Source organism: Azolla caroliniana, unplaced genomic scaffold, assembly GCF_043228905.1.
Source record: "Azolla caroliniana isolate FFs.n. ecotype wild unplaced genomic scaffold, voAzoCaro1.0.p SCAF_10, whole genome shotgun sequence".
Classification (NCBI taxonomy): Eukaryota; Viridiplantae; Streptophyta; class Polypodiopsida; order Salviniales; family Salviniaceae; genus Azolla; species Azolla caroliniana.
This window is the reverse complement of record NW_028230445.1, coordinates 20,499,871-20,644,049: the sequence shown is the minus strand read 5'-3', so window position 1 is coordinate 20,644,049 and position 144,179 is coordinate 20,499,871. Positions and strand designations below refer to the sequence as shown.

The window sequence follows — 144,179 nt, the reverse complement described above, 5'->3', positions numbered from 1 at the left end:
TGGTACTAAATTCTAATCACGCATCGGCAATTCAAGAAGTGGATGTTAGGGCAACAAAGGAGAGTTCTGACATTGTCATTATGGATGACAAATTTGCATTAGTGGTGAAAGTGGTACGGTGAGGCCGATTGGTTTTTGTCAACATGTCAAAATTCATCTAGTTCCAATTGACTCCTATTATAGAGAAAGGCACACACAAGGTTTTCAATTGTTTGAGCAAATGCCTAAGAGAGCAATCTAAGCCATGGAAATGGCAACCAATAGACCGAAAAACCCTAGGGACATCATGAGAGGAATAAGGAAGAACGAAACTAAGTTTTCATATTTACAACAATACTCCTCCCTTGGCTTGTTCTAAGTCGAGACAATTTCATGAGTCCCTTGCCCTACTTTTAACCCAACTCTTATGGTTAGGGTTTCTTCATTTTTTATTTTTTATGGGGTTACTTATGTGACTCATGGTGAGTAAACAAAACCCAAGGGCATCGGTGGAGGATTTGGGATTAACTTCCACTTGAATTAGGCAGCAATCTTCGTAAATTTTGTGGTGCAACAAGATCCCCAGGGAATGTGCCCTTAACTAACGTGTAGCTATTATGGGTGAATTCGATTATGGATATGTTGGGAGCACTAGACAGAAAGCCAACCGATAATTTGTTGAACATGCCCCCAATTGGGTAGAAGGAACCCACGTATATAATCTAATATAGAGCAGGTCATTGATAATCTACTAAACATGCCCCAAAGAGCCCATTGATAATCCACAACATATTAGGTCATTGATCATTTTCCTAAACATACCCCCAATCTAGTGGAAAGAGCCCAACGATAATCCGATGCAAAGCAGCCCGTTAACAAATTGTTAAAGATGCCCCTAATCATGTGGAAAGAGCCCCTAATTTTTTTATTATCTCTAATGTGTCATGGAGGAACATCTCCTTCCAAGCCATCTATTGCTTTGTCACACTTAACCCTTCTGGTTAAGGAAGAGAGGATCATGAGGCTAATTGGTGTACCAAATGCCTAACCCTTAAGTGCACAACTCAATTAAGTGCGCACTTATTCCCCAATATCAAAGTGCATACTTAACTGAATGTTTATTGTACCACATATCCCCTTTTTTCTAAATTCTAACTGTCGGTTTAAATAAATACTTTGGTGTAGAGTAAAACCACTCCACCTTATAAAAAATGGGTCTATAAAATACACCTATGTCCCAAGTGGCATGAAACTCACAACATAACTTTCATGAATTGCCCGAAATTGTCACAGACAGGTAAACGACTAAATACTAAGACAGAGCGAGAGCATAAGCAAGAGAACAAGAAAGGGAGAGAGAAAATAGACAAGATAGCAAGAACTGATATTATGCTTCCATAACTGGTGTTGTTCACCTTGATTGTAATCAAGGTGCACCCGAGTATTTATACTAGAATGTGGAGGTATGCATGTAAGCTAGGAAACTTCTAGAGAGTGCATGAAGGTACATTCTCTAGAAGTTTCTTGAAAGTTCTAGTGATTAATCTAAAATGTAATAAGTTGAATATTATACAATACAATAATGCATAGATGGATGTAGCTCAAATGGTAAGGTTGCCCAATAAGACCAGGAGGTGATGGCTTAACCCCCCCCCCCCACACATTCCATGTGGCATCCTATCTATGACATTAATACCCACCAATCTATATTTAAAAGCACAATCGTATCCCACAGCTTCAAAATGCAATCATGATATCAATCGCATAGTTATACTACATAAAGGTAAGTATTCTTGTAAATCTCGAGAGAACTCATGGGTTACCTTTGTTGGACATCTGGCTCAGAACATGTGCAATCTAATACTTGGGACATACTTATTCATACAAAGTACTCGATATATAAGCCCTATGTAAGGACTCAATTATGGGTCATGTCACTAATTATCATCGACAAGCATTTGCTTTTCGTGGGGCAAGCAATGATTGCCTGCAACCTAAGGAAATGTGAACCACAATATAAATAATGGGCGAAGGCAACGATAATTTAAGTGCATATCACTATATTGTTGTAGTATATCATTAGTTGATCTACCTAATGTTAGTGTTTAATTAAGTATCAATCGTATAAAAATATTAACCTAGGCTGATATACCTAATGTAAATGTTCAATTAAGTATTGTGGATTTCATAATTACTAATTTGGCCTACCATGCAAGGGAGCATATTATAAGTCTTGGAGAAAACCAATGTGACATGCTTCCCCCTTTTGTCCAACGATAAATTTGTTTCCCATTTGTCAACCACCAAACTCGATTACCATTGTCAAAGACATTCTCTACACCTCACGAGATAATAAGCTCGTAGATACTTAACAATTCAAGAGTATTGTGTGTCTTGCCCTACATAGTATAAAGGGCTCGAAATTGTGGGTAATGTTTTACTATTGTGTTGTGTTGTAACAATATGTGCACGATAAGTTAAGTGTGGATGCTTACTGAAGAGGAATGTCCAATTCCTAATTTATTATTCTTCCTCCTTAGTGTTGTGTAGTGCATGCCTACTTTCATTAATGTTTCCTTGATGTTATGTTTGCCAACCGTTGTCATGAAGAATTCCGGCTATATGGAGAGAAAGGGGTTGAACTCATGTGAACGGGGGTTTTGGCGTGAGGAGGAAGACTGGTTGGATTGGCGCAGGAACAAGGATGTGTCAAGGCACAAAACACAAGCACCGGAGTACTAGAAATGTAAATTGTTACCCGGTCGGCAAGAAGGCTTAAGGATGTCCAGACCAGAGTGTGAAAGGAATAGTTTATTCGGGAACTGTTGTAATTATTTTATTAATATGGACGGACAGACCGAAATTGGTATATGCCGATCCGGATCCGGACCAATTCCGAATAGGTGCCGGTTGGCACCGTTTTATACTTCGCACAGGAGACCTATATAAAGGCCCAATTACAATGTAATTGACAGCGGATAATTAATATAACTTATTGCCTTAACCTTTTAGTATTGATTACCGTTATGTACTCATTGTTATATCTTACGTGTGTAATGACGTATTGCTAAGTAACCAATTAAGGTCTAATTAAGCGTTGTGTCGTAAGTCATCTTGCCGTAACACCCTTTGGTGAAGTGTCTTAAGTGGACAACATGTGTTAGGCTATTGTCTGGCCCTAAGGATTAACACAGTTTTTGGCGACCACGATGGCCTTAACCGCAACACAGATCCAAGCATCGGTGACTCCGGTGGATGTACATACGAATAAGACCCCGGAGACAGAAATTGTTCCGGAGAAAGATGCGGCGCAAGCCCAAGAGCTTGCCAAATAAAGCGACGAACTTGCCGCACAAGAAGCACTACGGAGCTGCGAACGAGATTTGAAGAAAGCAGCAGAAGAGGAGTTAAGGAAAACTGTTGAAAACCTCCGCCGGGCAGAAGAAAATCTGCGGAAAGGGCATCAAGCTTACGACTGGCTAAAGGAGGAAAAAGAAAAATTGTTGCAGCAGAAGGACAAGCTGCAACGGATGGCGGAGATGGAAATCAAAAGGTTGAAGGAAGAACTCCGTCAACAGAAGGATCGGGAGGACCGCTCGCGCCGGCAGATCAACCAGAGGTTGAAGTAGAAGACTGATGATTTTGATCATCTGCACCGGGATTACAAGCAGCTGGAGACGGAGTATAAGCAACAACAGGAAAGGATGACCAAGCTCCGACAGGAAGTTGATAGGGCCACAACGGCACTCGCCGACAAACGAGCTGAGAATACAAAGCTATTGGAGGAAGCGGCGAGGGACCGGATGGAGCTCCACAAGCAAAACCCCGAAGAAAAGGAAAGAGTGACAATGGTGTTACAGAGGTTGCAAACAACCTATTAAAGTCAATTGTCGCATTATAGGGAGCAGGAGGCGGACACGGTCAGAATCATCAAGCAATTGAAAGAGGAGCGACAAGCCGCGAAGAACAAATCACGGATGGGAACCAAACGGATCTAGTACATCCTCCGGGCATGGCTCACCAAGACCAAACGCTGGATTGACGAGAGCTCTGTGTGATGGTGGACGAAATGGGCGCAGAATACGACGAAACTCCAATTGCTCAGGGCGGACGTGGAAAATCGGCGGAAGGAAGGTGACGACTGTTATATGCTGACATCGGAGGACTTCACTGCCATAAGGGATGAGCTGGCCGAAGATTTCACAGCCCTGGCGGATGAACAATTGGTGCAGGTCTGGCAGCTCATAGCTCAACTGGACGACGATCGGTTGGAGGCTCAAATCCTGTTTGAGAGTTATGAGCGGTCCCGGCTTCGGGAAGAAAAAGCAAGGAAAGCGGCAACGGTCAACCTTAGTGATGAGGAACTGTTGCCGGTACAAGGACCAAACGGGGACTAGGTCGGGGTCAGTCAGCTAGAGACAACTCCGACGGAGGAAACAACGAAGGAAACGCCGGTGCCAGAGCCACAAACGGAACAGCAGCCACAACAGCAACAGCCACAACAGCAACAACAGATTCCCAACGAGCCATTGGAAATTCTAGAGCAAAGCATTCTAGACATTTTGGACGAAGAGTAGCAGGGCCGGATAATGGGTTCGACATACAAGGTACTGTCCCACGGGCGTGCCATGTGTTACCCGGACGACAAGAAGGCTTAAGGATGTCCAGACCAGAGTGTTAAAGGAATAGTTTATTTGGGAACTGTTGTAATTATTTTATTAAGATGGACGGACGGACTGGAATCGGTATGCCGATCCGGATCTGGACCGATTCCGAATAGGTGCCGGTTGGCACCGTTTTGAACTTCGCACAGGAGACCTATATAAAGGCCCGATTACAATGTAATTGACAGCGGATAATTAATAGAACTTGTCGCCTTAACCTTTCAGTATATGATTACCGTTCTATACTCATTGTTATATCTTACATGTGTAATGACGTATTGCTAAGTAACCAATTAAGGTCTAATTAAGCGTTGTGTCGTAAGTCATCTTGCCGTAACACCCTTTGGTGAAGTGTCTTAAGTGGACACCCTGTGTTAGGCTGTTGTCCGGCCCTAAGGATTAACATAAATATGTGTAATATATTTAAGGTACTAGGTAGAGTAGTTAATGGGTACTTTATGTCCCACACATATAGAGATTCATAGGAAGAACTCTACATGGAGAGAATCGAGGGCAATCTCTGACAGAAAGGGTTGCCATTTACTTGCGATGTAATGGCCTCCCCTTGTGCTGTAAAAGGGGAGGTTTGAGACTGTTTTTGAGGATCCTCGTTTTCGGGAGAATGAAGTGTTGCAAGATCGAGCACTGTAGGTTTCGCTTCTCTGTGTTCTGCGTTCTATTGTCGTGGTGCGAGGCCTCCGTTTTGCACTGGTAGTTTGCGTGCTCCCGATCAGAGGCTCACCATCGTCTATGCGTGTGTGTGCGTCAGAGCTCGAAGCTCCATCATCAGCCTCATCCGGTTGTAATTTCTATTTCCTTTAATAATCATTAGTTTCCGAGTGTTCCTGTGCGTTTGGCATTCTCGAGTTTTACTCTGTCCCATTCCGGTTTGTGTGCGTTTATGAGAGCGTGAACCCGCAAGCTCGCGAGCCCACCGTTGCTAGCCGACAACAATTTCGGAATGGTATACATCTCGGAGCCCATGCACTCACTGCCCGACATCCGGGGATTGTTCCAAATTCAGTACTTATCCAGAAGCCTATCCGGCGAAATTATCCGAGCACCAATTCAGACAACCATTATTCTCTCGTCGGCTCATTGGTTCGAGACCCCGATGGTCCCACTCCGCTTCAACATATCCATGCGGAAATCCACGACATCTTTAGTGAACCCGAGGTGAAAGGGGGCGGTAGAGAAGTTCAAGATGAGAGAAAATGATCTTGCCAAAGCAATGGCAATGGTTGTTGGCCGCCTGGTTGATGCTCGTGAGAGGGCAAGTGGCCTCGACAGGGCCATAGAAACGGTAGTCGGCACGACAAGACGATTCATAGGGAAGGACGTCACGAACTACCTAGAGGCCTTCAAGGCTGAGATGTTGATGAGAGACATCCCAAATGATAAACGGTTGTCCGTGTTCTCCTAGGTTGTTACGCTGAGCATTCATGCAGAGGTGTTCGAGATGCAAGCTGACTGCCGAAGTTGGCCGGAGTTTGAGAAGCGGCTCCTTGAAAGATACGGTTTCGATGACCAGCTCCGGTTATCGAAGAGGGAGTTGATGGAGTGGGTAGAGAGCCCTAAAAAGGGGAGGAACACATCGACATTCCTCCAGGAGTTCGAGAAATGATTCGCGCGATTCTTAGCATTGGACCGAACTGTGCTCGATACGAGCAAGGTCCTGTTGTTTATTAAGTTGGTCAATCCCCTTGACCAAGAAAAGGTAGGTCTCCTATTGGAGACAGATGAAGGGTTCACGGCTGATTGGGCCATGGTGAAAAGAGTTTGCAACCGTTTCGACAAGCGGCGAGAATGGAACGATGCGGGGTCGTCGTTCGGCCCGGCCCGACTACCAAGAGGAAGCTAGAAGAACCGATTCCGACTCAGTTAGAAGATACAAGAAGGTGGCTCAAGTCAGGCACGGTTCCGACCGACATGGTAAAGGGACCATTCGGGGGCGCAACTTTGGAGGAGCTAACGAAGATGGTAAGAGACCTCCAAATTGCCCAGGCCCGGTGTTGCGTTGTTACGCGCGTGCATGTAGAAGGGGCGGGACCACAGGGGTCTTGGACTAGGGAGTAGAGGAGAAAGAATAAGATATGAGAAATGGAAGCTTAACACCGGATGAGAAGATGAAGAGTAGCACATAAGCATAGACCAAAATAGATGGAAGCAAGATCCACAACAAGATATATTAAAACGAACGATTGATTACAACGATGGTGGCCGCATGGACCGCACCAAAACTATGAGAAAACCCTAACCGGGGATGAACAAGGAGACCCTAAACGAAACCCTAACCCTGAAACGGTAAGAACTCTACACTAAGTGGTATACCTTTCATACGCAAAATAGGCAACCCTTCATAAGTGACCCCTCCCTTCCTTTTATAGCCCACGGAGGGAGGGACCTTACAATGTGGGACAAAATTTCCCCTCTTATTTCTATACACCATTTCCTAGTACACGTGTGTGCACATGTTGCACACCACCAACTTGCCCTTTCCACCCCGGTTTTCGCCTATGGACGAAAATCTTCACGACACTGGAGGGAAGGAGGTGACCAATCACGCAACTAATGCCCGCCGGTAGATCAAAGGTGTGTGTGGTGCGATGCAATCGGCAACATCCAGAAAGATTGTGTGGACTTCGCCAACGCGATCAAAAGCAACATGGTGTACTTGTGGAATGGTCGAGTACACGCAAGCGAGACACAAAGGCCCCTCGAGTTGAACATCAGCAGGGGTGCTATGAAGAGGTTGATGGAGGAGGAGCTGGCTCGGCATGCGGAAACCATTTACCACTCGACGTCGACGAGAATCCGAGTAGGTGGTGAAAAGAGTGTTGGCTTTAACAACAATTCCGGATTTTGGCCGCTTTTGCTATTGTAGCCTATCCAAGGTAAGGTTGAGGAAAGAAGAAGCGGGCCTCATGGAGAGGCGGTCCAGGAGGTCACAAGATGGAACAATCCGGTTGAGGAGGAGACCGGCTTTGTAGAAACCACGTGCCAGAACTACGAGGTTTTGGTTGAAGACAAGCGAGGCGGAAAGGCCGGCCCCTCGAACCAGTACGAGACCCATAGTGGGCTGAAGAAGAATGACGGAGGCCCAATCGGCTCATAAGAGAAGACGAAGTTGTCGAGCTTCCGGTTGAGCCTAGAGATAAAGAGGGCAGCGAACCTGTGAAAGGTTTTAGAAGAGCGGATCCTTGACAGCAAGGTGGAGTTGTTGTTAAGCGAGGTGTTGGCAATCCGGTTGAGGAGAAGACTGACTTTGTAGAAGCCGTGTGCTAGAACTAAAAGGTTTTGGTTGAAGACAAGTGAGTCGGAAAAGCCAGAGGGGCCGGCCCCTCAAATCGGTACGAGACCCGGAGTGGGCCAAAGAAGAATGATGGAGGCGAAGCTGGCTCACAAGAGAAGACGAAGTTGTCGAGCTTCTGGTTGAGCTTGGAGATAGAGAGGGTGACAGACCTGCGAAAGGTCTTAGAAGAGTAGATCCTCGACAACAACATCTCTGATTGCGAGAAGATATTGCAGAGGTTCGAGGGTGCTCGACTTACCTTCTCGGGGGAGAAGTCGGCATTCAGACGATCAGAGATCCTGGTGGTCGGTTGTTGTCCGCCAAAAGCGGACTAATGAGAAACAAGGCAAAAAGTAAAGAAACGGGCTAGGGGTATGCGTGTTAAAGTGACGCATGTAACGGTTCACGCATGAAGCGTAACCGACTATGCCCTGCATATATAAAGGGCATAGGAACATTGTAAGAGGGAGGTTTTTGGAGCATAACCCGTCTAATATAATCGTACTGTCTTTTCTGATCTCTTTGTTGATTATTCTCTGTCTCTATGTCGTTCGTAAGTGTATCTGTTTTTAAGGTACATAGTGCATTCGTGTTTAGTAGTGTACAATAGGTAGGAACTGGGTTGTAGCTGTATCCGGTTAACGCCTTACCTTTGCGAACACTTAGGGGCGCTCTACCCTTGTTGTACGATGAGCCTAGACATACTACAGTAGTCCATTCTCTGTACCACAAACCACCTTGAGCCATACCCCGAAGTACTGAGGGTAGGTTGTGTTCCTAATCGGTAAAATCGGCCACTTGTGTGGGTTGTATGGCCGGAAACCGTCTCAAACAAAGGTAGAGGCCATCTCGGCGAGAAAGGAAGAGTGCAGGTCGATCACAAAGGTCCGGCGGTTCCTGGGAGCATGCGTCTTCTACCACATTTGGATTTCGCACTACGCGCATATTGTCGAGCTGCTCTATGGCTTGTTGAAGAAAGGTCAGAAATTCGAATGGAGCGACAAACACACGGAGGTAATTCGAAGGTTAAAGGAAATGTTGACGGCGGCCTCGACTCTCCGGAAAGCGGTGTACAAGGCGAACACTCCGATTTACGTGACAATGGACACGAGTTTGATTGGAATCAAATGGGTGATCAATCAGGAGGATGAGGTCGGCACGTGGTTCCCCATCTAGTTCGGTGCGAAGGTGCTTAGCGAGCGGCAACGAGGATACACCCAGGTAAAACACGAACTTTGGGGTATCGTTTCGGCAATTAAGGCCAATAAAGACTACTTAATAGGGACGGAGGTAATAATCAGTACAGACTACCTACCGATTCTCAGTGTGGTTTCCAGATGCACAACCCTGGACCTGGCAATGCTCAGGTGGATCAAGTACATCAAGTCCCTGAACCCGGAGATACGACACATCTCCGGAAAAGACAACGTCATGGCCGATATGCTTTTGAGAGCATGGTTCGATGACGAACACAACATGGTATCGAAGGACGAAGAAGTTGGCTCGAATGTCAGCGAACAAATGTAGCACTCCGGCCTTGAACGAGTTCGACGAGAATGACTATGACAGGGAGTGGGTTCAAATCGGGCGGTTCCTAAGCACGATGGCACTAGACGCGTCGTGGACAAAGGAGGAAGCGGGTTGGATCAGGAAAAAGGTGTACCAGTTCTTCCTATCGAATAGTAAGATATGGAGGCACCTGAAGAAGTGGACCGACACACCGCTCTGGGTGGTGATGAAGGAGGACCGATGGGAGTTGGTATCGGAATTTCACGAAAGCCCCTGGTCCAGACACCAGGGCACGTGGGCCACGTTCGAAAAGCTAAAGAAAAAGTACTGGTGGCCCGGAATGTACAAGGACGTGCACGAAATCGTGAGGACATGCGAGAGTTGTCAGATACATTCCGAAATCCGGCACTGAGAAGAGTTCCACTCGACCTACCCGCTTGATAGGAACTAGCACGGAAGTATTGTTTGGCCACAACCGAGTCTCAAATCACTCTATGAAGGACCAAACACAGAAATTGGAAATAGGTATGATGAATGCACGTACACAAAACAACGATAGAGAACACAAGATATTTACGTGGAAAACCCTAATCGAGAAAAACCATGGGAGCCCATAGACTCCGACCAAGCAATCGGTGCACTTCTCAAGATGCACGTCTTTCACCTCCATAATGAGGTTGTCTTCGACAAGTCTTCTCATCCCCTTCTCGCTCATATGACACAGTCTCTTGTGCCACAGCTCACCGGCAGTGTCAGATGCTATGTTCAGTTCTTCCCGGCATATCCGGGCATGCATCATATATAGCGTGTTGATCTTCCGGGCTCGAGCCACAATTAGGCTTCTGTTGCTGAATTTCATGACTTTGTTCCAGATGCTACCCATGTAGCCTTCATCAAACGAACCTTCGGAACATGTCAGACATCTTTCAACAACAATTTGTATCTGGTTGATGTGATCAACAACACATCTCCTATGCCGACAATTCGGCCTGTACCTTCATTCCCCATCCGGACACAACCGTGATCTCCGGCTAGGTAGGGTGAGAAGCATTTCTGGTCCGGTGTCAAATGGAACGATGCTTTGGAATCGCAATCCACATTGTCTCGTCGCCAACAAGGTTTAACTCATTCTCCTTGGTAATGAGCATCAATTCTTCTTCACTTGTCACAATCGCCGATGTTCCCTTCCGATCCGAGCCTTTCTGGTCCAAACCCTTCTTCGAATCGGCACTGTCGGTTCCTTTCTCTTTCCGGAAATGCCGACAGTTCTTTTGGAAGTGCCCCCACTTCCCATAGTAGAAGCAAGTAGGCCTCCCCCTTGACTTCGACCTCGTCCCCGATTTGTCTCGGTTTTGGGGACTCAGATACCGGCCTCTTCCCCGATAATGGTCATCTTCCATGACCAAGGCCTTCGGATCGGTTCTAGACTCCCGGTCCTTTCGGCGAGATTCTTCATCTATGAAGGACCAAACACATAAATGGGAAATAGGTATGATGAATGCATGTACACAAAATAACGATAGAGAACACAAGATGTTTATGTGGAAAACCCTAATCGGGAAAAACCACGTGAGCCCACAGACTCCAAACTATCACTATATGAGAGGAAATACAAAGTGGAAACAGAGAGGCAACGACCTTGTGCTCACGATCTTCGCCAAATGGCAGTTACAACAAAAAGTGCTTGTGGCTACGCTCTAGCTCTCTCTCTCTCTCTCTCTCTACAACAATAATAACAACACCATCATCACAATGTGATTGCCCTAAGTCATGTTTATACTTATATGACTTTTGGGCTATTTATAAATATAACCTCAGTGGGTTTATCCTAACATAATTACAAATATGTCCTTGGATCCAGTTCGCACCGAATCCATACGGAATCATTGGTTCCGGTTTCCGGAACCCTTCCGAATCTAGCTCGTCTGGTTCTCATCCGGAGGGACCGAATTCCCAACACCGCTAGCCATACACTTCAAATGGATGGTCGATTTAGTGATGATGCCGATGGGGGTACCTGGTGCTCGCGAGAGAGGACCTGACGAACCAAGTGGAGGGCTGAGCGTTGCCGAACAAGACGACCGTCATAGTTTGCAAGTTCCTGATAGAGGATGTCATCTGTCGATACATGTGCATGGGAAAGATTGTGGCCGATCGAGGGTCGATGGACGCACAGGAAGCCGAGGAGCTATTTGACCGACTAGGGGTCAAGTTCTCCCTCACCATGACATACAATTCAAAAGCCAATGAGAAGGTTGAGCACGGCCACGGGCCGATTATGAAAGCATTAGTATGAGCATGCCACAGACGGGTTGGGAGCTGGCCGAGGCTTCTTCCTTATGCTTTGTGGGCCAACCGAACTACACACATTTCGGTAACAGAGTACATGCCGACTGAACTCATTTAGACAGAAGTCGATCATGCCTATGGAGCGGACAATCTCTTCCTGAATGGCGGTCGACTGTATGGAGGAAATGAGCCATGTTGGCAACGAAGATCCGACAGCTCCAGCGAAGACCGGAAGCGTCAAGCAAACGACTTTGACAATAGAGGAGTCGTGGAGGAAGAACAAGGATCGGTTTGAACGGACACACCAGCTCTAGCCAAAGAAGATCGAGGAAGGTGACTATGTGTTGGTTTATGACAACAACCTCGACAACCAGCACCGGTCAACCTGAAAATTCGCGAGGCGATGGTTTGAACCTTATGTGGTAATGAGCACAAACGACAATGCGACGTACAACCTTGCGGAGCTCGACGGGACAAGGATCGTGGTATCGAGCACTGGTGTATGAAAACAACCTTGACAACTAGCACCAGTCCACCCGAAAATTCGCGAGGTGGTGGGTTGGACCATATATGGTAACGAGCACGAACGACAATGTGACATACCACCTGACGGAGCTCTACGGGACAAGGATCGCGATACCAGTCGCGGGGAAACGGATCAAGGCCTTCAAGAAACGGCACGAAATGGAGAAGGATTCGTAGTTCGAGGATGGAAGTGCCGACGAGGGTGACAGGTTGAGAGAGTACGAGTAACAATCAAGCTAGAATCTCCACAGGTGCACTACTTGGCACATGTCGGAGGATGGTTGGATTTGTGCGAGGAGGAAGACTGGTTGGATTGGTGCGGGAACAAGGGTGTGCCAATAGGCACAAAACACAAGGATCGGAGTACAAGAAATGTAAATATGTGTAATATATTTAAGGTACTAGGTAGAGTAGTTAATGGGTGTTTCATGTACCACACGTATAGAGAATAGGAAGAAGTCTAGATGGAGATAATCGAGGGCAATGTTGAGAAATCGATGCGGAATAGATCACAATAAACGAACTACGCGCTGAAATACGATTTACAGAAATACCAAAAAGACAAGATTAGCAAAAGTATACACAGAGATTTACGTGGAAACCCTAAAACGGGGAAAAACCACGGTTGAACAAATTCTTCACTATAGTATAGTGGATATACAATACAAAGATGATTACAACACTCTGTCGAGTGTATCAGCCGCACAGGGCTCTTCGCGTCTGTTGTTACACACACAACTATGGCGCGGCTCTCCCTTCTCTCACTCACGCTCTCTTACATTTTACAACTTCTGTTTCTGCTCTGTGTCACAAAGTTTGCCCTAGTTGTATATATACTTACACAACTTTCTGGCTATTTACATACGTAGCCCTCATGGGGCGCACACTTAGGCTATTTACAATTATAGTCTCCCGAGTTGGCTATATACACGATCATTAACTCAGCTCCTCTCTCTCCCCATCCGAGAGACCTATTTCCTAACATCCTCATTATTATTATTACTATAATAATAATAGTCCAATCTTCAAACAGTCGACTCACTGTTTTCGACTCTTCGACTGTCAGTTTTCCAAGCAGTCGGATCTTCCCTGTCATCGACTGTCGGCTTTCTGATCATTCGGTTCTCCCTATGAACAACGCTCGGCCACAACTGAACCTAGAATCAAAACACAGAAAACGGGTAATGAAACGCACGACACAATGGAGAGAAGAGTACACAGGACGTTAACGTGGAAAACCCAAACTTGGGGAAAAACCACGGCAACCCACAGACTGCAAACTATCACTATATTAGAATGTACAATAGTGGAGCACCGAGGCAACGACCTCGAGCTTGCTATCTTCGCCACAAGCGGCGGTTACAACAGAGATACGAACTCTTCGTCTCTTCTCTCTCTCTCTCTCTCTCTCTCTCTCTCTCTCTCTCTCTCTCTCTCTCTCTCTCTCTCTCTCTGTACACAGTTGCGCTCTAATCTTGCGCCAACAAGAATGACGACGACAAACAAAGTTTGCCCTAAGTCATATTTATACTAATATAACTTTTCGGCTATTTACAAATATAGCCCCGATGGACTCTCAGAAACATATTTACGAATATGTCCCTTCATCCGGTGAGCACTCCTCACCGGGCTTGCATCATCCGGCGCTTGCTTGGCACACGTCATCTGGTTCTCACCGAGTCTTCACCATCCGGCTCTTGTCGGGTACTCGTCATCCGGCTCTTGTTGGGTACTCGTCATCCGGTTCTCATCGGGTCTTCACCATCCGGCTCTTGCCGGGTACTCGTCATCCGGTTCTCACTGGGTCTTCCGTAGCCAGGTACTCGTCATCCAGTTCTCACCAGGTCTTTCGTAGTTGGGTACTCGTCATCCGGTTCTCACCGGGTCTTCCGTAGTCGGGTACTTGTCATCCGGTTTCAGCCTCGGCCGAGTTTGCTCATCGACAATGTTCTTCTCACTTCCCATCCGGAGGGACTTGTTTCCTAACACTTCCTCCCACTGGAGGGACATATTCCCAACAAGGGTTGCCATTTACTTGCGATGTAATGGCCTCCCCTTGTGCTATAAGAGGGGAGGTTTGAGACTATTTTTGAAGATCATCATTTTTGGGAGAACGAAGTGTTGCAGGACCGAGCTCTATATGTTTCTCTTCTCTATGTTCTGCAATCTGTTGTCGTGTTGTGAGGCCTTCGTTTCGCACTAGTAACCCGCGTGCTCCCGATCGGAGGCTTGCCATCGTATGTGCGTGCGTGCGGGTCGAAGCTCGAAGCTCGAAGCTCCATCGACGGCCTCATCCGGTTGTAATTTCTATTTCTTTTAATAATCGTTAGTTTCTGAGCCTTCCTCATTCTCGAGTTTTACTCTATCCCATTATGGTTTGTGTGTGCATTTTTGAGAGTGTGAGCCCATGAGCTCACCGTTGCTAGCCGACAACAGTTTCGGAACGGTATACGTGTCGGTGCCCGTGCGCTCACCGCTCGGCATCCGGCGGAGTTAACTGACCCATCCAGGGATCATTCCGGATTCGGTACGTATCCGAAAGTTGATCCAACAAAGTTATCCAAGCACCGATCCAGACAACCATAATTCTCTCACCGGCTCCTTGGTCCGAGACCTTGGTGATCCCGCTCCGCTTCAACACATCCACAGAGAAATCCGCGACACTGTCACTCACACACACATGTTAATAACCAATGTTAAGGATTACGAATCCCTTGCTCCACCATTCTTTGTGAACTAGGGTGAGGAAAGAATAGCAGATCATGACACTTTCTTGCATTAAAGAGGCATCAAATATAATAATAAGACAATCTAGTATTTGATGTATTAACCATAACAAACGACTACAAAGGAGGAGACTACAACATGACCCTCAATGACTACCTCCCAATAACTAAGTCGATACACTTAGGGTTGTCTACCCTCAGCAACAATAACACAACTTCCAAAACTCACAGTTATATAGAAGTGGAGGGGACAAATACATCAATGGCCAACCCTCATGAAGAAATTTTTGTTCCCCATTGCTTACCAAATGGCCCTTAGTTATACTATTTGTATTACTTCTTAAAATGTAGTGTTTAGAATACGAGACCAACTTTACAATTTCCATTATACCCGTCCTTTTATTTATGCTTCATATCCTTATAGTCATATCCTCTAATTATGTGGGATCATGATATTGATTTTATATGCCCCTAATTAAACAACTAATAGTTCTACCTAGTCTAGTTTTTAAATATAAATGAAGTAATATAGCTCACTAGGGTGGCAACGAGCAAAATTCACATTAACATTATGGTAGCCCATTGCCATGGAAAAGGCATAGACAAAGAGAGAATGTGTGTGTGTGTGTGTGTGTGTGTGTGTGTGTGTGTGTGTGACATTGATCGAGGAAGATGTCAAACACAAGTTCATTACATGCTAGTTACTATATCTAATTGGGTTGTTATGGCGCAACATTGGCCATCATGAATTGCTCAATTTTCGTCACCTTTTATGTGGGTTTTCATTGAAGATACTAGGGCTTTATCCACTAGATCATATAAGGTTGTGTTTGACACTCTTAGGTATTGGGGGATGTGGTATAATTGGAGCCTAAAAAATGGGTTCTTGACTGATGGATTTAGTTAGGTACCACGACAAATACATGGGTGGAAAGGAAAGTTGAATCGGTAGTGTATGGCACTTCACTAGAAGAGTTAAATCTATGTCATTTAATATTACAACTCCTTGGAGGGCTTACCTTTCCATATCTCTACTAGTGAATAGTTGAGATATCAAAGGTCTCATGGCCATCATATTTACAAAAACAAGAAGAAGAAATAGGGAATTAGAGCACATTGTCGCGGTAATCCATGGGTACGTGTAGGATCCAGGGTGGGACCACTAGGGTCTTGGAACGGAGAGAGACGGATCCGGAACAACCAAGCTTCGTAGGTGCTAGTTACCCCCACTGTGACGCCGACTAGAGCATTTTCTAGATACGTTTTGGAGGCAACCGAACGGGAGAGAGAGAGAGAGAGAGAGAGAGAGAGAGAGAGAGAACACGCACACAACACTTACTCAACACGCACCTCTCGCATACAGAAACTGGAAAGAAAGAAACGCACCCGACACTGACAAAGACACAATTATGCACAAATCAATGTATATATATAGGATAACATGTTACATCTCCGGCTTTGAGCCGAACCAAAACGGATTATATACAATGAGTGCCTACAGTCAAGCCTCCAGTTGGGGAACTCACGGGCTCATCGTTGCGAGTGGAGACCTTGAGCAGAAGACACAACAAAAAACGGAAACTCCCTTGGAGCTTACAAGCTCCAATCGAACTAAACCCTAAACACACCAAAAACGGAACCCCAACCCTAATAGACAATCGATAAGGTAAACGGCAAAGAAACGGAAACACAGAGACAAAAAAATGAGGAACCCCTTTTACCAGAGACCCCTCCCTCCTTTTATAGCTCAAGGCGGGACGTACGTTACAATGTGGGAGCCAAATATTCCTCTTTTTCATATGAGATTACTTGCCCCGATTCCCGAAGTGATTGAAGTAAACCCCCTCTCTCTCACACTCCCCCACTACCCTCTACATGTACATGTGTGTGAATGTATACATCACATTTATTCTTCACTAACTCTATTGGCGCCCTTTGCACCGTTCACTTTTCCCCTTCTTAATGTACATCACCTTTCCTATATACATTTCGTAATGTACATGTGCTCATGTCGCACATCACCAACTTTACCCAAAGGTCATCTATGCCATAGTTGGGTCCAAGATTGAGGTCATGCTCACATGAGCAATGACGAAGTTAACTTCAAGTCAACATAAAAAAATATATTGATTTGATAAATCATAGATGTACATTTTTATGTATTTCATGTATGTACACGTGTACAATGACTCTTATGGACATTTTCACTATGTGGTTTTGGCATCTTTCTGGACATGGACCTAATAAAATGAACTTCTTTAAGCTTATGAACATGCACATATACATGAATGCATGTGTATATATGTCCACTTGCATGTATGCGTACACAATATCGAGCATTGTAAAGAAACGTGAGGGAAATCAAGCTCTTTATAATGTAAATAATTGTCCAGATTTTATTCTTATGGTTATAGTTCGAAGCCTGCTACTTTTATAAATGAGTCGTTCTTGAGTCTTGACCATGTATGGAATCCAATCGATCTATTGTAAAAGTTGAGTTGCAAAATAAGTGTTGCTCTCAATACCTTGCAATGTTAATGCAGTTTGCAGTATGATGCTCTCGAAAGTCAAGTTCCAACTTGGCATACATTGGAACGTGGTAATTCGCCTCGCGTGTTGTTTCTAGATTTTTTGCCAAAACTTGGTGATAATTATGTGAGGAACTTGATTTGTGTGTTAGACCTTTGCAGCAGCCGGCTCTCGGGCGGTTTGAGCAGCTAGAATGTGGTGACCCAATCTACTTGTGAACTGGAAGTAAGGGATGGGTTTGCTTCCTTGCCCCGCATAAGGATCACACCATGTCCATTGCAAAGGGTCCCAACTGACCTTACGTAGCCATGTGTTTTCATGAGTACATATGTGCCAATCGGGTTGTACTTTGATCAGATTAGGATCTACAATCCATTTATGACCAGTATACGCGCGTACTCGAATTGCGTTATTTTGTGTTGGTGTCTCAGTGTCTCGCAATTCAGAGCCTTTGATCTTGTCTAGTGTTCCCATACCTCCCGGGATCAAAGATCCCTCCTCCTCATAGCCTATCCATTTATCCATTGTCGTCCTTTGAGTAGCGACTTCTCTAATTAGTAGAGCGTTAATGATTTCCGATCTCATAGTCCATCCGCTCCTGATTCCATGGAGTATGTTGGCTTGATCTTGTAATGGCAGTGACATAAACCGTCTCCAACATTCTATACTTTTTCTTGGACCTTCTGCAATGTAGGAGTTTTTTATTGGAAAAAAAAGAAAAAGAAACATTGAAGCAAGTAGTCTCAGTTTGGGATCAAATCAATTCAAAGTTTATGTTTAACATACATGTGGCCCTATACCTGATTCAATATCAAATAGCTCAATTGCATAGGTATGATGAGTGTGGTTGTATCAAACATTAGCTTTATGAACTTGGAGATTATAATAGGAGAGATATTGTGGCCTCAAACGACAAGATCCATGACATCCTCTTGAATGCAAAGAGGTAAATCAATGTCTAATCAATCAACATCCGAGCTAAAAAGATGCATCACTGTCTAAATGTCATTGTAAATGTCAAATTGCTTGGCCTACTAGATTTAACCAGTCGAGCGCAAGGTCAATGAATGATTTACTCAATGTAGAAGGAGTGCCTTGCCAATAAGGTTGAATATGGCCAAAGTGAACCTGAAGGGATTGCATTTATTATTAACTACTCAAATTGCATGCGGTGTTACCCAAATCATGTAACTATATTGGCACGATGACCAATGCATAACATGCTTTAAATAACTTCTATCAACTCAACAATCAAGACTCTAGTGGTTGCTCTTTTCGTGTTCCCAATTGTCGTACTCATTTATTTCCTTATGAGAGACTTTAGATGTTCAAATAGAATTATGTACATTGATCCCTCATTTTAGACTTCTTGTGCTCCTATCTCTCATTTTTCCATTTAACATTGCCATCATCTTTTGTTTGTTCTTGAATCTTTAAATGATGTCGCACATATATTGAGGAAACGAGGGAAAAAGAGCCTTAAATAATTTAGTATCCTTGAGCTTTTACTTGTATATGTTAGAGCATTTAACTTATTCTTAAAACAAATGATATGATCTATAAAGCATTCTAATGAAGATTGCAATACCCTTAAAGAGCGAGTATTATAGAATTCCCTCGTTCCCATGAAAATTGCATTGAATGTTGTGTTATATTTTTAAGGACATGACTCAATAATATTTTTGCATTGTGTGTACGTATTTCTATTGTAGTTAAGTGTAGATCGATTGCAACCAATATATGTGTGTGTGTGTGTGTGTGCTTAGAGAGATAACTAATATGTGAGGAACGCCCATCATGACATCCCTATAATAAGGGAAAGATAAATTTGTTAGTTGTACAAAAGTCTAGACGAAAAGGGGAGCAATCATCAAATCTCGTGCTTTGTGTGTAAACAATGAAGTTGATACTTTAGCAATACAATGTTTTGGCTAAACGTGTGTGTATCTCTTACTTAAGAAAAACGACCACCTTTTTTATTGTGTCAAGATCCATAGCCTCGAGTCTTTAGTCTTGAATCTCGAGCAAGAGGCTTGTACATGGATTGAGGAGACGTTAAGAAAAGAAAATATGCTACAACACGATAAAATAAATATTGGAATAATATCATGAACATGATAGCATGGAGATTGAGCTATTGGATTCGACATAAAGATAACATTCTCAAAAGTATTACTATTGTCATTAGGGATGTGGGGAATTGGAATAAATTCATTTGTTACGAAATACAAACAATCCTAATGGGTTATACATTATATTAATCCTTTAATCCTAAGTTAAGCGTACGGATAAATTAAATAATATAGAAATGGATGTTAACCTTTACGTTAATCTCTTATAAGTGCCTTCGAATTTGCAACATCCCTAATTCGTCGCAACATTTTTCGAACAATGTATGCTATTGGGCTAATTGTGTGAGATTATAGTGTTTTATTTCTAGGTGCACATGTGATTTATTATTGTCATGAAACAAAATTAATTTTACTAAACTTGATTTTGGAAACACTTACTCGTGTGATTAGTCCCTAATATAATCCATTGTAGGAAATTCAAATTAAATGTCATTTTCCTCTATTATTCCCGTTCAATTTCTCCACTCGAACATTACTTATATGTGCAATGACTAAATTTCCACTTTATCATTTCTCACATACCAGCAAAAATGTGAAACTTAAATTTAATGATGACAAATTGTAACGGCAACATATGTTATTTATACCATATGATAGTGTCATTAAGAAGTAACAATGATGAGATTTGAGCCCACAACCTCTACACGAACTTTGAATGCTTTGACACTCAACAATGGTTTTCAAGACAAATCTTAGTTTAATTCTACACATGTGATGGAACCATATAAAAGTGCCTTTCAAGTAAAAAACATGTTATAGTCATGACTCCTAATATTGAAAATAATTAATGCAAGTTGCTAGGAAGCTTAGAAGGCATGCTCGTATGACATACATTAGTTTTTGCTTTAAAAACTAGATGGCTTACTTATATAGGTAAGACGTCATTTTGGATGAACCAATTGATATCCATGTTAGTAGTGAACACACACATTGAAGAAAATCTCCCATAATATGTCGGTGAGGGGTGAGAATGTGTGTTTAATATCTCTCATTGAACTCCTTCTTGATAAATATTAACCCTTGATTTTCTGTCAAATGATATTAATCTTTATCATTGAGTCTTGGTTTTAATCAATTTATAGTCACATGTTTGGAAGCTCCCTCTTTATTAGAATGGACGATGCTCACTCATGGATATGACCTATCTTAAGGGGTTTAACATGTCAAATGAATTATTTTTTATGGTCCACACCTTAGGTCACAATTTCCAGATAACTACGCGATGTTATGATATATTTGTCAGAAAGTTGTACACATGATCTAATATTCAAAGTGAAACACGTGCACCGAATATCTATACCATCGTGCGTGTGCCTAGGTTGTATCAAAGTAGATTATGGATTTCAAGTACGTTAAAGAATATAATGAATAATGAATAATACTCTAGAAATATTTGGGTGTGGAGTGAGTTTTATAAATGTCATGAGCGAAAAACAATATGAAATATTTACGAGGCTACCCGATGTCAATGATGTCTAAATGTTGCCACTATTAACGTGATTCCTGCTATGATTTAGAGCACACAGATGAATAAACCCACATTCATTGTATTATGTTTATTATAGGATAAAGTGTGCTTGCTTGATATGATCGATTGAATGACAAGTCCATGGAAGAATCTATGTGGAGTGTATTTTCACAGTGTTCACAATTATTACTGTTCTAATAAAATAATTTCATAATAGGTTTTTGATGGAAAAAATATTGCACAGATTTAAGCAATATAAAATTATCGTGCTTTGTTGGAGTATTGTTTTCTTATTGTTTGTTTCAACAAATATGTATTATAAATGAACCTATCTTAGGGAAGAGGCACACCTCGCACAAAGGTTTGGTGGAGTGAACCCAATGCTATATATGGTCAAGTGATTGGTTTATCATTTCACCGTGGCAAAACTTCATAGAAAAAAATAAAATAGAGACCGAAGGGGTGAATCGGTGATAGTTGAAAAACAAGAACATTATTCCAATACACAAATTTGATATATATTGTGTCAATATGTTTTGGACGAGACATATAAGAAGATCATGACGTAAAAAGGAATGCAATGTTAAATTCATAAGAAATAGGAATAACATTAAGCAAAACAAGAAGATTTGTTTTAGAGTATGTCATAACTCCCAATCCCTTGAAACACATGTCATATATTTGTTATGAGTTATGATGATTCAATTTAATATGCCCGTAATACTGTGTTTCTTACGTGACATCGGTACAAATGTGCTTCCCACATTCACCATTTGGATCTTCGAATTATGAAATAACAACATTTCGCACATATCATTAATCCAATGGTCTAATTTGTGTGCCTTTATTATATTAGACTTCAACTCTCCATTTCGTCCATGTTACAACTAATCAAAATAAACATGTGACAATCGTAGGCGAAATTATGAACTTGTGATATACAAAACATGATCGGGTAGCAACAAAAAATGGTTGAAATGGAAGTGCTCCTTCTATATACAACGAGCAATGAATTTGATAATGTTGTTTAAAATGGACAAATATTATTTATGTTCTATCCATGACATGGTAGGAGGTAGCAACCATACGTGCATTCGCATTCACGAATGTTTTTAATCATTCGAGTATGGTAAACACCATTAGAAGAATGGTAAATACCATACTTTTGGATTAACTATTTATTATGAGGTAAATAAACCTAAAAAAAAGGAAATAGACAAAAAAACTTTAAAAAAGGGGAAAATAACAAAAAAAAAAACACAAGAATGTTTCATTAACATTCGCATTCGTTTTCCAACATGCGAAAACGAATGTTATGCTAGACGAACACGAATTTTACGTACTATGGAACTTGCAACCATAGTTCTCAAAATCCAAATAATACACATTGTATCCAGGTCTCACATGATTTGATGCACTTTCTTTATTGGATGGCCTTGAGAGCTCCCACAATGGGTCAATGAATATTGAAATTAATGATTCAGTTACAAATCAAATGTTCTAAAATGTCAAATATATGCTATGATATGGTACAAATATGAACCGAATCAACTTCTTACTATAACAATTCCCTTGCTCCCTAAAGGTAACAAGGCCATTACTATCGCAATATCGCATGCATTATCAAACTCCACACAATGGACAATCCCTCATTCAAAATATATCAATCTTTAAAATGCGCAGTACACAATAGATGATGAGGCATTTCTTGACATTTCAATGCACACGAAAGTGAAATAAAAGCAGAACGAACAATAGATGCGAAAAGCTTTCGGAAATTCAATGTCATGAAAACTTACGCAAATAGGCGCTATAAATACAAACACTGTTCAAAAGATAAAAATGAACAATAGTGGAATATATATAAGTACATATTCGATGTAATGGCATTGTACATGTATGGGGTTAAAATCGTCAATGAAAGCAACGTTACATCAAAGGGGGAGGCTTTTAATTCCCGTTGCCTTGTGATAGTCCCACACACTTCCATGTACCCTTGTTTCATGGTTGAATAATTGAACATGCTACAATTCTCACCTTCCTAAAATTGATATCAATACCCTAATCACAAGCAAAGGGATCTACTAGACCATGAAGGACTTTAATACGCTTAAATGTAAGGTGAAAATGTGCGTGCAATCAAAACATCATGAAGGTAGAATATGCTACATGTTGTACGAGGGAAGCCTTACATTCATTATGTTTTCTATGCAATGTCATTAGCATTCGACAATGACTTTTTTGTTATTGCATAATGATGCCAAATCCGTCAATGGCATGGATTTCATCAGTTATTGAGAACCTTTACTATAACATGTTTTTATTGTCAAAACCTTAATGTTTTCCCAATTATGAAAACAATTGGATTTGGAACACATGGTCGCGGTGAAGATTCATTGATTCCTCTGATCTATTGCTTTATATATTATTGTCTTTATCTCTTCATCTCTAGGTGTTTTATCTACATAACATGGCACACTTGATACCTCAATTTCAAATAACGCAAAAACAATGTATGGACAAAGCTTGTGAAGGAATTGTTCATTTTTGGGGGTATTGGAGTCTTGCTGATATTTGCATTACTTGAGATAGCATTCCCACACCCATTCAGTCTTGACTCCTATGCTTGTTTTTATACTCGCAACTTTCTAATATATTTCACACTTTCACATTGGCTTGGGTTGAGAAAACAACATCATTGCATATTGTTAGGCCTCCATTTATGGTTTACTTTTAAATTTTAATTTAATTTGGTATTGTGATCGCAAAGGAGGTGCGGGTCCAATATATTCAAACTCAAACTTCCAGTGGATAAAATTTGTCAAGTAGCAAGGCAATGTGGTTAGCCTATATTTGGAAGTAGTTACCATACGAGATAAATGTGTGTTTACTATTCTTGACATTAGAGCCATTTGAAATCATGCAACACATTTATACATTGTTGGCAACACATGTTAAGAATACAATATCGAGATAATAAGACGATGTTTAATTGTCCTTGGGAGTCTCGTAACATGACCAATGGAACCCAATAAAGCATCACATGAGAATCTCCAATGAGTACTAAAAGACACGCAACTCATGCATTTAGGCAAAAAAGTGTGGATGTGTTATTTTTTAAGCTAGGTCCACCATGCACCTTTCTCCATTGCGAGACATCAGTGTAGAGGACAATTATTGCGTATCTGGCTTTGAATGGCACGACGATGCTAATATGCGATTAGGTGAACTCATAACATTCTTGCAACTGTTCCAACTCTGTTGCCTTGTATGTAATGGAGTGTTACATATACATGAGATGACATTGGAACACGAAATTGACTCTTCAATTTGTTACTCCATTCATGTCAATGTAGTCTGGGTGGACAATCAAGGAAAGTGCAAATGCATTTGCAACTCCCCCATGCGACAACTCGTGATAATGTACGGATCCACTTGCCATTTACGAGTAGTGAATCCCAATTGTATAAAGCAAGACCTCTATAACATTATTCAATAATGTGAAGACAAGGACCCTTCTAGATATGCATACGAAAGAGATGTATGTGTGAGATTTCTGATACTAGTTCACATCATCCTTGTATAGATGAGGACATCCACTCAACGAGGAGTTGAATTTAATAAATTGCGTCACCTAATAGTTTGTTTTTGCGGAGGAGTATCAATTTGTTTTGTTTTGCCCCTTGTTGTTCGCTTATGCAGTAGTAGTTGAGGCAATGACACAAGCATTTTTATTTATTTATTTACACCTTCAAGATGCATAAATTTTATCATGAAGAAGTAACTTGTGGCACATTGTGACTTTAAGTTACTCATTGGCCGGGCAATCGGAGGGCGGGGCGGACATTTGGGACCAAGACGACGGACAATCGGAGGCTGGGACGGACATTTGGGATTGGACGGACAATTGGGACAGGGCGGACAATCGGAGAGTGGACGGACAATTGAGGCCGGACGGACATTTGATTTGAGACCGGACGGACAATCGAGACCCAAGCCACGTTTAAAAAACAGCCCCCCCCCCCCCCCCCTCCCCCAACACTCACTCACTCGCTCTCTTTTCTCTCTCTCTCTCTCTCTCTCTCTCTCTCTCCGTTTCTTTCTCTGCAGAGCGACAGAGACACACACTCAGTGAGTGGCACAGAAAGAAGAGGAAGAAGGAGAAGAAAGAGAAAGAGAAGAAGAAGAAGAAGAAGAAGAAGGAGAAGAAGGAAGAAGAAGGAGAGGAAGGACGTAGCAGAAGAAAGAAGAAGAAAGAGGAAGGACGACGTAGCAGAAGAAAGAAGAAGAAAGAGGAAGGACGACGTAGCAGAAGAAAGAAGACGTTGAACTGAGGAGAGAAATAAGGGGGCAGTGGCGGAGGAAGAAGAGAAGAAGAACAGTTTTGTATCTCTTTATGATAGTTTTTGCTTCATACATTGACAGGAAGAGAGAAGAAGATGGTGGAATTGAAGCGTTTCGTCTGTTAACCCTAAGTTGAGTTAGGGTTTTGGTCTCCCTCCCTCCCTCCCTCTCCCTCTCTCCGCGTGTTTTGTCTGGTTACCGAGAGAGGTTACATATCATTCTCAAAGACGCCATAGCTCCGCTTCTTTTGAGAATGGCAAGAATCTGATCGAAGAAGCAAAAGCCGTTTCACTGCGTTTCGTTAATCGCGCTCTCATTTTCTACAATGCGAACGATGAAAATCTGAAGAAAACAGTCATTTTGTTCTCTCTCGCTCTCTATTTTGCTAATTGTGTCAAAATCGGAGGAAATCCTTCACTGCTCGTCCACGCGCGTGTTTCTCTATTGCTTAGTGAATGGTGAATAGTCGAAGAAAGCTGTAACTCTCTTCATCTATCCCTGTGTTGTGAATGGTGAAAACCTGGAGAAAATTTTCACTTCCTCTTATCTCTTTCTATTTGTGGAGAGAATGGTGAAAACCTGAAGAAATCTTTTACCGTGTTCTCTCTGTCTATCTGAAGAAAGCTTTCACTGTCTATCCCTCTTCCATGCTTCATAGCGGATGGTGACAATCTAAACACAACTTCCAGAGAACCGTGAAAATGGCGACGGAGTTTACCTTCTTCTTCTTCTTCTGCCACTTCCAGCGTTAGAGAAGGTAATAAGATCGGGATAAGTTAAAAGAAGATATTTATTTGTTTGCTGAAGCAGACAAAGAAGCATTCTTAATAACGTAGACTTCACTTTCTTTCTTTCTTTTCTTTTCTTTTCTTCTAGTTTCATTATTCTTTACTTCTATGTTTTTTATCGGTGATTAACGCCACAGAAAAGGAACTGTCTGTAGTAAGATAACCACAGAGCCATACTTTGCCTGTTCGCTTATCGTGATATTGAATCTCCTGTCAATAACTAACAAAAGCTATTCAACAAAAGAGATAACTTGCAACCTGATTTTCTTGGTATGAGCGTCTTACAAGCTCCATTAATCACGCTTAGAAGAGATTCCCTCCACAGATAATGTTGTCTATGGCATCTTGAAACTTCCATCGACTCCAAGAAAAGAAATCTTGCCGGCCATATCTTGCTTCTTTCTTTGGCTATTTAGTTTTGAATCTCGTCATTCTATCAGAGTTTTTTTGAAAGAAATATACTTTAATGCCAAAGCTTGCTCTTTTTCGCTATGGCAATTTGAAGCTCTAATTCGATCAGATCATTGACAGAATGATCGCTTCCTAACCGTAGCTTTGTCATTCATTTCACTATGGCGTATCAAAGCTCCTACTTCCTTTAACAGAGAGACACCTTAACTGCCATTGTCTGCTCCTTTTTCGCGATTTCGCTTTTAAAGTTATTCACTGTATACATCCCAGTTCAATGAGTTTCTTTCTTCCGTTTTTGGCATATGTAATGTTTAGTCTTTCCATCTAAGAATTTTTTGCTCATCAAAATTGTACCATCATTGCAATTATCGTCATATTTTGTATTTATTTCTTTGATCTGTACGTAGTTCTGATTGGACGCCACTGTTCTCTTTTCTTCCCCCTTTAACAATGCATATGTAGTTCTTATTTTGTTTCTTTTTTACTTGTTTGCATCTTTATTGATCTCCTTGTCATCTTTATGTACTGTGTTATCGATTAACTTGAAATATTTGGCTTTCCTTTCTTCAGAATCTTAAGCGTACGATGACTTTCTTCTAGTTATCATTCCAACCCGGATAAATTCATTCTGCATTCTGTTTTTGATGATATTGACGAATATTCCATCCTCAGGTTCTTGATACTGGATTGTTATGTTCTGTGCAATATTAGAAATTTGTGAATGGTGACGAATGTGATCTTTTTTCTCCTGACTAGTTAGCTTCATGTCTGTAATCTTTACCTTCTTCCTTTTTATTGGTTTCAATCTCAGAAACATTAGTTTCTTATCTGATTTTCTTTTTCTCCCTTTTTAAATCTGTTATAATTTATCACATTTTCTTTCATTGTTTCACAGTAGCATTTACTTCATTATGTGACATGACATTTGCCCCCATCTACTTTCATGTGTGCAGATATAAGAGTCAAGGATTTTTTACTTCATCAGAAGCAAAGCCAAGAATAAACAGCCTCATTAGTAGATAGGTGGTCTAGAAATGCATTATTCGCAGAGAATGAAGCAATATGCAACGAATGATAAGAGAATGCATCATGTAACATCGTCAAAAGATCTTGCGGATCATGAAGGATGTAATTCAAAATTCACTGCTTCTATGCTGCATCATGCTGGGGAAAAATCTTCCAACAACAGGATTAGCAAGAAGGATTGTCCAAGAACTTCTCCTTTACTACACACCTTCTCGAAGAAGGATTTAATAGGGTGTTCAGATGTAGCTAGATCTGAGTCACATACAGATGTTCGAGAAACTCTAGTCTTGCCAGTGAATGAAACTGTAAATGATCATATGAACAATCAATTTGGCTGGCAAAACTCGCGAACTTTAATGGGAACTTCTATTTCTAGATCAAGAAAGAAATCTGTTGACAGAGATGCTAGGAGACATAAAAGCCAAGATCCCATTATGCCAAATTGGGGAGCTCGATCTGTGCCCCAAACAACGATAAATTCTTATGAACTAGGAAGCAACCCAATTTTTTCTGATCAATGCAGACCACATTATGCTTCACCTACTAATGTCTCTCAGAAATTCCGACTGAAAGGATCCTCTTCTAAAGAGCCACAAATTCATGATGTTTCAGCTCCTCTACATGTAGAGAAGAAATATAGGCATAATAATAACAATCCGGTGTACCAGAATGAAATTGAACAGAGTCCACGCGAAAGAAAGTATCATAATTTGCCAAGGAGCCGCAATATGACAATTGTTTCAAAACGGATTGGCCAGTCTTCATCTTCCTCAGGTGGTGGTGATCAGAGAGGTAAAAAGAAAACAGTTATCCATGTTCATAAGGTCAGAGCACCTGACCTAGGGCATAGAAATAAAGATGGTAATTCTGGGCATAGCAGCTGTAGTGGGTTAAGTAACTTTGTTTGTGCATCTGCATCTGATGTCTTACCATCTGTGTCTTGTTCTTCATTGAATGGGTTAACTTGTGCTTCTCCATCAGATGTCTTAGCATCTTCATCAAGTTCAACAAATTGTAATGGAGATCACCTTCATCTCAGAAAGATATCCAAAACATTTGGTCATGATGGGGATGGAGAAACCTCTAGGGGTGTTTATCCGGGTAAGGAACATATTGAAAATGGGGATCTCACTCTCTCAGAGGAGCAGAGAACTAGCTTAAAGAATGGTAAATCTCAAGCGGAAAATTTTGGCAGTGCTGAGCTTGAATTTTCTCAAGGTTCAAGAGCATCACCTAGTTTTCTTCAGAAGGAGACAAGGATAAACAGAACCATAGCCTCAGTTGAATCAGGAAACAATGTGATTCATACATCTCCATCTCTGGAAAATAGGTCTTTTCCGACAGCAAATTTTAGGAGAGCAAGAGGTCCTCGGTTTTTCAGGAATAATGATGGCGAGTCTAGTTCGAACAGTACTTTTCTTCAACCAATTCCTCCCTTTGGAGATGAGGTATTTTCTAGCCAGCGAGATTTAAGGAGAAGCTTGTACAGAAATCAAGCTGCGGTATCCAGACCAGAAAGCAGAAGTCCCAACAGGGGGGTAGGAGAGAGGCAGTACATGAGGTCTAGTTTTTCTGGTCCTCCTCCTGGCAGACCACCTCCACCATTACCTTTACCGCCTTTTGAAGCGTTCTTGGAGTCAAGCTCTTCACTTCGTCCTAGTGTTTCTGCTCTAAACTCGGATACCTACTTTTCTCGCATGATTCATTCATCTCCTTTGACAAATCAACAAGTTATTCTGCATGATTCCTCAGCTTTAGAAACCATTGCTTTTCGGTCTTCCATATCTCCTGGGGAGTTACACACTCGTTTAAATGCAGAAAGTCTCTCTGAGGTAATATTTTTTTAAACCTTAAACAGTGATGTATGTGGAATTTTAATGGGGTGATCTATTGGTAATGCCATTGCATGATGTGTAAATTTGATATTTTTGTGGGGATGGAAGTTTATGTTGATGATATAGTTTCAATTCTCATCTGTCAATATGATTGAATGTTGGTTTGTTCTTTTGGTATTTCCATTGTATTATGTAAGTTTAGATTATTTTGTGTATTTATTTGAAAGTTGGATTTCTCTTGTTTCTTGACCTAGGTATTTATTTAATATTTTGTGTATTTATTTGAAAGTGATATAGAATGATAGATCTATCCATTATCTTGTCATTGGGGTAAGAACATGAGCACCATCAACTGTGCATTTATTGAGCTTGTACATAATTCTGCTATGCTCCACCTTTTATAGTTTTGTGACCTTTGTTATTGTGCATATTTGGGGTTCAAATTGGTATAGCTGATCTGATTATACCTTGCTGGTTTTGGAGAGAAATCTAAATTCTTCGCTCTCTTGGATTTTACAGCAAATACTCATGCTTGAAGCTACCATACTTCTTGGTGGCATTGGCCTATATGATAACTACAGTGACATGCGGATAGACATAGACAACATGTCGTATGAGGTATATGAATCATATTAATGATCAATTTCTGCAAATGGCTTCAAAGAACATTCTGAGACCTATGATTCTCTGATGTTTTGATCTCCAGGAACTCTTGGCCCTTGAAGAGAAGATAGGAAACGTGAACACGGGCTTGAGTGAGGAATCAATTATGAAGTGCGTGAGGATAGTTCACTATGTCCCACCAGATAAAAATAACACATGTGCTCCTCAAGACAGTGAGATCAAATGCAGCATATGTCAGGTATAACAGCCGAAAACATCTATTCTTGAATCAACAATCTGCTGTTACCATATCTATTTTCAAAATTAGATCTTCTGCTAAAAACTTCCATTTAGTGTTATCAAACAAATTTTTCAAGGATCCTATCTTGGAAATCTTGCAAGATGAATGCAGTCGTTGTGACTTAAAATTCTTTATATATACTTTCAGGAAGAATTTGAGGAATTTGGCGAACTTGGGGTGTTGGTATGTGGACACAGCCATCACATAGATTGCATAAAGCAATGGCTGTTACAAAAGAATGAATGCCCTATTTGTAAAGCGTCAGCTGGGAAGTGAGATGGTGTTATATGCCATAAGATTTTTCGTCAACCAATGAGGCCTAATAAATAATTGAACTGTGAAACGGGGTTAGAAATTAAACTTATCAAACCCTGCTTATTATTTTCAACCACGTTTTGTGCTCTCTAGGATGCTTTGCATGTGCTCTTATCCTTGAAACCTCACAATGATAAAACATGATCAGTGATGGTGGTCTCAGAACTATGAATATTGTGCTACTTCAGAATGCTTTTCATGTGTCTATAATTGAAATCTCACAATTGACATAGAGTGAAGACTGTCAAACAATTTAACAAATAGGAATATGATGCCTATTCTATAACTTTATTCAAACCATGTTATACAAATTTTTTGTATTGTTTCAACTAATTTGTGAGGATAGCCTTAGAAATTGGAATGTGTTGCTGATCCAGAATGCCTTTCGTGGGTTAATGACATGGCACAGAATAATTAGCTTCAAAAACATAAATTAAAATAATCTGTAATTTGTTCTTTGTAACCATGCTTTTGAGGCTAGGGGTTAATGACAATTGAAGCTGATAGAGGGCCCCTTTCAATACTGATCATAAGACACAGTATAGTTCCAGAATGATAATAGTAATCAAAGCTTATGCAGATCTCCATTCCAAAGTGATAAACATGATCAGAATTCATGTTTTTCATCTGTTTCTTGATGTTTGATTATCCTTATGCTCGTCATATTGTTGTTACACATTGCTTTTGTTTAGGTTTCACTTGATTCCTTGTTTATTTCTTTTGTTTTACAATTAACGAGGATTTGTAACAAGTGGGTGATTACTTAAAACATCTATAAGCATGAACCTGAAATTAACGCATTATTGGTCATGTACAACAAAATGTTGGTGGAGTCTTTTCTTTCTTGGTAGTGGATTTCTTTGCAACAATTTTATAGCTTTGTAGTGGTTTCATTTAACCTTCTAATATGTCGTAATGAGATATGCTTTTATATTTTGAGATATGTTTTTCTTGAATATTCATTATTTGACAAGATGGTTAGGTTGGAATTGCAAAGTGGCAGGGCATGGTAGACCAATCTTTGGTGTCCGATTTTAGAATCATGATTTACAATTGAAATACTTAGAGACAGAATTTCAAGTAGATTGCTCATAAAAAAAGTTACATTATTATTTCTCATCATTATTATTATATTATGTGCCATGTCTAAGCCGTTGTAATATTTTTATTGAACACCTAATAACACATAGATTGGTAATAATCACCATTACAACTTGTGTAAGTAAGAAAGGTATGTAATTATTTAGCGATACAATTTGTCCATAAGTTTTGAGCCATCAATAATTAATTTGAGCCATCAACAAGACATTTAATTGCACTTTTGAGTAGTCTTGGTAATACATTAATTGTTGGTTAACTTTAGGTTTGCCAAATAGAAGTGACTAATTGTTGAAATTCAATGCCAATTATATGTATGTGATTAACAAAGGACTTTGGCTACATACATGTACACTACTATAAGTGTTTAGTTGTATGTGCAATCACAAAGAATTAAGACATTTAGATGAAATATATCAATAATATGTTTTGGCTTGTCATACTTGGGAGAATGTGCCCTTTAATTGATGCTTACTTGTTTTTTCATTGATGATTAGCATGGCATTATAATTTAGCATTGTTAAACTTGCATGACATTTTCTTGCAGTCTCAATACATATTATGAAGCTACTAATAAAATGTATCACCGGCACTTACATGGCAAATACATTAAACTTTGTCTATGGAGGAATTTCCTATGACTTCACTCATTCTCAAACTATATAGAGACTTGCATTCACTTTTTGATAGTTTTTATTGTTGCTTTAAGAATGGGCATCGTAGTTCCTTAATCTACTTCAAGTTATATTTTCTCTACAAGAGTTTAGGAAATTATCATATTCAAAATTGGAGTGTGTATGTCTAAATCGTACAATGTTATTGGAACTTGTTTTTCTAAGTTCTAACTTCATTTATACAATTGTTCGAGCATTAGAATAAAGTTTCCAAATGGGCAAAATCGATGATTGTTAATAAAGCCCTAGTCCTTTCGATGTATTGTTAATACTTAATAAATCGATGTATTTAAATGCTACAAAAATTTCCCAACAATTGTGCACCTCTAAATATATTAAGAGTGTCATTGATGTATAATAATAAGAAGTATTGAAATAGTATAAAAAAATGGATGGTCTACTTCCAAAATAGAAAAGCCTCTTCTCCATAGTGAACTTCACCTTTTGAGGGAAATCCCAAATTATATAGATTGTATATGCAGCAATTGTGCTTTCAATACGCCTAGATAAATGATACACTATCATTATCTACACTCGAGTAAGTTATCAATGTTACAACTTACATTCATGTTACACATAATATTATTCTCTTTCACACACACACACTCTCTCTCTCTCTCTCTTTGGTAATTAACTTACCCTAGTGGTAAGTCATTTATATTACTAGCACTACATCTTGGGTTCAAAACCTAATTTTCTCACCTCTCTTTTCCTCCATAGATATCTCTTATTTCACTAGATGCCACTCCTCTCTATTCCTCCATAGATATCTCTTATATCACTAGATGCCACTGGAATGTAGGGGTTAAACCTATAGGCTATGACCACCTCGTCTCCATTGGCTCTCTCTCTATCTCTAATGGCTTTTAAAGGGTTGTGACATAGACTTTCCACTCTCTCTCTCTCTCTCTCTCTCTCTCTCTCTCTAATGGCTTTTAAAGGGTCGTGACATAGACTTTACATATGGATAGAAAAATATTTGAATGGTTTCAAAGAGAATATAGCAAATGTTAAAATCCCATGATAATATGCTTTTGATTAACTATACCATTTATTATTATTTTAGTGATCGTTATTTCAACGAGTGAAGGCTCTCATATTGTATGGTTGCACAAGGAACATAAGGGTATGTATCGTCATGGCCCATGGGTATGTTATAAATGGACCATAAATGGTCTTACATGGTCATGGATGAGGCAAGCATGAGTTATGGATAATTTGAGGAGAGACCAAATAAAATTTTAAAAGCTAGACTAATGAAAAAAAAAATTGTCCCAATTTATGAAGCTCATCTATCAATTAAACATTTGCCAAACCCACATCTTTCTTGCTTTGCTTCATGCTCTTATCAAGGCTAGGGGTGAGGTATAAGTTATAACACAAAATAGTGTCCCTATGAAAATAGCTTGTTTACAGATATGGGGCAACACTAAATGATTTGGTTTGCCATAAGAGCAAATCTATAGGGAAAATGGTAAATCATGACTTTGTAATTGGGTTGGGTAAGAGGTTCCCAAAAATATGGACAAAGGGCCTATTGTTTAAGGCATCGATCAAATGTTCTACACATTGGTTGTTGAATTAAATTTACATAGTAAAGATATTTGCCAAGCAAAGCAAATGTTGATATCACATTCTCTCCAATATCATGCCCAAGTATGTAGTATATATTGTATTAGAAGGTGGCCCATAAAGAACACACTTGATGAGTCTCCTTCAACGATCACAAGACACCCTCAAGTACATATTTACAATTGAAGTGAAAGGTGAACGAGATCAAAAAGTTGGAGTGAAAAATCAAAGGAAACCTGAATTAGGAATATAGCAAATAACTTATGGTTTTTAATAGAAAGTAAATAACTTTTGATGCATTCAAATGCCACATCACCCTATGCCAAGTACATGCAAATGTCATGTGGTGCAATATTTGTTTCAAATCATTGTTATTCTAAACCTTAAGCCAATTTATCCGCAATAAACTCATTGCACACTATCAAACTATGTAGATACTCACTCTATTTAGCCACAATGCAATATTCCATATGTAGAATTGAAAACTTGGAGTCACCCATACCCTTTATAGCATATCCCTTTGTTTGTCGTTTGCACCATTGATTCCATATAACTTAGCTCATATTGTCTTTGATGTGAGACGAAAAAGTTAATGGGCCACCTGCAAGGAGTTTCCTTAACTATGAATATTTTTCTCCTAAACAAGTCCAAGAGTCTAAGTATAGTCAATACAATGTCCTACATCGTCAATATAGTCTTATCACAATCACAATGTGCGCTCTTGTTTGTTGCATTATAAGTAATTGTTCTGAACACTAAACGTTAGTACTCAACTCCATACATGATATGTGAAAATGTTTCACTTTTAGTACCATACACGAATGATCAATAAGGATGATAATAAAATGTGTCTACTTATTTACCTCCATCACCACTCAACAATTTATGGAGAATGTTGATCCATGACACCTTGGCCAAATTTTGTGTTAGGTTCAAGACAAATATGATGTTGAATCGCCATTACTCGCCACTTCATGCTCATAAACAATCTCCAAATCATTTCACATCATGCATAAAAATCATTATTACATACTTTTAGAAAACCGAGAGCTTTTATATTTGTTTTGATATTGATAACATGAATTCATATTTGTATAATTGTATATATGATTTATATATATGCCACTGCAATTGAGATACGTTACAAAAGACAATGACTCAACATGGTGCAATATTGGAATGCAAATGGAAGCCTTCAAAAAGGTCATTTCCTCAATGCATACAAATGATTTTCAGTTAAGCATATGCCTTGCAATCGTGCCAATAAACATAGCTTAAGGAAAAAATTGTTTGATAAAGAATGTTGTGGCACTTGAATATAGTCAAAGATAAGGTAAATAACTATAAGATAACCATGGTTGGCTCTCCTATGGCAAACTTGTTTGGATGTATAATGGAAGTTAAGTTAATGCGTAGGCTTAGAAGATGGATAAGAGAGTTTCGAAAACATAAAAACAATATTGTGGTCATCTCGTCACTCTTCGAATGTTAATGGAAGAAAGTCATTTCAAAAGGTAAGGACTTTGTTGTTGCATCATAAAGCTAAAGAAAGCTTTTGGCATGGTGCCTCACGAACATCTCTGGAGACGCATAGAACTCTAGGCACCAAGTGAATATATTCTTGTAATTTCCCGAATCAATGAGAATTTAATATACCATCTATGATTGTGATGAAGTTTCCCTTTTTTTTCGCTAGCACTAATAGTATTAAGCAAGGACAATTATTCTCAACTAATTGTCTTTGCCTATGGCAAATGAGTATCTCTTTCATTCTCTCTAATTTTGCATCTCTTTGTCTCTCTTTTTTAGGGCATTAAACCAAGCCAGGTGAAATGTAAAGTACCCCCTCATGGTCAAAGACCGGGGAAAACCCTTTCGATCTAGTGGATAAACACGAGGCAATATGTATGTCTTTCCATGTTCACATGCATAATGCATTTCCAAAGACACCCATTATTAAGGTTATACTTTGCATACCAACTCCTTGAGGCTCTCATCGTAATCTGTGAAAGAACATCTCATTTAATGCGTAATAATCGCATTACATCAAGGGAGTTCTCTCTTGATAACCCAACAAGGCTAGTCATATAAAGTCGCCAACGCCAAAAGAAGATAATGCATGGAATTTTTTCATATATGACAACACCTGTTTGATCGGATGTACTACCATTTGTATCTTAAAATAAGAAGTGAGATGAAATGTCTCCTTCTTCTTCTTTTATGTAGAGTTTTCAAGCAATATACTAACGTGCATCTTTCTTTAAAAAAAGAAAGAAAGATAATGCATGGAATTATATGAGAGAAGGAAGCTAACTATGTGTAAAGTGTAATTGTAATCTTATCGTGGAGTAGGGGAATATATTTAAATCGAGGTTTGAGTCCCCGTTTGATACTAGCTACCCCTCATAATTGGGCAATCTTCCATGACCATAACTTGACCTTTGGGTAGAGTGGATACTAATGGGTTAACAATATGCAAAGGTGTTTCTATCCTCAAGCATGTCTATTGACTTTCCTTAAAACACTATTAAATGAACTTGTTGTAGCTAAACATAGATGACTAATACGATTTCAATGCAAGGAAAATGTGTTGTTTTTTTTGTTCTGAAGTTGAGTTCCGTAAATAAACATGTTTGGAATTTAAAAAATGGTAATCATAAAACTACATATTGAAAATCAATGACCAAACATACGCAAGGATATGACACTAATGTGCCAGATGCATCTATGTGTAGAAGCCTACTAGCAAAAGTAACAGTGAATATATAACCTTGTCAGTAAATAAATAGCCTCATATGGAAACTAATAAGTGTAGAAAAAACATGCAATTGAAGGGTACATCAATGTTTGGTGGGAAGTTACTCCTAATTTTGGTCGAGAACATAATTATGAGGGCATATTTGTATATGTTGAACAACATTTCAAATTAATTAATAAATGTTTTTTCAACATTCACAAATGTTTATTTTGGATGAAGTTGATTTCACACTTGAATTAAGAGAGAGATAGTTTAATTACCAAACATGGCCCTTGCACATCGAAACATATCAATTGTGTGCTTAATCGAATTATTTATTTGCGGGCTGCCTCACATTTGAAAAGAAAGAAAAATGTAGATAATACTAGACCCTTCTAAGTCCTACAACTCATGTTCATGAATCATGATAGTGCTTAGATGAGATCACATTTAGGTGGGGGAAGAAGAAGATTATTGATTTTTTGTACATCTGAAGTAACTACTTAAAATAGAAAACTAATATGAAATCTACAGAAAAATCGACTCAAGATGAGAGAGCATATACCTTCGAAATATTACGGAGATGAGAGAGTATATGCCTACGAAATATTACGAATGGAAAACATGTTCTTTTGTTCAAAAAGTTATAATTAGTATGTATTCCAAACGATAACCAAAAACTAAGAAGACACCACCTTAACCCATACTCAATAGCCTTGAGTATTGCCCTTGGAAACCCATATGCCTTGACTACTAGCATATAACATGTTAGTAAATAAATCAATGGCAAACATTGATCCTCGTATGGGCAATATGTGCCACAAGGAACCAACAACGTAATGACGCATTTTTTCGTAACTTTAACATACCAAGTTCAAATATTGAGCAATGTGTTTGAATTTGGGTTCATTATGATACAATTGCTTATAAGGCAATGCCTAAGAGAATGGTGATGATGATGTTGCATGCATATACCAATGACCTTAAGGTTTAGGGTTCATGTTTTGAGCAATGTTAGTTCATTTGTTGTAAATTAATTGTGCACAACCCATGGATCGAAATCATATAACTATTAACATTTTAGTGATGCCATGTGGAAAAGAATAGAGATGCAAATTGCATGCATAAAAAAATAGTATTTCCTTGAGCCAATGCTAAGAGGATGCATATTGCAAGTATAAATGCAATAAAGTGTAAGTAATGGTGGTATAGGATGTTAAGATTCAAATAAAAAGCAATGTATTAGCTTAAAAGCACACGATCATTGATGTGATATACGATAAAAGATTTAGCCTAGCTGGCACTCGACCTTAACTCTGACAAAACCATTTCCTAAAAGAAAAAAGGAAGTCACCATTGTATGGACTTACAAAACTAGATCTACCGTGTATGCCATGGGCATGATTCATAGTTGATGATAGAGATCATTCTTTTGAAGAAGAAAGTTGATTAGTATTTGTTGAATTGGATTTGCCCAATATTTCATGGATCATCACATATTATCAAAGGCAACATTATTTTCAAAAATATTTTCTTCGATGATGTGGATTCATTTGATTGGAAATGAGGCATTGCGTGCATAGCATATTCTATGGGACAACTCTTCGCTATTATGAATTCACATATTAGAGAAAACAACGGATGAGCAACAAACTAGTGGTAAAAATTATGAATTACCATATAAGATAAATAGTGGACGCATGATAAAATAGAGATAGTTATGTGTGAGTAGTAAATGATACCATGTATTTCCTTTTATTTTTGTTGGTGTGTCCATTGTCAGATTCCTCGGTCAAGATACGATTGAGAAAAGGTGTGTCCGTTGTTTAAATCCACAATCAAGATCATACCATGCGAATTGAAGAGCATCTTCACCGTCCATAATCACCAACTTTCATAACATGTAGCATTATAGGTAGATAGACATTTGGTTGATGGCACATTTGGTGTCATGGTTAATTACGTGTCTCCCTATAGGTGGGCTTAAATGTCAAAATACGGAAATTGATTTCCAGGGCTCCGTTTATTTTGTCAGAAGTTTCATAGTTTGGAATTTGGATTCCTTTATTGTCGTCCTAATTCACTAAATCTATTGCTAGTAAAAGGACTTGTCAAAATGTCAATATACCTACAAACAAATCTATAATATTTAAATTAACCCAAACATTGCAACAAATTGCGCTACTTTGCCAAATGAGTAGCCCAACATTTCATATGGCATGCAATTTTCCAATGATTCATATATATTGGATTACTTTTGCAACGATCTTCATATCTTGTCGATTTATATCAAGTTAATTTTGCTAATATGGGAGCACATTGTAGGTTTCATCAACCATGCTTATCATTTTTAACCATTTAGATTATGAATGTTAATTGCCCAATCAATGGATTGCAAAGTTCTTCATTCACAAGTGTTGTATCTTCATTGTGGATTCTCTCTGATTCTGGAAACATGCACATTCGCTCAAGCCTCACACAACATTGTTACTTTTATTCCACAAAAGGTACACCAAGGTTACAATGTGAAAAGACCTATTAGTTTGCACCATTTTTTAGACTCGTCTATGTTTTGAAATCTACAACATGAATCTTTGTAAACATAAACGAGGATCGGAGACTTTAAAGTAAAAAAGTTTTACAAGGCCTTGTTAATATATCTATGTTCTACGGTCACTCTTGATGTCTAAAACTACGGGATAATTAAGATGTATGTATGGTCAAATGACTTGATGTGAGTAAAATAATGGTTTTGTTGCATCCCAGTTAATCAGATGCCATCTTTGTGCAATTAAAAATATTATGATCTTGTGCGATATCCATTTGACAAAAAATATATACGTCAGTTGTTGTTGGTTGGCAAACATTCAACAATCTTAAAAAGGAAGCTCATTAGTTTGGTGCATCACGGTGAGTAGGCGGAGGAAGGTATTTAATCACTACCTAAACCACATTGAGGGGGTATTGAATGACAAACAACATGACCAATTGGTAGACTCTAGGGAGGTATCTACTACATTAACCAAAGTCTATGATTGCGTGACCAATTGTCATCATAAATGGTGAGAAATAATAAATACAGGTGCCTTTTTTCCTCAAAGTTCATTACTTTGTATCAACTTATGTATGTACGTTTGTACATACATATATGTGCATGTGATGGATCACATGTCATGCAGTATGTCTGTTGCTAATAGTGTGTGTAAAAAGAGATCCATATTATTATATAAGTGTGGGCATGGTTATGTTCACTTGGATGGAAAGAGATTATAGTATGATTGCCAATGCAATGTATTACCAATTTTGCTCTATCCAAATTTTAAATGTAAATAATATGTAAACACGTCATTGATCTCGTTAATAATACTTAGGTGGGTTGGCAATAAAGAGGCGAGAAATGATCTTAAGGATTAGTACACTAAATGCAATCAGAGTTACACTCTGAGATTCTTTTATAGATTTAATTATAGTTTCTCTTGATTGTGCACTCGTTTGGCATATTTCGAAGTTTAAACATAACTATTTTAAGAGTCTCCAAGTAAAGTTCATGTATCATGCTACTCGATAAGACAAACTGCTCTTCTCGAGGTTACATGTTTGTGTTTATATGCATATTGTAGGAACACATGAATCCCAATGTTCGCAAAATAAACCTTCGAAAAAACTAAGAGAGTGTTGAGCAATGCTCACTACGGGGAGTTTAGTAATCATGACACACCTCATCATTGTTAAGAACAAAGCTCTCGAACGTCACCTTTGAAATTGCTCTTATGGGTAGAGGGAATAATTCTACCATGGAATAGGATGAAGTCAATGTGGGCATGTTCAATATGTTGAACAAATTTAGTTAATGAATATTCATGGTTATATGAATATTTAAGCTTTATTGTCTACAACAACTATTCTATGGGGTTCATTTTAGAGACACCTACAATCTTGTCATTTTGCCCCTCTATATCTCACTTTGTCAACCCTATCTAAAGACTTGCTCACCATGCCTTGGCTAGTCAACTGAATACGAGATAATTCAAATTTCACACAATAAAACTGTGTGTCATGGTATCATGAGAAAAAGAACATCGTCAAGACATATTGAACCCATCGTTCGCGTGTTCACCACACTCACAATGAGAACCTATCCAAGTATAAGGTGATACATAGAATATTTTTATCGAGAATTGAAAAATGTTACGCCCTAGAACATTATTTGTTCTCTCTTCTTCAATGAAGGGCTCTAAAGATGGGGATTTGCACGTGAAGTAGTCATAAAAGGAACACTTGACAAATTGTGTCTGAAGAAGTATCGTTAATTCCAAGTGATAAGGAAACACTCCTCCCTCATATTGGTATGCATGGTGTTGTTCAGGGCTTTGTGAGAGATGGTTAGGTTGTCCAATGTTTGTACACATCATCCACATTCTCCTTTCCATTTGTGAAGAGGCAAGAAGTCAACAGGAGCAAGCAGACACACGTGCATCGTGCTATGGCTTGGGCTTGTAATGAACGCAACCCCCAACACATACAAGAAGTCAATGAGAGCAGGCGACAGAGCGAGCGAGAGAGGGAGGGGCACACCTGCATCATGCCATGGCTTGGGCCAAGGTTGCCCAATGGAGATCGGGAGGTAATGGGTTCAACCCCTACATTCCACGATGGCATCTAGTGAATGAAGAGATATGTTTAAAGTAATAGACAAGTGAGAGAAAATCGAGTTTCGAACCCAAGACATAGTGCTAGTAGTGTAACAACTTACGATAAAGAGAGAGAGAGAGAGAGAGAGAGAGAGAGAGAGAGAGAGAGAGAGGATTGCCCAACGGAGACTAGAAGATCATGGGTTCAACCCTACATTTCATAGTGGCATGAGAGTAGTAAATAAAGAGCATATGTATGGGATAAACCCTACATTCATAGTGGCATGAGAGTAGTAAATAAAGAGCATATGTATGGGATGAATTATGATAGAGAGGTGAGAAGAGTGCGTTTCGAACCCGAAACCTAGGGTTAGGACTCTAATAACTTATGACTAGGGTAAGGTAACTTAATTATGTATAATGATGAAACCACAAGAAGTTAAAGAGGGAAAATTGGGCGGGGAAGAGAGCATATTCTGAGGACATAAACGTAATTCGGTCTCATTCTATTTAATACAAATGTAATTCGGTCTTTATTCTATTTTATTTCTTTAATCAGAATTCCATTTAATTAAAGTCATTAATTGGTTAATTAATTGAGCGAGCGATTTAGAAGAAGGAAAACACACAGACAAGAGAGAGAGAGAGAGAGAGAGAGAGAGAGAGAGAGAGAAGCTTCTGCTCAGAGAAAGGTGTCTGAGAGAAAGCGAGATACACAGACAGACCAGACAGACAGACAGATTGATAGAGAGAGAGAGAGAGAGAGAGAGAGAGAGAGAGAGAGAGAGAGAGAGAGAAATAGAGAGGAATTGTGGAGAGAGAAGCTTGTTCTCTGAGAAAGGTTTCAGAGAGAAGGAGCGAGAACCGTGCAGATAGACGGTTCTGCTCAGATAAAGAAGGTTTTCTGCTGTTGCACAAGCATCCTTTTTTTCCCCATCTCCATCTCATTCTCTGCCTTCCGTCTCCATTTGTTAGTATATTACCTTGTGAAGAACCTCCTCGATCTGTTTTCTCTCTCTCTCTCTCTCTCTCTCTCTCACTGTTCATTTTTCTTCCTTTCTTAGCAATATATATATATATATATATATGCGCATATCCTTTCCATTCTCAGGCGCGGAACAATCTCGTCTGTCTCTCCTCCCGTTTCGTCTTAGATTCGTTTCAGATGCCGAGAATCTCATCCGTTTCTTCCCCCGTTTCGTTTTAGGCCAGACGACCATCGGATCTCTGTGCAGCTCCATCATTTGTCAGCAGATCGCCAGTTTCTTTCCGTTTCTTGCGTCCTGCTGTTTGTGGAAGCGGATCTTAATATGTGCGAAAATGGATGGAGAGAGATATGCTTTGCACACACTAATCCATCTTATCTGAATCTCCATTGATTTCTCCTCGAAAATCCCGAGGGTCCGTTTCTGCCTATGCTGTTTCCCGTTTCTTCAAACTCTTGGAAAGAGATACAGCTTACACAGATTGACCTATACTATATAGCCAGCTCAATCTTATCTAAGCAGATATTTATGGTCGGAACTTGGGAATAATCCATGAAAGAGATACTTTGCATGGATGAGGCCATCTTCTTCATCATATTTTGAAGTCTCATTTCTAGTCAATTTTGCTTTGAATATTTCCTCAAATTTGTGAATCTATGGAAAGAGACACATTGCATGGATTAAACCAAAGAACTGTTATTATACTAACAACGTCGTCACTTTATCTTCAATCGGGTGATCGAAAACACAAAAGCTTCATTCTGTTGCCATGTGCTCCATAGTTTTTCATGTAGTTCAGTTTATAGGTTTACCGGTGTCGGAAGAGAGTTACAATGTGCTTTGCTTGGTGGATGAAAGAGTCTGAGATTTCTCCAATGGAGTTTCTCACCGAGCTCGTAGATGTTCTTTCTGTGGATAATGCAGACATAACCAAAGAGAGAATAGTGTGGATGCTGGAGCAAAGCTCTTTCAATAGTCATGATCCTCAACATGTGGAATTTACTACCTCTCAACTCCAAGGAATTATGGCCATAGCCAGGCTGCTTTCCAAACGCAAAAATTTCAAGAATACTAGTGATTTATTAGACACATTGCTCAAATTTCTCGAGTCCCTTCCATTGAGTTGTAACCAAGAATCATTTCCAAAATGGTTCACCTTCGAGGCAGCTAGTTTGTTCTTTGCAGAATTCAACTCCTATTTAGTGAATATTGTTAAATCTGGACAATCAGATAGTGTGGCAATCAGCTCAGTGATTTCCACAGTGATTGAGAAAACCATCACAAACTATGGTGCTAGTAGTAATCAAGCCTTGCCTTCACAAATCAGGGCATATTTGATTACATTGTCTAACAATTGTCCAACTTTGGATGCTTCCAAAGTCGACCAACTTAGTTCCTGCCTAGTTCGGGAATGGATTCTTCCACTTCATGAATTATCAGACGAGGATTGTCAGGAGAATATCGACTTTTCTGAGAGAAGCCCATCAAAAGACTACCTTCAGAGTCCTGGTAGAGAAAGCCTAGATCCCATAGGAAAGTCATATAATCTCATGTTAAAAGATGGACGTCCATCAGAAATGCTCAATAACGGCTCTCCATTGAAAACTGAAGGAGAAGGGCAAAGTTTTTCATCAGTTGTATCAATCAATGGGAACATGACAGGGAAAGGCAGCTTTGGTAACTTGGCGCTATCTCAGGGATTGAATAATGGTGCATTAAAATTACAGTACATTGTTGCATTGCTAGCGGAGGATAGTCACGATCTAGAGAAACAAAGGATCGGTTTCAGTCTCTTGGTTAATGTATTAGATATGGTAGGATTGAATCAGACAAGAGCGAAACACATTGTTTTCCCACAATTGATGGCATCTGCAGGTCAACACTTGAAAGTTATTCCATCGATTCTCAAGGTTTGGTTATTGTGGCTTCTCTCACAGATAAAGCAAACCTATGAAATACCCTTATATTTTTGTTATCCCCAAATAACTCTGCTCAACCTCCTTTTGAGCACTTATATGTGATACATGGTAATTCATCCCCTTTTTTTATCTCTCTTTATATCTCTCTCGAGGTTGATCAGGGGCATTTGGGCGAGCAACAAAAATTTATCATCGTTTGGTTAAATAAAAAAAGTCATTGCATTTTGCAGTTTTCCCTTTGTTCATATGCATATAATAAAACCATAACTTGCATTCCCACATGATTTTGTTAATGTAGTTAAGAAAACGAGATTGGCCTGCAGAGGAGAGTGTCTTGAAACCAAAGATCCATGCAAAGCTTCAAATCGGCAAAGCAGCTTCTTCAGTTTATACTAAAAGTTTATTGTCCTTGAAACTTGAAGGACGTGTTGGGAAACATGCTCTTAGAGAGACATTGGCCATCCTAATTGATATTTCAGATGCTTGCACAGTTTCACCGTGGCGCAGATTGAGATCATGTGAGGACTTATTTGCTTGTACACTAAGAAATTTGCTAGATGTAATATCATTATGTGGAAGTCAGGATTTGAAAGGAATATTGATTCGTTTGAAGTCATTGGTATTAGCGACATGTGCTCAGGTAATTGAAGCTAAACTGTATTTCGAAAATCTAAGAGAATTTGAAATGTTTTTTTTTTCTTGTATTTAAACTAAAATATATAATTTATACTACAGGCAGATCCATGGAGCAGTAACCAGGGTCCAATGTTTGAAAGTATTGTAAAAACAACTTGTAACATAATTCAATCCATCTGGAATACGGATCGTGCTGCTGTCGAGTCTTTTCTCTTGTCTTTGGCAGCGAATGTCCGAGATTGCAGTGAAAAGGTATAAGCCTTTGAAATAATCAAGTTTCAAACTGTCAAACTAGGGACCACTTAAAAGAGTTTATTTTCATTCAAGCTGAGTTTAATTGCATCTGCTTATTATTTTAATGTACGATAACAGAGGTTTAACTTCCTATCATCATTCAAGAGGGTATATGCATATCCAAATGTTGCTTGTTAGATAGCTTCGTCTACAATTGATGCACTTTAGCTTATGATAAGATGGTATCCCCCTGAGGTGCTTTGCTCTTTCTTCCCCCTTTAAAGCTACAATATTTAAACTTGGAAAACCACTTTTCCGTACTTGAAAAAGGGAAGAAATCATCTAAAGATTATTTTAAGTTGTTGCTGGAATCTGACAGTCTTACTGATAATATGGATATAATAAAGAGAGTTATGAACCTTTATAGTTGAGTTTACTTCGCAATCTTTTCATCACCCGCTCTCTTTCTCTCTCCCTCCCTCTCTACAACTTGATAACTCTCCTTTTATCACAAGCCAATTACTCACATGCTGCATCCTTGTTATCATCTAAATTTGATCTTTTGGAGATTATAATGAACAATAGTATCATCTAAATTGTTCCTCTTGATTGCCTTGCCCGTTCATCAGATTTTGTAGTTTCCAAGAATCTGTGCGAACATAATCAATGCTATCTCCAATCCTGTTTGGGTTTTGATCAGATTCTGACTACTAATGAACAATTTTGGAAATTGCTTCACTATTGATTTGGCTGCGAACAGTAGTAATGAGGTTTAGAGTGGGACAATGATGAATATGATATAGTCATGATTCACAATGAGGAAGGACAAACCAGATACCTTGAAAATAATGTTTGAATATATATTTTCAAATGCATAATTTAGTACTAGTCTCCAGCCTTGTCTGTTGCTGAATTTTGATCAACAGATTTCTCTTTTTTCGACATAAGAGTTTATATTTAAGTTTACCAAAAGAACTTTTTGGCCTGATTTAGATTTTTGTATGATGATATATGTGCATTCAGTCCTTGTTTTGCAAATTCCTGAACTATCTATTTTTCTTGTTCGTAGGAGGATAAAGGAAAACAGGTTATTGCAACAATGCATCTCAACGTAATCCAGTTCCTTGCTGACATAGTACTTCTTGTGCATAAACCTGAAATTGCAGAGATGATATGCCCTCTTTTTGTCGAGAGTTTAGAAGAAGGAGATGCTTCTATGCCTAGTCGTCTCAGGCTACAGGCATGAAAAGTTTACTTGAAGAGTGTAGATTATAACACTTAAAACTATGCATAACTAATGTACTGCTTACAGATTCTAGATTCTGTTGCTCGTATAGCAACTTTAGGATTCGAGAAATCATACAGAGAGGCAGTTATTCTACTCACAAGAAGTTACATGGATAAACTCTCTACAGTTGGGTCTACACAGAGCAGAACATTGGCACCAGAGGCCACGACAGAAAGAGTTGAGGTAGAGTATTGAAGTTCCATGGGCATTTTCAACTATCATTGGTAGATGAAAATTGTAGTTTGATTCCTCATGTGATTGCAGACCTTGCCTAATGCATTTCTTACAATTGCATCGGGTCTTTCCCAAGCGAAATTAAGGGCAGATTATCGGCATCGGTTATTGCAGCTCTGTTCTGATGTAGGTCTAGCTGCAGAGGCAAAGAGTGGAAAGTAAGACTTTATTTATGATTGTAATACGTCTAGCAGTTTGGCTTGTCCCTCTTCCTATAACAGTCTTCCCAGTGTTTCCTGTGCTTGTCTAGGCTATTTTCAGGAAAGACTATGAATTACCCTCAGTTTTTTTCCCCACATGATTTTGGTTAACTACTGATAGATCAATTATATTGTCTGTTCATCCACTTTTTCCGTAGCTGTTTTAATTAATTAAGGTCAATTCATCCCATTTTTCTGTCTTTTCGGAACTCACCAAGGGCATTTGGAGAAGTAAGGAAAACTCAAAGGGCATTCAGGGGAATAAAGAATAGCTCAGTTGTGTATTGGACTTTTCCCTATCTTATCTTCACATGTTCATCATTTGATGATTTGTTTGGTTGTTATTTTGTAGGAGTGGTGCTGATTTATTAGGTCCTCTATTGCCATCAGTTGCTGAGATTTGCTCAGACTTAGATATTCTAGGTGTTGTAGAACCGATGCTATTGAAACTATTTAGAAATTTGTGGTTTTACATTGTTCTCTTTGGCTTGGCACCTCCTATTCAAAAGGTGCAACTAGTCTCAAAGAATGTTTCTTCAAGTGCTCCAAGCCTAGGGAGCATGAGTGCAGTTGCATTGCAAGCAGTTGCAGGACCGTACCTGTGGAATACCCAATGGTCTGCTGCTGTAATTCGTATCACGCAAGGAACACCTCCGCTTGTAAGTTACCATAAAAACCTAAATTAGATAAATTAACTCATTCTTTTCCTTCCATATATTTTTGACTGCAATTTACTCATTTGTAGGTAGGAAGTTCAGTAAAATGGGTGGAAGATGAACTAGAATTAAATGAACTTCATAATCCTGGGAGTCGAAGGAGTAATAACAATGAGAAGGCAGCTTCAGCTCAGAGAGCTGCCCTATGTGCAGCCTTAAAAGATCGCGTCGAGATGACTAGCATTAGTGGGATGTCAGGTAAATTTCTTTTGTTGTGCTACGTCACTGTTTATTTGTTTCTTTTTTATAACCTGTTCCTGGATGAAGGAACAGTTAATCTGTAACTGCTATTTTTTCATTCTCTTCTCCGATGAGGAATTCTATTCTGGATATTAAATCTTGTCCCAATATCTTGTCTTTTTTGATGTCATATATTAATGTAACCTTAAATATGGTTCTGGAAATTTCTAGTCATTAAACAATGAGTCATGAACAATAGTATCTAGCTTACAAAATATCAATTCTTTGACAGGTGTGAAAGCCACTTACTTCCTCGCTGTTGCATTTTTGGAAATATTAAGACTGAATCACAATGGCGGAGTTTTAAAACACGGCACTAAGGTGGAGAAATTGGAAAGTGCGCTTACCTGTGTCTTTGAATATTTGGAGAAGCCAAATTTGGCACCCTCTATATATCAATGTCTTGTAGCAATTGTGCATAGAGCTTTTGATGCTTCAATGGCTTGGCTGGTAGGTAACAAAGAATCCATTTATTTTGTATTATCAAGTATCTATACTTGTTTTGTGCCTTCATGAATGAGGGCATTACTGAATTTTATTTCTAAGAACTGAAGTTTTTTTGATTGTTAAAGGATGAGAAACAGCATGCCTATGGAATGGAAGCAGAAAAAAGGCAAATGGTTATTGTTACTCATGCATGCTTTCTCATATCTAAAATGACACACAGGAATGAGAGTGTGTGTGATTTAGCATGTGGACTTCTGGACAAGGTCAAGCTCAAATATTCACAGGTAACATAATGCATTCATGTAATTATTTCTCCTTTGTAGCTTGTTTAATATGTTTAAGTATCTACATGTAGGTACTGTGGAATTCATCATGCTTGGATACGCTTCTGCATCTGGTACAAACACATTCCTCACCCGCATTGGACCCTGCAAGGATGGTTTCTATGCAGAACCTCATTAAAAAACAAATTAGAAGTTGGATTATGAGGTCTCTTTCATTGGCTCCGTGCACAACACAAGGTCTTTTGCAGGTATTGCATTTGACGACATAGATATGTTATACCTGAGTTTATCTTAATTCAAGTATGCCAGCATTGACATCCTCGACATTGTTTTTTAGGAACGGATCCGGGCTTTGAATACTTGGTCTAATGGATCTTATACAAGTGATCTTCTTCCATTGCTATCAGATATTAAACTGGACCCAAACAAGACTGACAGATCAGGTAGCATTATGATTCCTGCAACTTTTGCAGCATCTATAGCTGCTGCAGGGGCTCGTGGGTGGATGGCGGATACGGGCACTTTAGAAGTGCTTTCAAATGGCATTGTGAGTGCGAATGTGAAGTCCAGCTACATTCATATTAATATAGGTGGTTTGACTTTCGGGTTACAAGATGGTACAGCTGGAATGCTCTTTGGGGCATCCAAAATGGATGGCATCATTGGAAAAACATCTGAAACAGCTATCTCTATGAAGCATATACTCAAAGAGAGACTGATTGCACACTTTTTACAACTTCTCCAACAGTTCATCTCAAAGGTGGAACAAGGAACAACTATAGAAACTGAAGCTTTTCGCGAAACATGCCTGCGATCAACAGCTTTTATTGTGTCAGAGTTGGTAAACTTTCTTTTATTCATCTAGTCATGGTTCTTTTTAAATCATATGAAAAATATTATGTGTGATTAGTACCTTTATTAGATGTTTCTCCTAAATTGAAGGCATTCTCTTACAACATGACATTGACTTATTATCTATGAATCTCATATATGCACTTTGATAACTGGATAATATGTTGCATCATTAGATAATCTCTGAATATTGCATAATTCGTACCTCTATTATATGTTTCTGGTCAAAGAAAGCCATTCTGCTTACAACATTACAAACCAATTTCCTTTTACTAATTTCATCTAGTCTCTTGGTTTTCAACATAGTTGAGAGTCCTTTGATGTTTCATATTCCAACTAAGATGTTCATTGTTTGGCAAAATTTCAATGCCTTTCCCTTCCATGATAATCATAGTTTCTCTTTTTTGATGTTGTCGGACCTCTGATCCTTCATCCAACAATTCTATGTGCAGACGATAATGCCCAAAATCCTTCCCAATCCATTTAACTGCTTGCTTCTGCCTAGATTGCCGCTTTTCCCAACTTACTTACATTTTCTGAATCTCTTGTTGCATTTTGAGCTGTTTCATGTAAGGTATTGAAATATTTCTTGTTACTTCAAGAGTGAACTCAAGGCACTGTTATAGTTAATTTGGATGACTGCCTTGTTCTGTGCTTTTTCTTGGTGTTTTGACTTGCTTATTTCTACCATCTTACAATTATTCATTGTTGTTTATGGATGGCTTCTCTGTTTTGCGATTGCTCTGGAGGTTTTTCTCTCTTGAATGGGGAGGCTATGCTTCTGAAAAACATCATGCAACATTTAAACTCAATGAGACATTAACTTTGTTTAGCACAGGTTTTAGCATGCCATCTGTCCTAATGGGATCTGACATCGTAAAAAAAGTAATTGACCACAAACAGTTGTTCTTTGTTCTATGGATTAACCATTGGTCATTGCAGGCTTGAAATGTCTAATTGAACTATTTTTTCTGACATCTTATGCATGCATTGATTTCTTTGCAACATTTTTCTATTTTGTTTCTAGATATGTCTGGATTTTGAAGTCCTAACAGTTGTGTGTATTATGGTTAGGAACTTTCAAAAAATGTAGAGATGGAGAATTTTCCAAAGTTGCTTCGCCTTCTGTGTTGGTGTCCAGTTTATATTTGTTCCCCTGATTCAATGAGTACCGGCGTGTTTATCTGGACATGGCTTGTATCTGCAGCACCTCATCTGATGTCTGTTCTTCTAGCAGAACTTGTGGATGCCTGGTTATGGACCATTGAAACAGGCCTTGGATTATTTGCTTCAGGGCCTGCATATTCAGGTCCACGTGGCAGGCTGAGGCCACATCTAACTCCTGGAGAACCTGTAGTAGCTGGGAACAAGCATCCTGTTGAAGGAATCATTGCTCATCGTTTATGGTTGGGATTCCTTTTTGATCAATTTGAGGTGAGCTACTATGGAGAATCATCTTTATTGAATGTATTAATAGATATTGCATTGTGAATAGTCTGATGTGATTGTGAACATTTTTAATTGAATATTGACATGGTGATTCTTTATTGTAATACCATTCTCCTTGTAGCACACATAATATAGTATTGTTTATCATTCCTGTATCTAAATGCATTTCTAGATGAGCATGTGAGCCTATATGAGATTCCTGACTACTGTTTCCTTTTAACATATCAACTTTATTATGAAATACAATGAAGGGTGGAACTGACTATTGTTTTTCAAAACATATATAGGTCGTTAGACATACGAGTACAGATCAGCTGTCCCTGATTGGTCGTTTGCTTCAAGGATCATTGAGGAGTCCTAAACAATTTTCAGCTCATCCAGCTGCAACTGGAACGTTTTTCTCTTTGATGCTCCTTGGTTTAAAGTTTTGCTCAAGTCAGACACAAACTCATTCTTCTTCTGCTGTCAGCATTTCCCTGCTTGAAGACCGCATTCATAGGTAATATCACTCTCATTTACACATTCTGCTGTGAGATTGAAGTATGGTTTAAACAATTAATCTCTAAATTTAATTAACCAGTTGACTATTTGGCAACAATTCCTCGATTTCCTGTAATAAATTTTCGCAACCCACATATTGCTGTGGAAATATGCTGCTGCTAATTGTTTCTAGAGAGAACTTTATCGGATGCTAGTTCTGTGAAGTTTATCTATATAACGTTTATAGACAGCTTACGTAATTGATCTCTGCTGCAGATGTGCATTGTCATGGTTTTCAAGTGAACCAGAATGGTATGACTGCAATGTCGAAGGGTTTTCGCAGGAAGAAGCTCAAGCGATTACTGTTTTTGCCCAGCACTTGAGTTCGGATAATCCTGCTAGTGTGATTGTTGGAGATCGATTCAGTAAATCATCTATTCAAGAAGGTGAAAGTCCATCAATCATTAATTTATGCTCACAGGTAAGCTTGGGTGCTGTTTCAAGTGGAAAGAAAATATATTGCACTTTGTAAATTTTAGATTTCTGCAATCAACACTAAAGTTATCTATTGTGAATTGCAGCTAGATAATTCACATCCGGTTTGGGGTATTGGAGATAGTCGCGGATCTGCAAGGGAGAAACGAAAGCAGCTTTTGCTTATGCTCTGTCATCATGAAGTGGAAAGGCTAGATACCTGGGCAAATCCTTTAAGGCGAGCGAATCATAGTTTTCGAGAATTAATGTGATAGGACAGCTTATTTTCAGCTGGCTGATGTGATGGTGTGATGTCTGCAGAGAGAGTTTCCCATCTAAACTGCGTGGTATTAACTCAGATCGGTGGGTAGAGTATGTGAAAACAGCTTGGTCACTGGACCCACGCATCGCACTTGCTCTGCCATCAAGATTTCCTGGAATAGGGTCATTGAGATCTGAAATCATGTCCCTTGTACAGGTGATTCTATAAAACTAAGGCTCAATCAACATGGAGATCAATCATTGATAAATAATGATATAGAAAAGATTATCCTCTTCTCTTTTCAATTTTCAGGCACACCTGGAGGACATGTATGATATTCCAGAAGCTCTGTCTTACGTTATAACTCCGAAAGCAGCACAGGAGAACTCACCCATCCTACAACTATTGCCCCATTGGGCTCCATGTTCTATAACCAGGGCACTTGAGTTCTTAAGTCCTATGTATAAAGGACATCCTCGGATCATGGCATATGTACTTCGTGTACTGGAGTCATACCCTCCTGAGCGTGTAACTTTTTTCATGCCTCAATTAGTGCAGATTCTTCGCTATGATGATGGTGTAAGACCTCTTCTAGTAAAAGTAATATGATGGTAATCCTTTTTGGTCTGTAGTCTCATGCTGCTATTATGTATTGCAGCATCTGGTTGAACGCTATTTGATAACTTCTGCTCAAAGAAGTTCTCTCTTTGCTCATTTATTGATATGGCAGCTCCAGGTGTGCAATGCTAAGAAAACTCACATATTTAGTTTGGTTATTCACTGATTAATTGTTTAGTGCAGTTACATATTGAAAGTTCTATTATTGTAGGGGGAGGAGCCTCCATCAACAGAGGAGCTCAGCAAAGAACAACTTCAGGTACAGATCTAATTCTGATTTGGTTCAACAAGTGTCAAATACTTAATGTACTCGATTAACAGTTATTCATTTGAACCCCAATATAACAGAAATCGACAGTAGGCCATGGGCATGTATATTTTGCTTCATTGCATGGAACATGTGCATTTGTTTATTGTGTGCTCGCTTTTAAGCCCTCATTTCACCTTTCATGAAGATCTTTCTCAAAAGATCGTTTCAGATCTGGCTATTATAGTTCATCTCATCATACCTTATTTTGGCATACCCAGGAAGAGAAAGCATTCCATGAGATAGTGATGAAAGTAAAGGATCGGATTATCAAAAGTTTCAGCAGCGAGGCCTTGGATCTTTTTGAGAGAGAGTTCCGTTTTTTTGATAAGGTCACTGATATATCTGGCGCACTTTATCCCCTACCAAAGGAGAAGCGTAGGGCAGGAATTAGAAGGTATGATCTGTTTAATCTTACTCAATTTGTTTTATGATCAGAAAAATTAATTAGATTGTTATAATTGCCTACAGAGAGCTAGAGAAAATCAAAGTTGAGGGTCTAGATTTGTACTTACCCACAGCTCCAACAAAGCTGGTTAGGGGAATACAACTGGACAGTGGAATACCTCTACAGTCTGCTGCCAAGGTTCCTATAATGGTTACATTTGATGTTGTAGACAAGACTGAACCAAGTGCATTAATGTCGCAAGCATGTATCTTCAAGGTTTGCCTTCTTACTTAATCTTTGCTATTGTGTAAAATGTACATGTACTTATTATTCTGAAATTATCGCAGGTTGGTGATGATTGCAGGCAGGATGTTCTCGCCCTGCAGGTTATAGCTTTGTTGAGAGATATTTTTGAAGCTGTGGGCCTAAATTTATATTTATTTCCTTATGGAGTACTTCCAACCGGTTGTGGAAAAGGAATAATTGAGGTGAAGTGTTGTATACTTGTGGCGTTTTGCTGTCTGTCATAGCTGTCTGTCATGCATTTAAGAACTACAGACTGGGTTCTATTGTAAATCACCTATGTGAATATCTAGTATCTTTGATAATGGAAGTGAAACAATTACTTGATAGCAATGTCCTGATTGTCAACATCAGAAAAGTTTGCAAGTATTAGTAATGCACGGTAGTGCAATCACCCAATATTGTGCATATAAATTGCATATGCATTGAGTTCGATAGAAATTGGTAGGTAAAATTGTGGCTTGTGTATACTTTAGGTTGTGCCAAACACTCGAAGCAGAAATCAAATGGCTGAAACCACTGATGGGGGACTGTACGAAATTTTTCAACAAGATTTTGGTCCTGTTGGTTCTTCACAGTTTGAAGCGGCCAGGGACAAATTTATTGTCAGTAGTGCAGGTTATGCAGTGGCAAGTTTGTTGCTTCAGCCAAAAGATAGACATAATGGAAATTTACTCTTTGACAAGTAAGGGTCTCTTGGTTTGAATGTAATGCAAATCTGACCAGCTTTCTAGGGCAAAATCATGCAAAATACCTCTTGGGATTTAGTGCTGTACTCACATGTTGAAAATTACCAGAATACCCCTTTTCTGGTAAACTTTTTTTCAACTCTTCAGGGGTATTTTGGTAATTCTAGAAATACGTAATGAGTGGTATTTTTGTGCTTATTCCTTCCTAATCATGCAAAAGTAATTTGTGTTAGAACAAATATTTGTGTGAAACAGTGAAGGCAGGCTTGTACATATTGATTTTGGTTTCATTTTGGAAACCTCTCCTGGTGGAAACATGAGGTTTGAGAGTGCACAATTTAAGCTCAGTCATGAGATGACTCAACTGTTGGATCCTTCAGGAGCAATGAAAAGTGAGACATGGAATCGCTTTGTCAGGTGTGCACTTTATTTATTTGCAGAATGTTTTGAAGTTACCATATCTCTTTTGTCCTTTTATGGCAAAGGGAAATTGATTATGCAAAGGATATGCAAAGGAAAATTGATTATATCTCTAAAAACTAACTAATGATTCTGCCATATGAAAGGGAAGAATTTTTATTGCTAGCTAGCACATTCAGATAATGTAATCGATGCATTATCTGTCCCTGATAGTTACTGAAATTATATGTTGCTTTGCAGCTTATGTGTAAAAGGTTACCTAGCTGCTAGACAACACATGGATAGCATTATTATTACTGTGATGTTAATGGTAGATAGTGGGCTTCCTTGCTTCAGCCGAGGAGATCCAATCGGAAACCTGAGGAAAAGGTTCCACCCGGAGATGAGTGAGAGAGAAGCAGCTAATTTCATGATCAAAACATGTCAGGATGCTTATAACAAGTGGACTACAGCAGGATATGATCTGATTCAGTATCTACAACAGGGTATTGAGAAATAGATCGAAATCTTAGTTTTTCAGTACAAGCATTATGTGACTCAACAGTAATGGGGAAGGCAAAAAGGCATTATAGAATGGGGTGGGAGAGATTTGCGATCGATAGTGTGTATCAGTTTTGTAACATCAGTGTAGAAATTCAACCAATTTTCTTTTTTTTTTGATGATGCCAAGATCCAGTGTGAGAATGGAGAAGATTTGGTCATCATAGCAGTGGTGCAAATTATTATTTTGTATGGGAATGAACTGGATATATAATATATATATATATATAACACTGCAGAAATTGTAAATCTGCCCTTTGTATTGTAATTGGAAACACAATGTAAAAAAGGCCTTCCCATTTGGAAGCTCATGGAAGAAAATCTAACAATGTTAATGTTTGGATCCTATTACTCTCTCTCTCTCTCTCTCTCTCTCTCTCGTAGATGAGCTGCAAAGGCCTCCGATTTTATGCCAAAAAGTAACGTAAATTATATACTAAAAATATAGATGTGCATAAATAAAAGTGAGCATGAATTTTAATGTACATACCTGTTGTAGGCATTGCACATTTAAAGACACTTCACAAAAATTTACCCTTGTTACTTGTCCATCAACCATGGTCTCTCAACGCTTTTGAGATTTTGAAATATTCTTGATAGTAGTAAAAAAAGCGAGTCTGTTTCTTGTATTGTTCTTTTTTGTTTCAATACATATTTAGTCAATGTGAACATTGTCTCCTCTCCTATATCAAATACAACCTCCAATCATTCAAGGATAATATAACACAGGAGTGGGGGATGCATCATATTTAGGCTATCTTGAGATATAATATTACTTGGGGGAAGGGGAAATATGATGGGGACAATCTGTTGTGTTGTTTATTGTAAGGCACAATTGTTAGATCACAAATACAAGTTCATGATCTCTGGTTATAAAATAGGTGTACGTTAATGAACCACCTCCACATCTATGCAGGGACCACCTTAACATATGTATTTTTGATTGGGGAACTCTTGCTTTGACATAATGTAAGCTAAATGTACCTATCACATTTGTTGTTGATGATGATAAGGAAAGTTTTGGAGAAACTTCCCTTGGTCATGGTAGGAGCTCACAATCAAGACAAGCTCTTCAAGTGTTGGAGTGAGACATATGTGACTTTCCATACATTTGGTTCAATAATTAAGACATTAAGAGAGTATCATTTGCATGTGTCCTTTGATCATTATTACATACGTATGATGGAAGGTAATATGGAGGATAGATTGGTTCATCGTTGCCTAACAATATGAAAACTTTTAGTTTTGGGGTAGCTGCTATATGATAATCCCATCTACAATATTTGAGGATGTTGATTGAGACTTGTTCATCACATAAGATCAATATGTCCCTCTTCATTATGACGTCACACTTATGTCTTTTGGCGAGCTTATGTATACGTAGATCAAGTGACATCAATTACTATTATACATAAAAAACATGACAACATATGATCTTCTTGCAAATGTCGCCTCCCTAATGAACATGAATTGCTCACTGAAGGGGGAACTTTACTCGCAAAGAAATATTTTTGGCATCATAAATAATAATTGAAGGCGACATTTTTTGTCATCAGAACCCTAACTCTTATAAATCACACTAAAAGTTAACCTCATTGTTACATACTCCCTTGTCACAATAATCATCAAGATAAAATACTTCACCATCATTAAAACCTAAACCTTGTGTACCCTATTTATCATTATCGCAACCCTTATTATCATTAATAGGAATTGACAATTGTTCGATTTTGGCTTAATTGGTGAAGCCTTGTCCAAACCAAACCGGTTAAGCCGAAATCGGTTTGGACACAGATACATATTTTTTTTCTTTCCTCTTTTTCTCCTCCCCCTTTACATAAGATGAGAGACCCTTTATATAGGGCCTCACATGCATCAAGGGCTAAGAGCATGTCACTACTTAGTGTTCATGCTTAGCTTACATACAATGATCATATTCACTACATCCTTAAGAATATTGATTTAATATACAATATTTATCATAGTGATATTTATATTCCTTTGAGAAAGAAGGATGTTGAGTTCGAAACTTACTTTTGCTTTTTACATGAACGTAAAATTTTAAAATAGATGGTTTACTTGCTTTGGAAGTAGCTTCCCATTTGTGAGCCATTGGCAACATGACACCGTATGTAAAATAGGAAAATAGTGAACAACCGAGTTTATTAACATCTTAGTGAAGCGTTCACTTTATAACCTTCAAATGTCACTGGCTATGTCTCGATGGACCCTATCCGCAAGAAGTACGTCTCAAGAATTCAGTGTGTCTTGACCAGTGATCTTGATGAGGAGTGCTCACTCTCTTTCTCTCAATTTGATTGGTTCTTGACTTTAGCTGGCATAGTTTATGGTTGAGACAAGGGCGATCAAAGTTCGAGCCCCCAACTTTCGTTCTTGATAAATGAAAACATCCTTGGCAAAATCTTCCACATTAGTTTGTCTTTCATAAATCCAAGATTTTAATTTCTGACAATGAATTACGAATGCCCCCAATTGTGCATATTGATCACTACTCTAGTCTCGAAGACCAACACAATAGGGCCAAGAGTCGTATCATGTTATTCCATGCTAATGTATTCAGACATAGGGATGCAGTTAGAAGCTTTGGTAAGTCAATATATTTGTTTCTACTCTCTCAAATTTCAATACATATGTTGATGAACAATTGTTCTCTCTCTCTCTCTCTCTCTCTCTCCGTTTGTTTGGCTCTTGACTGTGGTTAGAAACTTAGTCAATACGTTTCTTTTGCTTGACTTTGGAGGCTCATTTGGCTTCGTCAAGACGTCTGCTTTCTTGACTTTCTAAGAGAAAGAGAGAGAGAGAGAGAGAGAGAGAGAGAGAGCCGTGCTAGGAGAGGGTTCTTTGCTCCGAGGAAGAAGACTAATTCCATCTTCATCTGTCAATCAATAATCTCCATCCATTTCTTCCCCCCCGCAGATCGCCGAGGTTGCCTTTCCTGATTCCCGTTTCCTCAAACGAACTCCTCATGCGTCACAAATTGCTGGAACGAGATACGTTTACACAGATTAATCTGTCCTTTGCACACCTCAATCTCATCGAAGCAGATATTCACGTCTTGTTCTATACTGTTTTGCTTCCTTTTGGTTGGAAATGTGACAAATTGCTGGAACGAGATACGTTTACACAGATTAATCTGTCCTTTGCACACCTCAATCTTATCTAAGAAGATATTCAGGTCTTGTTCTATACTGTTTTGCTTCCTTTTGGTTGGAAATAATCCATGAAAGAAATTCTTTGCATGGAGTAGTCCATCTTCTTCAGCATACCTTCAAGTTTCATTAATACCGCCAATTTTGGTTTGAATGATTGCTCAAATGTGAGAATCGATCGAAATAGACACATTGCATGATTAATCCAAAGAACTGTTTTTATACTAACAACAGTGTGGTCACTTTATCTTCAATCGGGTGATCTAAAACACAAAAGCTTCATTCTGTTGCCATGTGCCCCATAGTTTTTCATGTAGTTCAGTTTATAGGTTTAGTCAAGTGGGAAGAAAGACACAATGTGCTTTGCTTGGTGGATGAAAGAGGTTGAGATTTCTCCAATGGAGTTTCTCACCGAGCTCGTAGATGTTCTTTCTGTGGATAATGCAGACATAACCAAAGAGAGAATAGTGTGGATGCTGGAGCAAAGCTCTTTCAATAGTCATGATCCTCAACATGTGGAATTTACTACCTCTCAACTCCAAGGAATTATGGCCATAGCCGGGCTGCTTTCCAAACGCAAAAATTTCAAGAATACTAGTGATTTATTAGACACATTGCTCAATTTTCTCGAGTCCCTTCCATTGAGTCGTAATCAAGAATCATTTCCAAAATGGTTCACCTTTGAGGCAGCTAGTTTGTTCTTTGCAGAATTCAACTCCTATTTAGTGAATATTGTTAAATCTGGACAATCAGATAGTGTGGCAATCAGCTCAGTGATTTCCACAGTGATTGAGAAAACCATCACAAACTATGGTGCTAGTAGTAATCAAGCCTTGCCTTCACAAATCAAGGCATATTTGATTACATTGTCTAACAATTGTCCAACTTTGGATGCTTCCAAAGTCGATCAACTTAGTTCCTGCCTAGTTCGGGAATGGATTCTTCCACTTCATGAATTATCAGACGAGGATTGTCAGGAGAATATCGACTTTTCTGAGAGAAACCCATCCAAAGACTACCTTCAGAGTCCTGGTAGAGAAAGCCTAGATCCCATAGGAAAGGCATATAATCTCATGTTAAAAGATGGACGTCCATCAGAAAAGCTCAATAACGGCTCTCCATTAAAAACTGAAGGAGAAGGGCAAAGTTTTTCATCAGTTGTATCAGTCAATGGGAACATGACAGGGGAAGGCAGCTTTGGTAACTTGGCGCTATCTCGGGGATTGAATAATGGTACATTAAAATTACAGTACATTGTTGCATTGCAAGTGGAAGATAGTCACAAGCTAGAGAAACAAAGGATTGGTTTCAGTCTCTTGGTTAATGTATTAGATATGGTAGGATTGAATCAGACGAGAGGGAAACATATTCTTTTCCCACAATTGATGGCATCTGCAGGTCAACACTTGAAAGTTATTCCATCGATTCTCAAGGTTTGGTTATTGTGGCTTCTCTCATAGTAAATTTGTTTAAAGCAAACCTATGAAATACCCCTATGTTTTTGTTATCCCCAAATAACTCTGCTCAATCTCCTTTTGAGCACTTATATGCGATATTTGATAATTTGTCCTTTTTTTTATTATCTTTTTTGAGGTCGATCTGGGGTATTTGGGTGAATAATGAAAACTTATCATTGCTTGGTTAAATAAAAGAAATACTCATGGTATTTTGGAGGCTTCCCTTGATTCATATGCATACAATAAAAACTATAACTTGTGTGCCCACATGATTGTGTTAATGCAGTTAAGAAAACGAGATTGGCCTGCAGAGGAGAGTGTCTTGAAACCAAAGATCCATGCAAAGCTTCAAATCGGCAAAGCAGCTTCTTCAGTTTATACTAAAAGTTTCTTGTGTTTGAAACTTGAAGGACGTGTTGGGAAACATGCTCTTAGAGAGACATTGGCCATCCTGATTGATATTTTGGATGCTTGTACAGTTTCACCGTGGCGCAGATTGAGATCATGTGAGGACTTATTTGCTTGTACGTTGGGAAATTTGCTAGATATAATCTCACTATGTGGAAGTCAGGATTTGAAAGGAATATTGATTCGCTTGAAATCATTGATATTGGCGACATGTGCTCAGGTTATTGAAGCTAAACTGTATTTCTAAATCTCTGAAAAGAACTAAGAGAAACTGAAATAAATTTTTTCCTTGATTTAAAGTAAAGTATATAATTTATACTACAGGCAGATCCGTGGAGCAGTAAACAGGGTCCAATGTTTGAAAGTATTGTAAAAACAACTTGTAACATAATTCAATCCATCTGGAATACGGATCGTGCTGCTGTTGAGTCTTTTCTCTTATCTTTGGCAGCGAATGTCCGAGAGGTATAGGCCTTTGAAATAATCAACTGTCAAACTAGGGACTACTTAAAAGAGTTTATTTTCATTTAGGCTGAGCTTAATTGCATCTGCTTACTATTTTAGTGTACTATAACAGAGGTTTAAACTTCCTATCATCATTCAAGAGGATATATGCATATCCAAATGTGTCTCGTTAGATACCTTCCTCTATAATTGGCACGCTTTTAGCATATGATGGAAGGGCATCCCGTTAGATGCTTTGAACATTTCTTTCCGTTTAAAATCCACAAGGGAATGCCAGTTTTCTGTGCCTGAAATATTGAAGATATAATGTAGGGATTATTTGAAGTTGTTTCTGAAAATCTGACTGTCTGATTGATAAATGGATATAATAAGTTATTATCTTTTTTAGTTGATTTTACAATGATGTTCGCAATGCGATGGTTATTAATATGATAAATTCATGACACACAATGAGGAGGGAGAAGGCAATTTCCTGAAAATGATGTTTGAACCCATGTTTTCAAATACATAATTTAGTACTATTCTCCAGCTTTGTCGTGTTGCTGAATGTTGATGAATAGATTTCTTTCTTTTCGATATAAGTGTTTATACCCGAACTCATCAAAAAAACTTTCTGGCTACATTTCACGTTTTGTATGATTATATAGATGTACTCATTCCTTCCTTTCCAAATTGCCTAACGTTTTATTTTATCTTGCCTGAAGGAAGAGGAAGGGAAACATGTTTTTGCAACAATACATTCCAATGCAAGCCAGTTTCTTGCCGACATAGTACTCTTCATGCATAAACCTGAAATTGCAGAGATGATATGCCCTCTTTTTGTTGAGAGCTTAGAAGCAGGAGATGCTTCTATGCCTAGTCATCTCAGGCTACAGGCATGAAAAGTCTACGTGAATAGTGTAGATTATAACTCTTAAATTATGTATAATGAATGTATTGCTTGCAGATTCTAGATTCTGTTGCTCGTATGGCAACTTTGGGATTTGAGATATCATACAGAGAGGCAGTTATTGTACTCATAAGAAGTTATATTGATAAACTCTCCACAGTCAGCTCTACACATAACAGGACATTGGCACCAGAAGCCTCATCAGAAAGAATTGAGGTAGAATAATAAAGCTGCGTGACTATTTTTAACCATCCTTCGTAGATAAAAGTTTTGGTTTGATTTCTCATGTAATTGCAGACTTTGGCTAATGCATTTCTTACAGTTGCATCGGGTCTTTCCCTGATTTCTCATGTAATTGCAGACTCTGGCTAATGCATTTTTGACAATTGCATCGGGTCTTTCCGAACCCAAATTAAGGGCAGATTATCGGCTGAGGTTATTGCAGCTTTGTTCTGAGGTTGGTTTAGATGCAGAGGCAAATAATAGAAAGTAAGACTTTACTATTGTAGTACATCTGGTAGTTTGTGAGTGGCTGAATTTCTTTGGCTTGTTCCTGTAACACTGTTCCCACCAGTTCGTGTTGATTGTGAAGGCTATTTTCGGAAAAAATGATGAATTACCCTCAGTGTTTCGTTATTTCCCCAAGTTGTCTTAGTTAACTACTGGAAGAGCAATTATATAGTCAGTTCATCCCCTTTTTTCGTTTCTTCATCTTTTAATTATTTTGTTGAGTTTTTATTTTACAGGAGTGGTGCTCATTTATTGGGTCCTCTATTACCATCAGTTGCTGAGATTTGTTCAGACTTAGATATTTTAGGTGTTGTTGAACCAACACTATTGAAACTCTTTAGAAACTTGTGGTTCTACATTGTCCTCTTTGGTTTGGCACCTCCTATTCCAAAGATGCAAGTAAGATCAAAGAATTTTTCTTCAAGCGCTCCAAGCCAAGGGAATATAACTGCAGTTGCAGGACCTTGCCTGTGGAATACCAAATGGTCTGCTGCTGTAATTCAGATTACTCAAGGAACACCTCCCCTTGTAAGTAACCATAATTAACATGTCCTTTCTGTTTGTATATTTTTTGCTACAATTTACTCATTTGTAGGTAGGAAGTTCATTAAAATGGGTGGAAGATGAGCAAGAATTGAATGAACTTCATAATCCTGGAAGTCGAAGCAGTAAGAAAAATGAGAAGGCAGCTTCAGCTCAGCGAGCTGCCCTATGCGCAGTCTTGAAAGATCATGTTGAGATGAGTAGCATTAGCAGGATGTCAGGTAAATTCCTTCTGTTTTGTAACTTTTACTATTTGTTGTTTACTGTTTAAAACCTGTTTCCTGATGAATGAATAGTTAATCTACAAGTGCTCTTTTGTCATCCTCTTCTCTGATGAGAAATTCTGTTGTGCACATTAAATCCTATCAAATATCTTGTCTTTTTTGAGGTCATATATTAGATTAAGCTTTAACCTAATATGAAGACATAGTTATCTAATCAATCACCTATGGGCGAGGATAGTCGTGCCATATTGTCAGGATCTTGTCACTACAATTGGGAGAGGAAGAAAGACCAGAAATATAGCTATAAAGGAATTGAGGGCATTAATTTCTGAAATCTAAATTTCAGAAATTATGAGACTATGTGAAGACCAAATTTCTAATATGGAGAGGACCAATATCAGAATTTTAATAGAAAGAAGCATTGAGGCAAGGACAGAGAGCACGAATATGCATTTTATGAATATGCATGTAATTTAAATACGTCTGTGCAGGCCTGGATTGTTTCCCTTCGTTTCTTGAGGGCCTCAAAACATTCATATTAAGTATATTGTGTTGGTTGGAGCCTAATAGTTTAGATGTAACTTTTGAGGCTAATATACATTATACATTCTTGGAATTTTCCTTTCTTTCTTTGTCCAGGGCCAGACCAACATACTACTTTTCAAGGTTCTTTTTTCTGTATTTGATAAACATGGCTACTATGATTTGCATATGATACTAATATGATTTGATTTTTGGAGAATTGCTAATATGCCTAATATGAGTCTTGATGGGACAAATGCCGAAATGAAGAAAGTAGGTTTTAGACAGAACTACATTATCACTGAAGGGAAGACTACATTATTACTGAAGGGAATGTAGTCATATAGGGTCATCCTCAAATTATTAAACAAAGATAGACATGTGTTATAGTGTGGGAATTCTAGTAATGTTCTGTAATAAATTCTAGAATGTAGAGTGAAGATGCTCAATGGGAGAGAGATTCATGTCGAGGTACATGCGCTCACCTCCGGTTCTCATGGATTATCCTGAATGGCACCTCTAATAATACTGATTGAGAAACCACTTATTATCTTCTGAATAAGTCTGCATGTCAATACTGACATATCTTTTGTGCACGTTATACAAACGCTTCTTGTTTCTCCAAAAATGGAAAATAGAGTTGTTATTGAAAATTTAGGTTTCTCTTTCCCGTAATTTCTTAAAAAGGATTTACATCACACTTTATTCTCAATGTTGCAAGATAACTTTTCCTCTTTACTGTATCAGCAAGACAGTATAGCATGATTAGCTAAAATATTGCTTCAGAAATTTTTAGCCATTAAACAATCAGTCATAACCAAAACTAGCTACCTTACTATTCTTGAACAGGTGTGGAAGCTACTTACTTCCTAGCTGTTGCATTTTTGGAAATATTAAGACTGAATTGCAACGGTGGAGTTTTAAAACGCAGCACTAAAGTTGAGAAATTGGAAAGTGCACTTATCTGTGTTTTTGAATATTTGGAGAAGCCAAATTTGGCACCCTCTATGTGTCAATGTCTTGTAGCTATTGTGCATAAAGCCTTTGATGCTTCAATGTCTTGGCTGGTAAGTGACGAAGTATCCATACTTTATTGTATTATAAAGTATCTCTACTTGATATTGTTACTTCATGAATGATTCTCCAACAACTTTTCTTGAATGCAAAGGATGAGAAGAAGGATGCCACTGGAGTGGAAGCAGAACAAAGGCAAACAGTAATTATCACTCATGCATGCTTTCTCATGTCTAAGATGAGACATAGGAATGAAAGTGTATGCGATTTAGCATGTGGGCTTCTGGACAAGATCAAGCTCAAATATTCACAGGTAAGATAATTCATTCATGTAATTATTTCTCCTTTATAGCATGTTTGATATGTTTAGTATTTACATGTAGGTACTGTGGAATTCATCTTGCTTGGATACGCTTCTACATCTGGTACAAACACATTCCTCACCCTCTTTGGACTCTGCAAGGATGGTTTCTATGCAGAACCTCATTAAAAAACAAATTAGAAGTTGGATTATGAGGTCTCTTTCATTGGCTCCGTGCACAACACAAGGTCTTTTGCAGGTATTGCACTTGACGACATAGATATGTTATACCTGAGTTTATCTTAATTCAAGTATGCCAGCATTGACATCCTCGACATTGTTTTTTAGGAACGGATCCGGGCTTTGAATACTTGGTCTAATGGATCTTATACAAGTGATCTTCTTCCATTGCTATCAGATATTAAACTGGACCCAAACAAGACTGACAGATCAGGTAGCATTATGATTCCTGCAACTTTTGCAGCATCTATAGCTGCTGCAGGGGCTCGTGGGTGGATGGCGGATATGGGCACTTTAGAAGTGCTTTCAAATGGCATTGTGAGTGCGAATGTGAAGTCCAGCTACATTCATATTAATATAGGTGGTTTGACTTTCGGGTTACAAGATGGCACAGCAGGAATGCTCTTTGGGGCATCCAAAATGGATGGTATCATTGGAAAAACATCCGAAACAGCTATCCCTATGAAACATATCCTAAAGGAGAGACTGATTGCACACTTTTTACAACTTCTCCAGCAGTTCATCTCAGACGTGGATCAAGGAACAATTACAGAAGCTGAAGTTTTTCGGGAAATATGCCTGCAATCAACAGCTTTTATTGTGTCAGAGCTGGTAAATTTATTCATTTGGTCATGGTTCTTTCGAAACTATATGAAATCTATCAGTTGTCATTAGTACTTCAATTAGTACTTACAACATGTAAAATGTAATGTCTTACTTACTCATGTCACATATTTCACTCTGATATATAGATAATTCATTGCATGACTGGATAATATTTGAATAATTGCATCTTAGTATGTCTACTATATGTTTCTAGTCAAAGGAAGATACTCTACGTCTATTATTTCAAACCAGACGCTCATCATTTGCAGCTCCTCAGTTTCTATTTTGTTTCTTTAACAATCTGGATTTTGAAGTGCTAACAGTTGCATGTATTATGATTAGGAACTTTCAAAAAATGTGCAGATGGAGAGTTTTCCAAAGTTGCTTCGCCTTCTCTGTTGGTGTCCAGCGTATATTTGTTCACCTGATTCTATGAGTACCGGCGTGTTTATCTGGACATGGCTTGTATCTGCAGCACCTCATCTGATATCTGTTCTTCTAGCAGAACTTGTGGATGCCTGGTTATGGACCATTGAAACAGGCCGTGGATTATTTGCTTCAAGCCCTGCATACTCTGGTCCACGTGGCAAGCTGAGGCCACATCTAACTCATGGAGAACCTGTAGTAGCTGTGAGCAAGCATCCTGTTGAAGGAATCATTGCTCATCGTTTATGGTTGGGATTCCTTTTTGATCAATTTGAGGTGAGCTTCCATGGAGAATTATCTTTATTGAATCTATTAATAGATATTGCATTGTGAATAGTCTGATGTGATTTTGAACATTTATAATTGAATATTGATGTGCGGATTCTTTAATGTAATTACGAGGATTTCATATTCTGTTTCATTCAAATATCTTATTTTGTGCAAGGTCTCTTATCTCTCAAGTGTTGATGGTCCCCTTGTAGCACACATAATATAGTATTGTTTATCATTCCTGTATCCAAATGCATTTCTAGATGAGCATGTGAACCTATATGAAATTCCTGACTCTTGTCTTTTAACTTATCAACTTTATTCTGAAATACAATGAAGGGTGGAACTGACTATTGTTTTTCAAAACATATATAGGTCGTTAAACATACGAGTACAGATCAGCTGTCCCTGATTGGTCGTTTGCTTCAAGGATCATTGAGGAGACCTGAACAATTCTCAGTTCATCCAGCTGCAACTGGAACGTTTTTCTCTTTGATGCTCCTTGGTTTAAAATTCTGTTCATGGCAGAGTCAAACTCGTTCTTCTTCTGCTGTCAGCATCTCCCTGCTTGAAGACCGCATTCATAGGTAATATCACTGTCATTTACACATTCCATTGTGATGCTAAAAGTATGGTTTAAATAATAAATCAATAAATTTAATTAACCAGTAGTTGATTGGGCAACAATTCCTTGTTTTCCTGTAATAAATCTTCACAAACCAAATACTGCTCTGGGAAATATGCTCCCAAACTTCATAGGTTTACTGCTTCGGGTTAGGTTTTTTATCTAACATTTAGTGAGACAGCTTACGTAATTGATCTCTGCTGCAGATGTGCATTATCATGGTTTTCAAGTGAACCAGAATGGTACAACTGCAATGTGGAAGGGTTTTCACAGGAGGAAAGGAAAGCAATTACTATTTTTGCCCAGCACTTGAGCTCGGATCATCCTGCTGGTGTGATTGTTGGAGATCGATTTAGTAAATCATCTATTCAAGAAGGTGAAAGTCCGTCAATCATTAATTTATGCTCACAGGTAAGCTTGGGTGCTGTTTCAAGTGGAAAGAAAATATATTGCACTTTGTAAATTTTAGATTTCTGCAATCAACACTAAAGTTATCTATTGTGAATCACAGCTAGATAATTCACATCCAGTTTGGGGTATCGGAGATAGTCGCGGATCTGCAAGGGAGAAACGAAAGCAGCTTTTGCTTATGCTCTGTCATCATGAAGTGGAAAGGCTAGATACCTGGGCAAATCCTTTAAGGCAAGCCAATCATAATTTTTGAGAATTAATGTGATAGGACAGCTTATTTTAAGCTGGCTAATGTGATGGTGTGATGTCTACAGAGAGACTTTCCCATCTAAACTGCGTGGTATTAACTCAGATCAGTGGGTAGAGTATGTGAAAACAGCTTGGTCAGTGAACCCACGCATCGCACTTGCTCTGCCATCAAGATTTCCTGGAATAGGGTCATTGAGATCTGAAATCATGTCCCTTGTACAGGTGAGACTATAAAACTATGGCTCAATCAACATGGAGATCAATCATTGATAAATAATGATATAGAAAAGGTTATCCTCATCTCATTTCAATATTCAGGTGCACTTAGAGGACATGTATGATATTCCAGAAGCTCTGTCTTATGTTATAACTCCAAAAGCAGCACAGGAGAACTCACCCATCCTACAACTATTGCCCCATTGGGCTCCATGTTCTATAACCAGGGCACTTGAGTTTTTAAGCCCTATGTATAAAGGACATCCTCGGATCATGGCATATGTACTTCGTGTACTGGAGTCATACCCTCCTGAGCGTGTAACTTTTTTCATGCCTCAATTAGTTCAGATTCTTCGATATGATGCTGGTGTAAGCCCTCTTTTAGTAACAGTAATATGATGGTAATCCGTTTTGGTCTGGAGTCTCATGCAGTTATTATATATTGCAGGATCTGGTTGAATGCTATTTGATAACGTCTGCTCAAAGAAGTTCTCTCTTTGCTCATTTATTGATATGGCAGCTCCAGGTGTGCAATGCTAAGAAAAATCTCATACTTAGTTTGCTTATTTTCTGATTAATTGTTTAGTTAAGCTTACATACTGAAAGTTTTATTAGTTTAGGGTGAAGAGCCTTCATCAATTGATAATCACAGCAAAGAACATCTTCAGGTAATGTTCTGTTTCGGATTTGTTTTCATAACTCTCAAATTCTGTATGTACTCCAATATGACAGAAATCTGCATTTGACGATGGATTAGTTATTGAATGGAGCATGTGCATTTCTGTATAGCGTGTTCTCTCTTAAGATCATCTCTCGCCTTTTGCATTATAACTTTCTCAAGAGAACGTTTCAGATTTAGCTAGTATGATTCACCTGATTAACATTATTAGTTCTATGATCTATCAATCGAAAGTCAAGGTTAAATAGCATATTATCTCAAATCAGTTTTCCATTGAACATAGGAAGATGTATATTATATACATGCTTGTATAGAGGTATGAATATATATAAAGAAAAAGTCACGGCTTGTTTTGATTATGAAAAAGAAGTCACATCTTATTTTAATGTATACAGGAAGAAAATGCATTCCATAAGATAGTGATGAAAGTAAAGGATCGAATCATCAAAAGTTTCAGCAACGGGGCCTTTGATCTGTTTAAGAGAGAGTTCCAGTTTTTTGACAAGGTCACCAATATCTGTGTCTCACTTTATCCCCTGCCAAAAGAGAATCGTAGGGCAGGAATTAGAAGGTTTGCTATGGTTAAAATTATTCATATTTTTCTTATGGTCAGAAAGAAATTGGTATCTTTGTAATTGTCTACAGAGAGCTTGAGAAAATCAAAGTTGAGGGTCTGGATTTGTACTTACCAACAGCTCCAACAAAACTGGTTAGGGGAATACAATTGGATAGTGGAATACCTCTTCAATCAGCTTCAAAGGTTCCAATAATGGTTACATTTGATGTTGTAGACAAGAATGAACCCAATGCATTAATGTCGCAAGCATGTATGTTCAAGGTTTGTCTTTACACTCACTGTGTGCTATTCTGTAGAGTGTACCTGTATTTGTTATTCTCGCATTATTGCAGGTTGGTGATGACTGCAGGCAAGATGCTCTAGCCCTGCAGGTTATAGCTTTGTTGAGAGATATCTTTGAAGCTGTGGGCCTAAATTTGTATCTATTTCCTTACGGTGTGCTTCCAACTGGTTGTGGGAAAGGAATCATTGAGGTGAAGTTACTTCTGGCATTTTGTTGTCTGTAATGAAATTAGGAATTACAGACTAGTTTCTACTGTAAATGCCGTTTTAAATCTATGTTCTTTCTTGATAATGACAGTAAAAACAATTACTTGATAGTTATTCCCCCGTTGGCAACTGTGGAAAATTCTGCAAGTGATAGGAATGCAATGTATTGCAACCATCCGATATTATGCTTATGCATTGCATATTTAGATAGTTAGAGAGAAATTGGTAAGATAAAATATTGTGTATATACTGCAGGTTGTACCAAACACTCGAAGCAGAAATCAAATGGCTGAAACCACTGATGGGGGACTGTATGAAATTTTTCAACAAGACTTTGGTGCTGTTGGTTCTTCACAGTTTGAAACGGCCAGGGACAAATTTATAGTCAGTAGTGCAGGTTATGCAGTGGCAAGTTTATTGCTTCAGCCAAAAGATCGACATAATGGAAATTTACTATTTGACAAGTATGTATATTTTTGTGTGTATGTGTGAATGCAGATCTTACCAGCAAGATCATAATTCTTCTACAGCAGAATACCAAAATACCCTTTGGTTTTTTCTGCAGTACACCTAAGTTTTCAAATTTGTCAGAATATTCCTGTATTAGTAAATTTTGTTCTAGTAGAGGGGTATTTTAGGAATTTATGATAACGTCAAGAGTGATCTTTTGTTTCTTATTGCTTTCTTTTAAAGGAAGACTAATGTGTGCTAGAACAAACATTTGTGTGAAACAGTGAAGGCAGGCTTGTACATGTTGATTTTGGTTTCATTCTGGAAACATCTCCTGGTGGGAACATGAGGTTTGAGAGTGCACAATTTAAGCTCAGTCATGAGATGACTCAACTCTTGGATCCTTCAGGAATAATGAAAAGTGAGACATGGGATCACTTTGTTAGGTATGCATTTTATTTATTTACAGAATGTTTTTGAGCTACCATATCTCTATTGTCTTTGAATGGAAAAGGGAAATTGATCATTTAAAGGATATGCAAAGGAAAGTTGGTGACATGGATATGATTCTACCCTGTGAAAGAGAAGGATTTTTATTGCTAGCTAGCACATGCAGATGATATAATCAATGCACTGTCTGTCCCTGATCGTTAATGAAATTCTATATCGTTTTGCAGCTTGTGTGTAAAAGGTTACCTAGCAGCAAGACAACACATGGATAGCATTATCATTACTGTGATGTTGATGGTAGATAGTGGGCTTCCATGCTTCAGCCGAGGAGATCCAATCGGAAACCTGAGGAAAAGATTCCACCCAGAGATGAGTGAGAGAGAAGCATCTAATTTCATGATCAAAATGTGTCAGGATGCTTATAACAAATGGACTACTGCAGGATATGATCTGATTCAGTATCTACAGCAGGGTATCGAGAAATAGATCCAAATGTTAGTTTTTCAGCTCGAGCATGTGCATCTCAACAGTAACGAGGAAGACAAAAAGGCCTTAAAGGAGGGGGCAGAGAATTTGAAATTGATAGTTTGTACTAGTTTTGTAACATCAGTGTAGAAATTCGACCAAATTTCTTTCTTTTTTAAAGGAGGCCAATATGCAGTGGGAGAATGGAGCAGATTTGATCGCCATAGCAGTGGTGCAAATTATTATCTCGTTATGGGGATGAAATGAATATATATATATATATATATATATATGTATCACTGCAGAAACTGTAAATCTGGCCTTTGTATTGTAAACATAAAGCCAATGTAAAAAAAGGGCTTCCCAGTTGGAAGATCATAAAAGAAAATATAACATTGTTGTGTATAGGTATGAAATGGATGTGTGTCTTTGTGTAAATACACACATACATACACATACACACACACACACACACACACACAAATATATAGTATGTGTATATATTTGTATATCACTGCAGAAACTGTATATCTGCCCTTTGTATTGTAATCAGAAACCCAATATAAACAGCAAGCCTTACTATTTGAAAGATCATGGAAAAAAATGTTAACAATTTTGTTGTTTGGATCCTATTATACTATCTCAAATCAATTGTATATGATGAATTGTAGATATCCTTCAATATCATGGCATTGCCTCTTTAAACAAGGCTTTAGTTTACTATGCAAAGGTAATGGAATATGAGGACCAATTGTCCTTGGGTTTTTCTTGCGAAAACTCAAAGAGACACATGGGAAAGTTGTTGAAGGACAACAATACAACCACACAAAATCATCAACAAAGAACAATTTCAACTTTCTTCAGCCCCGTCACTCTTACTCATGTTACAAGTCAGTCAAGGGCTACATAAACAGGCTCCCGACCAAGACATAACAAAGGGGTTACAACAGATTGGGCAATAGCAATTTGTCATGCATGGAGGTCCTGGACAACAATGTCACCACCCTTATCCTTACCATATAAAGGGCATTATCTCTTGCCATCACAAGTGCTTCCCTCAATTCAGAGACCTCTCCTTTTTGGATCAACCTATGCGTTGAAAGACCAAAAGTAGAATATATTTGACTTGAGAATCGTACATGTGTCCATAACAAGCTTCTTATAGTTTCATTTATCTTGTGTTTACTTTTTTTAGCTTAGTAACAATTACTTCTGGTTGGTTGTTCTCAGAGACTGTGAAAACACTTAAGATGTAATCTCTTATTGGTCTTATCGGCCATTTTGGCCTCTTAAAAGACGTTAATATATCTTTCTTTCTCAGTCTGCCTCTCTTCATACAGATTAGTTATGTTTCTCTTCACGCGGATCAGTTCTATCTGTCTCAATTAGCTATCCCTCTCTACGTACAGATTAATTGTGCTCTTCATGCTTAGAAACAAACTATGTCAAGGCAAAACGCCAAGAAAAGAAAGGGCATCCCTGCTGAAAAGTGTAGGACATTCTGTAAAATAAAGGAAACCTTCGGAGCATTTCAAGTTCCTCCCATACGTATGGACATGTTTAATATTCCAAGCATAGAACAAATCAATCATGTTCGTGACATGTTTGTGTTCAGAAATGATTCAATGGTTCCTGAATAATAAAAAACTAAGAATAATTGGAATCATTCCACGTAACTCATACAAATTTTAATAAATTGCAATATATAAAACAGATCAAAACACATTTATAACAGAAGCAATTTTATGTTAAGAAAACACAGGATTACTATCAAATATATGACCGAGAGATCAGATTGGTGTTGAGATCATTATGATTAGCATCGATCTTAATTATATTCACATTTTTATGAATATGATGATGATGGTGGATCGAGTAATCAATTGCTGATTCAATGAAATGATTAGTGAGCAATTCAATGACTAGATGGAATGTGGGTGCTGAAGGTGGAGGAGATTGGTGATGAATCATGGGACTGGGCAGGTGATTGGTGATTGACTAGAATTAACATAAAGAAGATTATCTGTTTTGGCCCATTAAAGATATGTGTAATAACATAATATATGTATTAGGAATTGTTGACTACATATAATTAGTAAATAGAGAACTTCGTCTGTTCCTATTAATAACAGTATTAAGACAAAAGATGTGAAGTGAAGTAGGGTGGAAGATTTTGTCATTGAATGATTGATTATAACCCATTGAATCTGTTTGTTTTTTAAATTTCGTTTGGATAAAATTTGTGTTCAATTATACGCATTTTATGTGGTACAAACATGGTGTGAGAGTGACAGTCTCCCTCAACAGTTTATATATATATATACCCTTCATGGGGAGAGGGGTATTTGTCGCATTACCCAAAACCATGGATGAAATAGAGAGCTTCTTCTTTTAATGCGGAGTGTGAACTTTGAAGTAAGTTCATGTATGTATGAGAGCCAAATGGAAGATGAAGCTCGCATGATCTGCGCACAGAGCTTTCAGAAGCGAAGAAGAAACAGAAAGCTGAAGAAGAAGAAGAGAATGAAGAAGAGGAGGAAAAGGAAGAGTTAAGAGTAGGAAGAAGAAGAAGAAGAAGAAGAAGAAGAGAAAGAGAAACAGTTAGAGAAAGAAGAGGAAGAAATATGGTTACCTTAGTAGAGAAGACACGATCTTCTTTTGAACCTTCCATATCTACCATTTTACATTCTTTCAAACACAATGCAAACTGGGAAGATGCCTTGCGCTTACATTCCTACATATGCCGCAGTGGACTGGATGCAGATCCTTCATTTGGTAGGTGCCTAATTGCGCTTTTTGCAACTCTAAGAAGTATAAATGATGCAAAAAGAGTGTTTGATAAGTTGATTAATCCTTGTGAATGGTCATGGATTCACCTCTACAAAGGTTATCTTAAATGTGGTATGCCAGAGCATGTCCTTTCTCTGCATGAAAGGATGAAAAATAATGGTTCATGTAGAAATTGGTCGGGATATCATTTTGTTTGCATACTCAATGCGTGTAAGATGCTGAAAGACCTCAAAAAAGGCATAGAAATTCATTCTGAAGTGATAAGAATGGGATCATTTGAAGAAAACATTTTCGTTTGTGCTGCTCTGGTTGATATGTATGTGAAATGTGGTTGGCTTGCCAGAGCACAAGAACTATTTGATCGATTTTCTATTCGGAATGTAGTGCTTTGGACTTCACTTTCTTCTGGATATGTTGAATGTGGTAAGTTCGAGGATGCACTTAAGTATTTGGAAGAAATGAAAGTAGAAGGTATATTACCGAATGTTGTCACGTCTATTTATAGATTGAAAGCATGTGGAAGCTTAGGGGATGCACATAAAATCAAGCAAATACATGCTGAGATTGAACAACTAGGTTTTCTCAAAATAGATATTGTTGGAAATACGTTGATTGACATGTATGCTAAATGTAGTTTGCTTGCTGATGCGCAGGCTATCTTTGAAGAGATTCTTGTTCGAGATGTAGTTTCGTGGACATGTCTGATTGCAGGATATGTTGATATTGGCCATGGTGGAAAAGCAATGGACTGCTATGGATGCATGCAATATGAGGGTATTCATCCAAGTGCTCACACAATTGTTTGCGGTTTGAAGGCTTGTGGTAGTGAAAGTGATATAATGAAAGGGCATGAGATACATGCTGAAATTGTTCAAAGAGGATTGCTGGAGTCAAATGATTTCATTGGTGGCACCCTCGTTGAATTGTACATTAAATGTGGGTGTCTTGAACAAGCCCAGACGGTGTTTGATAAAATTCCTACCCAAAGTGTAGTTACATGGAACATATTGATTGCAGGCTATGCTGACAATGGGCATGGTGAAGAGGCACTTAGGTGTCTTGAATGTATGCTACATAATGGAATTTCTCCAAATGCTATCACGTTCCTCTACGCATTGAAAACTTATATTACTGTTGGGGCTCTAGACAAGGGTGACGCAATGCATGCTGAGATTGCAAGACTGGGGTTGATTCAGAGCAATCTCGTTATTGGTAACACATTAGTTGGTATGTATGCAAAATGTGGCTTCTTTGCTAAAGCAGAGGAAGTTTTTGACAATCTTCCCTACAGAGATATAATTTCATGGACCTCATTAATTGCAGGATATGCTGATCATGGACTTAACAAACAATTACAAAAATGTTTTCATCAGATGCAGCTGGAGGGTATGACTCCTAATGCGATCACATTTTCTTGTGCCCTTAAATCTGTTGGAACTATGGAGATTGTCAGAGAAGTACATTCTGAGATTGAGAGCGAGGGATTGCAAATGGGAGATCCTTTTATTGGCAATGCATTGCTGAATGTATATGCAAAGAATGGCTATTTGGGAGCTGCAAGAGAAGTGTTCGACAAGCTTTTAATAAGAAATTTAGTTTCATGGAGTGTGGTTATTGCTGGATATGTGGAACATGGCTATAATCTGGAAGCACTTCAATGCTATAAACAGATGCAAACTGAGGGAACCTTCTCAGACTCCATTACTGTCCTTTCAATTTTGATATCTTGTGGTAGCATACAATGCAATGAGATGAGTCGGGAAATACATGTTGATGTTCAGCAAAGGGGTTTGTTGGAGAGACATAATGCTGTGGGAATTGCATTGCTTGATATGTATGCAAAATGTGGCTCAATTGTCATGGCAGAACGAGTGTTTGATAAGCTTCCGGTGCAAGACACAACTTCATGGAATGTATTAATTGCAGGATACATTGAACATGGTCTTAATTTTGGGGCATTAAGATGCTTCAAAGAAATGCGAGATAAGGGGGTGCCAGCGGATGTTGTTACGTTTATTTGCTGTTTGAGAGCTTGTGGAGAGATAGGAACCATCTGCAAAGGGCAAGAAATAGATGCTGAGATTAGGAAATGGGGTGTCATCGAGAATGATACAGTTCTTTGTAACTCCTTAGTGAACATGTATTCAAAATGTGGATCAATTTCTGTAGCTCAACATATGTTTGATAGGATTTTAGTTCGAGATGTCATTTCGTGGACCACTCTTATTGCTGGATATGCTGAACATAGGCATTCTGAAAAGGCACTTCGATGTTTTGAACTGATGCAACTTGAAGGTATTTCTCCAAATCCTATCACATTTTCTTGCATTTTAAAAGCATGTAGTAATCTAAAAAATTTGGAAAAGCTTCAAGATTTATCTAATGAGATTGAGAGGCAGGGGTTGTTGAAAACAGACTTAGTTGTGGGCTGTGCCTCAGTCTATGCATATGCCAAATGTGGCATGCTTGCAAGGGCAAAGGAAGTGTTTGAAGAGCTTCCCTCTCATGATGTGGTCTCGTGGACAGCACTGTTAACTGGATATTCTGAACATGGGCATGCTCATGAAGCATTCAAGTGTTTTCAACAAATGGAACTAGAGGGTGTTTCATCAGATAGCATAAACTTTGTTTGCAGCTTGAGGGCTTGTGGTCAAGTGGAAACCATACACAAAGGAAAACAATTACATTGTCAGATTACAGGGAATGAATTGCTAAAAAGCAATCAATTTGTCGGCAGTTGTTTAATAGATATGTATGCAAGATATGGTCTATTTGTAGAAGCACATCAAGTTTTCAATAGCCTTTTGGCCCAAACTGTAGTCACATGGACCTCACTGATAGCAGGATATGCTAACTATGGTCAGGGTGAGGAAGCGCTCAAGTTTTTTGAAAAGATGCAACTTCAGAGAGTCACGCCAAATGCTATCACAATTATTTGCATCCTAAAAGCATGTGGCATTGTAGGAATGACGAGCAAAGGCAGAGAATTACATGATGATGTAGAAAAAAGAGGTTTCCTGGAATCAGACGTGGTCATTGGTAGCAGCTTAGTTAACATGTACGCAAAATGTGGCTCAATCATCAAAGCACGAGAAGTGTTTGACAATCTTAAAGTTTGCAATGTGGTTTCGTGGACTGCGCTGATGGCAGGGTACGCTCAAATCGGTCGGAATGAGAACGTTTTTTATCTATATGATGAAATGATAGGAGATGGCATTCAGCCAAATCAGGTTACTTTTGTTGTCATTCTTAATGCATGTAGTCGCTTAGGTCAATTGCATAAGAGCCTATTATATTTTCATATGATGAGCAAAGACTACCGTATAGCTCCAACAATTGAGCATCATAGTTGCATGATTGACCTCGTTGGCCGTATAGGTCAATTAGATAAGGCAACAACTATGATTGAAGAAATGCCATTTGGTCCGAATCTTGTGGTGTGGCATAGTTTGTTAGGTGCATGCCAAAAGTCAGGGAATCTATCGACTGGTAAATGGGCCTTTGAATACTCAACAGATGCTATACTTGCGGTATCATCAGTGTGATGACATTTCTCCCTCTCTTGGGTACGGGTATCTGAACATGAGCTCGAGGCTTGGCCAGTCAACATTGGGAATATTTCCGATATTGAGTATTCGAACTTAGATCTATGTTGGATTGTTCTCCATTCCATGCTGAGAGCTTCCAATGTGGCTGGTTAAAACATGGACGTGGTGTCCTTTCTTTTCCTCGATTTTATATACACATACTCTTCAACATGCCCTCTTGTGGTAAAGCAACCAATAACCCCATTCAACAAAGAGGCAAGGAGGTTAAGAGCATAACCATGTACTTTGTAATGCTTCGAGTAATTGGATAAAAGCCAATAAATCTTTTTATTGGGTAATCCAATGTTAGATGATGGTCACATGCTTGGAGGAAAGGGTAGCCAAAGTGCACGTGAATAGCAACATTGAAGGAAATCAAAACATTTTGATACTCACAATTTACAACATGGACTTTAAATTACTCATGAAATCCTTGCAATGGCAAAGGGAACCAATTAAAAGAAAGTTGTGCTTAACATATGCAAGTCTAGCATTGTTTTCATCTATACACACAGGAAGAGGCTACAAGAAAGTTAAGCTTAACATATGCAATTCTAGCATTGTTGCCATCTATACACCACCAGTTGAGGATAAAGTGCTTGTTTCCTAAGAAATTGAAGCACTTGGCTCTCGCTATTTGAAATAGCGAGATTGGTCTAATTGTGAACATCGCTTGTAATGAAAGAGGTATTATAGCAATGGAATGACAACAATATTCTTACCATATCCAAGTAAACTACCATTTTTGCCACTTCTAGACTATTTGGCGATGAAGCGTGGAATATGTGTAGGTACCATACAATCTTGGGTTTATCCTAGAAGAGGCAAGAGTTGATAAAACTAAAAAACATTAGTTTCCAAACCATGTTGCATGTTGAATCTTGATCATCTAAAGATTCTTCTAAGTTTTCTATATAGTTGAAACAATTGAGTTTGTTGGTAATGAGTGAGTATTAACAATCTTCTTTGGCCAGACATGTCACATGACTCTTTTGGAAATAATAGCAGCTTGTGGGATGGCGGCGTTTGGTGCCTAAGAATCCTAGATGGCCAATTTCAATTTTGCATAGTATGCTTGAAAATTTTGGCCACCCAGACTTCTTCATTTCACTTACTTTTGGTACAACCAATCATTTTACACCATGAACTTTCTCTTACATAAACAAGGCATGACATGCACAGCATGATATGATGCACTACTTCTTAGTTTGACAATTATTCATATATTGAAATAGTCATACATATTTTTATTGTACTTAAGCAAAAAAACTAATTAGTAAAAGGACATCCTCTTATTTTTAGTAAAAAATTGAAGAAGCCAAAGCTATATTAATAACAAGAAACACAACTATTTTTTCCTCCTCAAATATAGGGTTTCTTGAAACAATAGGCTCCTCTCAATAGATATATAGTACAAAAGAACTCTCCACCATTATTAGACTTCTAATGCAACCAATTCATCTTTGTCATGTCATCATATTATGCACCCCTTCCTTTCTTACATCTTCTCAATGATCATGCTAATGTGAACCTAGCCTAAATGGGAGAACATGTGGCCCACACAAAGTTCAAAAAAAGATGGTTAGCTCAATGCATAACTTTCCATAGGTATACTATAATAAAATCATCCCTTGATATAGTAACAAATGTAATCATTGCTTACATAGTGACGAAGGAAATTGAAGCCACAACAAAGTGTCAAAAACTCTCCACTAGATTCTCCAAAACTACATAGGTATACTATTATAAATAATTGCTTAATATAGTAACAAATGTAATCATTGCTACATAGTGATCAAGGAAATGGAAGCCAAAACATAGTGTTGAAAACTATCGCGTAGATTCTCCAAAACAATTAATAGTGTGCATAATGCTAGAAAAGAGATGGGAACAACAAGAGATATTTAAACTATGTTATGAGAGCAATTTCTTTGTAACAACAATTTGAGATGCATCATACCTTTTGATTAAGGTAATTATATTTTTTCATGAAAAGATGATGAATCGAAATTGAATCAGTACAACCATGAGGTGATTCATGCATGTTCACTTAATACAGTTGCCACCTCAAAACACTAAAAATGTCAAGATCATAGTGTGTTGCTTACGTAACATTAAACATGTTAAAGGTCTTAGTGACTTTGAAGAAATAAGGTGCATAAGGTTATTAATCATGTGCTATACCGTTGGATAAGGAAATTGAAAGAGAAAGTTGTTAGCATCTTAGTTTAACTTCATGACAATATGCAAGCTTTCTTACAATGACCTCACTAGAAAGTTGTCCCCTAATAGAGTGACATGTTTTTGTATGTCAGGTGGGTTTGCCAATGGTTTCGAAGGGAATGACTTAAGTCGTGTGGGTTGTTGTTGAGCCAATAATAATTCTACCAATCGACATTTTGTTTAATTAATGCTCATTTGTGGGTGCATAAAACATCGTAGTAAGTTTTAAGCAACGCTCATGTCCATGAAAAGTAGCAATGGGCCCAGTTGAGTTTGGTTTCTTTGCCTTGAAACCAAACCATTTATATAAAACAAAAACCAAACCAAACCGTTTAGGAACTCTCAGGAGATTTAAACCAAAGCATTTAAACCCAAACCGTTTAGGGAAATTTTGAAACCAAACCGACCCATTTAATAACAAATTTAAACCTAACCACTTATGTCAAACTAATTAAAAAACTAAATAAACAAAAATACATTAAATTAAATAAAAATTTAAGTTAAATTTATTAAAAAACATTAATTAAACGATTAAATTAAAGGGCATTGATTAAATCAATAAAAAAGCATTAATTAAACCATTAAGTGAGGGGGAAAAAAGCTCACCAACCCATAAACCTTTAAACCAAACCTATAAACCAAAAAACTTGAGTATTAGAACCCAACCGAACTAAAACTGAACCGTTTATTTATAACCCAAACCAAACCAATCTTAATAAAAATATTTTGGAACCGATAAGCCGTTCAACCATGGATTAACGGTTCGGTTCGGTTCGAGCTGAAACCAGGCCTATTGCTACATTGAAAAGTTCCAAAATTCCATTCCCGCCCATCGGGGCCTTCCGTCCGCCCGCCCATTTGTCCACCAGCCCATCTGGGCCTTCCATCCGCCCATCCATTTGTCCAGCCACCCACCCATTCTGGGCCTTCCATCCGCCCGCCCATTTGTCCACCCGCCCATCGGGGCCTTCCATATGGCCCGTCCATGCGGCCTACAAGAAACCCCTTTCATCATCTCCCCTTCCCTCCGCCCTCCTCATCCGGACGCACAGTAGCAGACAGAGCGCCTTCCGATCCAGGTGCGTATAATTCTGCATCTCCATCTCAATCTCCATCTCCATCTCCATCTCTGTCTCTGCCATTTTTGCTTCGTTTTGCATGTGCATGTACCTGCCATATGTGTTCTCCCCGCACCCTGTGTGAAGGTGTGTATAAAATTAAATACCTCCATCTCCATCTCCATCTCCATCTGTATCTATGACTTTGCTCTGTTTTCCATGTGCATGTACATGCCCTATGTTCTACGCACCGTTTGTGTGAAGGAGGAGAGTATCTGACGTTACGTTGCTCTCATTTATGTCTGTTTACAGTAGTCTCCAGGTTTCCTCATGTATTTTGTATGTAAGTAGTATGTGTACCTGTCTGTATAGATATGTCCAGTATATGTGCTTATGTATATGTATTGGACAAAAGTCTGGCCTACCCCTGAGTTCTTGTTATTTCTCGATCATCACTGAAAGAGAAATTATATCAGTTTTTTTTTCTAACTAATATGGTCAAATTCGCCCTCTTTTCCTTGACTATATGTATGTCTGTTATTTGTGCAATTATATGTTGGATTCATTGCATCTTTCTCTTGGGACAGAAAGTTGATACAACGAATCAATACAATTCACTTCAGGGAGGTGCAATTTGTGCAGATAGGACTGTTAATGCATCATTGGTTCTTTATTGCAAGGCTAGTTGGTCGATTTTTTTGTCAATTCTTATCTTGGGAAATCATTCCCTTAAACATGGGTGTGGGTTTCTCATGAATAAAATGTACCTCAATTCAAATCTTATCCTTTGTAATGTTAATTGTGTGGCAAAAATTTGACTTGAGAAAACCACCTAAGATCATTTTGAAAATAATTTAGTAGCCAAATACTAATTTGGCAATAGGCTCACAAAACATCAAAGGGGGTTACTTTCTTCTCGACATTGGCAAGTGAATTCATTGTGATCACTTTTTTTTGTTCAGAGACTAAGTGTTTTTGCTTCAGCACGGTCTACATCTAAATATAATAGAATTGTGAAAGAAAATCATTACATGTTGCTAAATTTTACCCTCACGGATCAGTAAATTAGGGTATGAAAGAGAAATGGATTGACATAAAAAATCTCATTCTCTACCTGTAGAAAAAAATCCTGATAATCATGAAAATCAAAGCTTTTGATGATTGTGTGTCTGTAAAAAAGAGCTTTTTATGAGGTGGATGCACTTAAGACCCTTTAAGCTTATGGACATCCAAACTCTTAGAATTTTAGTGCCATTAGAGAAAATAAAACATGAGACAGGTGTGTGACAGTATTTATTATCATCATTTCTTCATGGCCCTAGATCATTATGTCTATATTCACTTCTTCACAATTATTTGTTTCTGGATATGAATCTTGACTTTTCTATAACCTGTATATGTGCATGTATGTGTGTGTATGGATGTATGGATGCATGTAGGTGTTACTTCTCTCTCAAACAAAGTTGGGTTTTCTCGTTTGATTTGCAGCAATTAGGAGCCATCCATGTTCTCTTTTGGGTGAACAAATGGTGGAAATGAACATGACCTTCTATATTAGGACCGGATGGATACCAGAAGATTGGGAGACAAGTGACAGAAATTAATAGTCTTATTTCCATTCTTCTAAGCATCAACATTGGCAAAAACTGGAATAACAAAGAAAAATCTTTGTTTCAAATTTCTAAGAATGGTTGCAAGTCAGCTCAACCCTCTTTTCAAATATCTCATTGGAAGCCCTATTCTTCTCCGATTGGCTTGTGTTCTGAGTTCGTTAAGCCTCTCAAGAAGTACCAAAGTTGAGAATGGAAGATTGGTAGCTTTGGATCTGGTAAAGAAGGCATTGTTTCTTGCTGTTGGGTTTATTATTTGGGTCACACATTCAGTCTTTGAACACCTCCCAAGCATTAAGATAATGGAAAGAAATTCAACCATGGATGACGCTCTTTACATGGATAATGCCATGCATAGAGCCCTTTGTCAGGTGATTCTTTTCTACATGTAAATGAACTGAAAGTTAAAAGTTTTCGTTCTGCTGTTGACAAATGTGCTTGACGAAATTATTCATTATTTAAATCCAGGTAGAGGTGATTTTAAGGGTGGTAAACATTTTTATGGCCGATGAATTACAATTCAGATAGTTTAGGGTTTACGATTCAGAAATTCTAACTGGTATGATCAATTGAATGAAGGATAAGAAGGCCTGGTATTTGACCAGACCTCAAGGGTTTAATAGAAATTTGAAATGTACAAACGACTGTATTAAGGATACCTATATTTTGAATTGACTTATCAATTGCGAATTTAAGTGGAATAGGTGTTTTCTGGGTTGCTAATTGTGATTGGTTGTAAGAAGAGCCATGCATGATTTTGTGAGTCTATAGCTTGTTTCAATTTAGCATAAAGACACCTATAATGTGAATGATTTGTGGTCATGATTTGTTATTTTGGTTCTCTCTGCATTTTAGGTGCTTGCTTTGGTGAATGACACTCCAGTTTCATCGGAGAAGTATGAGTATGCCCGTTCTTTGGTCGATAAAATCATCATACAAAACATCACTCATGGTGACCCAACATTATGGGATACAAACAAAGTAGCACTACAAGCTGCTTTTTCAAGAACTGTGGAACTTCTATCCCTATCTCTGGAACTCCAGCAACAACAAGAAGTGAAAGGAAATAGCTGGTCGTGGTACCTAGCTCGTTCCGTTTTCTCAAGGGGTCATGTTCGTAATTCTCCGAATAATGATTTGAGCCCTTTCTCTATAGAGAAGATGTGCTTATATATCTGTAATCTACTATTCCCTATGGCTGCGCTCACACGCATGTCATCTGAGTTGCCGCCCTTAATGTCAGCATCAAGTGGATCGAGCATTAGTGCAGTGGCTGAGAAACTCTCACAAGAGCTCGTGTGGATTACTGAGAAGTTCAAGGAATGCTCGTCCATTTATGAAGCTTCGAGGATGTGGAGCATTGAGTCTCGGCTTTCCAAGCTTTCTCTCTCAGCTCATCCACGTGTTCAGGCGTCACTTCTACGTGTTTCTGGTATTTATCTTTATGTTTCATGATTGAGAGAATAATATGAACCAGTTTGTTGTTCAATGGGTAGGAGATACCTCTGTAGACATCTTGGTAGACACTTCTAATGTCCAGCCTAGGGTGAAAGGTCCATGGTCATAACTTGGACATCAAACATGTGAACTTCGGCACTCATAAATAGATTGATAGTCGCTATGGTGCATATGGCAATGGCCCATTCATAGTGCCCAAGAGTATGATGGAAATATGTATTTAGTCTAGTGTGAAGTTACAATATGAAACAATGAGATAAAAAGGAGATTGTTAGATAACTACTATAACACCCCTCTGTAAAAACCAAACTTCAACTAGAGAAGAGTACTTTGGTCAGTTTTTTGTAAAACTTAAAAGAGTATGGCGTTTTTCCCTTCAACATGTGTGTGAATTTCCTATTTTCTGTTTTCTTTATGGCAGTGTTGCTGTTGAAAGAATTGGCATTATGTGAGTCAGATTATTTGATCGGCGTCTTGAAAGCTGATCTTCTTCGATTATGGTTGCCTTTGTTCTGCCATGCAAAAAGTGGGCTTGATTCTCCGAGCTTCACTCCTCCAGAGAAGGCATCCATTTTAAAATCTCTTGAGGAGAATATCATATCACTCAATATTGCTCAACAAGAAACTGTTCTCACTGGATGGCTTAAAGAGTATATTTCATCACCTTCAGAATGGCCGAATTTGCAACACTGCTTCGAGAATTGGTGTACTTCGGTGCGGAAGAAGCCAATGAGCCTTTCACACTATTGATGAAAGAGGATCATTTGTAGCTTGTGATGTCTGGTATAGTGGGAAAACGTCCGTAATAAGAGATCAGATAATCTGCTTAGATTTGTATCTTTTATGATTAGTCCAATTGATGACTATCAAGGCAAAAAAAACAAACTCAGTCCTCCATTAGAATTATTAACATGTGATTTCTCCAAGACCATCACACCGATTGATGTTCTCTGGGAAATTTATTCTAAATAGAAATGATATCTATACATACATATTTAAATTCTAGTGTAAATAAAAAAGGTACAACCTTTTATGTTGCGTTTTCCATCTGTAATTGAGGAAATGGTGAATATTTAACCCGTGCTCTCGATTTAGGTGCTGTAAGAGTCTGGTACTGTTACATATACCAGCATGTAAGATTCCGATTAGCATTTCGATGTATCTAAAGGTTTATAAATATTGATCAAATATAGACTTTTTAGTTCTGGCAAACATGGGTTCAAGGGTTCTTCAAATGTTTGGTAGATGTGATTCATTATTATAGATGGTACTTGAAACAGAGTTGAACAAAGAAACTAATCAGATCTCTATGTTCAAGAACCACACCACCATTGTTACATGGCAGCCAACTTCCTCGTGAATTCTTGCCACCATCTTAATTTAGCTTCAAGCAATTGAGCCCATTTGCATGTCACCCTGATGGGCTTCACCAAAAGCACCCTCTACACCATGATTGGAACATCCTAGCCCTCACTAACGGTCAACCACCCAACCCTGTTGTCATGCAGGTCCTAGTCCAAAGCTTCTCCATTTTCAAGGACTTAATGAAACATCCTGCATGGGTGTGAGTCATTCATCCATCGACTATCCACCAATTGTAAACACACTAGTCGTCCATCAAGTTGAGACTGACCCCATGCCACATTGTGCATCCCAATTTATGCCTAATGACATGTGAATGTGTTGTAAATCAAAAGTGACGAGGAGATGGGACAAATTTTGAGAAGAATAATTTGGCTAAACAAAAGAGATGGACGAATCCAGTGAAGAGTGCAACCTAGGCCAAAGAGAGAATTGAACCCAATGTCTTTATGCACAAAGACTTCTGAATAAGCTCACAAATTGCTAAAAAAACAAATTATGCTTACAATTGGATTTTCCTTCTTTCTTTATTCCCACTTCATCTCATGATCTTTACGATGGGGGTTTTCTTGTACTTATTTATTTGCCCTACATAAGTAAAATTACTAAAGAAGTTTACATGCATTTTTCTTTTATTTATTTATATCTTCCATCTCATAATAAGGTGTCCTTACATAGGGCTAATGTAAAAAACTAACCCCTCTTAGTTTCAAAACCATCAAGGATATCCTATATAAACAAGTCAGTTAATGTGATTATTTGAGCTTCATGTTGACCAGAAAGGCAAACATAATCTGCAATTGTAAGCATAATGGGAAAGAAAGGAACATATTAATATCCTCATATGACATGTTGGTTTATTTAGTACACCAGTATTTGAATTCTCAGCACATATATTGGTGGAATTTATATTATTTATCGAATGCCGTAACATTTTGAGTAAAATACACCCCTGTTTGTGGTGCTGAGAAAAAAATTGTAACTAAAGAAGTATGCCAGTCAGGCACAATCCTTTTCATCTGTGATGCTAATTCTGAATGAGAACCGTTTTAAGCAATGTCATCATCAAAGTACACACTCATGTACAGTCAATTAAGTCAAGGTGGGAAGTGATGATGTGATCATGATGGTGCTCGATCTGTGTGAAGTGTGTATTCTTAAACATAGAAAAGTTAAGAACAGAAAAGTAGATATTTAGTTCTCACTATGCAACATTGTGGGCAGCAAAGAGCGTAATACATACATTTTGTAATGAGTGCTGAGTGCTCCGTGTTAAGTTCTATGCCATGGTGTTGAAAAGAGCATGCCAATGGATATTAAGCAAGAAACGAGATTATTTATATATGCCAAACACATCTTATGGGATTACTGCAGCAAAAAGAAAGGATATGTTGTGGCAAATCTAATCACTAAATGGAAATGATTGGGATGTTCAAAAGCTCTGTTTTACCATCTGAAATACCAACACTGGTGTAGTGGATCTCTTGATGGTATGAAATGAAAAATACAACCATTGCTATGGTAAATCATGATGATACTAAAAGACAACTACAATCATTCATGCAGTAAATCTTTCAATGGTACTAAATGAAACCATAGATGTTAAATGCGATAGAAATTAAATAAACAGAAAACTTCATCTAGACAGTTGTTTCCTGCAAGGACATAGATCTGAAGTTCTTCGCCTGGTTTTTTCCACTGATACTCTGTTCTGGCATGAAAGAGAACATGTTGTCTTTCAGTATAACATTACCTTCTTTCCATGAAGCCTCGAGGCATAGCTTTTTCACTTGAGAAAACTTCTCCCCCGACACAGATACTTCAGCAAGTAGTTTCCATGCATAATCTTCAGTCACAGATTCATAATCTTCTCTTTGTTTCAACACAATGTGTCCACTAATTTCCCACACAGCTGGATTGACCTGAGTATCCAAAATGCTTTGATCGACCAGACCTAGGGCTTGTTTTTCAGCAAAGCACTGTCCATTACATAGGAATGATATGATGTTAGCATTCATCGTGAATAAATTATTAATATTTTCCAAGAACAAAAAGGTGGAGCCATTAATACCTGAGGAAAAAGAAAAACTCGCATTCCACAGTCAGCAATGAGGACATTGAATGGAATATTGTTCTCTTGTAGACTTATACAAGCTCTAGCAACACATTCAGCCAAATAATCCAAACCGTCAACACATTCATATACTAATCCACGCACTGCATAATTGGCTAGTTCAAATACTTTTACTGATGCTTTCATTTTCTTGAGAGTCCCAATTCTCTTCACTTCAGCTCGTTCCACAGGGAAAGGAGCTGCAAGGTAATAAGCCTACATGCACACAAGCCCCATAGTACAAAAATACTTATCATCCAATATAAAAATAATAAACTGTTACTTTTTCTCTAAATTATTGTCAAATGGTAAAGAGATCTCTACATGCCAAAAGAAAGAAAAAAGTTTGTCCAATAGTTACATAGATACAGTAATCTCGTAATGCCAAGAGAAAAATGAAATTTTCTTAAGGACAATCCTCTGAATGCCAAAGGAAGATAAAATTGCATTCAATTGTAAAAGAAAAATTCTTTTTTAATGTCAAAAAGTTGATCATCTTTTGTTTAATACAAAATGACAATCTTCTCCCAATGTATGATAAAATTACCTGAAAGTGCAAATGATTAATAGTCGCAAATGCTCCAAGACTATTGTAACCGACACGGAAACTCGGGTTCTGAGCTTCCACAGCAAAGTTCAACGCAAGGCGAAAGCTTGCTTCATCTATTTGCTGTGGCTTGCAATCAAGCAGTTTTGGCACCAGTAACACATGGCCATATTCAATTGGACTAACCTGCAAATGAATCAATAACAGAAAAATGTTATGCCATAATGACACATTACAGGAAAACACACTAAGATAACATTTACTTCTACAGAGGGTCACGCCGGTAATGTTTTGAAAGCTTATTGGTATTCCACTAAAGAACGAAAATGCGAGGCAAAAATCTTACATTAATTGCAATGATATTTGGGCTCTTGCCAACCACCATTTCATCGCAGTAACCCCCATAGTCTTTGCTCTCCTCAAAACAGAATAACACTTCTTCTTGACCCACTTTAGTGAAATTGAACTTTTTGGCATCAAAACATTGAAGAACTTGATCTACACGAAATTCTGTTGGACGTTTCTTTAGATGCCTTCCTTCATTAAGTTGAGCTATAAATCCAAATTCCCCAGGAAGAACCTTCACACCCAAACGCATCCTATCTTTAGAATCATAACAAATAATTTTAATAAAAACAAGATCACTTCAACTTTATCAATACACACATACCTTGGTCTCACAAGCTGTCACATCATAGCGGAATAATCCACGTGCAGACCGTTCCTCCCACTGTAAACAAAGATAATGTCAGATTTGCATTAGATCCCACTAAGAAATGTGCATCCAGTGATAGTGAGAACATGTTCCATATTATTTCTACTCAAAAGACAAATTGTAGTAGAAACCTGTGCAAGTAGAAGAGAGTCGAGGAATATTCCACTCTGAGAATCTGCGTTTTCAGAGTCACTATCTGATGACGCAAGCACACCATGGCACTGACCTTTCAGCTTGTCTCCAGAAAATATGTATACTGGCAGCTTAGCCCCTGAAAAACATATTAGTCAAAAGATTATTATAGAGTACACTGCATTGAAGCATGTACATTCATTAAGTGAGCCTTCCCTCATCACATAAAGAAACCGACAACATATGGTAAGCAATCAACCATGTTATCATCAAACGTGTTACACATCTACAAAAACAACCTAGTAAACATAGAAATATTAACAAATTTCTCATGTTTTCATATCTACATGAATAACCTAGTTAACTCAAATATTTAGATTCAACTTATGTTCTCTGATGTTTATCACAACCTCGTTAACAAAGAAATGTTTACATGTCTATGAGAAAATGAGTGGAAAAAAACACTCACCTGGAATACAACAAGGACCAAGGCAGTTCCTTCCACAGCCAGGGCGCTCCACGCCACCATCTTGATAGATAGAGACAACCGTTGGGATTTTCTTTATAGTAAGCATGTTTTTCTTCTCACACCCTTCACGGTATCGATAACTTTTCAGCTTCTCCTTGTATAGGAAGAAACAGAAAGCCTCGAAAGGAAGGAAGGGTAGGTACCTCCCCCTGCTAAATATTGGAGGTCTGAAGGTTGCCCGCCCTCAGCAGGGGTGGCACCCCGGCCGCCGTGAAAAGAAGGAGAACTCACAAGCAGGAAAGAATCGTGGCTCTTCCTTGCATATGTGCACTGGCGAAGATCTGCGAGAGGCCTAATTTTCAAAGCCGTGATGACCCTCCAACTTTACTAACTTTGTAAATTCCGCCGCCCGTCTCAGAGAAGCCTGTCATACATAGCATGTGTGTGTGTTTTATGAGGACAAAATCTATGGAAAACTATGAAACATCATTGATTTTCGGGAAATAAACAGGGCCATTTGGGGAGATGAAAGAAAATTTCAAAGGTATTTTTATTTCAGAATTTTCCCCTAAAAATCTATGCATGTTGTAAGAAAAGGCTAAAGGTATCTAATGATGGTCAGATGATGCTTGAATGTTCTGACAGACAGCACATAACATAGGTACTGTAACTCGAACATCATTAAACCCTAGAGTATACATGTATATAATATTGGACACCATCAAAACAGAGAACAAATGTTTATGAACCTTGGACACTATAAACCCCTAGAACATGCATGTCTGCATCTTGGACAGCGGACATCATAAAACCAATCAAACATACCTGTAGACATAAAAACAAACCTATATTACAATGTCCTAATATCATTGTAGAAACCCTAGAACATGCAAGTACATATGTATGCCAGAAACCAACTTTGGACATAGCTGTGGGCATCATAAAGACCAAGTACATACAGACATCATAAAAACCTTATAGTATGAATGGAAACCATTAGGAACATACCAGATGGAGAAGCACGAATCCAGAAAAGTGATGACAATGCTGAAACTAAGATCAGGCCTGGGAATTACAAAGCAATACGTCTCAGACATCGTTACAACACAAAAGAAAATGTGTTTATGTATCTCAGACATTACCAAACCCTGGAAAACATACCTGAACTCTGATCCAGGGCAATTACGACTCTTTTCGGGATCAAAGTCTCTCCGATGGGGGCTGAAAACCATAAAGAGAAGCATTTTAGACCTGATGCTAAAACATAATTGTACGTGGATCAGACATTTCTGAAAATACCGATAAAATACTTTGCATCCATGCTAGAAATAATGCATACCCTCTACATATCAGCCATCAGAAAAAAACCCTAAAACATCAATTATGTATCTCAAAACCCTAGAACATACCTGTAAGTATCTCAGGCATCATAGAAAACACTAAAAAAATACAATTTCATTCTCTGATATCGTATAAATCCCTGAATATTTATGTATATGGCTCGAACATCATAAAAACTGTTGAAATATATATATATATATATATATATTTCATACATTAAAGATAAGATAAAAGGTATCATATGGATGTTATACATCATAAAAAACCTACAAAATATACCTATATGAATGCCATACATCATTCAATCCCTTTAAAACATAGGCATATGTATCTGACGCATCCGAAAATCCCTAAAACCCATAAAATATGTATCACGCATCATTAAAACCCTAATAAACATACAATGTGATTGACACGTCATAAAATCCCTAAAAATCATATCAGGTGCTAAACAAAAACATATGTAGCCGGAAAATCACAAAACCCCTAGAAAACATACACACATATGTATAAAAATCCTGGTGGAACACATGTATATATCACACACCACACTGATCCTAGAAAAGAATTGTGCAGATGAACATCATGCATCGTAAGAAAGCCTAAACAAAGCTTAAATACCTGAATGGGGGCGCCAGGAGACAGGAGGAGAGAGTAAAAGAAGGAGCAGCTTCCAAGATATATAAATATCAGATTGTAAGTATTGCGTGACAGTGAGTGTGAGTGTGAGTGTGTGTGTGTGTGTGTGTGTGTGTGTGTGTGTGTGTGTGTGATTGTAGAGAGGAACAGAAAGCAGATGTTTGGCAGAGGAAGAGGAAGATGAGAAGGAAGGGAGGAAGAGCAATAGGCTGTGTTCAGATCGAAAACAGTTAAGATACACCAGAAAAGGAATAACCCATATATATATACATATACCTATATATATATGAGAGAGAGATCAGAGAGAGAGAGAGATCTGAGAGAGATCAGAGAGAGAGAAGTAATGGAGAGCTGCAGTTCAAAACAGAGTGGCAGTACCAGTTCTACTTGTACTGGTCAAAATGCACAACTGATTAAACAAATAAATACATTCATTTTCTATTTGTTTTATGTTGTATGTACAATGTATGTATGTACTTATTTACATACTAAATTATTTCTTCATTCTACCATTTGAGCTTTTTCTGATTTGCTATGCATATACATATGTACATATATTCTATTGTACTTATTTACCAAATTATTTCTTCATGTAAGTTCTCTACCAGTTGAGCGTATTCTGATTTGCTATGCATATGTATGTATGTATGTATGTATTTACGTACGTACGTACGTACGTATGTATGTATGTATGTATGCGCGCGCATGTGTGTGTATAGGAGGCCCCAAGAGACTCTGAAAAACATATGAAGAGAATGGTGTAGAACAAGAAGCAACTCTCTTCATATCATTGATCATATCTTCGGTTACTACTGACTTAATGACTTGTGCTAGGGAGATTATTGCACCCTCAGTAGTCGAATGTGTTTTTTGTATGTTTGAGACACCCAAGGCTCCAAATTGCTAGATTAGAGACATTTGAGCCTCTAACTTGTTAGACTATAGACATCTGAACCTCCAAATTGCTTGGAACACCCCCACAAGAGAGAAAGGGCCATCATTGGTGGATGTCGAAGCTATGAGGCTCACATTCTAATAACGTGTGTATGTGGAGAGCTTGCGAGTGTGCATGTGATGAATGGAGTTCATGGGGCCTAAAAAGAGTAATACCCACTAGCAATTCTTTGAGAGGGATGTGATCATTGATAATGTTGGTCATTATGGATCTTTCTTTTAACACGATTGATTGGACACCTTCCTGATATTTATGGCATATATGTTAGAGTTAAGTTTGATGAACATCATGCAACCTATACGCCGTGTGTCTCATGTACAAAGTTGCAAAGTCAATAGCCGTATTGCATTTGAGCCTACATCATTGTAATGTATATCATGGGGTATCAAAGCATTTGGTATTGTAGAAGCATGTGAAAGGGTGCTTTGGGGGCATCCATCCACATGTGTACTCCTACCCCACACGGCAAATGTAGCATTGTGTATTTCCATATACTTGAAGGCCATGTTGTATGGAGTTCAATACTTTCGTTAAGCTAAGCACCAACATACACTCATGTTCATTCTTTCTTATGACTTCATAGGCTATTTGGTTTAAACATTAAGTGAAGCTCCAATTTACACTTTGTTCATTCTTCCTTACGCCAAATTAGGCCTTCACGACAACATTGAGAACTTGAATGTATTCGATTTGTCTCTAACATTATGCCTAGTGCAAGTTAGCTATACTTTGATCCCACTTTGCTTTGAACCTCAACCTTCAATAACATTACAAGTTGCATTTACCACATATTCAAACATGTTCTATCCTTTTACAACTTTCTCTCACAAACTAAGGATTCTCAATTGCAAAATTCATTGATGTGTCTTGCACGAAACATTTATTTCGTTCATATAAGCCAAATTTTCATTCTAGGGTTCTTTCTTTCTCTTAATAATATAAGTGGTGATTGCATCAACAATTTTGGCACGCCATCCTTGATTAGGCACCTTAAGATTATTGATATTTAATTAACCTTGTGCCTCCAAATCTAGATGCAAATTATTTTGGCAAATCTTGCTTGGCGCAACTTATTACAACGTCTTTTGTTTATTTTCTTGATATTAGCCATTGTAAGAGATCTCGTTTTTATTTTGGCAAATATTGCTTTGCGCAACTTATTACAACGTCTTTTGTTTATTTTCTTGATATTAGCCATTGTAAGAGATCTCGTTAGATGTAATTTATCTTGTCTGATAGATTATCTTGGCCTGTTTAAGAGGTTAATGTAGTACTTTCTCTCTCTCTCTCTCTCTCTCAATGCATACTCATTTTCAATCTTGTTTAAGCACTCATTTACCTCTACAATTGATCTATGAGGACAATAATTAAAATATATCTATCTACCCTCACATTTTATATCAACATATGAAAGACTAACATCTACATAGAAGAGCGAACACACTAATGAACACTTGTTTGTTTTGACACCGCCGAGATTAGCATCTTTTAAAAGAACCTACGAATAGAGGATTATAAGTTGCTTGTGTTTTTCACGTGGACAAAATGTGCAATTAAGGTTATGGCTAACATAGATATTTGCCAACATATTTCCTTACAACATGAATTGAATGTGGCAAGGCCCTTAAACATAAGTTGAAGAAATTGAATCACATTCGCCGCCCATACCCATAAAGAACATCATCATAAAAAAGAGTGGTGCTGAAGTCTAAGAGAATAAAAGATATCAAGTCAATGGAGGGAAGATCAAAGGAAACAATGATATAAAACACTAGCTCCAAACATGTCCCCACAAGCTCCTTTCAATTTCTGGTATATTAATTACTAATCCAAAAACCAAAGAGATCCTAGGGCCTGAAAACCTTTTGTCGCACATGGATGTCCTTTTAAATGTGAGTAAATGGGTGGCATTCACAAGGGTATGCTTGTGATTGCACAAAAACAAAATGTTCATCCGTCACTTCATCTCTAAGCTATTTTGTAAAGACATATTAATCAATGCACGTTCATTCGAATTGTTAATTTCTCTTGCTATTCCTCTATTTTTGTTCTTTCGTATTCATGCCTCCTTCAAAATGCAACATATTTGCAACATAAATTTAGAACATTCATCTTTTTAACATTTACAAAATAACCATGATTGTTTTATTTTTGAAATTTTTTACGTCCATGATTACTGTGTTTTAGGCTAGCACTCGTAACGGTATATAATGCTAGCTATAAATTGTACACATGTTATTGAGATTTAAAGAGTAATCTTATTTACTCAGAAAATTACCCCAATTTGCCAATTATAAAAGGTTATGTACACCTATTGAATTACTTGTGAAACCACCAACATAGAGATCTTACTTTGGCTTCCAAGAATATTTCATAGCCAAGTCAACCACGAAGCTTCATTGTAATTACAATCCTTCTTCTCACACGACCCATCACTATAAATGTCAAAATGATCACAATGCTCTATTTGATGTGTTTACTTTTGACCACGTCATGAACAACCCACATGAACACGATATGTCCATACCCATGATGCACCCAATAAAGCCGCCTTCTCACAAGCCCCACCACTAAAAAGGTAAGAATGATCACAATACTTTATTCTATGGATTAGCCTTTGACCATGTCATGGATTAGAACCCACGTGAACACAATCTGTCCCATGATGCACCAAATGAGACCTCAAGTCACAAACACTAAGGTTATGGCACGCATGTGAGGGACTAAAGAAATAATAATTTATTTTTCATCCAGGTTGCCCAATGCTTGTATTTTTTAATCATTCTATCTCTCAACAAAATGTACATGTGGTTCTCCAAAGAATAAATGTAGTTTTGTTGGTTCATCCTCATTGCAGAATAGGAGTAGAATATAGATCATGACTCCAATTCGTTTTACGGGACAATATTCATGGATGTTATGTGTGTTGCGTTTGCAAATAAAATTAGTGTCGATAAAGATTATTGACTTCCATCTTATCTCTAAGGGTTTGATGATAGAACTTAGTGGCATATCATGTGAATGGATATAGTACTCAATCAATGTAGAGAAATCACACACTCATACACTAAAAAGTGGCAATGCGCCTCTACAAGATAGTTGTGCACTTCCTTTCGACAAGTGACACATAGTATAGAGCCTCTAGATTCAAAATAGCTTTGAGTGCTATCAATACATGTTAAGGTCTATTTCCAAACAACATAACTATTATTATCCAAGCTAGCATTCGCCTGGTAATCATTGGATGGAAATCATAATGTATGTATTGCATCATCCTGAACTTCTAATACCTTACCCTTTGGTTTCTCTTGTCCACCCCACCAATGCCTTTGTTGTATAGATATTAGATAGGATATGTAGTAGTTGAGTTGATAGGATATTATGTCTAACTATTTGCACCCAAAAATATTATGTTGTAATGTGAATATTTTTGTTTCACCACTTTTAAGCATATCAAAACTATTAAATAAGCATAAAATGAACTTGATGGTTTGTGAATGTAAATTTTCAAGTGACCATGCAAACAAGCACCTATAACCACCACTTGCCATTGTTGTTATTGATTGGCTACTTGAAAGTCTACAGTAGTAAAGTGCACAACATAAGATAAGCCGTTCAAATAGATTTGCTTCATTGGCAACAAGGTTTACAGTTTGTGTGATGAATGCAATAGTTATTCATGGGTTAATGCGTAGGGAGGAGTTAGACATTCCTTCACATACGAGGGCAAACTCCGTTGTTCTTTTATATTTGATAGATTATCTAATGCCCACCTCAATTGCATCTAATACATAAATGTATCATGATACCACTATGAAATGAATAAAAAATTAGGTGCTATCATTTGCACTACTATAAAAGTTAGGATGCATTGATTAAGCTTGTATGGAGATGTTACCCCAAACATAAATACGAGTTTGTAAAATATATAGATTTGGTAGGAGGGTAGGATCATACTAAAATGATCGAAATTTTGTCTTCTAGTTGGAGCCTGAGGGTCACACACACACACACGCATGCATGTATACGCACGCACGCACGCACGCACACACGCACACACACACACATGCACTCATGCACGCGCACACACACGCGCACATGAAATTACAGTAACATGTTTCCCCTTCGTCGATATAAAAATAATAATCACAACAAAAGTGACATCAATCACATCTACAAATTGTTATATTCAAGATACCCGTTTTCGACAAGATGGTGGGCCTTGATACAAAGAAGACAACAAATTTGTTTCTATACTCACCTAATGTTGGATCAAGATGGGCCTTTTGAAATCCAAGGCTTTTGGTAGTAAAAAAACACAGTTGATGTATGTTCACTAATGCAATGTATGTTCAACATGTATTTTGATGCTTACTTTAGTTTACATGTATTTAAATTTGGTCCCAAATGCCACGCGGCCCTCAAACTCAAGCTTATGATGTGATATATCTATGATAGGTATCACCATTGGGTCAACATATGAATTGATGATGAAATGCCAATGAAGTTTTGTATCTTGAACAAAAGTTCCACATTTTAATACATCTCTCAACCATTGTAGAGATAGATGTCAAATGGCATACGTTTCTGAGTTTAAGATAATAAATCTTTTGAAGGAAAGGTTGATGATTCTATTCGATATGTACATCCTTCAGTACTGACCACCGCAAAATAATAACAAAAGACGTAAAAATGCCCACCTAACCTTATCTTCAACATTTATATTCATGCGTTCATCAGACTAAAATTATTGTCATTAAAATGACATCATTCTATTTACTTCAAAAAAAACATTATACATCAAACTATCATGTTAGGGGTCCACTCTTACCAAAACACATGTTGGGTGTGCTTAAGGACCCTAATTATAAGGGTATATACGGTGGATATTTCGCTAGAACAAAAAACAACATTGAATAGGATTATTGCATATTCCTTTTTACAATCCCATGATTGGTGACTTTTATCTCATTATTTGCATGTTTTCTTCGTCCATTAAGGTGTGCTCTTGTTATCTTTCAACATAAGTTGCTCAATCCATTAATAAACCAAAACTTATCATAGCTACCAAATTGTCATTATTTTGTGTAATTTACAAGGAATAACAAAAGAATTTGTATGTATTCACCAAAACATACTCAATTACTATGAATAAATGTCTATAATGTATCCACACTCCACAAAAAGAAGCATTATGCATCCACTATGTAAGGAGCTGAATCAGAACAGGTTAAGTACTAGTAAAATAGGGAATAACAAACATCAATGTAAGGAAAAAAAACAAGCTGAAAGTACCAATGAATTTCCATTTAGCATTGGCCTGGTTTTGGCTCAAACCAAACCGCACTGTTAAACCATGGTGTACCGGTTTATTGGTTCGAAGATAAATAAATAGTTTGGTTTGGTTTCGGTTTTGAATTTCATTGTAGGGCTTATCAGCTTATCAGTTTAGGGTTTATCGGCTTATCGGTTTCGGTTTATGTGGTTCGATTTAAAGGTTTATAGGTAAAGAATACTCGTAAATTTTCCCTATAGGCTTTAACTTTCAAATTTTATTTTAAACCCTAGTTTTAACTTATTAAATTTTATATGCATTATATGCAAAGTCTCCTTTTCGTTTGTGATGATCAAATTTATGATAAGTATGATGACTAATTTATCATAAGTATGATTATCAAATTTATCATAAGTATGATTATCAAATTTATCATAAGTATGATTATCAAATTTATCATAAGTATGATGACAAAATTTATGATCACTTTGATGAACAAATTTATGATGATTTTCTCACACAAATTTATAATAAGTATGATGATCAATATTTGTCAAAAATGGTTTGGTTTGGTTTGGTTTAAATGGCTTCATAAATTTTAAACAGTTTGGTTCGGTTTTTATTATGAATAAATGGTTTGGTTTGGTTTGAAGGCCAAGAAACCGAACCAGCTGGTATATACTACAATGTCCAAACATGTTCGACATGAATCTGGTCAGTTGTGACCTTTGATTTTATAATCACATGCTTCCCAATTACCAATCATGCCAAAAATAATTCAAGGGGTTGGTTTGGTTTGGTTTGGTTTGGTTTGGTTTGAAGGCCCATTGCTATTTCCATTCACCAAAAACAAGACCCATCGGAAAATTTATTTGGTTAATCAATTAGATTGATCACTTTGAAATTTTCTATCATTAGTATTTTCAAAATTAGAGATCTTTGGAAGTATCACTGCCAAAGGCAGCATTGTAGTTTTGGCCACAAAGGTTACCATTGTAGTATATACCAGATTTCATGTTGCTAAGCGTTAAGGATTTCACCCAAGGAAAATCGACTCTTGCATGCCTTTGATGTCATGATTTGATGGATGTTTGATGTATGCATTCTTGTACGAATACAATTTCCTCTCACCAACTCTTGCTTTATATTTCTTTTATATATATATATATATATATATATATATATATATATATAATATAATCTGTCTTCACAACTTACACCCTTGAATCATTTTTGGCATGATTGGTAATTGGGAAGCATGTGATTATAAAATCAAAGGTCACAACTGACCAGATTCATGTCGAACATGTTTGGACATTGGAGAGAACCATTCTAAACAATAAATGTGAGAAAATTTGGCAAACTAATGGCCTAAGATACCAATTCAACAATGGAATTGCTGGCAGGTAGAGCATATAGAGTTGCATACACCAAGTGAGGAATTCACTTGATGGTATAATCACACTACACCAGTAATGATTGCAAATATTGAGAATATGCCCTTAAACACATGACATCATAGTGGACATGGGCAACAATTGACCTTCAGTGTCCTTACAGGAAAACATACAAGTAAACACATCATTTTCAGCAGCTTACACATACATGATATATGACATGTAAAGTGGCCAGTTCAAACCTTTAGAAAACAATCAGAGGAAAAGCAAGATACACGATACACATCATTCTTTGTAGCTTGTACAAACAAGATATATAATATGCAAAGCACCCAATGTGCACCCAATAGCACTTTTTAAGCCAAGCTTTCAAAAACAATAGATTGCCTTGAGGGAATGCTAATAAACAGTACCCAATCCCAGCTGGTCCAATCACAAAAACACAGAAGTAAATGACATTGTCAATGTCCTATGCAAACAAATACTGCAAGTTTACATTAATTTAAAATAACCAAATTTAAGTGCATACACTGTAAATCCATGAACTTTCATGATGGGAGAGAACATTTCAAATGCAACTGAAGATACACCCAATGGTATTTACAAGCATTGATTCATCTGCCAAAGATTCAGCCAATATACAATAAATTATTGTTGGTATTCCTCAACTTTTTACTACCCTCCACAATGTTTTGTAGTTGGATTAATTTTGAAACTCATCTTACTGACCATGCTCTAGGAGGCCGGTTTCCACCATTCATTAGTATATCCAATACAGAATTCATATCCACACTCTGGCCTCTATCTGTAAGTCCCCTGATCACAGAGCGCACTTGATCCCTTGAGAACCCCATTGCAGCCCCCTTTTCAATGATAGCATCATGTGATAGAGCACTAATTCCTCCTCCTGAAGAGCCTTCATTATACACGGTTTGAGCTACTGGCAAAGTACGAGAATTATTAGAAACTGATGAGACCTGAGGCACATACACTGGTTGACCACCAGAAAATTGCACAGGAGGATTTCGCTGGTAAGGAGCTACATTGGTAATTTGTTGAGATGACTGAATCATATGGCCAGTGGGGTTTTGATGCTGTGGTAAAGGAATAGCGTTTGCAGCACTATATGGCTTAACTGATGATCCATAGCCAGCCTGAGGTGAAGATAGGGGGGGTAGGGAGGAATAAACTTGGTTTTCTTTATGATGGGCTAATTGATAAGCATCTTGTAATTGAGGTTGAGCATTGTGTTGTAAAGGCAATGTCTGTTGCAACTGCGTTTGAGGTGTACTAGGCATACCCTGAGGGAGGTGATGGGCTTGCATTTGTGGATTGAATGTTCCTTGAATCTGCTGTGGTTGGCCTATATTCTGTGTTGGTAGTGATTGTGGTATATTAGGCAAGGTTCTCTGCACTTGATGGGGCTGAATCATAGTTTGCAATGCTGATGAAGATGTGTATTGTATATTTGATGATTGCAATGAAGTCTGTGCCATCGTTGACGGTTGATGCATATGCATTTGTTGTTGTGTCATTACTTGATTCTGAACTTGTGGCTCAGATTGCTGCTGTATTGCACTAGTTTGTAGTTGCACAGTATGTTGCAAAGGCTGTGATTGTTGTTGAGGGTATTGTTGTACTGATCCATGGATAGGGTATGCTTGCAGCCCTTGTGTTTGTTGATTATGCACATGTACCGCTTGTAACTCAGGTTGCAGTTGACCTTGAGGTTGCTGAGAAACTATATATTGCTGCGGCAATGTGTTCGCTCCTGAAGATAAAGACATCTGCCTAGTTGCTTCATTTGTTTGCAATGGTGAAACATGAGATTGATTAGTAGACGGGATAGTCTTTATAACAAGAGCTGATGACTGGTCCTCTGCCATAGTAGTTTGTGGGGGCACAGGGCTTTCGGTTGTTACAGCTCTCGTCTTCTCAACCAATGCCTCCTGTTTTGAAGCTTGAAGTTTAGCTAACTCTGCCTGAGTTTCAATTATGTCTTGTCTGTCTCTTAAAATCTGCACACCCCTATGCATCTGTAGTGAAGATATAGATTAGATACCCTCGCAACATAAAATTTGAATATAACATGCCATGAAGTTAAGTATCTTGAAAGCTTCAGAGTATACAATTGAAAACACAAACCTTCAAGTGTCCAAATATCTAAATATGCAAACACATAGACAAGTATGTATTCAATGTTTCTAAACTTAATTTTTAATTTATGCCTCATTAACAGTAACAAAATCAAAATTTTCTTTTTAATTTTCTCACAGAAGAATGGCATCCATATATAGTAAGCAAAACCTGTGATCACCCTGAAGAACTCAAATGTGGCAAAAGAATCCAGAGCACTTGCTTGAAATGAAGGCCCATTATCATGGAACAAGACATGTCAAAGCCAAGCAAACAGTTGAATGTATTTCATACAAATTTGATCAATGGTAAGGAGCTTATGTAAAATAATCCTATGTGATTAGTTACTCCATGAAGCACATGTGAAGACAGTATGTGATTATTTCTCTCAACAAAGACAAAATTTCCTCACATTCTTTCAACCCAAGTTCCAATAGACTTCAAACCAAAAAGTTCTACGAGTCAACCATATAGAAAACCCATCAGCGTATTAAATCCAGAATCCCCTGGAAATAACATAAATATATATCATACAACACCTTTATGATAAACTTCATCAAGTTTAAAGATGAGAGCAAATTTTGAATTTCCCATTATCAAATCGCCCAGATTTGCCTCAATTCTACAATCACTCTTTAGTAATACTCAACAGTTTGTCACAAGTCGCTTCAATTGATCTATTTAGATAATGAAGATCACTTCTCTTAGTCAAATACACAGTCAATTTACCCTGATTCCTCCAAACATGCATTCATACTTGGAAACACTTTGTTATAAAAGAAGACTTGTAGTCTGAATTCATATTTTAATATAAGGAAAATTATTTGTCTTTGTCAAATTACTTCATATAAAGTATTCTACATGTGAAACTACAACTCTTTTCAGATCCTCCTCTGAAGGACAATACCAAATACTCCTAACTTTTTACATATTTCTGAGGATACCCCTTAGTTCAAATAACTATCAGAATACTCTTCTTCTAAACTTTCCATAATGCCCTTCAATTTTAATGTCTTAAAAAAAGCAGTTAATATAGGTATAACTCAATTAAAGAAAAACCATAAAGAAAACAATGGCAAAGCCATACCTCTCTTATATGGTCATTTAATGATCTCAATTTTACATCAGCCTCCGCATGATATTCATCCACTGAAGCCTTGAGTGATGTTACTGAGTGCTGTAGAACATGTGTGACTGATTCCAATTGTGAGAGACGGCCACTCATACCCTCCAGAAATTTTAGTATATTATCTGCATACTTCTTAATTGTTCGCTCTACAGCAGAAACAATTAATTGCTCATGCAATTCAACATCATGTTCCCTCCTTGCAGGATAAAGCTCTCCTGTTAGATAAACCTAGGAAAAATAAATCATAATTTTGCTTTAGTAAGCAGAATTCCTTCAGCTTCTCACCACACAATGTCCGGTCTCTATTAGATGTGTCTTAATAAATACATCTGAAACCATTATTTTAGTATCTTTTCGCTTCTGCATAACATCCTGCACATAACTCAAGTGCCACTCCCCATTTGTACTATACATTGCACACAGATCTCGTGTCTCCACTAGTTTGTATTCATGTAACTCAATTGTCTCCTGCACTTAGTGTAGATATATTTCGACTCTTGTATTGCATCTTACTCACAAATCCATATCCCTACATCAACAAAGGCTACCTTGAACCCAGCTTCTTTCATATGTTCTTGAAACATAGATTTATTTTGTTCATATCTTCTTCCAGAAATTTTCCACCAAATCTGGTTCGGCTTCTTATCGGCGGGGCTCAAAGATTTCCATGTGAGGTTCTTTTGATTTATATTTTATCCTACAAACTTACAACATAGAAACGTTTCTATAACTTCTCCACGCACAAAATTTCCACATAACATATTGCATATTATCATCATCTTGCACAAATTTTGCCAGATAAAGATGATCTCTTTCACATCCTCTTGCTCAAATTTCACTAGAAAAGTTGTTTTCTTCTATAACATCTTTTTGAATAAATCGACCACATAAACTTCATATCTTCTTGCCACATGAAGTTGTTTCTTCTATACCAGTTTTTAACAGACAACTACAACTACGATGATGACAAATAAATAGAACATAGACTCACGGTAGATCCAGAAGAACGGTGATGCCTACTACTAGATCCTTGATCGACAGATTCGCTCCTTCTCTGATGCTGCTGCTGTTGTTGCTGAAACTCGTACGAAGGAAGCACGACATCGTCTGCTAAGAAATTGAAGCTCGGTTTGTCATCGGCGGGCTTCTCTGCTGTTCTCCGTGATCCCGAAGAGAGGTGGAAGAAAGGTTCAGGATCAGCCGCAGAAGGGTCCATGGTGGCTTCTCTGTCTCTGATGAATCTCCTCCAAAAGATAAACAATATACAAATACGAAGAAGAACAGAAAGCATTCCTGATCTTTGCCTTCCTGGGCAAGTTCTAAGCCATGGTGCCACGTGTCGCTCGGCTATTCGATATGGGAGGGCTGCCACGTGTCGCTTGTCTATTGGATGTGGGAGGCCCGCAGGGGCAGCTGCACCTATCGCCGTCTCTCTCTCTCTTTTATTTTTTATTTATCGTAATTAGCTTACCCTAGTGGTAAGTCGATAACACTACAAGCATTGTGTCTTGGGTTCGAAACCTAATTTCCTCACCTCTCCATTATATACTTCATATATATCTCTATTTCACTAGATGCCACTGTGGAATGTAGGGGTTGAACCTATGACCACCTGGTCTCCATTGAGCAACCTTACCAACTGAGCTACATCCATCTGGGCACTCTCTCTCTCTCTCTCTCTCTCTCTCCATTTCGGTAAACCGCCCAGGTATATTGTTTGTATGTGAAAACCGCCATCCCTCCATAGATAGGGAGCAGAGCTACATCTCTCTCTCTCTCTCCATTTCGGTAAACCGCCCAGGTATATTGTTTGTATGTGAAAACCGCCATCCCTCCATAGATAGCGAGCGGGAGACCTTCTACATACCCACATGATGAGCCGATCTTGGACACACTCTGAATGCCCAAAGAGTTCCCACATCTGTATGGCCTTCTCGGTTCTCTAATACGCCCACGATCAGGCGCTCGAGCATTGCAATTTGCACATATCCTCCTCATGCTCCCATCCCCAAAATACCTTCAAAACTGAAACACATGATTCCCATCTCATCCTTTGGAACCATTCTGCACATGTTGACTATAGATCCATCAACCTGGCATCAAGTAACGTGAATACAAAACTCGCCAAATTCACGATGAATGTTTCCATGTAGCATGTGTAATAGGACATTGAATGAATTGATGTATACTATGTTGTCTTCCACTTGAACAATTCAAAAGATGTATGTGTGTGATGCCAAACCTTGTCTCTTAAGGGCTTAACCTAAAGAAAGACCCCCCTTATTATCACTCTCTCAATGAGCACTTTAGATCAAAATGGCAATTGAGAATGGTGATTACACTGTAACATTTTCCCACCACCTTGCATTAGACTAGTCAGGAAATTAAGTGACCATTTTCAACATTGATTCCAAGGGAATCTAGAGAGAATGTTAGAGAGTGAATTCAAGTGATTGATCATGGCATCTAAGGACATTTCTTTTGTGGTTGTAGCACAAATCATGAATCAACGAGGATAAGACAATGAACCATCAAACATTTTATTATGTGTGGGAAAACAAAGGGATAAAGGAATTCAACTAGGACTTGTTAGACCAACTTGACTCCTTATTATGAAAAGTTAGAGAAAGTGATTATGAAAGAAAGATATGTAAATGGATAAGATCTTGAGAGAATGGATAAGCGAAACGAGAAAGATGGACCAAGAAGTGACAATGCATAAGTTGATGGTTCAAGCATAATGTGTAGAGGAAACTCAACCATTATGAGAGCTAGAAGGATCTCCTCACCATCACATTTGTCAAGGGAAATTTAACACTTGAAGAACATATGTAAAGGCAACATTGCAAGAGGAAAAAGAGACACTTCTAAAACCCAAATGCATTTTTGACATATAACAACCACCATAGCTTAGGACATTGATTATGCTTTTCCAACATGAACATAGGCATTGGCATGTAATAAAAAGAAGAGAATTTTTAAAATTCATGAATTAAATTGTAAAGAGGTATAAATGCTAATGAAGAATAAACTATTCTGAAGGTTTTTCTTTCATAAATTTAGACTTGATCTTTTATATATTGTAAAATGCACATAAGAGATCAAAACCACCCTAATTAGCTTCGTACTTCTTACTCAATTTATAGTTCATACAAAGGTACCCATTTGGGTTGGCTTAGCTAAAAGGGTAGGTCAGCCTTAGGTACATGCATCCTAAAAAGGGTGTGCTAAAAGGGTGGCACAAAGGAACACATACACACCACATTTCCCCCCTGAGAGAAACAAGACACTGAGCTGCAGGAATAGGAATAGGAACATGAGTCATGGTTTGTTGAAGGAGGGGGAGCATTTGTTGGAGATAGAGCTCCCAAGTGGCATTATCCATGTTGGCAGGTTTGGAATGGACATCAATGGATGATTCTGGTGGGAGGAGAGGGTTAGACCAATAGAGTGCTCGAAAAGGGTTGATCCATGTCGACGCATGTACGGATGTATTGTAGGCGTGGGTGACAAAAGGCAATATTTGATCCCAAGTTTTGTGGCATGGATCGATGTAAGCGGCAATCTCCTTCTTGAGGGTCTTGTTGAGGCGTTCGGTGAGGTCATTTGTTTGAGGATGGTATGGGGACGTAAACATCTGCTGGACACCGAGTTGAGCTGCAACGACGTTGAGGACATCCCCGCGGAACTGTCGGCCCTAATAGTTGTATGGGGCTACTGACGGAAAATGAGCTAGCAATCGGCAGATAAAGATCAATCGCTCCTGTGGACTGAGGGCCACCTGGACTTGGCTGAAGTGGGGGACAGGAGGGCTATCGTGTACGAGCTACCAATTGGCGGATAAAGATCAATCTCTCCAGTGGACTGAGGGCCACCTGAACTTGGCTGAGGTGGGGGACATGAGGGCTATCGTGTCGAAGGGGGATCGGGGAAACTCGTGGGACAAGAAGTTAGTGGGCAAAATGTGGGGGACCGGTACCCTGCATCTCCACCAATATGTGAAACGCACATAAGAGATCAAAACCAGCTTCGTTAGCTTCTTACTTCTTACTCAATTTATAGTTCATACAAAGGTACCCATTTGGGTTGGCTTAGCTAAAAAGGGTGTGCTAAAAGGGTGGCACAAAGGAATACATACACAACACAATATATAGATATATATATAGATATATATATATATATATATATCACATGACATTAACAAGAAGGTGTCTTATGAGCTTGTTGATCATCAAGAAGGTGTCTTATGATGAAGATATCTCGCTACTAGAGGATCATTCCTCATTCATAGCCACTGCACAAGTTTCGGCTCATACATTGCTTAGTTCGTTGACCAACAAAAGGTGTTTTATGAAGAAGATATCTTGCTATCACACACATTTCGACTCATGCACTACTTAGTTTGTTGATAACCAAGAAGGTGTATTATGAATAAGATATCTCACATTCCATGTTCATAGCTATCTCACACATTTCAACTCATACATTGGTCCTTTTCATGTTCAGTTTGGATTGTTCTAAAATAAAACTCATTTGAGGTTAAGGAATCATAACATTAGGCACTAACCCAAAACGTTTTTGGGAATCATTCTTGTCATAGAAGTTTGCATTGTTAGAGCTCAACTACTCGATGTATGATGAAGATCTCCCTATCAAAATGATAATTGTACGTAGTTGGGGCCTAGAATCACACGCAAGTAGTGAGGAACGATGAAACCCCTTATACTTTACCAAAACTAGCACCATCGACAACTTGAACTGATTATAAGGTCATTGGTCTAACTTTGTAGCCGAATGCGCTTTTGAAATCAGATCATTCTCACATAGCTTCCTCTTGTTTCCTTTTCTGTGCAACTGGACTTGTTCCTTGTCTAATTGATTTCATATGATAGGATAGCGTGCATTTCAGGCCTATTTGAAAACCCCTTTTTTATACCATAAAAATATCCTCCATTGGTATTAAAATTAAAGTGGCCAAAGCCAATATACAAATATTCTATAATATTTTCCATCTCAACAAGTATAGATCATTCGAGAATGGACCAAAGGTAAGTGTTAGCATCAATCTCAATGTTCATCACCGAAAGAGATGTTGTTCTAGATTTAATTAATTTTGTCCAAAGGTCTAGTGCCCTCCACTTGCACTGCTGTCAAGAATAAATACTGCTTAAGATGTGTAGGAGAACTATCATCTCTGGTTCAGCTTCAATCTTGCCCTTATTATCCAACAAAAGTAATCTTGTATTAGATGTTAAATGCATGAATTCTACCATGTCAACTGATCTAATCTTAAATCACCATCAAGAAGGAAGAATGCTATAGCAAGATCACGATGGTGTTTTCCATTAGAACATATACATTTTAATGCAACAACCTGCTTTTTCTATTCCTGAAAATCTCGAGTTAGAAATACATAAAAAACTTTATCCTTCTCATCTCTGCTCACCTTAAAAAGACTCATTAAAACATTCTTGTAATGTAAAGCAAGGTATAACAGTGCACAATTTTTGGGATCCTTTTCAGACAAGTATTGCACTCTAGCTAGCTTCTCCATTAGTTAACCAAAAACTGATTCCCAATGCTCGCACGACCTTCCATGCGTTGTCGAGGTATTCCTCGCGGATGCGTGGAACGAGGCGGGACCTCGGGGGTCTTGTACCGAAGAGCAAGAGAGAAAAGGAGAAGGGAAGAGACCCACAAGGTGCGAACGTAGATTCACAGGGACACGACCCTTCGACACAGAGACGCGAGTGCGACAGCGACACAGAGAGACACGAATGTATGTAAAATTATATACACAAGACAAACAACAAGAAGCACGAAGTCGGTTACAACCGAACAGGCCGGCGAACAGATGCCGATGCCTGTTCGTAAACGCACAGAAAGGAAGGAGTAGGTTGGAGGTGCTGCCGGAAGCACTCGGGCATTCCTCAGAGCACCGCGAGCCTCCCAAAACCTGCACAGCAAGAAGCTACGGAGTTTGCGAGCGAGAGAGAGAGAGAGAGAGAGAGAGAGAGAGAGAGAGAGAGAAGCCTTCCGCCCATAGACCGACAGCACTTTGTCCTCGACTCTCCGCGATCCTTTCTTTCCTCCTCGTCTCCCTCCTCTTATAGGCAAGGAAGGAGTCGTTTCCTATTAACTTCCTACCTCCCTAATCTACCTACCTAGGATCTTCTATGTACAACATTCTCTCTTATGCGCAACGTGCAAGAAGAGCCGGTTCCTACGCTCCGGCGCACCGATTCCGCTTGTGGACGGTTTTCTTCACGACATCCGCCCCCACCTAACCGCGCATCCACCGGTATGCGCCAAATTGAGTTGGGACGGAGAAAACCGGTCCAGCCTTCATTCCCCGCCCGTCGGTTCTTCCTCGGTTTCGGATCGTTCGTTGTCGTTGTCCAGGTCAACCGGATCCGGCTCGTCGTCGTGACGCTTCTTGAACGCTTTGATCCGCTTCCCAGCTACCGGTATCGCCATTCTCGTACCATCGAGTTCCGCCAGATGGTACGTCCCGTTGTCGTTGGCGCTTTGTACCACGTAAGGCCCGAACCACCTTCTTGCGAACTTCTGTGTCGCTCGGTGCTGGTTGTCGAGGCTGCTGTCGTAGACTAGCACCCAGTCGCCTTCCTCGATCTTCTTCGGTCGGAGCCGGTGCGTTCGGTCGAACCGGGCTTTGTTCTTCGTCCTTGCATCCTGAAGCTTTTCCGTAGCCTGCTCCACATCCTCCGGTCTTCGCTCGAGCTGTCGTATGCGCGCCGCCAACAGTTCCTCCCGGCTCATCTCGTCTCTCCAGTCCACGGTTGCCCATGAGGAGATCGTACGTTCCATCGGCATGATCGGCTTCTGCCCGAACATGAGCTCTGCCGGCATGAATCCGGTTACCGAACTGTGTGTAGTTCGGTCAGCCCACAACGCGTAAGGCAGCAGCCGTGGCCAGTTCCCGACTTGCCCTCCGCATGCCCGAACTAACGCCTTGACGATCGGTCCGTGTCCGCGCTCCACCTTCCCATTCGCCTCCGGATTGTATGCAGTGGTAAGCGAGAGCTTGACTGCTAGCCGGTCGAACAGTTCCTCGGCCTCTTCGGCGTCCAACTCCCCGCGATCAGCCACGATCTTCCCGACGCACCCGTACCGGCATATCACGTCCTCGATCAGGAACCTTGTCGGCCTTTACTGCCGAAATGATACCCCAGAGTTCGCGCTTAACCTGGGCGTACCCTCGCTGTCGCTCACTGAGGACCTTCGCGCAGAATCGGATCGGGAACCGAATGTCGTCCTTGTCTTCTTGGTTGACGACCCATCCGATCCCGATCGGGCTCGTATCCACCGTTATGTATACCGGGGTACCCTTCTCGTAGACAGCCTTCCGGAGCGCCGGTGCTTCCGCAAGAGCTTCCTTCAGCTTCCGGACCGACTCCGTGTGCTCGTCTCGCCATTCGAATTTTCGCCCTTTCTTCAGCAACCCGTATAGCGGCTCCGCAACGTGGGCGTAATGCGGGATCCATATGTGGTAGAACGCACATGCCCCCAGGAACCTCCGAACTTCCGTAACTGAGCTGCAGTCGGTCTTCATCGCGGAGATGGCTTCTACCTTTGCCGGAGACGGCTTCCGGCCATATGGTCCACATAGGTGTCCGACCACCAGGATTTCTAATTGCCCAAAGGCCGATTTCTCCCCGGAGAAGGTGAGCCTCGCATCCTCTAGCCTTTGTAGCATCTTCTCGCAGTCGTCGATGTGTGTTGCCACGAATCGCCGGCATCCGTCCGGCCCGATTGTCTCGTCCTTCTCTTCCACCGGGCACCCCTTGATCGGGATATCGTCTAGAAATGGCATGGTGATGTCCGGGATGCAATCCCTCATTACCTTGTTCATTGCATTCACCATGTGGGCCACCGAGTTGGACCCTCCTTGTGGAAGGGTACACATTCGCACTAGGCCGAGGGGAGATCGCATCGTCGTAATGTCTCTGCTCTCCACGGCTAGCTGGAACTGGTCGTACCCCGAGTATAGATCACCGACCGAGTAAATCGACCTTCCGGCGAAGGCCTCCGCGAACTCGTCTATGGTCGGTCTGATTCCTGCGTTCCGAATGGTCACTCTGTTGACCGGCTGCAGGTCTTGAATGAAGCGCATCGTTCCGTTTTTCTTTGGTACGGTAAACCATCGGTTCGAGTATGGGGCACTTGACGGTTCGAGAATGCCCATATCGACTTTCTGCCTCAATAGCTCCATCAACTTCGGGATGTGAGCTCTCGGTACCGGAATCGGCTTGAGATTCCACGGCACATGCGGTACCGTGAATATCACCATCGGCTCCACGATCGTCAGGTCTACGCACCCGATCTCTTCCGGTGAGAATGCGAAGGCCTTTCCGTGCCTTCCGAGCATTCTCCGAAACCGGTCTTCCTCCGTCGGCAATAGGAACCCGCCCCCACCGATCTTGAGCTCCCGGAGCGTCCCGTTGGTGAAGGTGTGTCCTTTGCAGGCCGGATCTCGTAAACTGGGGTCCGACGCAACCCCTCTGATTCGGGACTCGCTGCCCTCCGGTAAGGGTGCCGCGACCAGCCTTACCTTCTGGTCCACAGTCTTGTACTTCGAGCTAAATCGGGCCATCCGATCCGACTCGAGCCCCTAACTGAAGTCCGCGATGACTTCGTACATCTCTTCGGAACATACCGGTATCGTCCGGTCTTCGTTAAGGTCTTCTCCGGCTACCTTCCTCAGCATCCCCAAGGTGTCGTCGAAGGAGACCGCCTCCACGGCTCCGCTGATTTCCTCGTCCGGGCCGAGAACTCCGCACGCTCGAAGTCGCTCCTCTGCCCTTGCCCTTTCTCGGCCAACGATGCCGACTATCGTACATCCTCCGTCGTCAGAGAAGCAAAATTTCCTGCTTATCGTACAAGGCTTCTTCGGTTTCGGTTCTATCGTACAGCTGTGGGGTCTTTCCCGAGTGTCCGGACTGTCTCGGCCCCACGCCTTGGCAACCCTCTCTAAAAATCCTCTCGGTTCTCGCCGCCGAGGGATTCGCGGTTTCGCTCATGGTTCGGTCGCACCGTCAGAAATTGGACCGAATGGCGCCCGTCCTGGCTTTTGACCCTCGCGTAGGCTAAACCGTTGTCCAGCACTTTGGTCTCCATTCTCGTTGCCGTGATGTATGGTTCCCCTAATATGACCGGGTGCGAGGACGTCTCCTGTACGAAGAAGTGCTGGTCAATCTCGACGTCGCCGATCTTGACTCGCACATTCGGGCAGGCCCCGTGCAGTTCCTCGGTGGCGCGCGTCGCCGCCCGTATCTTCCACCCGTGCTTGCTGTTGATCGGCCACTTTCCCTTCTTATAGAAGTCCATGGACATCAGGTTTATTTCCGAACCGTGGTCCACCAATGCCACCACCGGTTCCTGAACATCTCCGAGCTTCACCGGGGTCTCCGTGGTCGCTCGGGCCCAGTGCGGCCTTGAATAGTGGCTCTCCGCCCACTCATCTTTCAGCGCCATGTCGTCGATGTGCGTCGTCCGCACCTCCACCGGTCCCTCCGGTTCCGTCTCCGTCGACAGCCTCTTCCGTTTCACCAGGTCCACAATGGAGTCGTGGAACTCCTTCTTGGCGATCCCTAGCACCTCCCGCAATGACAGCTCCACTTTGTTATCGAGGATCCGTTCTTCTAGGACCTTTCGTAGGTCTGTAGTCCTTTCTATTTCCGTCCCCAGTCGGTATCCACCCTTCCTGGGGTTATCTTGCGAGCTGGACCCATCGGCATCGTTCCGTCGTTGCCCGAATCGGGTCTCGTATCGTTGTGAGGGCCCGGCCGCTTCGGCTTTCCCCACTCGTTTGTCTTCTACCAGAGCCTCGTAGTTCCAGCAGGCGGCTTCTACGAAGCCCGTCTTCTCCTCGACCGGGTTGCTCCACCCGGTTATTTCCCGGACCCGTCTCTCAGCGCGGTCTGTTTCATCCTTCCTCAACCGTGCGCTGGCGAGGCCTTCCAGCATTGCCGACCAGAATTCGTCTTTGCTCTCCTTTCGGGCCTCGTTGCCCCCAACCCGAATGCCGGCCGACGCCGAGTAGTGGATGGCCTCCACGTGTCGGGCCACTGCCTCTTCCATCAGTCTCTTCATACCTCCTTGCCCGTCGTTTCGGTTTAGGGCCCTTCTGGTGTCGCCGGCGTGCACCCGGCCTTCCCACAGGTACACCACCCGGTTCCTCAACGCCTCTGCGAAATCGCCGCAGTCCTTTCGAATGTGGCCGACCTCGTCGCACCACATGCACCTGTTCCCTGCTGCCGGCCGTCGGTCACGAGCCGGTTCGCCGCCTTCCCTTCGAGTCTGGGCTATCTGGAGATCCTTTATCGCCCGCGTCAACTCCTCCAGCGCTGCTCCTCCGGACGAGCCATTGATTATGCCAGTCGAAGCCGGACCGGTTTCGAGCCATTCCCGGGTTTCTTCCCTTCGCACTTGCGGTGCCGGTTCAAGCCTCCTTGCTGTGACAGAGCCCGCATCGGCCGCCCCGTTGTCAGCCCATTCTCGTCGTTTGTCGAAACGGCCACAGACTCTCTTAACCGCAGCCCAGTCGGTTGTCAGCCCGTCTTCGGTTTCGAGCAAGGAGCCGACTTGATCCCGGTCCCGCTTGTCCACCGACTTGACGAACAGTAGGACCCGGCTCGTATCCAGAACGGTTCGGTCAAGCGCCGAAAGGCGCGCAAAGCGTTCTTCGAACTCCCGGAGGAGTGCCGACGCGTTTCTTCCCTTGCCGGGGGACTCCACCCATTCCATGAAGTCCCGTTTCGAAAGCCGGAGCGCGTCGTCCAGCCCGTATTTTTCTAGGAGCCGGCCTTCGAACTCCTCCCAGGTACGGCTCCCCGCCCGTACCTCGAGCACCTCCACATGGATGCTCGGCATCGCCACTCGAGGGAACCCGGCAAGACGCCTCTCTTCCGGAATGTCCCGCATCAGCATTTCTGCCCCGTAGGACGCCAAGTACTTCGTGGTATCCTTTCCGCTGAACCGGCCGATCGTACCGACGACCGCCTCAATGGCTCTGTCGAGGGCGCCGGTGCCCTCGCGTGCGCTCAATATCCGATCCACGGCCGAAGCCATGGCCTCTGCAAGATCCGACCCCTTCATCTTCTGCTCTTCTGCCGCCTCTTTCACGTCGGGTTCACCAAAGATGTCGAGGTATTCCTCGCGGATGCGTGGAACGAGGCGGGACCTCGGGGGTCTTGTACCGAAGAGCAAGAGAGAAAAGGAGAAGGGAAGAGACCCACAAGGTGCGAACGTAGATTCACAGGGACACGGCCCTTCGACACAAAGACGCGAGTGCGACAGCGACACAGAGAGACACGAATGTATGTAAAATTATATACACAAGACAAACAACAAGAAGCACGAAGTCGGTTACAATCGAACAGGCCGGCGAACAGATGCCGATGCCTGTTCGTAAACGCACAGAAAGGAAGGAGTAGGTTGGAGGTGCTGCCGGAAGCACTCGGGCATTCCTCAGAGCAGCGCGAGCCTCCCGAAACCTGCACAGCAAGAAGCTACGGAGTTTGCGAGCGAGCGAGAGAGAGAGAGAGAGAGAGAGAGAGAGAGAGAGAGAAGCCTTCCGCCCACAGACCGACATCACTTTGTCCTCAACTCTCCGCGATCCTTTCTTTCCTCCTCGTCTCCCTCCTCTTATAGGCAAGGAAGCAGCCGTTTCCTATTAACTTCCTACCTCCCTAATCTACTTGCCTAGGATCTTCTATGTACAACATTCTCTCTTATGCGCAACGTGCAAGAAGAGCCGGTTCCTACGCTCCGGCGCACCGATTCCGCTTGTGGACGGTTTTCTTCACGACAGCGTGTTTATGTAAATGCACTCAATATGAAAGGTCACTTCTCTATCGAAAGCCATGGTCCCTTTCAACTGCTCTTGGACTGCTATAGACATATGTATGTCCCAACGCATTAGTAATAACAGTTATACATGGGCACATACCTCATGTCGGTGGAGGAATTACTAGAGTGGTGGTTGATACCTCCAACGTATACCACCATTAACCATGCAGAATACCTTCATCCTTTCCCATCTCTTCTTAAAATTTACCTCTTGCTTTCGAAAGACTACATCTGAATCATCTTTGATAACATCATATTCTCCTTTTAGTGTATGCACCATGGTCACCCAAATCTCCTTGACTACATCCACAACATTCCATTGAATTTGCTGAAATATCCTTCGACATCTACTAGTCCACAAAACCCAGATGGTTATTGAACTAATCATCTCCCAAACCACTCCATTCTGGACTAAATTAATAGGCATACATGGCGACACTTCCTCAACATATGGACTTCTTGTATATAATGCAAAGTTAACCTTTTCTTTTTCATAATCTTGTAGCTCACCCTTAATATCGACTCCAGAATAGGTGATGAAGCAACCCCACTTCTAACCCAAAAAAATCACATATTTTATCCACTTCTTTATAATACATCCAAATCCTAACAAGAAGCGCATAATGAACAATCAACCATCTAAATAGAATAATCTTCTTTGAAAACCCCTTTTTATATAGAACTTTCATCAATTAAAAATACAATTTTCTGTTCAATCCTATACAGCCATTTCAAATGAAACTGTCTTGTTAATATTGCTTTCTAAATGAAAACTTTAATGAAGTTGCACAATCATAAATGAAGCTAGTCATCATAAACCTTACATCACAACTTGGTGGATTTCATATACAAGAGGAGCTTGTGAGTACAACAACAATTGGTTGCAAAAGAACTCCATAATTGTGAGTTATTCTAGTTATGGTAACTAATAGATGTATCATTACCATATATTGAGTTTGGCCCAGTACCACGGAACTTTCAAAGATTAATGAGGGTAAATAGCAATTAGGAATTTAGAATTGTGTGCCAATGAAAGTTTGACCAAAGCTCCAATTCGGGGGAGCAACATTGTAGGACACACATGATCGGCCATCTGAGGTGACAACACGGAAGGAGAGAGATTGCCCAACGAGGACGGCGCCAATTTGCCAATTCATGCCCCAATTGCGTTGCATGGCAAGCCATTTGGTGCTTGAGCCCTTAACAAAGATGGCTTTCACATCACCTGCACCGCCTACATTAAACACCATGATCAAGTTGAAGTTGGGGTTTCCGTTGATCAAAAAACGAATCCCGCCCGTCTTCACACATGCCACCCTACATTCAATTAACACATTTTCAATCTTTTAGAGTTTTCCAAATATTTATAGACCACAAGCTCTTTATGCTTATACCCATTGTTAGGAATTTTTAATACCCAAATTTTCAATGATATACTGTTTGAAGTGGCTACTAGCATATTTAGAATTGTCTAGGACAATTTCTAATCACTCATTGAAATCATCAAAGAAATGGTAACTACAAGTCATTGACCATTCATTCATTTATTTACCTTTGAGAAATGTTAGGAAGGGAACAAAAATTTGAGTCTTCTTGTATTGGTTTCATATTTTACCTACGATAAATGATAGGAACTATGCCAGCTTGATATATTGCGATCTGCTCAAAGGCAGGTTGTGATAGGTCAAAGTGCCTTCGAGGTGGGTTACACCAACCTCCTGCATCAGATGATTGGAACCAATTGGGTGGGCAATAGTTGGTTGCCGTTACAGTAATTGATGGGTCTCCTGGTCGACACCATTTCGAGTTTCGACACTTAATTTGGAAACATGCCCCACAACTCAATCCAAGCTTGAAGAGCATCGTGCTCAATGCGGCAGTGTTTGTACCATATCCCGTGTCATATAGATTGCCATACCCACATGCACCACCTATACAAGAAAAGTGCTTGTGTGAACATGCTAACATTACGAAACTTCACATATCATGAGAGTAAGTACACATTTGTCTTTTATAGTATATCACACACACACACATATGTAAGTTATTGTGAGCTCTTACCCATTGTGCGAGAAGCATCACTTCCACCATAAAATGTTGCATGTGCAACCATATCATGAGAGTAAGTACACAAATGTCTTTTATAGTATATCACACACACATACATGTAAGTTATTGTGAGCTCTTACCCATTGTGCCAGAAGCATCACTTCCACCATAAAATGTTGCATGTGCACCCGATTTCCATGCACCTAATTTCCCTAGGATTGATGTCACTGAGGGGATTGAGATACTAGATTCTGCTTCTTTAAAGTTGCAAACTGTTAGAATGAGAGACACCATGACAAGTAATTTCATGTCGCGTGATCGTCCCACCATTGTGGTAACCTGTGGTTACATTAGCATTAGTCCATAATTTGGCAAAGGAAAAAAAGTTTTAATTATTTCAGAAAAACAACCCACTAGATTATATTGACATACATGCAAAGAAAGATTGTCGTGTTCATGAATGATGATTATAACAAATTTTGTATTCAAATGCAATGTCATACATTGTAGGGGGCATTTATAAGTGAGCAGCAAATTCTCATTCCAATTAAATGCAATCAAGAAAGACACCGTGACTAATTCATATGTAACTAGTTATGTTGAACCATGGAAAAAGCAATGCAATTGAAAAGCAAATTATGCAGTTATGTTAGACATTTATTTAGCTAGATATACAATATAGAACTATGCATAAAAGACTCGACACTTTTTGTTTTTCTGATAGCTTGTTAAAGTCCAAAATGTCCTTATGGTACTATATGCATTTAGATGTAAATTGCTAAACCAACCCTTGTGATATAATTGTGACTAGGAGAGGGATGATTAATGAAGAGAGTCGTGAAAGTGAGAGAGAGAGAGAGAGAGAGAGAGAGAGGGAGGGAGGGAGATTGGTGATAACCTCTTCAAGAATAGATATATGAAATCTGCACTTAAGAAGAGCCTAAGATGTTATAAAGTAAAATGAGATCAAGATAAGGAAGGTTTGAGTTGGCAAGGAAAGACTTAAAACCTAAATTCTATATGTGTATACTATATATAATACCATCACCCCATGGTAGTGGAGAATGCATGATGATGAAAACTTAATGTTGATGATCACAACGTGTTTATACATATGTATTATTGTATATATATTAGAATCCCATACTTAGAATGCCTCTCCCCATATTTAAAACAAAACCATTTTTTTGCCAATGTCAACTACATTATGTTGTTTTCATTACAACATCTCCGCAATCTGGTGCAATCAATGCGCCTTTGATTTGGAGTCATTCATATAGAGATTCCTCAAATTCGCCGAGTTTATTGATCTTAGGAATACCAAAGGGGTTTAAACCGCCAAGTTAATGTGATATATTCTCTTGTAAATTGGTAGCCAATGAAATGGATTTATGTACCTTGTTCACACCATATGTGGGCAACAACACTTCAATTGGAAGGTACATTGTTTGCCCTTAATCATGTGAATGGCACACATTCGTGGTTACTATACATTCATGTCAGGGAAGTATTCCCGCCCCAAGGTAGGTTGCAAGTTAGTAGTAACTAAGTCTAATATTAGACTACTATGTTTACACATTCTCAAATAAACTACAATTGGGTAAAATCAATAAGGGAAGGGATTTTGTTAGTCAACTCCTAAATGGAAGGCTACACATTGACCTCACATTATGAAATTTATATTACTAATATTGGAGATTATAATACAATGTGCATCCGCGTACTGTTTCATTAACTTCTTCATGTTTACATTCTAATTCATATAAATAAGCGAAACAATTTATGAACTACTTTATATTGTGTTCACTCCAATGTTGTCTATTATATGTTTTGTACTTTTTATGGGGAATCAAAACTCTAATAAGAACTTGGCTGCACACTTTTAGTGACTATAATATTTCCAATCTTGGTTTTTTGCTCACTAAGCAATACAAAATATAGAATGTTGGCAATGCTTTGTCAATCTTCATTGATCTTTCAACCAATGCATGGCAATGCAACTAGGAGGTCTATAGCACATTCTTTGTGATAGTCTAAATTTATGGATATATGGAGCTTGTTCTAGAAATTTATGATCATATCTTATGACTATAGCTTGATCTTGAAATATGTCGATCTCAGAAATAACTTGGTAGGGTCAATGAAGAATTTTGGTTTCTATATTGAATATCTAATTATTCAAACATCCACTTCCAAGCTTAATAGGTATTCCTCTAGTATATCTATTTGCAAAAGCCAAGAAGAATAAACTACATTATGTTACCTTATATTTTGTGTGATCAAAACCCCTAGTGCTCACAATGCTCGCACCACATTCTCTATTAATTATATTGTCATGGGTAGATGAGGCGTAGGGACTACCGCAATGAATATGCGTTAGAAATGTATTGGCGCAACTAGCATAATTGGGAAAACCACATTTTTATATGAATACCCTAATCCACATATTCTAACCACATTATTATTAGTCTAATGACCCATGGACTTTATGTTGCCGAGAAAGGTTTTAGGAATTTATTGATCAATAGTACAAGGAATGCTTCATAGTAGTTGAATTATGGAGGTTAAACTTATTTGCTATGTCTAGAAACAAATGAAATCCAAGTGACTATCTCCATCATCAAATTTCTTAGACCATGACTTTAGCACTAACACAAGTTCTTATTTCAATCATAGAGTATGTCAACAACATTGTTAAAATACTTTTTTGTGGTTAAAAAATCATTGTCTCAAAGAACTCTACTACCATTCTGTGACCATGTCACAATGAAACACAATTTCAAGATCTTTGCTCAATTTTAGAATTTTATTGTGGTGACATTTGGTTTAGGCATTGATGTTTGTCACCAAGAGGGACATTTATAGACCTTAGATATTTGACACATATGTGAAAGCTACAAAGTTGAATATTTGCATATCCTATTAGTAACTCACAAGGATTTTTATATTACATGGGATATCACCTCAACCAATGGTGAATTTGGCATCCATGTGCCAACTGCAACATTATACTTATAAATCCATGAACCAACACTCGTAACATATACATAGTTCATGTCTAAATAGGATATCTAACTCAAATGATAGAGAGCTCTCTTCGAATGTCGGAGCATTCATGAATTGTCACTTACCAAAGCATTTGTGAAGCAAACTTGACATTAACCAATTGTGGACCATTAAGCTTTCTCCAACCATGTGCTAAATGAGGTTGATTCTATTGAATTCACTAGAGTAGTTGGGTTTATGATTTCCATCAAATCAAAATCTATAAAACCCTATTGACTTTTGTTCTCTTGTAGGCTTGTAGAAGTATGTTGAGTTGTTGAGTCTCTTCAAAAGTTCGGTACTAGTTTCTTGTTTGAGATTGATTGTATTGTTACAAATTCCATAACAAGTTGATGTAGACGATTTGACATCATTCTATATTGAGCATCAAATACAACTATTGTTGCTTGCTACACTGTCTATTGATATCAAATTTTCATGACCCTCTAGTTAGTCTTCCCACTACATTGATATAATATGCCAATGACAAAGAATATGATCATTATTAACTATCTAGCATTAGGTAGCTAAATTGGGTTTTCAAATACATACCTAGTCTTTATATTGGGAGGCACATAGACTTGTGTTTCCATATAGCATGTTCAATATAGCAAATCTATTCTTTCTTGTTTGATGGTAGATATTGGTATTAGCATGATAACTATTTTATATTTATAAAATTTTCGGCCACATAACATACCGAATTTGATAGTGATACCTAAAGGCTCAATAGAATAGGAGGTATATGCTTGAGTTCTATGCTCATTGTTACATAAAAGAGTTTTAATGCTCAAGGACGTGGACATTTATTAGGGTTAAGGCTTGAAATAGTGAAGTTGTACTTTTTCATGTGTACTCTAAATGGGAAAAATTAGCCACACACTAATCCTCACCATACCTTGATTGAAATAACTCTAATAGCTTTTGTTGTCAGACAAGTTTTGATGAAGCATAACATTTGAAAGGCCTCGAGAGTTCTAATTTCATGATAAGTTCTTAGGATACGAAAGATGAGACAAAGATGGCTCGACAAAGCATATAAATCTTAAGGATGTATCATTTGATTTTGTAATCAAATTATACATTGAAAACAAAGGTTAGCATGGTGTACAATGATAGGATTTGACAACATTCCAACCATCCAAGCCCTTTTAAATATCACATTGCATGTAACAACATTTTTGAAAGAGTCATAGGAGACAAATGGAAAACTTTCACCCTTCAACAAGAATGGGGAGGAAATAGGTCTATGGTCCTAAAGCAAGCAACTAAAAGCTGTCCAAAACAAAACATGACATGTGCAATAACAATCATGGTAATAAGATGCATATTTATATTGTGTGGATGATCTACGATGTAGGTTCCTAGCTAGTAGCAATTAACAAGGATGATTCTCATCACTCATCATTGTTCATACAACTTACAACTAGTAATAAGAATCTCTTGAGCTATTGTCGATCAACCTTTGCAACTTGTGAGTCATTGACTTTCTACTTATAAGCACGAGAATGAAGTCAATGAAATGGCACAATTGAACACTACATCTTACCAACAACTAACAAAGTTTTGTAATAGAATTCATAACTTATTTAATTTTATATCGCATAAGTTGTTGCCATTCTCAATATATCACACAAGAAATGATCCACTGATGCTAAAACTACATCAAATGTTTATTGTAAGAATTACCCTGCTATAGGGGGCAACAAAGTTTTGGAATAGAATCCATAATTTATTTGATTTTATATAGCATAAGTTGTTGCCATTCCCAATATGTCACAACATAAATGATCCACTTAGGCTAAAGCTACATCAAATGTACATTGTAATAATTACTCCACTATATGTGGGGGGCCAGGGCCAGGGCCAGGGCCATGTAGGACTCAATAGTTCATTTGTCCTAAATTCTATGATGAAAATTGCACAAAAGCATGGTCAATTACCAAACTTTGAAATAGCCTCTTTCTATAATGAAAAGTGAGTTTATTTTGCATGGGGTTTATTCAGTTTACCACATATCAAGAAAACTTGTGTTCCATGAATAAAGATTGGCCTTTTTGTGAACGCTATAGATTTCTATTTGTTAATCAACTATCTATAATGTTTACACAATAGGAAATAATAAAAGCAATAGGCAACATTTTCTACAAAATCATTCATGTCAACTTACAAAAACGTCTGAAGATATTTCTCAATAAATAACAAAAACTTATTACGCAAATGATGAGATTGCCATTGGTAGAAATCTGTCATATGATACGGGGACATGACTTAAAAATACATCCCATGAAAAGGAAGGTTGCACATAAAATTCTACTTCATGATGTTTCTATTTCGGTCAATAACCTTCATTGACAAAAGGAAAAATGCATGTATTTAGAACTTTTATGAACCCAATTGAACTTTTATTATACCCCAATGAAAAATATAGAATCAAATTGTAAGCCACAAATAACATGGAATGGACAATGAAATGGCCAATAAAGTAGGATGCTGAATGAAAGGAAAACTGAGCATTTCTATTATAACAGATACAAACATGGAACTTCAATTTACCACCAAATGATAGTGACGTTTTATATTAACCCTAAATTAAGCTGGATCATTATCAACATATTTTTGCAAACAACAGACATCCAACACAAGCTAAATATAAAGATGAATCAGGGAATCAGTAAATCTTAAGCCTGAACGACAGGTTCATTTGATGTCTCAAGACCAACACAACGACCAACAGTTAGGTCATGAAACTAGATCACAAATGGTCTTGATCTATCATGCAACTTTACACTACCATTATACCGAATGGCCCACTGATATTCTGTTTTGACATTAGGTAATGTGATGATAGATATCCATGGCTAGAATTTAGGCAACACGTTAAAAATATGGAAAGAAAAATGCACCGAACTTGTCATAGCTAATGCTTTAATTGAAAATATGCTGCAACAGAGCTCCAAAGACCTTGTTGAACAAACACGGGCTACATTACTGCACATCACAAAAGTCATGGAGACAAACATTAATCTTACAAAATAATCATCGGAAAATGCAACATTATAACTACGGACTTGACATACAAGGAATTATAAACAATGATATTTCACTTGGCCTTTAATTGAGCAAGAAAAGGTTAAATTACCTCTTTCTCTTCACCTTTGATTATGTCATCACCTGAATGCATAAAACAAAAACACTCAATACCACCTAGAACTTAAATGCAAAAAAATCAAATGCATGAGATTTGAATCACAAACCTCCATCATCTTGCAGATCCGATGTCCAAAGAGTGAGATTATCTCTCAAGAGTTGCATAATCAGAGTGCTGTCTTTATAAGAGTCCTCACTGAGCGTATCAAGTTCAGCAATAGCCTCATCAAATGCTTGTTTTGCAAGCTGACATGCCCTGACATAAACAATCAACATTTGGATGTGAAATGAGAAATTCTTCTTTACCTCACAAACACTAGTTACTTTTCATTGTTTCCCAAACGCCCTCAGTAAACACCCAGCCAAGAAATCATATTCACTATATTGAGCAATTGAAAGGTCAATTCATCCCCCTTTTCTCTCTTTTGGGGATCGAACCTGGGTGTTTGGGCAAACAACGAAAATCATAGTTATTGGGGTATATAAGAAAAACACAGTTTCAGGAGCTCTCCCCATAAATTTTAACTTTTATAGTACTTCAATATTCACGAATCAGCTTACAGCTCTGGTGAGTTGACAATTTCATAATAGAACACTGAAAAATTCAATGCCAAGCCAAGCCTAATTGGATGTGTAGGAGATAATTCAGTAGATGCAGTGGTAGATGCAGCCTGCCAAACCAGTGGGTCCACGATTAGTAAAATTGTCTTATATATATCTATAATATTAGCAAATATTCTCATGGCTATGGTTTAGATATTATTCTGTCTGAACAAAAATGATCACATACAATTACTAGAGCCTTCCATAAACACAGAAATTAACAGAACAAAAAAATGAACACATAAAACAGCACAAAGAGAGCAGCATCATGCTGATTTCAGTGTTCAGAGTTGCCAAAAGATCAACATCACACCTCTGATCTACGTCAAGAACATTACAGGAAGTTAACTAACACATGAACCAAACTTAACTAACACATTCTTCCATGGTAAATTCCAAGGCCATGCAAACAAAATGGGGTGGAAATATTCACTAACTATTTATCATGGTTTTGCCCTTTCATTTCCATCATAAAATTTGAAAGATCAAATAAATTTTACGAAATTTCAAGAATGCAGTGGTAATAATAATATAAAATAAGCACATTACAGGAAGTTAAACATTCACCCAATATTTATATTGTTTATGCTTTCATAATATATTAATTTATTCGATCATTTATATTGAACAAAATTATGAACAATTTACGACTTCAAAACATACTTGATAAGATGCCAGAGATTGATCAGCAGCTAGTTTCCTTTCCTCTCCAGTTTTGAACTCAGATAAATACCTGTAATAATCACCTTTCCTAAAAAAATGGAGAAGACAATGCATATCAGAACTATCCATTGACAACAGCAATATTACAGAAAGATGACAACATGGATACACTACACCGTATGGAAAATTGTAATATCTAGCTTGATAATACATATCATGATAACATATCAGAACATTCTAATCACAGTTGTAAAATGCTTAGCATACAATATGCATAGAATATTGTAGAATATTGACGCCAAGTATTTTCAGAGTATTCACCCTTCTTATATTTGCCTTGCATCTACCACTGAAATTCGGCCAATTTTTTATTTTTACATTTTTTTTTCAGAACTTTTTTTTACAGAACATAAAAATACTTAAATATGTAGACGTTTGGACTACAATAAATACGTGGATATTTTAAATAACGGTTCTAAAATGTAGAATACATGTTAAATACTTCAGAGCATTCTAAAACGTATTCTAATCATAAATATAACTATGATTCAAAGATATCTTAGGACAGAAGAACAAGCCGATAGTATACATCTCATGATAATAAAACAAAGACCGAAAAAACAATTTGGCATACATCTTATGGTAGAAGACAGCAAACTCGCCCGAGCTAGATGATGGTAAAAGATGCTCATCAATCACAGTTAAGATATCATTACAGATATCGGTAAGTTCTCCTTCTACTTTCTTGCGATAATCTTTTATCTGTTGCACGTGTTGTTCATTTCCTTTACTCTCTTCCTTCTGCTCGATGGAAGATAATATGCGCCAAGAAGCTCTTCTAGCACCAATAACATTCTTATATCCCACTGAGAGAAGATTCCTTTCTTCAACAGTGAGTTCAACATCAAGTTTAGCCACGTTCTTCATGAACTCCACCATTTCTGTTCAGAAATGTAGCATATAGGTTAGTAATTGATGAATTAATCAAAAAAATTCTATTCTCAATGTTTTGGATCAAAGAAAAACTTCCGAAGTTTACAACTTTCATGATGTTCGCATTTACATCAAAGAAATCGCCAACTATCTAAAACGTTTCTTCTTCAAAACTTTTAAGTCAGAAAAGGATGCAGAACATTTTGGAGCTTTTTGGTCATCTTCTTCTTGAAGTAAAAAATCTCTACGAAATATTTCTTCTTCCCAATCTTCAGATGATGGAATGCTTATAAAATTTGAAAACTTTCAACTTCTGAAAATTTAAGCCAAAAAGAAGCAGGGAAATTTTCGATCTGTATTTTTTTCTTAACATTCAGGCCAAAGAGACTCTGAACTTTGAGATATTTCGTTTTCTTAACATTTACATGAAATAAACCCCAAATAATATCCTGTTTTCCCAACATTTTAGCCAATAAATTTTAGAGAGTCTTCTCTTCAAGTCATCCAGGTCAGAAAATGTCCGCAGAAAGCTTGACAACTCTGGACTTCGACATTCAGGTCAAGAAAAGCATGGAGGAAACTAGAGATCTTCTAGTGCACTTAACGGAGGATGAAGAAGGTAGGATCAAAAGAACAAGAAGAAACAGTCAAGAGAGGGGAGAGAGAGAGAGAGTACCTTCATAACGCTCAGCTTGCTCAGCGACCTTGGCCAAATAAACATGCGCCTCCCTCTCCTTCTCGTTCGTCATGGCGATGGCGAGAGCTGCAACAGACACAGTATCTCCTTTTCTCTTTCTTCTTGCGTCTTCTACTTCGTTGTCTTCTTCTGCTGCTTCTGCTTCTGCTTCTGCTTCGCTGGTGGAAAGAAATAAAGCAGAAAAGAAAAAGGGAGGAAGAAGAAAGGGTGCAATGCATTATTATATATGTACAAATTATATATACATATTGATATATGTATACAGTATAATGTACATATATTTATAATGTATATGTATATGTATATGTATATGTATATGTATATGTATATGTATGTGTATATGTATGTGTATGTGTATATGTATGTGTATGTGTATATGTATATGTATATGTATATGTATATGTATATGTATATGTATATGTATATGTATGTGTATATGTATATGTATGTGTATATGTATGTGTATATGTATATGTATATGTATATGTATATGTATATGTATATGTATAATGTATATGTATATGTATGTACCTTATGTATGCATGCCTGTCCGTATGTTGTTATGTATGTATGTATGTACTATCCATTGAAGTGTCTCCACACTTGCAATTGGGTGGTGCTTAGCATGTGTTGTTTCCCATCAAGTCAAGCATCCCTTATATAGGCATAGCTTCCTCGCAAGCCAACATAGTGGCCGCACTTTGCAATTGCCGACCAATCTAAAGGGGATTGATTATATCGGCTAAGGTGTTAACCCATCGACTGCACATGTGGGATTTTGCATTGATGCGCCAGGTGCGTAGATATCGATCACGAGAAGATCGATTTGAAAAGTTGGAAGGTACGTTTGCCTCCTTAATGGTCATAGATTGGCAAGGTTATAATGTTAAATTATATTTCTTGCTAATGTTGTGGTAACCAACGCAGTAAGGAACTACACATGATCCTCCATGTGCATTACACTATATTTTTAAATTGCATGAATAATGAACGAACACATGAAAAATGAGTTAGTACACATGATGAAGATCATGGACTTACTTAAAAATGCTTACGAAAGTAACCTAAGACATGAGGGCACCTGGGCACTAGTGGTTAGGCTCTTCTTTGATGATAGAGAGGGTTCTAAGTTGAACTTAGCCATATTTTTTAGGGCATAAAATGCACAAATTGTTCAATATGTTCGAACAATCAAAGAGTCGGGTTGGAAATTGAATCTCTACGAGAAAGATACGAGCCAATCTTGTACTCTCTTTACAACATTTGCAATTACCAACATAAAACACATGCATATTAGTATGCCACCCAAACAAACTTGTTGTACCATCTCATTTTCCGCAATCTATTCGTCAAACCATATCACTTGCTGAGTGCTCCATGGTGGTAGGGATAATAGGGTTGAAAGGAATCCATCACCATCAAAGAGATGAGGCAAATTGCAAAAGGGTTTATGAGTCTCAAAAGTTCCAAATGATACCCCCATGTATGTGTGGGACTCACCACGACGGCCATGCATCTTGTATTGTATGTTTTATGAGACTTTAGCAAACCATGTGCATGGTTCAAAACATCCATGTGCCAAAAATCTCCAAGAAGTTGCACACAATAGGCAGAGATTGTCTTTAAGCAATATTTATTACATGCAAAAACAATGGATATGTGTAGCCGATCTTGTTGAAAATTCAACCCTACCTTGTCATAATTCATTTTCCCCCTTGTATGATAGTGCACCAAGAATAGTTCTCCAATGACCATTATGCCGCGTGTCATTTGGCTTCACTTATTTTGGGGCCTACCTATGTTACAATGTAATTCATTTTTCTTAGCAAAAAAGAAAAAAAATATGTATGACTTTTGAAGTTCAAAATTTTCAAAGTAATCATTTTGATTATAAATGGCCTCTGGCTACAATGGAATCATTTCTACCATTTATTGTTTTTATTATATATCTACCATTTCCTTAATACAATAGTAATTAGTCGATGGTGTGATTATGATACATACTCATCACTCTTTTTGTTCACGTTATATTGTATAGGAGCCTAATAGTGAATGCATTGAAAATACTTAGATTTGTTGGATTTAGTATTAGTGATTTGTTCTCACATGTTTGCATAAAGTGATTTAATACATAAATATGCCTCACTTGCAATCCATGACTAGCATGCCTAGTACCAAAATGACTTATTGATCTCCTAGAAAATAGTTTTCGTTGTCACAATCCAAGGACTTATTAGACTCCTTTGGAGACCTTGCGGAACTCCTAAACATAATTTCACCACAAGTGTGAAAACTTTAGAACACTGCACAGAAAATCATATGCACCTATCCGTAGTTGCAATCATTTGCAAATTCTTCATCAGACATCTGCATATCTGTCCATAGTAAAGCTTGTGTTTTCCAATATTTTCATATTTTCATAAATTTGATCTTTCCATCACAAACATTTACAACTTGGAAATGACCATTTTCCTAAACTATTGACTATATTTATCCATTTTTCATTCGCACCCATTGATATACCAGGCATGAGTATCCTAGCAATTACAATTTACCACCAACGAGATATTGTGGCAGGTGTAAAGATACTTTGCTACCTTCCAACTAGACAATGACATTCAACAATGGTTCCCAACAATTTTTTCCAAGATCAACACTAGACAAAGGACTTTAGATGCTCAAAATGTAATTTATCTTGTGACAAAACAGAAACTAGAAATGACCAAACCTATTTTCTCAAACAATTCTACCTCTTCATGTGAAGTAAGATGTGACATTTGCCACTAGAAATATATAAAACATAATGTGCCCTCGATAAAAAGGGAGGCAGATTCCAGACTCCTGACGGTCAAAAGACTTTTGTACTACCTATCATCATAATTTTGTTTTCCTTCCTTCGGAAAGTTTTCGGTCTTTACATATTAGTTTCTTCGGATGAGGCTTTCAAAAATAACAAAACAATGGGTTTCCTCTCTAAGAGGTCATGCTAGCAAATTCATACTAATTACCTCTCATCATACATAATCACTCTACATATAAGCTCATATGGGGGGAGAATGTTCCAATCCAAGTTCCGATCCGATCACACGGGCGGAGAAAGTTCCGATCCGATCACTATCACAGGGTGTATCATCGATGTAAAAAAATCAAAACTCTTGGGATTGGCTGATGGGATCGAGGCCCGAGCTCTTGGACGAAGAAGAGGTTTGGGTTTTGGGCAAGAGCACGGAATGAATGTTAGGGATGACCCCCCCGTTGGCGATGGTGACATGGCCGAGTAGCTTAGCCAACTCCTCGTCATTACGGATTGCTAGTTGGATGTGTCGGGGTATGATACGGCTCTTCTTGTTGTCCCGTGCCGCATTCCCGGCAAGCTCCAATACCTTCAAGAGAAAGAGAAAGGACATTTAGGCACTAGGGTGGTCACTAGACACTAGGCATTATGCCCATCCAAGGACATATCGCACCGATGACCATGACCATGACCATGACCGGGTGTGAGTATTTTAAGAGACCCTTAGGATCAAAGAAGAGGATATTTTTCGTCCTGTCCAAACCGTCCAAGCCTAGGCTTTAATGGCCCAGATCGAACCGAATGGTTTTCTTCTTGAACCAATCACAACTGTTTTCAATACGGTGGTGCCATGAAACCCTAGAATAAGAACAAGCCCTATATAATCATAGAAACCCGAACAACTTATAAAAATAACCTTGCTCAAAAGAACGCCTATGAGGATTTTAGCAGTTTACATAAACCCTAAAGAACAGATGGTGAATAAGAAACATGTATCGACCACTCAAAATTCACACGTTATAACGATGATTGATTACTAAAGAATGAAGAAGACCATTGACGATGCATAAGATGATATAAGACAAATATAATGATAAGGCAGAAAGATGAAGAGATAGATGGTGATAATAAAGAAGTTAGATGATGAAAGAAGTTAGATGATGAAAGAAGTCTGAAGATGGAGATGAAGATGGAGATGGAGATGGAGATGGATGATGATGATGACAGTGATGAATATGATCAAAGAAGATGATGGGAAAACAATGACGAAAGAAGAGAGGAATGGAGACAGAGATATATCCATGGATTGATAGACCTAAGCTTATGCCTCACCTCTGCAGCTAGGTATTCTAGGACCGCCGCCAGGTAGACAGGGGCTCCCGATCCGACCCTCTCTGCATATCGCCCTGCCTTCAGGTACCTTGCGATCCTGCTTACAGGGAACTGGAGACCCGCCTTAGTCGATCTTGACACAGAAGCAGAGGCTCTTTTCCCCACGGCTCTCCCTCTTCCTCCCCCATGCGAAGGTATGGTTGCAGGAACAACCTTCGCTGCAGGGGAAGGTGCAGTAGCTACTTCTTCTTCTCCTTCTTCTTCTTCTTCTTCTTCATCTTCATCTTCACCTTCGTCTTCGTCTTCGTCTTCTTCACCTCCATTTTCGCCTGCTCCTTCCGATTGTTTTCTAACCTTCGCTCCTTTCGATTCCTTCCTTCCTTCTCTCTTCTTCGGTTTTCCTTCCTCTTTCTTTTCTCGTCCTTTCGTTACTGCTGCTCCTCCTCCTCCTCCTCCTCCTTCTCCTCCTCCTTCTTCTTCTTCTCCTGATTCTTCTTGCTCAGACCCTTCATCTCCCGTTCGTTCTTCTTCGCCTTCGGGTTCTTCATCGCTCACCATCGCCATAGCCGCCACTGTGCTTGCAGTCTCCACTTACTCTGCTTCCGCTTATTTTCGAAAATTAATAAAATTTCACCGCCGCTCCTTCAAAAAATATAAAAACAATAACAGTAATAATAATAATAATAATAATAATCGTAAATTGTAAATTGTAAATTGTAGTAATAATAATAATATTTGTATTTGTAATAATAATAAATATAAAGAAGAAGAAGAAGAAGAAGAAGAAGAATGGAAGGGTTTTTGTAATGATAATTAGAAGTAGGTTTTCCCTCTCCTTTCCATTAGGGAGCCAAAATGGAGTCCATTTTCTTGCATGGCTCAACAGAATATTGAGAAAAATAGTGCATATTTTCGTCCAAGATATTTTGGAATGACAAATTGGAGTAGTCTCTCCGAGATACATATATATGTTGTGACGGGAACATCGATTTTGTGGCATAAGAGAAGAATGTAGAGAAGCTACAGGACCTTATGATATTTGCAGTTTGATTGCACCACCACCAAGTAGACAGACCACACATGACCCAACCAAACTTCCTTTCATAACTGGAAGGTCATAAACCTCTATTGAATAATGGGAATAATGATGCAAACAAACAACAAACATGTTGATAACATTGGTATCTCGCTTCAACCAAGGTGTTATAGGCATTGTGACAACTTCTTTTTTCTTCTTTTTTTGGCCAACTATGATTTATATTATGTCTAAAGCAATTTACACGATACTTCAACACATGTTTTTACCTTGTTAACTGCTCTTAGGCTGCCACGGCCATACATATCTCCCAAAGCATTACCAAGAACAGTTGTACATGGGGACATGCCTCATGTCGATGGAGGAAATACCTAGAGAGGTGGTTGATACCTCCAATGTATACAAAAATTAACCATGCAGAAGACATTCATCCTTTCCCATCTCTTCTTAAAAACCTCTTGCCTTCGAAAGACTACATTTGAATGACCCTTGATAGCATCATATTCACCTTTTAGTGTATGCCCCAAAGTCAGCCAAATCTCCTTCACTACATCCATTGCATTTTCTAAAATATGCTTCAACATGTACTAGTCCATAAAACCCAAAAGACTATTGAACTAATCGTCTCCCAAACCACTTCATTCTATACTGAATTAATGTGCATACATGGCGACCCTTCCTCGACATATCGACCTCTTGTATACAGTGCAAAGTTAGCCTTTTCTTTTGCATAATCTTGTAGCTCACCCTTAATATCGACTCACATCACTACCCCTCATTTATATATTCTAGAGCCATATACCTCATGCAAGGGTAGCCATATAGAACCAGAATAGGTGATGAAGGGATTCCATCTCTAATCCACATAAATCACACATCTTATCCACGTCCTTAGAATACATCCAAACTCTAACAAGAACCGCATAATGAAGAATCAACCATCTAATAAAATAATATTATTTGGAATTTGCATGACCCATAGCTCAATGATGTGAATAATGTGAATAGGATCAATAATATAACTCAACCATGTCTTTGCTTATGTCGACTAGTGGGGTACCCTACGTCTTATCATCTCCCTCCCCAATCAAACCGAATGTTGAAAAAACGGTATTAGCCGAACATCCTCCCTATAATATGATGTAGGTAACTACATCTATTCCCTTGGATCCCATTCCAATTCACCTAATGGTTTTTTCCCCACTACCCATAGATCCCATTCCAATTCACCTAATGGTTTTTTCCCCACTACCCATAGATCCCACCATGGATGAACCACATTAGGATCATGATCAAGTATTCAAATCTTATCTACCTTAGCTAGAATTCTAATAAGTTTTAATGTAGCCTCAACTAGACATTCATCCCTACTCGCCTTCATAACAAAGGTAGTAGAAAAAATCTATTGAAACTAAAACAACAATGGAAGATAAAATAGAAGAAGAGCAAAAGATGCCTTCTTCGTGGAACACTTCCAAGATCATTGGCTCCATTTATTACATGACAATATATTTCACGTACTCCAATCCTAAATGACTTGTGAGCAAAATTAAGATAAGAGTATTTTAAATCAACAAGGCTACCCCTTTATCGCCAAGTCATGTTTACATCATATAGACAGTTCATTGTTGCATCATTAGTCACTTCATCAACGCATCATGTTAACGATTCACTAATATGTCATTTGGATGATTGATTGATGCTTCTAATAGTTGATTCGCCAATGCTTTGTATAGTTGATTTGTCAATACTTAATATAAATGAGTCATTGATGCTTCATATTGACAATTCATCATTACATCGTACAACTTATTCATCTTCTTTTTCTTTTTGTTTTTTCTAAAAGATATGCCTTGGTATTATAAAATCATGACCCTTGATTTGTGATGTCAAGTTTCCCTAGATGTTTGCATTATGGGCAGAAATTTCATTGCATGCTCATCAACATTCATGATATATTCATGTTCATAGGTTGCAGATTCAGGTTCCCTTATATACAACCACCATCGATATAGAAATCCCAGTTAATCTCATCAGTAAAAGCATCCATGACATGTTCATTGATATAGATATCAATGGTATGTTCATGTTTATGTCAGAACCCACCAAATTCATCAATTCATCCATGATCATTATATGCAACCATAGTATCCTCATTGACATAAACATCCATGGCATATTCATATTCTTGCTTTCGCTAAGAATAATGTTTTATTCAAATCATGTTACCAACACTTCCAAATATATCAACCATGAGAACATATGACATTGTACCATTATTATGTAGTTGTATTGCAAAGATAATCTCCGAAGCTTCTCATTTCCCCATTTCCTAGAAGCACCCAATAATGAAATCCATATGACTGAATACTCAAAAAATGGCATTACCTTGATCACTGAAATATCTTTATCATATTATCCCCCACATCCAAATACTACAACCATGCAATTAAGATGCTCTAAGTTTGGAGAAATACAATATTTTGTGGTCATAATCTGAAAAGGCATTTTGGCATCGTTTACGAGCCCAATGTGACCACGTGCACTCATCACACATACTAATGTTATGTTGTCAAGAGATATGCCCTCACTTTCCCTGTGTTTGAGACACTCTAGGGCTTCATGTGTTTGTCCTTGTTGAGCATAGCCAACAATAAGGGCTGACCAAGACAACATATCTCAAAGATGAAGCTCTTCCAATACTTTTCTTGCTTTCTCAAGCATACCACATGTAGCATACATATGAACCAAGAAACTACATCTCGGAGTGGAAGCTCATCAAGTACATTTTGTGATTTAATACTCAAACCACAGTTGGCATACATATCCACTAGTGCATTTCCAAGTGCGATTGAATAGAAAGCAATTAGAAACAATCTTTACATGAATTTTTATGCCCATTTCCACATCTCTTGCTATATGTCACATGCTTTGAAGATGCAAATAAAGTTAATGGTATCATAAGAGATGCTCTCTTTTTGCATCATTTCGAAGTATTTTAAAGCTTCACTTATTCATCTTTATTTAATAGCTTCAAGGGATATTTCCTTAATGCATACAAAGACTTCGCCCTTAACACCTATAGGCATTTCATCTCTAATACTTGATTAGGTACATATATAACTATTTTATCCATACATGTTTATGTAAATGAATCAAGGAATTCTTGAAACCTAAATCTAGGCATCCTTTTTTTTTAATGAGTAGTTCATGAGGTTCTCATACAAAATCTTCAAAACCAAACAAAAAACAACAATTTGGATTCCAACGTCGAGGATTAGGGTTAAGGGTTTATATGTATGTATGTATGTAGATAAATAAATAGATAAATAGATAAGTTAGGAAATCATCGATATCCGAGAATGTTACATTAATGTGAATATATCTAGGATTAATTATGAAATGTTACAACATTTTTATATAATACAATATATTCTAATGGATAAGGGCTGAAATTTGTCATGTTGGGATAACAACGATGAAATCCGTCAACAAGAATTGGGGCATTAGCATGATTCTCAAGAAGTTCCCAAGTCCAATCCACTAAGTAATATAGTTGTGTATGATCTTGAAAACTAAAATGGCTTCAGCCTTGTACTCTAGTTTAGTTGCAAGCTAAATAGGAGGTGGATGAAGGGATGATATGATATGGGATACTAGAGTTTGATGCATACAATTCCAACTGTGATACAAAGAAAGCCATACGAAGATACATATGGAAATGGAGATCCATGTGAAATACAATGCCATTTATATAGTCAAAATATCAAGAATGGAACAAAGCATTGATATAGTGGTCTTTTCTTCTTCTTCTTTTTAAAGGAAGATGCACCTTAGTATATTACTTGAAAAGTCTACATAGGAAAAACAAAAGGAGACATTTCATCTCACTTCTTTTTGTAAGATTCAAAAGCTAGTACATCTGATGATACAAATGATGTCATATATGAACAAGTAGAACAATACTTACTATCCACTATCCAACATAAATGAAGGTATCATATTGCATAGTGGTCTTCACATTGTATCATAACAATTAGACACAATCATGAGTTGGAAACTCAGATACCTCTAGTGATAGTTCTAGACAACATGGATATGTAACAAGCTTGTGTGAGGCTTGGGCATTGTGTAAATTGTGTGAAAGTTCAACTTGAATCAGGTGGAGTTGAACTAGATGATCCTTAACAAATAGATCTGCAAAGATTTGGGATGCTCAAGCATGGTCCAATTAGGGTGGTGATTTATATTTTTGAATAATGGAGTATATTCGATGGAAGAATTTATAGTATCATTGTAGTAAAAGAACTCTACATAATTGTTGTTATGCCGACAACTGACAGACAAAATAGGTTGAACGTCTTACTTCCAAGAACGTTCTATCAAGATGATTGTGGTTGGGAGATGGTATGTGTTGACACTATCTCAGAAGTTTTTGTAAACATTGATCACACAGAACTTAATATTAAGCTTAGAACATACAATCCTTGATCGACTATTAGTTAAAACATAATTTGTGTAGCAGAGAATAGGTTCAATCATTCGACACAGTAAATAGATAGAATGATAAACAGAACAATCGATACAATAGATACTCTAACTACCAAAATTTTATTAAAACCCAAAACAGAACAATTACGATACAATGCTCTCGATCCCTTTTTATAGGCGACCTGAGAGGCTTCTCCAAGATTTTACACTTGCCTGTTCGGCAAGAACCTACACTTATACAAAACCATCTATTTCGTAAATTACTCTATTTTTTTATACTTCGCAAAAATTACATTTCAAATTCTGTCTTTTCATACTCTTCCGAGTCCGACTCCAACTCCAACTCCAACTCCTTTGTCTACCTTTATACCTTGTGTATCCAACTGGCTAACAATAATGTAAGAAATTAGCCCAATCATCTTGTTGGCAATTGATGAAGCACTAAAATTAGCAATCCATGATATGAATTGTGTGCTAATGTTGACTACCATTCCATGGATGAGGACTAGATTCAAGTGTCGTTCCCGTGTTGTTGAAGTGTTTGACAACTTAAATCAAGTATTTACTTTTGACCTATTTTTTATTCATGTTGACCTAGCCGTTTCATCATAAACAAGAAATGACAATAAGCTACCTCCAATAGCTTTTCATTTGTGTAATTTTGACGTTGCAAAGATCAATCATGACATTCATGACAAAGAGCTTACGATCATTGTAGACTCACTCAAGTAGTGAGGTTATCTCCTAGAAATTTATCCACACCAAGTCATTTTCTACAATGGTCAAACAACCACTCACATACTTATGGGACCCTTAGGGATGTAGCACATGTAGTTGCTTCAAGGCTTGTTGTTACGAACATAATTGTAAATGTAGTTCTCTAACCTTAGGGTTAAGTGTGGGATAATTCTTGAGGAATAAAGGATGAGTATTGAGTTATCTCAATCCTACATTGGGAGATAACTTTAGAGTGTTTCATCGTTTTGCCACTTATAATAAAGCATCTAAACGTAAAACAAACAAGGGCCAAGGGTTCAAGCCTATATACTAAGGTCAACTACCTTCATGAAAGGGTTCATTTCTTATTATTTTCATAAAAACTTTGATAGTGTGGCAAAGCTCTAGCTTCATACACGTGTGTCTCCTTCTTCTTCAAACCCAAGGTATGATCCATATCCGAACTCAGTAGTATACAACAATGATGGGGACTCCCATTTGTCTCCCACCTTCGGTAGTGTGCAGTCAAGTCTAGTTGAAATATGGTAGAGAACCAAGTCAAAATATGGTTTGAACTTCCTAAATGAAAGGATAAATTATTTCTTATAGGTAAAAACATAATTCATAATCAACTTCACAAAGTGAATAACAACTAAATGGAACCCAATCCACGAAATATTTGCACTGAAATAAAGGGAAAAGGAAACATTTTTGTGGCTTATACATCCTATACTAAAATTATACCCCACCTAAATGTGAATCTAGCAAAACAAGACATAGTAAGATCCCATCTTATAAATAACGTGACTGTGTAGTTCTTTCTTTAAAGCATGTATAACCATCATGACCTTTTAAGATTTTATGGTAGAGCTCCAAATGCCTACTACAACACCCATGAACCTAGGGTGGACAAGTTTGATTGGACACCCATCCACCCACAATCCCTCAAATGGTAGTGGATGCCATTTTTTGTAATATACTTTGTCTTTGGTAATATTATGTTGCGGTTTGTGTGTAAAAACATACAAGTATGTATATAAATAGATGTGTGTGAAAAACACTACACAATTGAGGGGTACCATATCAAGTACAATCACCAAAGGTAGTGGAACACGTTTAATTGTAAATAGGAAAGATGAACATTGCATCGAGGAAGGAATTTCTAGTTGCCCCAAAAAAAGAAAATTGTCACATCAATACTCCCTTCAACTTTCATAGAGATGCTCTAACTCTATGACTACCATCATACACAAAAGCATTGTGCATATCCCAATTATGATGCAACCCCCAATATCTCCAAAATAGGAAACAATCTCCATCACTAATTTTGGGTCGACCTATGTAAATTGTGTAAACACCCGTTTGTGTTGGTGTCAAACATTGTCAAATCAATGAAATCTAGCTCAAATATGAAAAGCAATCAGTCATTGTACAAAACGATGTGTATTATCTTCCACTTGAACAATGCAAAAGAAGCAATTATATGTTACTAGTCCACATAATTTTAGGACTAATCCAAAAGCAAATCCCAAATCAATACTCTCCAAATGAAGAGCTTTGCTATAAGAGAAAGAATGCCAACTACGTTTCAAGATCTGTCATCATCCATAATAAGAGCTATGTACCATCCTTTCTTGTTCAAACTTAGAATATAGCCATTGAAGACCATCAACAAAACAATGCTACACGTAATTAGTTGTAAAAATTTCATCTGAGCTCGTAAATTCCAATCAACCAACGGTTTATCTTCAATTTGTAGAGGACCTTGCATCATTGTTGCTGGATAAACCCATAGTTGGGTGGGATGCGTATTGTGTGTCGACATTTGAAGTTTCAAACAATTGGAAATGATAATGGAGGCAAATATTTCTCAAATGATTTGAATGATTCTTGCTCACGAGGAATGATCGTAGAAGAGCATCCTTGTAACCCACAACAAAATGGCATGGTTAAGAAAAAGAATTGAATGTCGCATGATACAACAATATATGTGTTACAAAGTTAACCCTAACTTTGAACAAATCAATTGTGACATCATATTAAATACAAAACACTCAAATGTCAAGTTGTCAGTAAATTAACACAATTTGAAGTGTGGTACAAGAAACTAGAATAGATATATGGCCACATATAGTCCCACACATAGTTGGTGAATACAAATAATTGCATAATTTCTTATTCCACTAGTTATATATAGAATATTTAATCATTAATACCAAGGCTTAAACTTATCCATAGCTATCGTCACTTAATTATGCTAATGGTAACCCCATGAAAATTATGTCTTCAAAATGATACAAGTTGCAACAATAGATATGGTCACATATAGTCCCACGCATGGTTGGCAAATGCATATAGCTGCACAATTTCTTATTCCATTGGTTATATATTGAATACCAAATTATTAATACCAAGGCTTAAACTTATCCATAGCTACCTTCACTTACTTATGGTAATGGTAACCCCATGAAAATGATGCGTTCAGTATGTCTCCATGTGGCACTTGATGAACACCAATTGTGTCTTTGTGCACATTTTTATCACTATTGACATGTTTGTGCACAATATAATATTCATGGGAACAACATGGTACCAAGGTATTAACTTTGTCTTCAACATCCTCGCATACCTACACATGTTCAAGGATAGTGTATTGGCCAATCCTAGAGAAACAATCAAAATCAGAACTATGGCCATGTGAATGAATGTACCTTTGAGCAATGTTTTAAAGTTGTACCTTAGCCATGATTTCTTGTTTTTAAATTGGATCGTGGTTTGAATTAGATAACGAATACATTTCATGCAACATGCACTACTAAGGTATATATACAACATGAATATGTGGATTTATGATGGGTCATTAAGAACTTTGTCACTATGGTATGTGTGTGAATGTGTGGATCCTTTCTATATACCATGATGGCATGTTGCATGGTATATCAATGGCATGTCATCAATTGTGATTATCTGAACCTAAGTTGGAATTTCATCACATATGTTCTTCGGGTTGAGCCCATATGCAAATGTTTACCTACATTAGTAACAAATAATTAATGTGTTTTTTGGGTAAAGCAAGTACATAGATATTGATGTTGAGGTTTACATGGCTTTGGATATCATGCTTTAACCATTAGAGGAGTGCCATCTGTGCATTCATATCCACTATGAAAGTACCATAGCATACATCATGGCAAATAACTATCTTAAAGAAGTCTAGACATGAATTTGGCAATACTTTTGATCTTAAAATCCAGCCTTGCTGTTTACTTTTCATCTTAACATGCCAATAGTGAAGTGTGTCTTCATGTTTTGCCAACAATCCACAAGACCACATCATAAAATCATTATTTCTTTCAATCATGGATGTAAAAGTAAATTAAAAGTAAGGCTCAAATTGAGTTTCTTACAATCACAATTGAAGGAAATTATGCTTTTCAAAAGCCCAACATTGAATTTGGATGATAAGTTATGAGCAATGTATTATTATATGTAGGTGTATAAACAACAACTCTTACACCACTTTGGGTAGCTATAAAATTGAAGTACTTTGTGTGCAAATCGAGAAAGGGTGGTATTTCGATTGTGCAAGCATTGCCATGTGGCACTTCCTTGAAAGCTCTGTCTTTTAACCATGTTGGATCCCCTCAAAAGCCTTTGCCCACTACAAAGTAGATATTTCATTTTGAAAGTAAAAACATTTTCCTATCGTGACCCGTCTCTCTTTCAGTACGTTTCCTTTTATCCTTTTGGCCTCCCTCTTTTGTGCCATTTGGGCATCCCCTCTCAAAACCTTTGGTTATTAGAAGGCAATGCTCTATGGACTTAATGTTCCAAATAGACAATAGTTCAAGATTAGTGACTTTAAGTAGTGTCTAATCATATTTTTTATGGAAAAAAAAGTAGTGTCTAATCATTTCTGCAGGAAAAAGAAACATACTCCGATGATTAAGAATGCACATGATACACTTACATATTTGATGAATAAGAATGCACATGATACACTTACATGATACACTCCAATTATAAAATCATTTGGATATGTACACTATTGCGGTAAAAAAGAAATTACAATGAATGTTGATAAGTACTAAAGATTGACGAGATTGTTTTGACAAGAGAGCTCCTTGATGCGTGGGACGTTAGGGAATAAGAAATGATGAGGCAGTTTAACAATTATTATATAATATTATGGATTGGCTTACATTGAGTTTAATGTTTCAATATTATATAACTTAGTAAAAACCAACCGGCTTGCTTAGAGGTAGTGGTGAAAAAAAGCTATAAAGCCATTTGGCTAACTATGCTAGGTAGTAACAACTCTAAAAGTAGTGGGCAAAATGCTCAATTTAAAACAATGACTAGCAATGAAGTAATCCGAAAAGCACTCAGGCTCACTAAATTTGGTTTAGAGATGGTGCTAGAATCACTTGGCTAACTAAGTTTGGTTAGGGAAAAACTTCAAGGTTTCTCTTGGTTGGGGGAGGAGAGGTTGGGCATATAATGGTTAATTAGGGCATGAAATTGTGAGTCAATTGTTTGTTCTTCGGGTCATGGCAATGATATGGGTGATAGTGTGTCTTAATTAGGACAATTAAAATGTTGTTTGATTTGGGAAATTGGAATGTGCATTACTAAGGACCAACAAGTTGTGGGTTGATATGATTTGTGTGTCCTAAAGAGGACATGTAATTGTGAGTTGTTGGTGGTGGTGGTGAGAGTTATGACAAGGGTGGGTTGATGAGGGTGAGGATGAATGGGTGGTGAAACAAAGGTTGAGGAGGTGAAGGAGGAGATGGTGATCATGAGGAGAAGAATTGGAGGAAGAAAAAGTAGAAGAAGAGAAAGAAGTGGGAGAATGGTGGATGAGTGAGAGGAGGTGTTGGAAGAAAGTAGGAGAGACAAAAGGTATAGATAGTGCTCCTTCATGCTTGAACCCTACTTCTTCTTCCATCTTCCTAAGGAGTGCCTTCATGAGTGGATGTGTGAGCACACTCGTCTTTATCACGAATCGTTGCCTCTCTCCATCAACCCCTATGTACAATGCTACATGTCCCGGCGGTGCCAACTTACGTGGGATCTCCATACCAGTGGAGGAGGAGGTGGATGAGGCGGCCTTTCTCCGCCATTCCTTCACCATCTTACGAAGCCGAACAATTTGTTGTATCTTCATGATGAAATTGTGTGTATGTGTGTGTGAGTGTGAGTGTGAGTGAGAGAGAGATTGATTAAGTCTAATATCTCCTTGGGTCTATCCTTAGATTACCATAAACAATACAAATATTAGATATAGAATGAGAGGAGCATAGGATAGAAGTTTCCCTATCCTTGTGTATTTATACCACCATACATATATATTTGTCTGTGGGTAGAGAGAGAGGGAGCACACAAGATAGTTTTTTCCCTTTGCCCTACTTGTGTTATTTTCACTATCTATAACCTTATAGAGAGAAGGGGGGGAGAGGAGGAGATAGATTTTGCTTTTATCCTACATCACACCCAATATTTGGTTCACTACCTACAACGTTAGAGAGAGATTTTGTTTTTAGCCTACATTGCACCCAAGTTGCCATATCCTTTATAATAGTTCTTCTAGCCATACCTAATGCAACCTTTGTTTGGTTTCATTTTATTTGAATGAAAGTTATGTCCATCTACCCTATGTCCCCCCTCCCCCACATACAAACACAAACACAAACACAAACACACACGCAGAAAGATATTCTGAATAAGTTCGTCTCTTGCTCACCACAAATTGTTGTCCTTGTCCCCCACCCTTTCCCATCATAAAGGTGGCATTCGCATCTCATGTCACATGACTTGTCACCTTATAAAGTAAACAATAAGACCACTAGAGGCCCTACTCTTGCTTTGCTAGATACAACATTTCTTTCCACCAAGCTTTGTCCCCCCTCTCCGTATGTCCTGTGTGGATTTATCTATATCCGTCTTTCTTTTCAATTTGTGGGCCACACCCATCACACATTCATAATTTATCTTCCATCTTTTGTCCTTCTCTATTAATCTCATCATCTGTCCTATCATTTACGTTTCGTACATGCATCTTCTCCATACGATATCTATTGGCACTCGGATTCATGTGTGTACTTTTAATCTTCCCAATTGCCTCCATCACTTTCATGCATTTAATCCATGTTTCCACTTACATTCTTCCAACCCAACCCATTACATTGTAGATAAAAACTCATTCTCTTCTTGGACACCAATTCACATTCGCATTGTTAAGTATTTGTTGAAGAATCAACAACTAATCCTCGTTGTTCCTTAAAATAAACAAGGCATAATGTGATGCATTTTCTCATTGTTTGTAAATATGATCAGTATATAGTTGTCTGAAACCCATAAAAGAGATCCAATAATTAAATTAAATAACCAAACAATAAACACAAAAATTTGTTTTGGAAAAAAAATTCACAAATATCCTTCATATATGTAGTGGAAAGACGATACTATACTTTTCTTTTTCATTTTTTTCCAAAAAAAAAAACTATACTTTTCTTAGACCTAGAAATTTATCAAAAGGTGATGTGATCTTATGGTCATGATAGTAAATTATTGTACAAAATTATGCATTTTCATTGTTTTCCTAAATTTCGAAATGAGAGGTAATGGTATTTCCTGGGACAAATTGTTGAAAAAATACATCTTTCACCCTTATGTGCATGTTAGGTTGAAGGTAACTACACAACTTGAATCAATATTTGAGAGATTTGTCATGTACTACATGATTACTTCTAGGATATTTTTGTTCTTCGTCATGTAGTTAATGTGAACCCATGAACATAGATATTTTAGTCTACACCATGACATTGTTACCAGCTTTGATGCTCAATGGTCATTGTTAACATACACTATCCATATATTTTCATGCTTTAGTCAAGCATACATTATCATGCTTATGTTATAAATGTTGTATTGCACTTGGAGTAAATGCACACATCAAAACATTATTTATATGTATCAATGTTACAATTTGGATTGATTAGTAGATTTTACACATTTGGAATTCACCTAACGAGGGTTTGAATGACAGTCTTAACTTTTGACGTTGTGTCTTGCGTTCAAGTAAGAAAAGGTCTATGTGAACTTTTACTGAAAAACAATAGGTTCCTATATTATGCTAAACTACATTTCAAATGGCATCACAATTAAATTAGTAGTGTAATGAGATCCATAAATTTTTTAAATGAATAATTAGTATAATGCTTATTAATCATCAACTTACCACCATTATGTATATATCCTTTTTTCAATGAATAAAAGACATCTCGATCCTATTCCAATGAAGTTGAATATTCACAAGTCATGCACAAAATATATTCATTTTGATCTCTTGTTGACAATAAAGTATCACTCAGGATCATACATGTATTGGTATTAGAGGCATGATCATACATAATGAAGTTTAAATGAATGGGTCGAATAATATGACATTAATTTGGAATGAAAACAAGGCTATTAAGGATCATCTTAAGCTAAATGAAAGATTCCATCGAACATCAACCACAATGTTTCTAAATTCCCTTCATACATATATAAGCCAAAATCATATATGTAGATGCCTACCCATGCTTACAACGGTGAAGCTATCGAGTTTGTGATGACGTCCCAAGATGTTAATGTTCATCTATTCACAAACCAATAAAATTGGGGTGGCGTGCATTAAACATGAGTTTTTTTTTTTTGAGAATGATTCACCTTAGTATATTACTTAAAAATTGTACATGGAGAAAACTAATGGAGACATCTCATCTCACTTCTATTCTAATACAAAGGCTAGTATAAGCATATGGTCAAGCATATGTTGTGATATATGAAACAAGTAGAACAATAAATATAAGCTATACAACATAAAAGAATGTATGACCTAATTCCACTTCATACAAAAAATTGTATCTGAAAATAAGTGAAGTCCTTGCCATCGGTTCTTAAAGGCCACTTGCATATCATCATATTGACCACGTAATGTGTGGGCAAATAACATCTAGAAGTCAATAAGCATAGTGTGTGAATGCATGTGAACATTGTCAAAAACAAAATCACATCTCGCTTTCCATATTATCCACAGAGGCAACAACATAATAGCGCATCATATAAACCATATTTTTAATTCTGATCCGGCGAATAGAAGAAGGAAATGGGATGAGAGAGAGGTGCATTAAACATGAGTTGAAAGCTAGGTGGGCCATTTACCACCTGTTCTCATCTAAATGCAATATCATTCATATTCACTTCTTAAAGGAATGGTTGGAGATTCAACGAGAACACTCACGTAGATCCTTGTATGATTTGATAGCTGAATATGAGAATTTCGAAGGATCATTCAAGTTATAATTGGTGTGGCATGTGAAACACTAGGAGGAAAGAACACTTTAGCCTAAAGTCTCTTTTGGCCTAAATCCCTTTACAATCTTCATATGAGTGTGAATGCATCCTAATTAAGGTCACATTCAAATTTGAACCTAAGTCTTTGTCTCTCAATTACAAGTTCTCTAAATCGCTTGTACATATGTACACGTAAAAATATCATGTTTGTTCTTTAATATTGCAGATATGACACAAAATGTCTCTATGTTTAGGGTATTTATCCTTTGGATCCACTTCAATTAGTCCAACTCGTCGAGAACCTATAAAATTGTAAGTAGGTGAAATAACATTGGTAGATGGCTTTATAACTAATTTCCAAAGCATGTTAAAAAGTGTGGAAAGAAAAGTAAATATGGAAATGAATGAGAATGAGTGCATGCACTAATGGGAGGAAACCATGAAGAAGA

The 144,179-nt window shown here is 38.4% G+C and overlaps 10 protein-coding genes across 16 annotated transcripts; 5 read left to right on the top strand and 5 right to left on the bottom strand.

The window, feature by feature from the left end:
* Nucleotides 1-25,457: 25,457 nt before the first annotated feature.
* On the top strand, nucleotides 25,458-30,967 carry LOC147859497 (uncharacterized). Of its 4 annotated transcripts, XR_015530343.1 has the most exons (6): nucleotides 25,458-26,214; nucleotides 27,610-29,514; nucleotides 30,037-30,135; nucleotides 30,224-30,379; nucleotides 30,569-30,792; nucleotides 30,877-30,967. XR_015530343.1 is itself a non-coding variant. In XM_087325674.1 (5 exons), exons 2-5 carry the CDS (start codon nucleotides 27,691-27,693, stop codon nucleotides 30,695-30,697), a joined length of 2,208 nt encoding a protein of 735 aa, XP_087181800.1. In that variant the 5' UTR covers nucleotides 25,458-26,214; nucleotides 27,610-27,690; the 3' UTR covers nucleotides 30,698-30,967. The 4 variants fall into 4 exon arrangements, 3 of the variants coding, with proteins under 3 accessions (XP_087181800.1, XP_087181802.1, XP_087181801.1); XM_087325674.1 differs by having other exon boundaries at nucleotides 30,569-30,967; XM_087325676.1 differs by lacking the exon at nucleotides 25,458-26,214 and adding an exon at nucleotides 26,372-26,515 and having other exon boundaries at nucleotides 30,569-30,967.
* Nucleotides 30,968-42,464: 11,497 nt separating this feature from the next.
* On the top strand, nucleotides 42,465-55,760 carry LOC147859496 (phosphatidylinositol 4-kinase alpha 1-like). The gene is made up of 26 exons (XM_087325478.1): nucleotides 42,465-44,344; nucleotides 44,652-44,993; nucleotides 45,089-45,241; nucleotides 46,293-46,463; nucleotides 46,536-46,694; nucleotides 46,776-46,903; nucleotides 47,298-47,604; nucleotides 47,691-47,859; nucleotides 48,134-48,351; nucleotides 48,474-48,632; nucleotides 48,704-48,880; nucleotides 48,970-49,473; nucleotides 50,559-50,918; nucleotides 51,221-51,432; nucleotides 51,690-51,894; nucleotides 51,995-52,125; nucleotides 52,209-52,365; nucleotides 52,462-52,728; nucleotides 52,808-52,885; nucleotides 52,979-53,026; nucleotides 53,296-53,471; nucleotides 53,546-53,738; nucleotides 53,810-53,950; nucleotides 54,242-54,450; nucleotides 54,710-54,871; nucleotides 55,115-55,760. The coding sequence occupies exons 1-26, from the start codon at nucleotides 43,268-43,270 to the stop codon at nucleotides 55,371-55,373; spliced, it is 6,162 nt and encodes a 2,053-aa protein (XP_087181604.1). The 5' UTR covers nucleotides 42,465-43,267; the 3' UTR covers nucleotides 55,374-55,760.
* Nucleotides 55,761-58,349: 2,589 nt separating this feature from the next.
* Nucleotides 58,350-71,690, top strand: LOC147859495 (phosphatidylinositol 4-kinase alpha 1-like). The gene is made up of 26 exons (XM_087325483.1): nucleotides 58,350-60,017; nucleotides 60,328-60,669; nucleotides 60,774-60,914; nucleotides 61,619-61,789; nucleotides 61,861-62,019; nucleotides 62,165-62,292; nucleotides 62,550-62,841; nucleotides 62,909-63,077; nucleotides 64,452-64,669; nucleotides 64,771-64,929; nucleotides 65,000-65,176; nucleotides 65,266-65,769; nucleotides 66,106-66,465; nucleotides 66,835-67,046; nucleotides 67,291-67,495; nucleotides 67,596-67,726; nucleotides 67,810-67,966; nucleotides 68,063-68,329; nucleotides 68,409-68,486; nucleotides 68,581-68,628; nucleotides 69,035-69,210; nucleotides 69,285-69,477; nucleotides 69,549-69,689; nucleotides 69,961-70,169; nucleotides 70,440-70,601; nucleotides 70,833-71,690. The coding sequence occupies exons 1-26, from the start codon at nucleotides 58,941-58,943 to the stop codon at nucleotides 71,089-71,091; spliced, it is 6,135 nt and encodes a 2,044-aa protein (XP_087181609.1). The 5' UTR covers nucleotides 58,350-58,940; the 3' UTR covers nucleotides 71,092-71,690.
* A 2,004-nt stretch (nucleotides 71,691-73,694) lies between these two features.
* Nucleotides 73,695-77,405, top strand: LOC147859494 (pentatricopeptide repeat-containing protein At2g39620-like). The gene has a single exon (XM_087326310.1). The coding sequence runs from the start codon at nucleotides 73,695-73,697 to the stop codon at nucleotides 77,403-77,405; it is 3,711 nt and encodes a 1,236-aa protein (XP_087182436.1).
* A 4,811-nt stretch (nucleotides 77,406-82,216) lies between these two features.
* On the top strand, nucleotides 82,217-85,008 carry LOC147859493 (uncharacterized). The gene is made up of 3 exons (XM_087326240.1): nucleotides 82,217-82,709; nucleotides 83,194-83,770; nucleotides 84,218-85,008. The coding sequence occupies exons 1-3, from the start codon at nucleotides 82,416-82,418 to the stop codon at nucleotides 84,544-84,546; spliced, it is 1,200 nt and encodes a 399-aa protein (XP_087182366.1). The 5' UTR covers nucleotides 82,217-82,415; the 3' UTR covers nucleotides 84,547-85,008.
* A 1,464-nt stretch (nucleotides 85,009-86,472) lies between these two features.
* LOC147859492 (GDP-L-galactose phosphorylase 1-like) lies at nucleotides 86,473-91,119 on the bottom strand. Of its 2 annotated transcripts, none has more exons than XM_087325557.1 (10): nucleotides 91,097-91,119; nucleotides 90,296-90,355; nucleotides 90,143-90,199; nucleotides 89,135-89,558; nucleotides 88,665-88,804; nucleotides 88,489-88,548; nucleotides 88,165-88,398; nucleotides 87,819-88,004; nucleotides 87,230-87,487; nucleotides 86,473-87,137 (listed from the first exon to the last, which is right to left on the bottom strand). In XM_087325557.1, exons 4-10 carry the CDS (start codon nucleotides 89,238-89,240, stop codon nucleotides 86,799-86,801), a joined length of 1,323 nt encoding a protein of 440 aa, XP_087181683.1. In that variant the 5' UTR covers nucleotides 89,241-89,558; nucleotides 90,143-90,199; nucleotides 90,296-90,355; nucleotides 91,097-91,119; the 3' UTR covers nucleotides 86,473-86,798. The 2 variants fall into 2 exon arrangements, with proteins under 2 accessions (XP_087181683.1, XP_087181684.1); XM_087325558.1 differs by having other exon boundaries at nucleotides 90,139-90,199; nucleotides 91,097-91,118.
* An 8,061-nt stretch (nucleotides 91,120-99,180) lies between these two features.
* Nucleotides 99,181-103,261, bottom strand: LOC147859491 (uncharacterized). The gene is made up of 3 exons (XM_087325651.1): nucleotides 102,998-103,261; nucleotides 101,965-102,234; nucleotides 99,181-100,777 (listed from the first exon to the last, which is right to left on the bottom strand). Exons 1-3 carry the CDS (start codon nucleotides 103,220-103,222, stop codon nucleotides 99,458-99,460), a joined length of 1,815 nt encoding a protein of 604 aa, XP_087181777.1. The 5' UTR covers nucleotides 103,223-103,261; the 3' UTR covers nucleotides 99,181-99,457.
* Nucleotides 103,262-114,646: 11,385 nt separating this feature from the next.
* On the bottom strand, nucleotides 114,647-116,973 carry LOC147859490 (expansin-A16-like). Of its 3 annotated transcripts, none has more exons than XM_087325625.1 (4): nucleotides 116,825-116,973; nucleotides 116,067-116,265; nucleotides 115,493-115,808; nucleotides 114,647-115,194 (listed from the first exon to the last, which is right to left on the bottom strand). In XM_087325625.1, the coding sequence occupies exons 2-4, from the start codon at nucleotides 116,254-116,256 to the stop codon at nucleotides 114,891-114,893; spliced, it is 810 nt and encodes a 269-aa protein (XP_087181751.1). In that variant the 5' UTR covers nucleotides 116,257-116,265; nucleotides 116,825-116,973; the 3' UTR covers nucleotides 114,647-114,890. The 3 variants fall into 3 exon arrangements, with proteins under 3 accessions (XP_087181751.1, XP_087181750.1, XP_087181752.1); XM_087325624.1 differs by lacking the exon at nucleotides 116,825-116,973 and adding an exon at nucleotides 116,715-116,810; XM_087325626.1 differs by lacking the exon at nucleotides 116,825-116,973 and adding an exon at nucleotides 116,631-116,654.
* A 4,629-nt stretch (nucleotides 116,974-121,602) lies between these two features.
* Nucleotides 121,603-125,154, bottom strand: LOC147859489 (14-3-3 protein 7-like). Its single transcript, XM_087325627.1, has 7 exons — nucleotides 124,997-125,154; nucleotides 124,022-124,328; nucleotides 123,388-123,475; nucleotides 122,683-122,792; nucleotides 122,229-122,377; nucleotides 122,114-122,145; nucleotides 121,603-121,962 (listed from the first exon to the last, which is right to left on the bottom strand). Exons 1-7 carry the CDS (start codon nucleotides 125,067-125,069, stop codon nucleotides 121,960-121,962), a joined length of 762 nt encoding a protein of 253 aa, XP_087181753.1. The 5' UTR covers nucleotides 125,070-125,154; the 3' UTR covers nucleotides 121,603-121,959.
* A 2,971-nt stretch (nucleotides 125,155-128,125) lies between these two features.
* LOC147859488 (uncharacterized) lies at nucleotides 128,126-129,717 on the bottom strand. The gene is made up of 2 exons (XM_087326123.1): nucleotides 129,144-129,717; nucleotides 128,126-128,400 (listed from the first exon to the last, which is right to left on the bottom strand). Exons 1-2 carry the CDS (start codon nucleotides 129,705-129,707, stop codon nucleotides 128,164-128,166), a joined length of 801 nt encoding a protein of 266 aa, XP_087182249.1. The 5' UTR covers nucleotides 129,708-129,717; the 3' UTR covers nucleotides 128,126-128,163.
* Nucleotides 129,718-144,179: the final 14,462 nt, after the last annotated feature.

Excerpts from the sequence above, each read along its gene's own strand:
- LOC147859497 (XM_087325674.1), top strand. The coding sequence starts at position 27,691 with ATGCATTATTCGCAGAGAATGAAGCAATATGCAACGAATGATAAGAGA. Across the intron at positions 29,515-30,036 it reads ATGCAGAAAGTCTCTCTGAG|CAAATACTCATGCTTGAAGC; the intron begins GTAATATTTTTT and ends TGGATTTTACAG. Across the intron at positions 30,136-30,223 it reads TAGACAACATGTCGTATGAG|GAACTCTTGGCCCTTGAAGA; the intron begins GTATATGAATCA and ends TTTGATCTCCAG.
- LOC147859496 (XM_087325478.1), top strand. The coding sequence starts at position 43,268 with ATGTGCTTTGCTTGGTGGATGAAAGAGTCTGAGATTTCTCCAATGGAG. Across the intron at positions 49,474-50,558 it reads CTTTTATTGTGTCAGAGTTG|GAACTTTCAAAAAATGTAGA; the intron begins GTAAACTTTCTT and ends TATTATGGTTAG. Across the intron at positions 53,472-53,545 it reads CGTAGGGCAGGAATTAGAAG|AGAGCTAGAGAAAATCAAAG; the intron begins GTATGATCTGTT and ends AATTGCCTACAG.
- LOC147859495 (XM_087325483.1), top strand. The coding sequence starts at position 58,941 with ATGTGCTTTGCTTGGTGGATGAAAGAGGTTGAGATTTCTCCAATGGAG. Across the intron at positions 60,670-60,773 it reads TATTGGCGACATGTGCTCAG|GCAGATCCGTGGAGCAGTAA; the intron begins GTTATTGAAGCT and ends TTTATACTACAG. Across the intron at positions 69,211-69,284 it reads CGTAGGGCAGGAATTAGAAG|AGAGCTTGAGAAAATCAAAG; the intron begins GTTTGCTATGGT and ends AATTGTCTACAG.
- LOC147859494 (XM_087326310.1), top strand. The coding sequence starts at position 73,695 with ATGGTTACCTTAGTAGAGAAGACACGATCTTCTTTTGAACCTTCCATA.
- LOC147859493 (XM_087326240.1), top strand. The coding sequence starts at position 82,416 with ATGGTTGCAAGTCAGCTCAACCCTCTTTTCAAATATCTCATTGGAAGC. Across the intron at positions 82,710-83,193 it reads TGCATAGAGCCCTTTGTCAG|GTGCTTGCTTTGGTGAATGA; the intron begins GTGATTCTTTTC and ends TCTGCATTTTAG. Across the intron at positions 83,771-84,217 it reads GTCACTTCTACGTGTTTCTG|TGTTGCTGTTGAAAGAATTG; the intron begins GTATTTATCTTT and ends TCTTTATGGCAG.
- LOC147859492 (XM_087325557.1), bottom strand. The coding sequence starts at position 89,240 with ATGCTTACTATAAAGAAAATCCCAACGGTTGTCTCTATCTATCAAGAT. Across the intron at positions 88,805-89,134 it reads TGGTCCTTGTTGTATTCCAG|GGGCTAAGCTGCCAGTATAC; the intron begins GTGAGTGTTTTT and ends TATGTTTTTCAG. Across the intron at positions 87,488-87,818 it reads TTAATCATTTGCACTTTCAG|GCTTATTACCTTGCAGCTCC; the intron begins GTAATTTTATCA and ends GTGTGCATGTAG.
- LOC147859491 (XM_087325651.1), bottom strand. The coding sequence starts at position 103,222 with ATGGACCCTTCTGCGGCTGATCCTGAACCTTTCTTCCACCTCTCTTCG. Across the intron at positions 102,235-102,997 it reads ACCGTTCTTCTGGATCTACC|GTTTATCTAACAGGAGAGCT; the intron begins GTGAGTCTATGT and ends TATTTTTCCTAG. Across the intron at positions 100,778-101,964 it reads TAAATGACCATATAAGAGAG|ATGCATAGGGGTGTGCAGAT; the intron begins GTATGGCTTTGC and ends TCTTCACTACAG.
- LOC147859490 (XM_087325625.1), bottom strand. The coding sequence starts at position 116,256 with ATGGTGGGACGATCACGCGACATGAAATTACTTGTCATGGTGTCTCTC. Across the intron at positions 115,809-116,066 it reads TGATGCTTCTGGCACAATGG|GTGGTGCATGTGGGTATGGC; the intron begins GTAAGAGCTCAC and ends TTTCTTGTATAG. Across the intron at positions 115,195-115,492 it reads GTTCCTATCATTTATCGTAG|GGTGGCATGTGTGAAGACGG; the intron begins GTAAAATATGAA and ends AATTGAATGTAG.
- LOC147859489 (XM_087325627.1), bottom strand. The coding sequence starts at position 125,069 with ATGACGAACGAGAAGGAGAGGGAGGCGCATGTTTATTTGGCCAAGGTC. Across the intron at positions 124,329-124,996 it reads GCAAGCTGAGCGTTATGAAG|AAATGGTGGAGTTCATGAAG; the intron begins GTACTCTCTCTC and ends ATTTCTGAACAG. Across the intron at positions 122,378-122,682 it reads ATTGTCAACTCACCAGAGCT|GGCATGTCAGCTTGCAAAAC; the intron begins GTAAGCTGATTC and ends TGTTTATGTCAG.
- LOC147859488 (XM_087326123.1), bottom strand. The coding sequence starts at position 129,707 with ATGGCGATGGTGAGCGATGAAGAACCCGAAGGCGAAGAAGAACGAACG. Across the intron at positions 128,401-129,143 it reads TAGAATACCTAGCTGCAGAG|GTATTGGAGCTTGCCGGGAA; the intron begins GTGAGGCATAAG and ends TTTCTCTTGAAG.